Consider the following 121,896-nt stretch of genomic DNA (forward strand, 5'->3'; position numbering starts at 1 on the left):
TTTTTGTTCCTTGAACTGTTTTTAGTCCCTGCCTAAAAGTGAAAAATACGACTTGTGTGCTATATTACAAATCTTCTGAAGCCATACGATAGCTTTGTGTAAGGAACAGACCGAAATTTAAATCATTATTCACTGATAATCCAGACTTGTAAACATACAAGTTTGGAAAGATAAGAGGGTGAGTAAACAATTAAATACTTTTTGGCTCATACCACGTTACACAGTTTTATTGTAATAACAATAACTTAAGTAACTAGCATTTTCACTGAACTATGGTTACCATGTCCATTTTTGTAAGGCTGCAGTTCTGCACCTCAAAGCATTTTCAATACTTTTCAAATATTTCCCCCATAACCATTTTCCCTGAAATTCAACCCCATTGTTCATCAAGATTCCTGAACATATCTGCCATGGTTTGTTGAGGAAGGACCCAAATGCAGAAGGCAAGTATAAGGGCTTTTATTAAAAATAACTAAAAGCAAACAAAAACTCCCACAAGGTAGAAAAACATAAAACTAAAACAAAATCAAGACAGGACTGACTGGATAACTGGGAGGTTGCTGTCCTTTTCTGCATATCGTAGCGCCATTTTGTGGCGCATTCTGCATTACATGGTGGCCCATGCGGCCCCATTTCGTGGCCGGCCCACCAGGAAAAGTCCCAGTTCTCCCAATGGCTAGTCTGCCACTGTCAACAGTCGCTGTCAAACGGTGTCAGGTCCGGCTGATCCGTTACAATGGTGCTCCTGTCACCGACTTACCCTACACCCTGGTGTTCGGAGGGAAGTGTTTGGATATGAAGGCCAGGGTTGGTGCTGTTCACCCAGGCAGAGAGCAGCCCCCAGGGATTATTCAGGGGCCAACGGACAGACAAGCCGACTACAGCACCATGCTGCCATCCACTTTTGAGGAAATGACCCCATGCTAAGTGCTGCCTGACATACTAGAGAGGCTGGTGATAAAGTAATTGGTGAACTTAGAGACTAATCTGACTGTTGAGCATTTACAGGCTGATCTAGAGTCCTGATAATCACAACCTAGACGGCTTACCTTCTTATCTTAATGTTGTGCATCTAGCTAAAAGACTTTAAAGAGAACATATGCAAAATCCACTTTTTCAATTTTTTTTAAAATAATTATGTGTCCCCAGTGTGTAGACAATCACAAAATATGGTAAAAGACCATCCCCTTGTTTCTTTCCTTTCCCCATCTATAAAAAACAATGTCTCCGAATGAACCGTTCAGGTTTGCAGCCCCTTATGACGTCAAAAGGGGAAAGTTACCACCCATGGCTGGCGAAGAGATCCGCCTGAGTAGCTTAGATCTGCCCTCATTAAAACCTGAGCGAACAGCGCACAGTCTGCCATATTTATCTCCTCGCCAGAGCCGCTTGTGCTAATTCCATAACAATGAAGCTGTAGCTCTGTTTTGGTAAAGATATAAACTGATTGGCAGCCTCCACAGTCCCGCTTGAATGGTCATGCAATGAAGATTTTCCGTGTAATAAAACGGGTCATTATTTAAAAAACGATTATGAAACGATAGTGGTATTTTCGACAACTATAGCTGTTTTTTATGACACCAGCAGGAAAGGCACAGCCCACTTCCAGAAGGGGATGTGGGGAGCAGCAGCTCCTTTGCATTTAAACCTACAGACACTAAAACGGCCCGTTTGGAACAGGGCTACAAAACAGGGGTATAAAGGCATGGTAGAAAAAAATGATCTGTGAGGTATTTTGAGCTGAAACTTGACAGACACATTCTGGGAACACCTGAGACTTATATTACATCATGTAAAAAGGGGCATAATATGTCCCCTTTAAATGATGTTCTGGCAAGTAGTAATTTATAACTTTTGAAAAATTTGTAACAAGAGGAAAAATGGGCTCTGTTCAAAAACCTAGTGAGCTACATATGGAGGCAGAATTTTAAAGGGACAGTTCACCCAAAAATGACAATTTTGTCATTATTTACTCAACATTGTGTTGTTCAAACCTGTACAACTTTCTAAGATACCTTCTTTTAGCCAAATTCAATCAAACTACACATAACAGTAGCCGACATTGTGAACTACACTGCCTGGCCAAAGAAAAAGTCGCTGTTTGGATTTAAAGAAGCAGATACTTAAGAGCTTATGATTGGATAATTATTGCAGTGATTAATCTGTTTCAGCCGGCAACAATTCTTTTTATCCCTAACTGATGCAGTGTGTAGCTTCTCATTTCTTAAACAACCATGACGGAAGACATATCCCGTGGTCATGGAAAAGATGTTACTGTGTTTTAGAAGGGGCAAAGTATTGGTCTGCATAAAGCAAAGATAACTACTAAGGACATGGCTGAAATCACTGGAATTCGGTAAAGAACTGTCCAACATATTATTAAAACCTGGAAGGATAGTGGTGAACCATCAGCTTCGCGGAAGAAATGTAGTTGGAAAAAAATCTTGAATGATCGTGATCGGTGTAATGTAGTTGCTGGCAATGATGATGACGATGGAGTGAAGAGAACCCAAGTGCAGTTTATTACAGAACGTGAAATCCAAAAACCCTAACTAAATATAAACATGAACATGACTAAAAACTTGACAAAAACATGGCTTGACATAAACATCTACACTCACATTCAGTACTTGACAAACGACAATGGTGAACATGAGGGCTTAAATACAAGACATGGGAGAACATAAACCAATGAACAAACAGAACTCATAACAAGCTAACAAGACAATTAACCAATAAAAAGACAAGACACATGAACATGGAGGGAAAACATGAAATCACATGACAAGGGAAACAGGAACTAAACATTTCAAAATAAAAGACATGAATCAACAAAATACACATGACATACCCCCCCACTAAGGGGCGGCTATCAATGCCCCAACACATAAATAAAACACGTAAAACATGACATAAATTCAAAGTTCTGTAAGGAGCTGGGGGGGGGGGTGTCTTGAGGCGTGGGGCACGGCGTGGCGAGAAAGGGCGAGGGGCATGGGACCAGGGCAAAGTCTGTGGGGGGTGGAGCCATGAGAGGCTCGAGGGGCGGAGCCATGGAACTTGGTGCCCGGAGAGTAGCCGAAGACTCGAAGGGCCACGGTGGAGCCGATGGCAGGGAGGACCAAGGCGGTGCTGGAGGCTCAGAGGAGCAAGGCGGAGCTGGGGGATCGGAAGACTGAGGTGGAGCCGGTGGGACTGAGGACCAAGGTGGAGCCGTAGGGAAGGAGGTCCCTGGTGGAGCTGACAGATCGGAGGGACGAGGCACAGCCAGAGGATCAGAGAGCCAAAGCGGAGCCAGGTGACTGACAGACCAAGGAGGAGCCGGAGGGACGAAGGACCCCGGCAAAGCCGACAGGCTGAAGGACCGCAGTGGAGCCGAAGGAACGCCGAGCTGAGGCAATATCAAGGGACCGACAGGCCAAGGCGAAGTCCAGGGCTCGGAGGGTCCAGACAGGGTCGGAGGGCTGAAAGTTCCCCTTGCCTGCTCAGGAGAACTATGGGTGGGTATAAGGGTGGGAACCATCTCCAGGTCCAACTGCTCAGGTGTGGCTGTGACATGGCATGGAGCAGGCTGAGGCATTGCTGTGACGTGGCATGGAGTAGGCTGAGACGCTGTGACGTGGCATGGAGCAGGCTGAGGCGTTGCTGTGATGTGGCATGGAGCAAAAGATGGCGCTAGCTCAGCAACCATGACTAGGAACTCTGGTTTGGTGGCCATGACGTGGAACTCTGGCTCGGCGGCGGCCATGTCGTGAACCTCTGGCTCGGTGGCGGCAATGTCGTGGACCTCTGGCTCGGCATCAGCCTCCCCCACAGTGAACGTGGAACCAATGATCTGCAGGGCGAGGTCGATATACTGAGCGAGGGTAAGAGTACTCTTACCGCCTGTCATCAGAATGGAGATTGGCTCACTCAGTCCAAACCAGAAACAGTCTTTGAGTGCAACCTCATTAAAGTCCACCTGGCTAGACAGAGCGCAAAAGTCCTCTACGTACTCCTCCAGGGGATGATTCCCCTGATGTAGCTGCTGGGTTCATAGTCGGTCAAGTATTCTGTAACGTAGTTGCTGGCAACGATGATGACGATGACGAAGGAGTGAAGAGAACCCAAGTGCAGTTTATTACAGAACATGAAATCCAAAAACCCTAACTAAATATAAACGTGAACATGACTTGACTAAAAACTTGACTTGACAAAAAAATGGCTTGACATAAACGTGGCCTGACATAAACATCTACACTCACATTCAGTACTTGACAAACGACAATGGTGAACATGAGGGCTTAAATACAAGACATGGGAGAACATAAGCCAATGAACAAACAGAACTCATAACAAGCTAACAAGACAATTAACCAATAAAAAGACAAGACACATGAACATGGAGGGAAAACATGAAATCACATGACAAGGGAAACAGGAACTAAACATTTCAAAATAAAAGACATGAATCAAAAAAATACACATGACAATCAGAGATCACTAAAACACTTGAAGTCACATCGTAAAAAATCAACAGTAGATCTCACGGCTATGTTTAATAGTGAAAGTAAGAGCATTTCCAAAGGCACAATGTGACAAGAACTAACAGGATTGGGACTAAACAGCTGTGTGGCCACAAGAAAGTCACTTGTTAGTGAGGCTAATCAGAAAAATGACTTAAATTTGTTAGGGAGCGTAAAGATTGGACTGTGGAGCAATGGAAAAAGGTCATGTGGTCTGATGAAACCAGATTTACCCTATTCCAAAGCAATGTGCACGTCGGGCTAAGAAGAGAAGCACATGAAGCGATGCACCCGTCATGCATAGTGCCCGCTGTGCAAGCCTCTGGAGGCAGTGTTATTATCTGGGGTCGCTTCAATTGGTCAGGTCTAGGCTCAGCAAAGTTATGCAGTAATAAAATGAAGTCAGCTGACTACCTGAATATACTGAATGACCAGGTTATCCCATCAATGGATTTTTTCTTCCCTGACGGCACGGGCATATTCCAAGACGACAATGCCAAGATTGATCGGGCTCAAATTGTGAAAGCATGAGGAATCATTTTCACACATGAATTGGCCACCAAAGAGTCCTGACCTTAACCCCATTAAAAAGTCTTTGGAATGTGCTGGAGAAGACTTTATGGAGTGGTTTGACTCTTCCGTCATCAATACAAGATCCCGGCCAAAAATTAATGCAACTCTGGAAGGAAATGAATGTTGTGACATTGCATAAGGTTGTCGAAACAATGCCATGACTAATGTGCTTCGTAATCAAAGCTAAAGGCGGTCCAACGAGTATCCGACTTTTTTTTTTTTTCTTTTTTTGGCCAGGCAGTGTATATCACAACAACAGTTTTTGGTCAGAAAAAATTGAATTTTAAATGTCACAGATTGCTAAAGTCACACAATAGTCATCTCAAAGAAAATTGTGCTTATAAAAAAAACTATTTCTTCCATTGACGGGCAATGTTTTCTAAAGTCACACAACATATGCTTAAAGGAATAGTTCACCCAAAAATGAAAATTCTCTCATCATTTACTCACCCTCATGCCATCCCAGATGTGTATGACTTTCTTTCTTCAGCAGAACACAAATTAAGATTTTTAGAAGAATATCTCAGTTCTGTAGATCCTTACAATGCAAGTAAATGAGTGGGAAAAAAATTGAAGCTCTAAAAATCACATAAAGGCAGTATAAAATCCAGTATAGATCCAGTGCTGGTTGGACCAATCAGATTCTATGCTACAAGACTGTTTTGATCACAGGGACTGGGAAATGTTCCGGTCCATTTCTGATGATGACATCGAGGTCTATGTTGATAGCGTAACGTGTTTCATCAGGAAGTGCGTAGGTGACGTAGTACTGACCAAAACTATACGGATCTACCCAAACCAAAAACTGTGGATTAATAGCGATGATCGTGCTGCACTTAATGCACGGACCTCTGCTTTTAATTCCAGGAATGCGGAGGAGCATAAACAAGCCAGTTATTCCCTCTGCAAAACTATCAGAGCAGACAAACGGCAGTACAGGGACAAGATTGAAGGACAGTTCAACATCAACGACTTTAGAAGCATGTGGCAGGGAATTAATATCATCACAGACTTCAAAGGGAATAAAAACACGCCGTGAACACCGCTGCCTCTCTCCCGGATGAGCTTAATACTTCTTATGCTCGTTTCGAGGGAAACAACACCGCCCTCGTGGAGAGAGCTCTCATGGCCGAAGCTACAAAGGTTAGTTCACTCTTCGTCTCTGTAGTGGATGTAACCTGATCCTTCCGACGGGTGAATATCCTTAAAGCCACGGGTCCAGACGGCATTCCGGGCCATGTCATCAGCGCATGCGCGAACCAACTGGCTGGTGTTTTTACGGACTTTTTCAACCTTTCCCTCTCTTTGTCTGTGGTCCCCACATGCTTTAAAACATCCTCCATTGTGCCTGTACCAAAGCTATCCAAAATCACTTGCTTAAATGACTGGCGTCCTGTTGCTCTGACTCCCATCATCAGCAAATGCTTTGAGACTAATCAGAGATTACATCTGCTCTGTGCTGCCTGCCTCACTGGACTCACTGCAGTTTGCATACCGCACCAACCGCTCCACTGATGATGCCGTTGCATCTACACAACACACTGCTCTCTCCCACCTGGAAAAAAGGAACACATATGTGAGAATGCTGTTTTTAGACTACAGCTCATCATTCAACACTATAGTGCCCTCCAAGTTTGATGTAAAACTCCGGGCTCTGGGCTTAAACAGCTCGCTGTGCAGCTGGATCCTGGCCTTCCTGTCAAGCAGACGCCAGGTGGTTAGAATGGGCAGCAACATCTCCTCATCATTGACCCTCAATGCTGGAGCCCCACAGGGCTGTGTTCTCAGTCCACTCCTGTATTCCCTGTACACACATGACTGTATGGCAACACATAGCTCCAATGCCATCATTAAGTTTGCTGATGATACGACAGTGGTAGGTCTGATCACTGACAATGATGAAACAGCCTACAGAGAGGAGGTGAACAATCTGACATGCTGGTGTCAGGAACACAACCTCTCCCTCAACGTCAGTAAGACCAAGGAGCTTGTGATGGACTAAAGGAGAAAATACAGAGAACACAGCCCCATCACCATCAATGGAGCACCGGTGGAGAGAGTCAGCAGCTTCAAGTTCCTTGGTGTCCACATCACAGAAGAACTCACATGGTCCGTCCACACTGAGGCCGTTGTGAAGAAGGCTCACTAGTGCCTTTTCTTCCTGAGATGGCTGAGGAAGTTTGGAATGAACCACCACATCCTCACACAGTTCTACACCAGCACTGTAGAGAGCATCCTGACTGGCTGCATCACCACCTGGTACGGCAACAGCACTGCGCTCAACCGCAAAGCCCTGCAAAGGGTGGTGCGAACTCCCAGACACATCATCGGAGGTGAGCTTCTGTCCCTCCAGGACATACCATGCGGTGTGTGAAAAAAGCTCGGAGGATCATCAGAGACTCCAGTCACCTGAGCCATGGGCTCTCACTGCTACCATCATGCAGGTGGTATCACAGCATCAGGACCCGCACCAGCCAACTTCATGACAGCTTCTTCCCCCAAGTCAATCAGACTTTTGAACTCTTGATCGCTCATGATCAATATACATCAGCACTGCACTTTATTAATCTTACACTGGACTGTCATAAATTATATTCTCTCTTAACAACACACTGGCAGCTGACTATCAACTGACAGCCTGAATGTCAATACAACACAATACAACCTACTGTATATTTTATATAAACTATTTTTATTGTGTGTATGTGTATTCTATATTGTGTGTATTGTATACTGTACGTTGTATATTATTATTTGTATATTGTGTTGTGTGTAATTATGTGTATATTAGATATGTAAATTGTGTTGTGTAAATCTGATGTTTATTGTAAATTGGTATATGTCTCATCAATGTCGTGACTGCTATGTTGCTCGGAATTAAAAGCATTATCCTGCTAAAGGTTTGTAGCCTATGCAATTATGTTCAGTTATTTCAATGATTCATAATTCAATGCCAGAAGAATTTTTTTTTGAATGTCTGTGAATGTTTGTTAACTATCTGTTTGATTTAATGAATAAAATGTTGGAACAAACACTTGAGTATTCATTACTAACTGACAAGCAACACCTCAGTTAATATTAATGGTTTAAAATGTGTTTTCACTTTAGAATAATGGTCCAGATAACCTTTAACTCCCAAGGAAGGAAACAGTAAGATCTCATTAATTAATAATGTGTTACCGTGACCCTCACTTTAGAATAATGGTCCAGATCATTTGTAATTCTTTCATACTTAAGTGGAAACACTTGACTCATTACTTATGGGTTACTAGAATTATTTAAAAAAGACCTTCACCAATATCAAACATGCAGAAGTTAATAATTTTATTGATATTGGTCTACTGATATAGTTTTTTTCCATGGTTAATTATTACTTTATTACATTTGGTCCCCATCAATGCTGAATATGTGGTTACACCCTTGAATATGATACTCTACCAAACACTGTAGCCTTGATTTAGCGACCTGTTACATTCATAAATTAATTCCCACAAAGAACCCATGCACGATCTTGTTCACAATAAAAACATAATTATTCACATTTTAGACACATGTTAATGTTTTGATTAGTAATTAATTAGTAGTTATTTTAAATTTGCCATAGTTAGTTGATAGTTCTCAATGAGGAAAATCAAATTCAGTAATTATTGATTACCTAACAGTGAACTAACCTGATTGGTTAATCATGTTTCCATATTAGTTAATAGTAGTAACTAAAGTGTTAATGTTAATGTAATACTACTCATTTGTCCCGCATTCATTCCTGCATAATTACCTATTAATGACCTAATCTTGTAGGTTTCTACAGTTATGTTTACCAGAATGGTTTGTACCATGTCTGCAGTAATACCAAAATGGAGACAGAAAATTCAAGAATTGTCAGAGAAATTACATGAACTGTCATGGAAATATACAATAAAAGGATCTTATTAGAAAGACATATAGGAAGTACATTTAAAAATTATTAGAATACTATAACTGCAATTTTTTTACTTTGGTGCATAGCTTTCTGATATCTTGTTTGTTTGAAAACACATTGATTTCGCTATGTTTACGCCTCTCATCCATATTAGAATGGTGTTGTCATGATTTGCTATTGTTTTGCCTTGTGTTTTGCCCCGTCATCTGTTTCTCCCAGACTACACTTCCCACAAATCCCTGCCCACATCACTGCCAGCTGTTCCCTGTTGTTTGCTCTTTCTTTGTCAGTTGTTATGTGTTTTGATCTCCTGTGTATGACCAGTGCCCATCGTGTATGTTTTCTCTGTTCCTGTGTTTACCCTGTTATTCTGTACTTTGTTTATTTTATTAAATAGTGTTTCACCGCACCTAGATCCAGCTCTCGTGACTTCCTTCCAGACGTTACAGAACAACTGACCGCAAAAATGGATCTAGCGGCATACTTCACGCAACTGAGCCAGGCGGACTTATCTGTAAGGGAGTACTCTCATTTCTTCACCACCATTGCTGCCCTCACTGGATTTGATGATGCATCCCTGAAGTCCATATACAAGATTGGACTCACAACACGGCAGTGGAGGGAATTTCCATAGTCCGGAGATTACACATGGGAGGAATATGTTACACTGGTATTAGAGACATTCACTTCAGTAGATCCTCCTCATTCAATCCCGATACCGGCTTCTGAGTCAGCCACGCCTGAATCCTCTCCATGCCATGTCACAGCCACGACTGAGTCTGCTCCACGCCATGTCACAGCCACGTCTGAGTCTGCTCCATGCCATGTCACAGCCACGTCTGAGTCTGCTCCACACCATGTCACAGCCACATCTGAATCTGCTCCACACCATTTCACAGCTATGTCTGAGTTTGTTTCACACCATGTCACAGTCAAATCTGAGTTCGCTCCACGCCACGTCACATCCACATCTGAGTCGGCCCCACGCCATGACACTGTCCAGACTTCCGCAACTCATTGCTCCAAGAATTCTGTGGCCCTGGTCTCGAAGCCCTTCATGGCCCTTGTCTCCAAGTTGAATTATCCGCCACTGATAACGGTGCGTAGGTCCAAGAAGACTCTTCCCCACAAATTGTTAGTGCCCTTGCCTGCCACGGCCAACGAGCCAATGCCCATGCCTGCCATTGCCAACGAGCCAACGGCCACACCTGCCACAGGCAATGAGCCGACACCCACGCCAGCCACAACCAACGAGCTACCGCCCACGCCTACCACGGCCAACGAGTCAACGTAAAATTGGCGAGTGGTATTTGCATGCCACTCCCCCGGACATACGGGTATAAAAGGAGCTGGTATGCAACCACTCATTCAGATTTTCTCTTCGGAGCCAAACGGTCATGCTTATTGAGCTGAATCCTACTGTTCATTCACATCTGACAGCGCATTTCAGCGGCTTCTCCCTCCTCTGCACTTGTGCACTGCAGAGAGTGCCCCTGGGCGCTTCAGCAGAAAAACAAGAGAGTATATTTTCTGACAGAGCTTTTTTCTCCTCTAAAAGAGTATATATTTCTCTAAAAGAGCGGCACACACGGAACGTCTTTTTAAAGATGCCTTTCCAATTGTGTGTTATTCCTGGTTGCGGTCGTTATCTCTCAACTTCTGATGGTCATGATCACTGTCTTTCGTGTCTGGGCGTGACCCACATGGAGGCAGCATTTGTGGATGGTTCATGTTCTCATTGGGAGTCGCGGCTTGCTTTTGTAAGAAAGCAAGCCACCCCAGCGGCTCCCCGCCTCGGTCCTTCTACCTATAGGTATGAGGCCAGTGCGGCTAGCACCGGGGGCGATTTCGGGACCCCAATGGGATCATCTCCGCCGGGTATCCCCCCGCGGACCTCCCATTCCCCAGCATGCTCGTCTGCCCCAATTGGGCTTCCGGATGAGTTCACCGGCTCGTCTCACGGCGAGTCTGGCTTCTTTTTTGGAGCCCGTGAAGATGATGAACTCTTGAGCGCAGCATCGGAGAGCGGGCTTGTCCAGTCGGACGCAGAAGCATCAGCTGGGCTTCCCCCTTCGGGGATGATTGCCCAGTCACAGGCCGATGCTGAAATGACGGACATGCTTTCCCAGGCGGCTGCGAGCGTCGGGTTAGAGTGGAACCCTCCACTCTCCCCTGAACCCTCACGGCTTGATGACTGATTCCTGGGCTCGCGGCGCCGCTCAAAGCAGCCACGCCCCGCTCCAGTGCTATTCTTCCCAGAAGTGCACGAGGAGCTGACGAAATCGTGTGAGGCACCTTTTACTGCCCGGCCCCGATTCCGCAGTTCCCCTGCTCTCACTACCCTCGATGGCAGGGCGGCCAGGGGCTATACGGCAATTCCCCCGGTGGATAAGGTGCTCGCGGTGCCTATGCCCGCAGAGCACCGCCACCTGGTGCGGACACCCTAAGCTCCCGTCCAAGCCCTGTAGGCTCACGTCATCCCTGACGGCTAAAGCCTACAGCGCTGCTGGATAAGCCGCCTCTGCCCTGCACGCCATGGCTCTCCTGCAGGTCCACCAAGCCAAGGTGTTGAAAGAACTGCACGAGAGTAGTTCTGCCCCAGATTTGATGCAGGAACTGCGCTCGGTGACCGGCCTCGCTCTCCGAGCGACGAAGACCCAGCCCTGTCGATGCTGTGTCTGGTGGGTGCTTTACGCATCTATTTGGATCGCATGCAGAGCTTTAGTGTCTCTGAACAGCTCTTTGTCTGCTTTGGTGCACAGCGGAAAGGAAGCACTGTCTCCAAGCAGAGGATCGCCCACTGGCTCATTGATGCCATAACTATGGCATATCTCGCCCAAGACATGCAGCCATCAGTAGGGCTATGAGCCCATTCTACCAGGGGTGTAGCAGCTTCCTGGGCCCTGGCCAGAGGTGCCGCTCTAACAGACATTTGCAGAGCAGCGGGCTGGGCAACACCCAACACCTTTGCAAGGTTCTACAACCTCCAGGTGGAACCGGTTTTGTCCCAGGTAGTGGCATGCAACACAAGCGGATAAGCCTGGGATAGCCGACCGGGTGTATCACTTGCACATAGCACCTTCCACCTCCTTTTGAGCTGAAGACGTGTGCCATTAATTCCCAGTAGTGTTCACAAGTTTGTTCCCTGGTTGACTTCCTCCGAGCCCTGTGGCAGTCGAGTTTTCAGAGAGATTCGCTCCCGGCCCAGTACACGTGCTAACTAAGAGTCCTGTTCTGGGGTAAGTGCTCCGCATGTGGCGGTTCCCTGTAAGGCTAACCCCATGCGATATATATCTTCTGCTAATTCGTTTCCCTGTTGGCAAGCTGCATCTTCCTTGGGCAGAGCCCCTCTGCCCCAGTCTCCACGTTTGTAGTAACTCCTCCCCCATTAGGCAGGATCTACCTTGAATACTCTCCACATGATTGGAAAGACCACGTGATGTATACTTCCACTTAAATATCCCCCCCTCTTTGGGCGAGGTGTGGTCTCCGCTGTGTCTTCCCCTTGGGAGGGACACCCCCCGACTAGACCTGGCAGCCAGTCAGATAATCCCCCTTCTTTTTTAGGGAGTGGAAAAAAGAGAAGGGGAAAAGAGGCCACGACTGGGTTAAGCCTGTCTCTATCTCTTGGGTAGTCGACTTGTCCCCAAAAAGGGCCATTCAACACTCATAACTATGTTGGGGGAGGTTACATGTCGACCTGGTGTGCTGGCTATGAGGTACACAGTAGTCTGCCCACCACACACTGCCAGTTCACTTAACATAGTTCAGCCAATTGTGGCATTTTGTATAGGGACCCCTAGTGTCACTACATCGACACAATGTCGAGTGAGTGACAGATAGGGAATGTCATGGTTACTTGTGTAACCTCCGTTCCCTGATGGAGGGAACGAGATGTTGTGTCGATGTAGTGACATTAGGGGTCACACTTGGGAGCCCAAAACACCTCTGGTCTTTGAAAAAAGGCCAATGAAGATTGGCGAGTGATATTTGCATACCACTCCCCCGAACATACGGATATAAAAGGAGCTGGTATGCAACCACTCATTCCAGTTTTGTGCTGAGGAGCCGAGACAAGGTCCCAGCCATTTCAGCGGGTAGTCCAGCGTTGTGGCAGGAGGGACACAACGTCTCGTTCCCTCCATCAGGGAACGGAGGTTACGCAAGTAACCAGGACATTCCCTATCTGTCACTCACTCAACGTTGTGTCGATGTAGTGACACTAGGGGTCCCTATACGAAATGCCACAACTGGCTGAACTGTGTTATGTGAACTGGCAGTGTGTAACGGGCAGACCACTGTGTGCCTCATAGCCAGTGCACCAGGCCAACATGTAACCTCCCCCAACACTGTTATGAGTGTCGAACGGCCCTTTGTGGACAAGTCAACTGCCCAAAAGTTAGAGACAGGCTAGCCCAGTCATGGCCTCTTATCCTCTCTTTTTTCCTCTCCCCAAAAAAAGAGTGAAATTTGTTAACCGACTGGGGCCACCAGGTCTACGTCGGGGGGGTGTCCCTCCCAAGGGGAAGATATCACGGAGACCACACCCCACCCGGGGGGGGATTTTGAGTGGAAATACGTCACATGGTCTTGCCAAGCTTTGTCGTGTGGAGCAGTCCCATGGTAGGTCCTACCCTATGGGGGAGGAGTTTCTACAAACATGGTGACTGGGGCAGAGGGGCCTCTGCCCAAAGTAGAAGCAGTTTACCAACAGGGAAACAAATTAGCAGAAGATATACGTCACATGGGGTTACCTATGGGGAACCAACACATGCAGAGCACCTACCCCAGTACAGGGCTTAGTTAGCACATGTACTGAGCTGGCAGTGAGTTTCTCCACAAAATCGTCTGCCACAGGGCTCGGAGGAAATCATCCAGGGAACACAGTTTGTGAACACTACTTCACAGTCAACAGCGCACATCTTCAGCTCAGGGGAGGTGAAAGGGGCTATGCGCAAGTGATACACCCAGCCAGCTGTTCCGGACTTACCTGCTTGTGCCTGTCAATACACGGGACGAAACCGGTTACACCCGGAGAACCTCGCAAAGATGTTGGGTGTTGCCCAGCCCGCTGCTCTGCAAATGTCTGTTAAAGAGGCTCCACCGGTCAAGGCCCAGGAGGCCGCCACACTCCTGGTAGAATGGGCTCGTAGCCCTGCCAGGGGCGGCACGTCCTGGGCATTATATGCCATTGTTATGGTGTCAATGACCCAGTGGGAAATCCTATGCTTGGAGACAGCGCTTCCTTTCCGCTGTCCACCAAAGCAGACAAAGAGCTGCTCAGAGACTCTAAAGCTCTGCGTGCGATCCAAATAGATGCGTAAAGCGCACACCGTACATAGCAACGTAAGGTCTGGGTCTGCCTCCTCCTGGGACAGCACTTGCAGGTTCACCACCTGATCCCTAAAAGGGGTCGTGGGAACCTTGGGCACATAGCTCGGTCGGGGTCTCAGGATCACGTGAGAGTAGCCCAGACTGAACTCCAGGCACGTTTCGCTGACAGAGAACGCTTGCAGATCTCCTACCCTCTTGATGGAAGTGAGCGCAGTCAAGAGGGCAGTCTTTAAAGAGAGTGCCTTAAGCTCAGCTGACTGCAGGGGCTCACAGGGGGCTCTCTGTAGACCCTGAAGAACTACAGAGAGGTCCCATGAGGGAATGAGGCGTGGTCTGAAGGGATTCAACCTCCTGGCACCTCTCAGGAACCTGATGATCAGGTCGTGCTTCCCTAAGGACTTACCGTGCACTGTGTCGTGGTGTGCTGCTAGAAGGGGTCTTCGCGTCGGGAAGAACACCACTTAGCGAACAGATGCCATTCATGGCATACAGGCGCCTCGTAGAGGGGGCCCTAGCCTGAGTGATCGTGTCTACCACCGTGGGTGGTAGGCCACTCAAGTCTTCCATGTCCCATCCAGGGGCCAGATATGGAGATTCCAGAGGTCTGGTCACGGGTGCCAGATGGTGCCCCGTCCCTGAGAAAGAAGATCCTTCCTCAGGGGAATTCGCTGGGGGGGCTGTCGCGAGGAGCGTGAGATCCGAGAACCACGTCTGGGTGGGCCAGTAGGGTGCTACCAGGATGACCTGCTCCTCATCCTCCCTGACCTTGCACAGGGTTCCATAGGAGAGTAGCGATTTCCACGCGCAAGGTAGCGGCATTCTCGCCATTCACCAAGGTGAAGTGGACGCCGCTGAACCTGGGCGGATGCCTGGCAAACTGAATCACGGGATCTTGAGCCGCGCCGGGGCAGGATGTGCCGGATAGCCTCCGTCTGCTGCTTCACCGCCGAGAACTGCTGGGCAAAATCCTCGACGGTGTTGCCGAACAGGCCAGTCTGGGAAATGGGGGCACCAAGGAACCATGCCTTGTTGGCCTCTCCCATTTTGACCAGGTTGAGCCAAAGGTGGTGCTCCTGGACCACCAAGGTGGACAGCCCCTGCCTGAGAGACCGCGCCATGACCTTCGTCGCCTGGAGGGCAAAGTCAGTCGCCGAGCGCAGCTCCTGCATCAATCCCGGGGCGGAACTACCCTCGTGCAGTTCCTTTAGCGCCTTGGCTTGGTGGACTTGCAGGAGAGCCATGGCGTACAGGGCAGAGGCGGCTTGCCCAGCGGCACCGTAGGCATTGGCCGTCAGGGACAACGTAAACCTACAGGCCTTGGACGGGAACTTTGGGAGCCCGCACCATGTGGCGGCGCTCTGCAGGCATAGGTGCATCGCAAGTGCCTTATCCACCAGGGGGATCTCCGAATAGCCCTTTGCTGCCCCACCATCGAGGGTAGTGAGGGCGGGCAGTAAAAGGTGCCTCCCACGACCTTGTCAGCTCCTCGTGCACTTCCGGGAAGAAAGGAACTGGGGCGGGGCGTGGCTGTGAGCAGCGTCCGTCATCTCCGCGTCAGCCTGTGACTGGGCGACCGCACCTGAGGGGGGGAGCCCATCTGAGGCTTCCGCGTCTGATTGGACGAGTCCACTCTCCGATGCTGCACCCGAGAGCTCATCATCTTCGCAGGCTCCGAATAAGAGCTCGAACTTGCCGTGAGACTAGCCGGCGGACTCATCTGGAAGTCCGATCGGGGCAGACGAGCGTGCTGGGGAATGGGAGGTCCGTGGGGGGATACCAGGCGGAGGTGGTTCCATTGGGGTCCCCAAATCACCCCCAGTGCTAGCTGCGCTGGCCTCATACCCGTGGGTAGAAGGACCTGGGCGGGGAGCCGCTGGGGTGGCTTGCTTTCTTACAAAGGCAAGCCGCGACCGCATCGTTGCCATGGACATGTTCTCGCAATGAGTACATGACCCATCCACAAACGCTGTCTCTGTGTTGGCAGCGCCTAGACACGAAAAACAGCGATCGTGACCATTAGAAGGCGAGAGATAACGACCTCAACCAGGAATAACACACAAACGGAAAGGCATCTTTAAAAAGACGCGTCTTTAAAAAGATGTTCTGCGTGTGCCGCTCTTTTAGAGAAATATACTCTTTTTTTAGAATATACTCTTTTAATTCTGCCGAAGCGCCCAGGGGTGTTCTCTGTAGTGCACCAGTGCAGAGGGGGGAGAAGCCGCTGAAATGCGCCGTCAGATCCAGCAGAGGTGAATGAACAGCCGTGGGAATTCAGCTCAGTGAGCATCGACCGTTCGGCTCCGAAGAGAAAATCTGAATGAGTGGTTGCATACCAGATCCTTTTATACCCGTATGTTCGGGGGAGTGGTATGCAAATACCACTCGCCAATTTTCACTGGCCTTTTTTCAAAGACCAGAGGTGTTTGGGGCTCCCAAGAGTGACCCCTAGTGTCACTACATCGACAAAATGTCAAATGAATGGCCGGACCCAGGGTTTCCCAGCAGAACATTGCCCAGAGCATCACACTCCCTCCACCGGCTTGTTGTCTTCCCACAGTGCATCCTGGTGCCATCACTTTCCCAGGTAAATGGTGTACATGTACACTGCCGTCCACGTGATGTAAAAGAAAACATTCATTGGACCAGGCGACCTTCTTCCACTGCTACAAGGTCCAGTTCTGATGCTCACGTGCCCATTGTAGGCGCTTTTGATGGTGGACAGGAGTTATCATGGGCATTCTGACCGGTCTGCGGCTATGCAGCCCATACGCAGCAGGGTGCGAAGCACTGTTTGTTGTGGCACATTCCTCTCGTAACCATCATTAAAATTTTCTGTGACTTGTGCCACAGTAGACCTTCTGTCGTTCAGACCAGATGGGATAGTCTTGGGTGCCCATGCGCATCGATGAGCCTTGGGCTCCCAACACCCTATCGCTGGTTGTGGTTTGTTCCTCCTTGGACCACTGTCGGTAGGTACTCACCACTGCTGACTGGGAGCTCCCCACAAGCCTTGCCGTTTCAGAGATGCACTGACCCAGTCGTCTGCCCATAACAATTTGGCCCTTGTCAAAGTCGATCAGGTCTTTACTCCTGCATTTGACACATTGACTACAATATCTGTAGTCACACCATCTAATCTTCCCAGACCTTGACATGTGGCCTTGTTAGAAGATGATCAACATTATTAACTTCACATGTGAATGGTTATAATGTTTTGGCTCATTAGTGTACCATTTAAATTCATGCTAATTTTTTACAGTTAATTTTTTCATCAATCCGTGACCAGAGCTAACATGGGAAAGTGTAAACTTCAACACAATCTGTACATCAGATACAGAATGCAGAAAATTTGGACTTCAGACCGAATAAATGACACTCTAATTGCTGTTTTTTTCCAGTTTAATTAAATGGACTCGTATTTCTCTCATCTAACAGGCTTGGAGGAGAACGAGAGCAAGTTCAGGGAAGTGAAGCAGACTGTGCTGAATTGCTCCTGTTTGACACTAATAAGCAGATACATTCTCCAATAAATGCTGGTGACATTTAAGAGCAGTGCCAGCTGTTTGTGGAATCTGTGTGGAGAATTAACCGACTACAGGAGGATCCTGACTCCCTTCTACACACACACTTACATACAAAAAACCACAGAACAGTAAGATCCGGCCCTGAATAGCTTCCACTGGCCCAGGTTCCATGACTTCCTGTCCTGCTCTTCCATCTAACCAAGGCCAAAATATCACTTAATTTCTCTGCTCTTCCTTCCAGTAAAATTTGGGAAGGGAGAGCGGGAAGCAGAGACAGAGAAAAAGAAAGAAACAGGTTGACAGGACTACATTTTGATTTCACAGACAATTCATCAAACATTAACAAATATCTAGAAAGTTACAGACAACAGAAGTTTAACGTAATCTTTCCCAAAGGAGAAAAAATATCAGAATATGGACCTAGAGAGACAGGAGAGAATACTTTTCATGTTCATTGTGTGTTTGTGGTGACTGAGCCTCCTGGGTCTCAAGCTCGGGGGTTTGTGTGGAAACTTGTTACGGCGTTCTGTGAGGGAGACAGTCTGACAGTGACCCGGGTCCCTTCACATGTGACCCTTCCAGAACTCATTCCTCCAGAATCAGTACAACCTGCCAAGCACTGTTTGAATAAAAATTACCCTCCGATTCATTTTATCCCTGTATTTTATCCTATACAGTTCCGCTGTTTTCTTCCATAGTATTTGTAACATATTATATAAAACATGAACTCTATTAAAAAAATAAAAAAATAAATCAACATTACTTTTATGGGAAAGTATTCCAGCTTTATGCCAGCCAGGCTGAGAGTTAGCTTAGCAACATGCTAACATCAAACTTCATAGGAATCAATTGTGAGTTGCCCTTACAAAATCGAGAGTTCATGGCAAATATGCCACAAACTTGCCGCAAATTCACCACTGAATAATTTCCCATGCAAATGTGCTTTGCGGCAGACTTGCAGCAAATTGTCCATTGTCACCAACGGTTTGCTGCAGGTTCACCACTAGCGGTAAAGAGCTGCAAACATTTGCGACAAATCGCAAGCTCATTTGCATGTGAAAATAGTAAGTGGGAAATTTGCCGCTTTATTTTCACATGCAAATGAGCTTGTGATTCACCGCAAATGTTTGCCAGAAGTTTGCAGCTCTTCACCGGTAGTGGTGAACCTCCAACAAACCTTTGGCAACAATGGACAATTTGCCACAAGTTTGCCGCAAAGCTCGTTTGCATGTGAAAATTATCTGTGGCGAAGTTGCGGCAAGTTTGCGGCAAATTTGCAGTGAACTCTCAATTTTTGTAAGGGTAAGCAGTGAGGCAACCCACTAGGTTTTAGAACAGACCCAGGAAAATTCTTCAGTTTTGATGATTCAGATTCTTTAGTGACTAGACTGGGCTTTAGGTCTAAAAAGACTCTTGAACTACAGTGCTGAGATAGTATTGCAGATAGCGTGTATGGTAACGTTTGAACCCTATATTTCACTTAATTAAAGGCGACCTTAGTCTGTATAAAATGCCCTTAAGACACTTGTTAAGGAAAAATGAGGGAAAATGCTGGGTTTGGATATCTGAATTTGAGTGGCATTGACGTAGTCTGAGCAAAATTGCATGCAACTGAATAATTTCTCCATGATCCATTTTCAAACAATTACAGACCTCGAATCCCACAGGGAATTTTAAATGTACATGTTAGATGAAATTATGATGTCAAGAAATAAGTAATCGCTCCTTAAACTGCACTTTAAATGTGACTTTGGTGCATTTTATAAACTGCGGTTTGTCTTAGATAGTTTGCAAGCCTGTGAAAAGCAGTGTGAATGCAACACTTAAGGTGATTTATGTTGCAGTTTGTCTTTGTCCCGGCAGCTGAGTTTCTACACAGTTAAGTGTCTCCCAGTAACCACAAAGTAAACCATCTTTGTTTAACTACTCTTTTGTTTTGTTTTTGTCTACAGCATACCCACAAACCTCTTGTTTTGTCTTGTCTTTTCTGCTTGTGTATGGGCACAGTGTTGAACATTCTTGGCTTGGTGAATCATTTATAAAAGTTTTCACTCCAATCATGAGTGCTGTAGATGAGTAGCTGTTTTATTTGCCATAATAAAGAAAGTACTGCTGATAAATAAATGAACTCATAACCACAAAATAGTTGAAGGGCATTACGTTACAAGTTACACTGATATCAATGTAAGAACAAACAAAGTGTACTTAAAAAAAAAAAAAAAAAAAAAAAGATTTCCGTAATCGTTTCCGTAATAAGGAGGTGGGGGAAATCTTATTTGTGGTGTTTTAATTTTCTCTGGCCTGGCAACAGGAGGTTTGAGGCTGAAGTGACTCTATTGCTCGATCATCATTGCTTCCCAATGCAACTCCCAGAGTCGGCCAGACACTAATGAAAACCTTCCCTCTCCATTTAACAGCTCATAGATAAAGAGAAGAACTTGAGGAGGATAGAGACAGTGTCAGACTCCCTATCTCACCCTCTCAGTCTCACTCTTTGAAGAACCAGTGTAACAGGGTTTGTGCCTGTTGTTTGCACATTGCCATTAAGGGGGAAACTGGGATAATATTGATCACACTGATCTGCAATCTGGTAAACTTTGCTGTGACTGTACAGCATTGCTTCAACTACACTGCATGCTTGTTTATATATGTCCAAGTTCTTGAAAAACCATGGTCAATGGACCCTTTTCACGGCCTGTGATGCATTTGTGCCTTATTTAGCACCCTAAATCTAGTAAACTAGCCTTTCCCAAGCTCAAGGACACTAAGCAAAGACATAATGACATGAATCAACAATACAATACACAACAGTAACAACAACAAAAACAGCACGGCAACACTTGTCAGAGGTATGCAGATAATATTGAGAGAAGAGATGGGTTTTTAGTTGCGACTTAAAAGAGGAGATAGTGGAGATGTCACGAAGACTCTGAGGAAGTGAGTTCCAGAGTTTAGGTGCCACTGTACTGAATGACGAACAGTGAGGAGTTTGGAGTCAGAAGACCTAAAGTGAGCGAGCAGGTGTATAATTCTGCAGCAGTTCAGACTGATAATGAGAAGCAAGATCATTGAGGCATTTAAAAGTTAACAGAAGAAAATTGTCCTCAATACGGACAGAAACAAGTAACCAGTGCAGCTCATAGAGTATGGGGGTGATGTGATCAGATTTCTTGGTATCAGTGATAACCTAGGCAACAGAATTTTGAACTTATTGCAATGTGGAGATGGTTTTTAGCAGGAAATCCGATTAGAAGGGAGTTACAATAGATAAGGCATGAGGTTATGAAGGCATTAACTAGAGTTTCAGTGTCTTCAGACCTGAGACACGGTCGGAGACGTACAATGTTGCAAAGGTGATAAAACTACATCTTGGTGGGATTTCTTATGGTTTGGGAAGGGGTGAAGCGACCCCATCAATAATGACACTCAATACTGACTTTTTTAGTAGGGATGGTGGACCAATTAACATGACCTCTGTTTTGTCAGTATTGAATTTGAGAAAGTTATTGTTAGCCAGGTTTTGATATAATTGAAAGAAGTATTTAATGAGCAGAGGGGACAAAGATATGTAGATTTGAAGGTCATCAGCATTACAATGATAACTGAGAACATGACTGTGGATAATATGACCAAGGAGTAACATATAGATATTAAAAAGAAGAGGACCAAGAACAGAGCCCTTTGGGACACCTTGAGTGAGATGAATAGTGGAAGATTTAAATTTACCAACAGAGATTAAATTTTGAGATTGAAAGAGATTGAAAAATTGAAAAGTGACAAGAATTACAGTATTTCATGATGAAATGCAATTACAATTAAATGCATTTTGTGCATAGGAAGACAAAGCCAGTTGCATTTTGTCTACAAAATGTAATTTCATTACTTCATTTCATGCACAAAATTAGAAACCAAAAAATTATTTTGTGCACAAAACTGAGACAAGTTCCTTCCTTGGACATAAAGTAAATATACTTTTCATTTGGATAACAGAAAACACCTTTCGTAGAAAATTGCACCCAGCAATTTCTGGCTGTGAAATGCTAATTTTGTGAATAAGATATGTATGTATTTTGTCCACGAAAGGGGTTATCTGGATCACAAAATGCATTTTGTCTACAAAATGATTTTTGCTAATTCCATTTCATGATTCGGAATGTCACAAAATTCATTTTTGTCTTTCTGTTCATGAAATGCATTTTGTCATAAAGGACTGCATTTAGTGTCACATGATTCATTAAGTCCACGAAATTAGACATTTTACACTTGGCGCCCCATAGTTCTGAAGCCAGAAATGTAAAAAGGTTCCATAGAAACCTGTACACAAATGTCGCTTTCTATCAAAATTTGTTCACCGCCTACTTTCCTCGAGCGGTAATAGTGTGATGTTTATAGCAATGGGCAAATAACACAGAGTTTTGTGAATAAAGTGCAGTCCATAATGAGCCTAATTTGCATAGAAAGGAGGTGTTTGTCTTCATTTAAATATGATGCAGCACTGTTTTTTCACGCTGATTGCGCCTATTTAAACTTTTGAATAAGATGCAGGTTTTTGCACTAAAATACCACACGCAAAAGTGGTGCAATTGTTTAGTGAATTCACCCAAATGTGTGAAATGTTATCTCTCTGTCTTAGCCAATTGTGTCATATCAAAAGTCAAAAACTTAAAGAAGAATCTTATGCCTTTGGCAGGGGCACATTACCTAAGTGCCTTTGAACATGTCTTTGGAGTTCTCCATATCACATCACATCTAAAGCAACCAAACCCAATGAGTGAGCTGCCACATCTGGTTGAATCGCTCAGGGGTGGGCTATAATAGTTCTCGGCCAGTGTGGCAGCACAGACAGGTGATAATGAGGAAGCTGTTTGCTTTTACAGTAGGGCCAGTGTGGGCCCCATGCAGAGGGGCACAGGGACTGAGAAGGCCTTGACGAGGACTACCGATGGGGCAGCAAGAGAGTGATTAAGTTTTTAGGGAGCCGGCGGGCAGATATGGGGGTTAGAAGCTAAAGAGAGGGGATTTATTAGGGCTGTAAATTGTAGTCAGACGGCTTCCTCCATCTCCTCCAGAGCGCCCTCCCTTTTTTCCTTTCCTCTTGACCCTCCCTAGATTCTCTACAAAATCCTTATAGTTCCTCAAACTCTCCCTAGTTTTAAGGGGGCAGTAGTGACCAAATACTCCACTTTCAGTCACGAAGTATGGATATAGAGAGAGTAATACTTTGCACTGACAGATTATTGTGACCTTCCTGAATGTCATTAACACATAATTCAAACAACAAGGCTTTGTCAAGGACTGACATGTTTCCTTATTGACTACTAGGGTGAACTTGTCTTAAAGGGATAGTTCACTCAAAACGTGTGACATTCTTTTGGGTGAACTATCATTTTAAGCACTATATGGGATTGGATTCCTTAACAACATTTGAGTTACAATTTTTAAAGGAATAGTTCACACAACAATGCAAATTCTGTCATAATTTACTCACCTTCATGTCGTTCCGAACCGACATAAAAGGACATATTTTACTGAATATTCTGATCCGCCTTTTGAATCCAATTGTAGTTAATACTGACTCACTTTAAAGCTTAAAAAGGACCCCAAAGTAACATAAAAGTAATCCATTTGTTTGTCATACAAAAAGTCTTTTGAAGGCATGCAGTAGGTTTTGGTGATAAACACTAGAAATGTGAGTCATCAGTGAAAATCTGAAAAACAGTGAAAACACGTTCATGAGTGCTATGAGAGAGGCTCATTCACAATGGTTCACGTTAGGGGTGGGTATAGGCATGTAACTCACGATACAATATATATTGCGATAATTATGTCACGATTCAATTTATCGTGATGCATCAAATTATAATAATTGTATCGAACTGATCTGCAGGTTCAGTTTCAGTTTATCTCTCTTCATAGAAGACTGCACTGAGAAACAGCGTTCTCAGAGTTTGCGCTAATTTAGATGACCTGCTTCTTTTTATTGAACTGAAGTGAATGCCTAAATACAGTAGGTCAATAAAAATATTGATACAGGGATCGAAAGTATCGATACAATATTTTGAGAAAAAGTATAGCAATATATCGATTAAAGATTGTATCGGCACAGCCCTAGTTTACGTAGTGGTAGAACTTGTGTTGGTTTAACGCTAAACAATGCAAGTACTTGCGTGAGCACGCAAGCCACTGCAAAATAATTTCTTTTATAGCTTTCACAAACATGCAAAAGACATCAAGATTTTCATAGAAAATTTTCAGGTTGTTTCTTATCGTGTGATTTCAGAGGATTGATCTTTGATCTGACAGTATTAAAATCACAAAGTACATCTGTGAAACATGAATTTACTTATCCTTCTCAAAGGAAAACGTATCCCGAACAAACAGGGCTTTAGTTGAGTATATGACATGTAATATACATTATTGCATGCACAATTTCTTTGGAACATTTTTCAACACACATGTGAACGCCATCTTTTCATTCATCTGCTGGACAATATGCGAGTAGCCTTCATAAATGGTGAGTGTTAAACTACACGAGACGACTTTAACTGCGTCCGGACATTTATTTGCCTCAATAAATCAGGATATTCCATACCCTCCTGGCTAAACCCTGAATAAGCACACTGTTTCACATTAAACAGAACAGCACTGTTGCATACTACAAATGCTCCCCTTGTACCAGGTGTGAATGGTGATAATTTTGGATAAATTCAGTTATGATTTAATTAAGGTTGGACGTTCCAACTCATGCTCCCTCCTGTGAAACCATGGAACCTCTGAAAATCTCAAGGAAAGCTTTCGCTAAAACACACAGGAAGCTCTTCAGGGTTATTTTTGTACTGAAAGTCTGGGGAGATGTTTGTAAGATTAAAGAAAGGCTTGTACACAACGAGTGGTTTGTGGCTTTTGCACACGATGTGAGGCGCTTCAGAAGCATGTGGACACGAGAGGCGTGCGGTGGGTCGTTCCACGGTTATATCACATCTCCTCACATTTATCCCTCCTTCAGCTGAGTGACTGGATACAAGGCTCAACTGAGGCCATCTCAGCTCAGTGCCAATTTCTGCGGGCAAAGATGTATTTAATGTGGACCCACCACTGAAAGGGCCCTTAACATGGAAATTCTGAGAGGATATGTTCAGAGGTCCCGAATGTAGCTCTAGTACAAAGTGAAATTACCATCTAAGAGCCACGGCTGTGTGGTTTCGTGTGGGGAACTGTAGCCAGCAAACATTTTATCTATTTTATTCTTCACCCACCAAAAGTCTCTCATGGTGACATAGGTGGTGAAGAAGCAACTTTGAAACTTTAGTTTGTCAAGCAACAAGCTACTCATAATTTAACACTATTAAACTATAGTCAAGCTACTCTTTCGAATTAGCACTTCGCTACACAAAAAGCAGTAACACTTTACAATAAGGTTCAATTTTTTTTTTACATTTGTTACAACATTAGTTAATATGAACTAACAATGAACAATACTTATTAAACATTTATTAATCTTAGTTAATGTTAATTTCAACATATACTAATACATTTTTAAAATCAAAAGTTGTATTAGTTAACATTAGTAAATGCACTATGAACTAACATGAACTAACAATGAACATTTGTATTTTTATTAACTAACATTAACAAAGATTAATAAATGCTGTAACAAATATATTGTTAATTGTTTATTCATGATAACTAATGCATTTACTAATGTTAACAAATGTAACCTTATTGTAAAGTGTTACCCGAAAAGCTAATAGCAAAAAGTAGCTTATTTTTTGTAACATTAAAGCTATTTAAGGGGACTATATTTTTAAATCGAAAACTGAAATGAACAGCAGAATTTTAAAGGAATACTTCAGGTTCAATGTTCATTTGTCGCATAATGTTCATTACCACAATAAAAAAATTTTTTTGACTCGTCCCTCTTCTTTAAAAAAAAAAAAAAAAGAAAAATCTAACTTACAGTGAGGCACTTACAACCGAAGTGAATGGGGAAAGTTTTTTAGTGTTTATGGTATCATGGCAACAAAGTTGTAAAATTGGATATAATTACACAGAAAAGGTTAGTAAGCTATTTTATCACACTAAAATCATGTTAACAAGCATATTGTTTATGTCTTGTGGCTATACTTCTAAAACATTGAGATTTTAAAGTTCACTGGTTGGCCCCATTTACTTCCATTGTAAGTGCCTCACTGGAACCCAGATTTTTGCTCTTTTTAAAGAAAAGGAGGAACGAGTCAAAATCGATTTGTGTGGTAATGAACATTATGCCACAAATGCTGTCTATTAACTTGTATTGAACCCGTGAATATGTCACTTTATATATTTATAAAATACAAACCTAAATCCCATGCAGGGACATATAAATGATTATTTTTAGAATCTGTTCATTTACATGAACTATCAGAACGAACTTTTCACTGGAATGAATGAAGAGAGTGTGATTATTTACTCCGCTTATTAGGCTGCATAGCTGTACACGCAATACAATATGGCATTAAAGACTGTGATGTCGAGTGTTGTCACACACAACACCTCTTACCGGAAATAGTAGCTTAATACTAGAAAAGCTACACTATTTTGAAAATAGCTAAGCTACTGACAATTGTGTTAGCAGCATTACATCTTTTAGTTAGTTACTCCTCAACACTGATGCAGACTACCTGAATAGTAATACAAAATAAATAAAAAAACAAAAAACAATTGGATGATCTTTTTGGATGAACCATCCAAAAGTTGCTCAACAAAACTGAATATACGTTTCAAATACTACTAGTTTGTACTAGTTGTGAGTCTGCATATTTTACCCATGTTTGAGTTGACTGGTAGCGTTTTAAGGCCTAATTTATGCCCTGTTTTGTAGGCTTTCGAATAAAACTCAGCACTCTCTCGACCCTATAAAACATGGGTGGAACCTGAACTGTCTGAACTCCATTCACAGTAAATATGCTATTTTTGTGTCTGCACACACCATAATCTGTAACCCAGTGTATTTGATGTCATTTGGAACAACATCTGGTTTCTCCAGAATGTCCATAATGACAGAATGTACATTTTTGGTTAAACTCTCCCGTTAATGGGCATAAGTGCTCCCCATGTGATTCTGCACATAAATTCCATCACAACTTGTTTTACAAGTTTAACTTCATTGTAAACTCCAGCTTACAACCGTTAAGTTGCTAAATTTCAATTGTGACATACATCCTCTTGTTCTTGAGCAGTGAAACCCAGCAGCACAACTGACAGCATGTACTGTACATTCCTCAGCAGGACGCTAATAGTTTAGGCCAGCCATTATGTCACCAGTAATTTTCAGCAGCCGAGACAGTATGATATGTGAAGCTGGTAAGTGATGCTCTCCAGTAGTACAGCATGTTTTATCAAAGGGGGCATGTGTTCCTGTGATCTTCGCCCCAGGGCATTATCATTGGTGTCCTGCTGGTCTGTGGCCCCCCTCTGTTGTGGTGTTTTATCAAGGCTGCTGGGGTAAATGGGAGTCTGCGTGGGACGGCTTGGCTCCAAGTCCTTGCCCTGATCTCATGGAGCTATATCAATGAAGATAGTCCTCCAGAGGAGTGGTCGAGAATGGAAGATTTAACAGAGAGTGTGTGTGAGTAGGTTTCAAAGAGAAACCACTTTTGTCTTATATGAAACAAGCAAAAGTGATTTTTGTTATCTTTGTGTTCTGAGGTACACAGCAAAATATAATTTTCTTATTTTATTTTCCAGTAAAAATATTTAAACAGCCTTAAAACACAGATGTTAGGCCATGTCCACACTAATACGTTTTTGTTTGAAAATGCATCTTTTTCTCTACGTTTTGGCCTTCAGTCCACACTGAGACAGCGTTTTTTTGACAGTGAAAACGGAGCTTTTTGAAAAGTGGATACATTTGAAAACGCTGTGTTTGCATTGTAGTGTGGACATGGAAAACAGAGATATCTGAAAATGATAACGTATTTATTGTCAAGTGACGCAATCATGTGATCCATTCAACCCATAACAATCAAGATGGCGGCCATGTTGCAGCAGGGTCATTTTGGTGGCATTTTGGCTTTGAAACTTTTGAAAAATAAAATATAATTTTATAGTATCTTCATGTTTCATCATTACATGGACATGTTAAAGATTGTATTATTCATACTAGTCTAGCAAAATTACTAAAAAAAAATCAGATGTCCATCCAGTTAAATGTGCAGCTTCAGGGGGCCTGGGTAGCTCAGCAAGTAAAAACACTTACTACCACACCTGGAGTCGCAAGTTCAAATCCAGGGCGTGCTGAGTGACTCCAGCCAAGTCTCCTAAGCAACCAGTTGGTCCGGTTGCTAGGGTGGGTAGAGGCACGATGGGTTAACCTCCTCGTGGTCACTATAATGTGATTCTCGCTCTCGGTGGGGCACATGGTGAGTTGTGCGTGGATGCCGCAGAGAATTGCGTGGGCCTCCATATGCGCTACATCTCTGCAGTAAAGCCCAACAAGCCGCGTGATAAGATGCGTGGATTGACAGTCTCAGACACGGAGGCAACTGAGATTCTTCCTTCGCCACCCAGATTGAGTCACTATGCCACCATGAAGACCTAGAGCGCATTGGGAATTCCAAATTGGGGAGAAAAGGGGAGAAAAAAATTAATAAATTGTGCAGCATCAGGGTGGAAAATAACACAGTGGACATTCAATTGATAAATTAGCCACTACATGGACTGTTATTGCTATCTACCAAACATATTTGTAAACTTATATTGATTATTTTATTGATGCTTTTCCTTCACTATTCAGTCCAATTCATCCATTTATCAAAAATAAATAAAAATGTTATACGGTGGCACAATTTATATTTTTCAGCCAATGAATTCCAAGCGTAAGACTTTAGATCAATACGTTTTTTATATTATGAGAAACATAAATTCAGTCAAGTGTGTCCAAACCTTTGACTGGTACCGGTAGTATAAATTTTAACCTAAAATCTACTAAACAATGTTAAATTCAATATTATTAGTCAACTACCTAAATATCAATTGGATTTCATGAGCTAAAGGAATGGTCAGTCACTTTCAACTGTTCTGGTATCCATCCCGTCCCTTTGGCTTGAGGTGTCAAGAGAGGGAAATCTGATTACATACTCTGAGCTCTGATGTAATCTATCTTTTCATTTTAATGGGTGACACAGGATGGCCAGTGGAAGAATCAGGGGTCAGCATGAAACTGACCAGATGGGTGGGAAAGCTAAGTCTTATCACTGTGGCCTTCCCAACAAGATAAGCTGCAGTATGTCCACTCAACTTCTTCCCTGTGGCAGACCCTCAGGGGGCCAGATAAGGGTTCTTTGATGCATTAAATGGGGGAGGACAGGGTAGGAGGGCAGAAATACACATAGAGGATAAGAAAGAGAGGACATCTAATCTTTTAATTAAGTTTAAGGAAAATAGTCTGTCGGTATCAGAGTAAATGTTATTGTAAAGAAATCTTCACACTCGACTGTACATAGCAGGCAAACATTTAGCATAGGTCATTTAACATTAAATTGATAGTTCACCCAACAATGAAAATTCTGTCATTATTTACGCCTACTCAGCCTCATGTTTTTCTAAACCTGTATGACTTTCTTTCTTCTATGGAAATTGGAAATCGAAATCATTGAAAAGATCCGATTGTATATTGTTCATTGTTCTCTCATGAACTCTCAAGGAGTACTAGGACGAATGTCAAGATGTTCTGTAAATAACAACCTAAATTTTAGGCCGTTCCTCACACAAAGCTATTGTATGGCTTCAGAGCACTTGGAATATAGAGCACACGTCCACTTTTATGATACTTTTATGGTGCTTTTGCATCTTTTTTGTGCTTGAAACATCCAGTACTCATTTATTGTAATTACACGGAAAAGAACGACCAGCACAGCCTTCAAAATATCTCCTTGAGTATTCCAAGTTAGAAATAAAGTCATACATTTTTGAACAAAATAAGTGAGTAAATAATGACATATTTTTCATTTTTGGGTGAACTATCCCTTTATTTAAGTGTCTTGTAGGGACGAAAACCTGAAAAATGTCTTATATAAACGCATGTACATACAGTATGTTAACCATGTTATAAGTTGAATAATTGACTCCAGACCACTGAATTATTGAAAATGTATTGCACAACCGAAGTACCCGAGCGGCCCCACATCAATTATTCCCAACACAGTCACAGATCACATGGTGTTTTTAATGTTTGCTGACATTGTCCATGATATACCGTACTGTAATATTTTACATGTTCTAATATGAATGTCATATGAATCAATGCCATGCTTAATGTAACTGAAACTTTCGTATTTATTTATTTATTTTTAATCTGCACAGATTAAGTCTGAGAACATTTTTTTTCTTAATTACATTTTAACGATAGCATCAGGTTCACATTTACAAGTTATCTGCTTGTATTTGGGCGCTTTGGCACCATAAAAACGATTAAGTAATAACAACAAATACCCTCCACATGAAGAACTCCAGCCAAATTCCAGGACAGGAATGAAAGATTAGGGTCACAGTCTGTGTGTAGGCAAGGAGGTGTGGGGAGTACATTTTTTAAAGCAGTGCCACACCAGAGTGTCGGAGGCAACCGGCAGCCTGTCTGTCTCCATCTCTCCGGCTTAATTAGAAACACAACTGCATTATGGGCCATTGCCGAACAAAGACACAGTCAAAGCCGTGTTGATGATGCAACGTACACTGTGGCTGCCTTGATACAGTGCAGAAAGCACTATCTCAAGGCCTGGAAGGCAACATTTACACTGCCCCAAAAAATGAGCTATCTATGACTTAGCCCTACAAGGTGCCCTATGGAGATAGGCCTCTGTTTTTTATCTGCCAATGTCATTTCTATGGTGAAGGAGAACAGGATTAAGGCTTTTTGGATAGTGTTGTCCATAGCAGTGGGATAGGATGTTAGATAAACAGGAGACGAGGTGGATAAAACAACATGGGGCAGGCGATTTGGTTTAATGAGAGTCTTACAAAGGGAGCCCTTATATTCTTCACAGGGTTAATTCTGCTGTGGTCAATCAGTCAGACGACTGAAGATAAATGACCCAAGTTCACATAGACTGAACTCTATCCAAAATGTAGGTCTCAGGTAATTAATTAGTCTCAGTTTGTGGCTAGTTCATGGAAAGAATCCACTACATATAATGTATAGTATGATTTATACACAATATATTTACATTAAAAACTATGCTAAAATCCATTTGGAGATATACAAAAGGACATAAATGAGAAAATTGTTGGTATGCAGTAAAAGAAGTATAGATCTATAAAATTAATGTAGATTGTAAAGCTCAGAAATTTTGGTCTTGGAAGAATTTGATGGTGAGTGTTCATATTCCATTTTGAAATCTGAGACATTGTTGAGATAATCTTACATGATTACTGAAAAATCTGAGAAGCAGAAGACTGAAGTTTCCATTTACTCTTCATTTCATCTAATTGCTGTCTAGTAGAAACACTTGAGCCATTAAAGAGATCATAGGAAAGATTTTTTCTTTCCTATGGATTAAGATGCTACTAAAATATCAATAAAAACTGAACAACTGAATGCAGCTACGTCAGTACAACTCTGCTGAATAGTGGATCATCACAGGATGGAAAGAGATGGCTCAAAATCAACTTTAGTTTGCCAATCATCATTAGAGATCTTTCTGTTGTCCGGACATTACATATGTTTAATTCGTTTATTGTTGAATTGGTATTGTCTTTGTACCATGTCAGTCAAGTCTTGTAAGCATATAATGATGGCCACAGTGCAAAGGGAGCATTTGAGTCAAAACTTTTTTTTTCCAATTAAAGACATGCAGACAGAATAATTTAAAGGAATATTCTGGGTTCAATACAAGTTAAGCTCAATCGACAGTATTTTTGGCATAATGTTGATTACCACACAAAAAAAATAAATAGACTTGCCCTTCCTTTTCTTTAAGGAAAGCTCAAATTGGGGGGCCTAAGTAGCTCAGCGAGTAAAGACGCTGACTACCACACCTGGAGTCACAAGTTCAAATCCAGGGCATGCTAAGTGACTCCAGTCAGGTTTCCTAAGCAACCAGTTGGCCCGGTTGCTAGGGCGGGTAGAGTCACGTTGGATTAATCTCCCCGTGTTCGCTATAATGTGTTTCTCGCTCTCAGTTGGACGCTTGGTGAGTTGTGCATAGATGAGCCTCTACAGGTCTCCACAGTAACACGCTCAACAAGCAACGTGATAAGATGCACAGATTGACTGTCTCAGACGCGGAGGCAACTGAGATTCATCCTCCACCATCCAGATTGAGGCAAGTCACTACTGGGTCTATATTGGGAATTGGACATTCCAAATTGGGGAGAAAAGGGGAGAAATCCAATAAAAGAAAAAAAAAAGAAAAACTCAAATCTTGGTTCCAGTGAGCCACTTACAATAGAAGTGAATGGGGCCAATCCGTAAACGTTTAAATACTCGCTGTTTCAAAAGTACAGCCACAAGATGTAAGCAATATCAAATCAAAATCAAATCACTTTTATTGTCACACAACCATATACACAAGTGCAATGGTGTGTGAAATTCTTGGGTGCAGTTCCGATCAACATAGCAGTCGTGACAGTGATGAGACAGTACCAATTTACAATAACATCAAATTAACAACACAATTTAAACATCTGTTATACACATAATTACACTCAACAATATACAAATAATAACATACACTGTACAGTATACAATACGCACTATATAGATACACATTATTCAATAAAAATAAAAAATAAAAATATATAAAAAAGTATATATAGTACATATAGAATGTACAGTATTGTACTGTATTGACATTCAGGCTGTCGGTTGATAGTAAGTTGTTAAGAGAGAATATAATATAATAATAATATAATTTATGACAGTCTGGTGTGAGATATAAGAGTAAAGGTAATAAAGTGCAGTGCTGATGTATTTGATTGTGGGAGATCAAGAGTTCAGAAGTCTGATTGCTTGGGGAAAGAAGCTATCATGGAGTCGGCTGGTGCTGGTCCTGATGCTGCGATACCGCCTACCTGATGGTAGCAGTGAGAACAGCCCATGGCTCGGGTGGCTGGAGTCTCTGATGATCCTCCAAGCTTTTTTCACACACCGCCTTGTATATATTTCCTGGAGGGAGGGAAGCTCACCTCCGATGATGTGTCTGGCAGTTCGCACCACCCTTTGCAGGGCTTTGCGGTTGTGGGCGGTGCTATTGCCGTACCAGGAGATGCAGCCAGTCAGGATGCTCTCTACAGTGCAGGTGTAAAACCGTGTGAGGATGTGGCGGTTCATTCCAAACTTCCTCAGCCGTCTCAGGAAGAAGAGGCGCTGATGAGCCTTCTTCACAACAACTTCAGTGTGGATGGACCATGTGAGTTCCTCAGTGATGTGGACACCCAGGAACTTGAAGCTGCTGACTCTCTCCACTGGTGCTCCATTGATGGTGATGGGACTGTGTTCTCTGTCTTTTCTTCTGAAGTCCACCACAAGCTCCTTTGTCTTACTGACGTTGAGGGAGAGGTTGTGCTCCTGACACCAGTGTGTCAGAGTGTGCTCCTCCTCTCTGTAGGCTGTTTCATCATTGTCAGTGATCAGACCTACCACCGTTGTGTCATCAGCAAACTTAATGATGGCATTGGAGCTGTGTTGCCACACAGTCATGTGTGTGCAGGGAATACAGGAGTGGGCTGAGAACACAGCCCTGCGGGGCTCCAGTGTTGAGGGTCAGTGATGAGGAGATGTTGCTGCCTATTCTAACCACCTGGCGTCTGCTTGACAGGAAGTCCAGGATCCAGCTGCACAGCGAGCTGTTTAAGCCCAGAGCCTGGAGTTTCTCATCTAGCTTGGAGGGCACTATGGTGTTGAATGCTGAGCTGTAGTCTACAAACAGCATTCTCACATAAGTGTTCTTTTTTCCAGGTGGGAGAGAGCAGTGTGTATTGTAGATGCAATGGCATCATCAGTGGAGTGGTTGTTGCGGTAAGCAAACTGCAGCGGGTCAAGAGAGAGAGGCAGCACAGAGCAGATGTAATATCTGATTAGTCTCTCAAAGCATTTGCTGATGATGGGGGTCAGAGCAACAGGACGCCAGTCATTTAAGCAAGTTATTTTTGATTGTTTTGGAGCAGGCACAATGGTGGATGTTTTAAAGCATGTGGGGACTACAGACAAAGAGAGGGAAAGGTTGAAAATGTCCGTAAAAACACCAGCCAGCTGGTTCGCGCACGCTCTGATGACGCGGCCCGGAATGCCGTCTGGGCCACGGCTTTGCGGATATTCACCCGTCGGAAGGATCGGGTTACATCCGCTACAGAGACGGAGAGTGAACTAACCTCTGTAGCTTCAGCCGCGAGAGCTCTCTCCATGAGGGCGGTGTTATTTCCCTCAAAACGAGCATAAAAAGTATTTAGCTCATCCGGGAGAGAGGCAGCAGTGTTCATGGCGGAGTTTTTATTCCCTTTAAAGTGATGATGTTAATTCCCTGCCACATGCATCTAGAGTTGGTGGTGTTAAACTGTCCTTCAATCTTGCTCCTGTATTGGCGTTTTGCAGTTCTGATAGTTTTTCGGAGGGCATAACTTTCTTGTTTATGCTCCTCCGCATTCCCAGAATTAAAAGCGGAGGTCCGCACATTAAGTGCCGCGTGAACATCGCTATTAATCCAAGGTTTCTGATTCGGATAGATCCGCATTGTTCTGGTCGGAACAACGTCCTCTACGCACTTTTTGATGAAACACATTACGCTATCAGCGTAAAGCTCGATGTCATCATCAGAGGTGGACCAGAACATCTCCCAGTCCGTGTGATCAAAACAGTCTTGTAGCGTAGAATCTGATTGGTCCGACCAGCACTGGATCGTTCTGAGGGTGGGTGCTTCCTGTTTCAATTTCTGCCTGTAAGCGGGCAGAAGCAGAATGGAAGAGTGGTCCGATTTGCCAAATGGTGGGCGGGGGAGGGATTTGTAGCCATCCCGGAACGGAGAGTAGCAATGGTCCAAAACCCGGTCCCCTCGTGTGTTGAAACTAATGTGCTGGTGGTATTTTGGTGCGACTGATTTTAAACTGGCTTTATTAAAGTCCCCGGTCACAATGAACGTGGCCTCAGGGTGCGTGGTTTCCTGCTCACTTATACTCCCATACAGTTCCTTGAGTGCCCGGTCTGTGTCGGCTTTTGGGGAAATGTACACAGCTGTGATAATGACCGCTGTGAATTCCCTCAGTAGCCAGAATGGTCGACACAGAAGCATAAGAAATTCCAGATCAGGAGAGCAGAAAAACTTGATAGAATGTACGTTCCTCTGATCACACCAGGATTTGTTGATCATAAAACATACACCACCTCCTCTAGTTTTACCTGAGAGGTCTTTCGCTCTGTCCGCTCGGTGCACGGAGAACCCTGCGGGTTCAATGTCTGAGTCTGGAATCTCCGCAGATATCCAAGTTTCCGTAAGGCAGATAATGCAGCAGTCCCTTGTATCTCGTTGGAAAGAGATCCACGCTTTCAGCTCGCAGAGCTTGTTATCCAGAGACTGAACATTTGCCAGTAGAATACTGGGTAGCGGGGGTCAATTTGCGCGGCGTCTTACTCTGATGAGAACGCCAGCTCTGTTTCCCCTTTTCCTTTTGCGTTTCCGCGGCCGTGCTGCCCAGACAAAGGGCTCCGCTTGCGTGTTTGTAAACAGCGGGTCGGCATTGAAGAATGTGAAGTCCGGTTTACGGTGTGAAATTGCTGAACCAATGTCCAAAAGTGTTTGTCTGTCGTAGACAATAAGGCAGACAACATCCAAGAAAAAAACATAAGAATTGTGAACAAAACAAACAAAACACTCCTATGTTGTGCCGGAGCTCGCAACGCAGCAGCCATACTCGGCGCCATCTTGAGTCCAATATGTGTGTTAACATGATTTTAGTGTTATAAAATACTTTACTAACCTTTTACTAACCTTTTCTTTGTAAATTTACATCCAGTCTTACAACTTTGTCGTCAAGACGACGTAACGCCATAAACTCTAAAACCCTAAAATGACCGTTAAAACAATGATATAAACAACTTTTTTTTTACATTTATAAGGTTCACATTCCTGCATTTAAACCCTCCAAAAACTGGCCCCATTCACTTCCATTGTAAGTGATTCACTGTAACCCCGATTTTTGTTTTTTAAAGAAAAGGAATGACATGTCTAAATAAATTTTTGTGGTAATCAACATTATGCCAAAAATGCTGTCAGTTGAGCTTAACTTGTATTGAATCAATCAATCAATCGATGTTTATTTATATAGCACATTTAAAAACAACCGAGGCTGACCAAAGTGCTGCACAATATATTAAAAGACAACAATCAAGCCATGTAATAACAATAATCAATAAACTTACAAAGATAAAAAAACGAATGTTAAAAGCCAAGGAAAATAGATACGTTTTAAGTTTAGTTTTAAAAGCCGAGATAGTTGAGGCAGTGCCGGAAGACTGTTCCATAGCTGTCCAACAACAGCAAGGCACGAATACCACTATTCTTAAGTTTAGACCTGGGAACACAAAGCAATTCAGATTCACCAGATCTAAGAAATCTCGATGAAGTGTACGGGTGCAGCAAGTCGGATTAGTACTGAGGAGAGGTTTAAATACAAACAATAAAATGTTAAAATAAATTCTAAATTTAACAGGAAGCCAGTGCAATGAAATCAAGACCGGTGTGATGTGCTCAAATTTGCATTTCCCCTTAAGGAGCCTAGCCGCAGCGTTTTGAACAAGCTGAAGGCGTGAAATAGACGAATGAGGGGCACCAATGTAAAGCGAGTTACAGTAATCCAGGTGAGAAATAACAAAAGCATGGATCACTGTTTCAAACTTGCTTAATGACAAGAATGGCTTAATCTTAGTTAACAAACGAAGATGATAAAAACATGATTTTACCACATCGCTTATCTGCTTATCAAATATAAGGTGAGAGAGAGAGAGTCTAGGTCAAAATCACATGCACTGTTGATATTCGAGTCAAAGAGGATGATTTCAGTTTTACTTTCGTTCAGCTTTAAAAAGTTATTTGTAAGCCATACCGAAGATGGAATATTTCATGAATAGAGTTATCAGACAAAAAAGACTGTAGTTGAATTAATACCACTTTCTCCAAGATTTTAGAAACAAAAGGCAAGTTGGAGATAGGGTGAAAGTTGGTCAGGGAAGTGGGGTCCAGATTTGTTTTTTTAAGATAAGGCGACAGCATAAAGCATTAGTGATGTTCGGCTCAATGTTTATGCAGTCTAATCATTTACTTACTCAGTATTTTTGTCTTGTTTTCCAGTAAAAATATATAAACATTCTAAAAACAAGATATATTTACTTCAGCAAAATTACATAAGATAGATGTAAGTCTAATTTTTAGATACATTTAACCAAATTTAATGAGCTTTATGCCAGTGGGGTAAGAAAAATAAACTTAATTTTTGGGAAAACCTGTTTATTTTTCTTACATCACTGATATTTTTTTCTTGTTCTAAGCATAAAATATTTATTATGATGTCATTTTGCTTCTCAAATAAATGTATCTTGATTAAAGGAAGTTTAGATATTTTACGAGAAAACAAGACAAAACACTTTAAGAAAATTATTTTCAGAATAATTTCTTCATGGTCAGTTCCTAAAATTTTTCTTTTACAGAACACTTTTAAATACTTCTAGAAAACATCTTTGGCATGCATCTGCAATTATCAGGTTTAGATTGTTGCCCTTGCAAGACGTTCATTGATTTCCAGCCTCTTAAGACTGGCTGAAGATGAGCTTTACGTCAGTCTCCGAGATAAGTTCAAGAGCCAGGACATGTGTTAAGTACAAAGCACTTGTTGTATTTCCTGCTTGACTACATCCTGTCTCGGACCAGATCACCCCACGTCATTCCACTTTCATGTCTGATCTCCCGTCCTCACCACTCTATATATTCCAGTCCTCTCTTTCAACCCTCAGCTAACCTTTTGCCCCCGTTGCCCCTCCTGAAACCCTGCCACCCCCTCGCCCTCCCAAACAGGAAAAATAAACTTGACCGTCCAGATAGCTGGTGCTCCTGTGGAGAGTTGACACTGCGAAAAACCATCTTGGACCTAAAGCTTGAGTCCACGTCTCTGGGTTACCGCATTCTTTATCCCCCTGATCAGTGATGAATGTTTACCCAGGTGGAGGGGTCAGATCTCCGCTGGGCTCCAGGGAGTGGATGCCCGGTCAGTCTCTCACTTTCTCATTCATCTATCTTTCTCTCTATTTCTCTCCCTCCTGGGCTGATGAGTCAAGAGAGATGCTCTCCTGTGACCTCGCTCTTATCTAATGAAAGGGTCATTTCAGAGAGGCCATTTGTTTGGAGATATCAAAGCTCCAGCATGTCTCCATCCTGTTCACTACTGTGTTAATAATTATAATTTAAGGCCACTTAAAGCTAATGTTAAAAATTCATATGGTATATTGTTATCATGGTAGGGAAATGTCTAGCTATTGCATGATGTTTTCTATGTGGTATAATTGACTAATATCAGACATAAGGGTGAATCTTACAAAACCTGTCAAGAAAATGTCTAGATTATATTTTACTAAAAAAGGAAAAGAAATACAAATATAAATTCTGTTTTGTGCAAGAAAATTCCTATATGCTTATATTTTTGGCATCATGACATAACATTATTGCTATGACAATTAAACACAAATTGAACCCAAATTCTCATCTATGTAATGCAAAAAAGAAAGAAAAAAATAAATATTATTTAAATTGTAAAGTATTTGTATACAATATTTGTACAGTAATTAAAAATATTGTTTTACAATAGTGAGAATCACACGATTGAGAATATAAAAAAAATATAAAAAAGTATAAAAATATATATTATTTGAATTGTAAAGAATTTATACATCATATTTGTTGTGCTGTCTTTAATCATTGTATTACTGTGACTGAAAATAGTATTACAGAAATGAGAATCACCATTGAGAATAATGAGAAATTCAAAAAGATATATTATTTAAATGTTGGTGTTGGCTTGACAAAGCCTTGTCTGAAAGTTTAAAATATCTGTAATACTCTGAAGGTTTTACAGGCCCTTCAGTCAGAAAGACAATTAAAGCAGATTAATGGTCTTGAGTGTGTTTGTTTACTTTTGAATTTGTTGACAGTTGGAGTTTGAATAGTCTTGTTTGGACATTATGTGTATTTAATACTATGAGATTTTGAGGACATTTTAATGCCTGCTACATGAAAAACCATAAGTTCGGTCAGTTAGAAAAGTCATAGCACACTCAGAAGTCAGAACAGTCTGCAGGTCTGTGCCAAGTTTGGTGGATGCAACTTGAAAAATGTAGGAATTACATTTTACAATTTTGGTCTTTGTTTAGGGATTTTGGAAAAACCCTAATAAGTCTAACACCCTGTCTACACCGGACATGAGCGCCACACCGCGTAAAAAGCAATAGAACCCCATTATAATCAATGATGCTGTCTACACTGGAAGCGTCACGTTATGGTGACGGTAAACAGGTGTCAAGTTCCATTTTTTGCTACATGTGCTAGCGCTACTACTGCCAACAAAACAAATAAACAGTTTAGAACGTTCATGTTAATGCATCCAGTGTAGACAGCCTCAAGCCGTTGCATCAACGGACGCACCCGCTGTATACAGGGTGTAACACCTTGTCCTAAGCAGACGTGACAAGATTCCAGTGACAAGCAATCTGTCTATCCACACTAGACACAATGTGACATTGTGATATTCATACACTAAAATGATGATAATTGACAATAAAATGTAAAAATCAGAACAATCACAGTAGGAACAGTCTGTTTATTAAACGCAATTCATTTTCTCACTGAAGCTGTGAATGGACATACTCTTAATATGGCAAACCCCGAGGGGATAAATACACAATCACACACATACACAGGGCAAAGTTACTTTATGAATCGTGTCCAAATTCAGTCTGTTATCATTGTTTATGTTCACGCGTTACTCCTTTTGTTATTTTGCCGATCTCCATGTGAGTGGGAAGTGGCGAGAAAGTCAGAGGGAGCCAGCAGGTGTGTCTCCATCATTCTGAATTCGTGTGTGTGACAGAACTCCAACTGAAGAGAGAGGGACCTCAAGCACAACATTCAGTAGGTGTGTGACACCCTCGGCCAAAATCAAGTTGTTCTGAACCATTCCATTTTGCATTGCACTCGCTGGCGCAACTATTGTCAACAACACAAATAAATGATTAAGAACATTTGTGTCGACATGTCCAATGTAGACAGCCTCAAGATGTAGCGTCGTGTCAACGGACGCGCTCGGTGTAGACAGGGTGTACGACACATTACAGTAATGACAGTTTGGGGGAAGATGTGTTAGTGAAAATAATGTCAAAATGCAAAAGTGGAAACGACCCTAAAAATAGGCTTCATTCTCTTTATATAATTATATTATATTATATAAAATATAATTCTTCATTTTTCCTTTTGATTTTGGGCTGAAACATGATCTACACATATTTTTGTGAGATTCACCCATAATGTACAAAAGAGCTGGTACATTTGAAAGTATTTTAGCTCCAACAACACTCAATGAAGATTATTAACAAAGTAACTTGTCAGTCTATCCTTCCAATAACAAATCAAAATGTATTATTATTGCTAAGTCTGGGTGCTTTAGCCGAATTCAGTACATTTACTGACTTTGCAAATCCTGGCACATTCTTCAAGTATTATTATTCTGGGAGAGGACAGATTTCATCTCAAATCTGCTTCTATTTTAATCATTGCACTGGGTTAAAGGTTCAAAAAGTTCATGAAAAAGGAAACTGAGGTGGGACTTCATGAGAAAGGCAAGAGCGTGAACCAAGAGAAGATAGAAAGAGGGAGAAAGAGAGAAAGAAAGACATAGCGAGGAAAAGAGAGCATGATCTGAGAGAGGTGAGAGGTTAGGGGATGATGGCGCACTTACGAAGCTCATCAATCCAGCATGTGTGTGTGTGTATGTGTGTGAAACTGAGGTCTTCCCACACTCCCCCAAGAATACCTGCACTGGACAAGTCAAGTCAGTGCAATCAAAGTCTATAGAGTGTGACTGAGGACAAATACACCCCGCACTCCCATTTCAGATTATTAACTCATCAATCTGAGCTCTCAGCATGAGACCAAATGTGTCCACAGCTGGTTAAAGAAATATCACCAGCATTTGTATTTGAAGGCACAGCATTCTTGTGACCAGAGGAGTAAAATGTCAGCCTGTGAAATGGAGATTCTGCACATTTTTTAGGTCGAATTTCAGCCTTGCACACTCCAAACACCATTGGACAACATAGCCCAAAAATGCACCCACACCCCCATTGAGTGATCTTTATAAAAGAAAATATGGGTGACATTTTAAATTTCTATGAACTGTCCCATAAAACCTTTGAAGTTGATGCTATCGGCACTGAGAAAGATCTTGAATCTGATATCATTGTGAAATTGTAGCATATAAGTGCCAAAGTATTGCAGGTCTTGTGATACATGTGTTGTTCCAATTACTTCCAAGCTATCCAAACTCTTGATATATTTAGTATGAGTGTGGAGATCAAGCTACATCCACAGTTCTACAATTAGGGAGGACACCATAAGATAATGATGAACATTCTCCATAATGACTAAACGTAATAACACCCATACATAAATAAGAGCTCTCCTCGACATAAATTAGTGAAAAATATTTCCACAGAGATTTCCCCAAAGACTGTATGATGGCACTGAACGTGTGTGCAGTTTTGGCTATACTTGTGAGGAACAAATGCCAAAAAACTTGTGAGGACATTTTCAGTGGTCCTCACTATTCTTTCTCGTATCCCAGCTTAATATGCAGAGTCTTTGTAGGTTAATGTGCAAAGTAATTTGTAGGATGATTTCTCCTCAAAGTGTCTTGTGTCTTTTGCCGCTTTTAGGCATCAGTATGTCTAAAATTTGACGCCACAGCCTCAGCCAAAATACAGGACAGTTGGCAACCCTATTTTTTATAAGTGAGTTCTCAAGTTGATTGACTGGCGATCTCTGTATCTAGAAGCTGATTGGCTCTTTCACCTGTAAGGCAGGACTTCTTTTTCTAAAACTGTTGGCCACTGGGTGTTAAAATTTCTCTCATTCTTTTTAATAGAAGTGGTTAGTCTCTGCTTAATAGCCTCTGATGTGAATCAGTACCACGGCTTGATGGTACACATTTTCCTATAGTGTCAGCCACTGACGCAGCATCGAAGTGACCGACTTGAAAGGTAAAACTCTAGGTATGATTGTAACCCTGGTTCCCTGAAAGAACCACTACTGATTTCTCGCTGTTAAGATACCGAGATGCGCTCTCTTCCCTTCAGTCGAAAAATCCTGAAGAAATGGCACTGTGCTTTAGTTTATATTCCTGCAATGATGTGCGCATCAGGGGACTGTCAACATGCCAACAGATTGTCATGATTCTAAAGGGGCTTCAAAGATCGTCACTTCTGGGAGAAGTTTCCCATAGCATCAGCTACTGACACAGTGTCGAAATGACAGACTTAACAGGTCACAGTGCATGTATTTGTAGTAATTATTTATAGTTGTTAAAAGGTTTTCAGCATGTCATGGAATGCTACATCCACAATGTGCAATTGGGCAACAAAATGTGTGATGCAGCAGTTTCCTTAGGGCTTTTCACATTTGAAAATGTTAATCCCTGGTTATTCTAAACCTCGGGTAAACGAATGGGTAATCCTGATTTATTGTATGTTTCACACTATTCATACTTTACCCTGGATTAATAATTAATCCTAGATATTCATGTTCCGATGTATCACACTGTACATTAATAAACCCCAGGATTACATTCTTATTAACATATTTGCAGTGTCAATAACAATGACTTGAGGAATACAGCTTGCGATGGACACGCAACCTGTCAATGGAGCTGCTCAACTGTGGAAATGTCGGCAAGCAAATCAGCTCTGTTTGTCTAACTCATCTTCTAAAATATGCCACGAAAACATGGAATACTGTCTCTTTATCATGGCAGTTATCGCATTTGCCATCACTGTTTCGGTATCAGTTTCCCTCAGATGGAGAATGTAAATGTAATGGGAGCCAGCTGATAGATAGCTGTGCAATGTGTATAAACCTCATTCTCCTGACCTGAAGAGGTGCACTAGCGACTGACGCTAGAGGCTGTAGCCTTTAGCCTCCTTGTTAGCGCACCCACCTCCCATGCCGGAGACGCTGGTTCGAATCCCGCACAGAGCGGGTAGAACAGGAGCGTCACATAAACAGTGCATGAAAGTTGTACAAAGCGCATTAATATTAAATGAGGTAAGTAATGAGGCATTATATGATTCCTTGTGTGTTGCTAAACAACTTTCTGAAACATTCTAAGACTGCATCGTTTCACACTGTATACCTTTGGAAGAGGGTTTCATAACCCCGGGTAAAAGGCAGTGCAAACCCCCTTTCAAAATGACAAGTGTGAAATATTGCTTTAAGCCAAATTATACTTTGGTCAGATGCTGAGTGTCTGCGTACAAGACAAGTGATGCAAATCTGTTCATCAGCAGAGTACATGAGCACTGAACGCGTGCAGCCTGATTTTTCTAACAGTGCATCTTTGAACGCACAGAATGCGCATGAGCCTGGAATTATTTGCACTAATTAGTGGGTCCACAAGGTGATAGCACTTAAATTTTGAGCCGTTGCTGTCACAAAGAAGCACTAGAAGAAGATGTAATCGGCGCTAAACATCAGAAGATGAAGGTGAAAAAGCAGTGGATGTGCAAATGTGAGGAGGTCTGGAGATACCTGCATTTGTATAACTGGAGTCTGAAGGAATATAAAGACATCTTTACTGGTCTAAACTCCTGAAGAGAAAGTACAGTGTCTCATAGCAGTCATAGCGCATTTTTTCGAGCAACAGGAAATGGTGTAATTCCGAAAATGTACTGTGATAAACCTTTAGGTCTTATTAACCAGTAACCAGCATTTGAAAAAAAATTTTTTTTTATGTAATCCTGTTCCTTCCGCTATGTAGGGCAAGCAGCATCCAACATTCCACACTTTGTTATTACAGTTGAAGAGGTACATCCTGGTACTCATAGTACTCTTCGTTGCATTTTTCAATGTGAACATACTACTCACACTACTTGATGGTGCAGAAAACTGCAGAAGTAGAACGTGATTTGCTACGCAGCTTTGTCTCTGTTGCTCTATAAAACATTCATCTTGTTCATCGGATCGTCCAGCCCGAAACAACATTTGCTCAACAAATCTGTGGCGTTTCTGTAATCTGTTAAAACAGTGCATATTTTGGCAATTATCTCTTGTTTTGACGCTAGTGGTACAGATTTTTACGCAGTTTAAAAAGATTTTTAAAGAACTTTAAAATGGCTCATAAATCGGCCAGACCATGTTTCATTTAAATCTACTAATATTAAAAGGTTTGTTTAATGGTTAAGGTGTAGAAAATACCATTACCTCTGTAGAAAAACCATTGGGTGTATGAGCTACACTACTGGTCAAAAGTTTTGAAACACTTGACTGAAATGTTTCTCATGATCTTAAAAATCTTTTGATCTGAAGTTGTATGCTTAAATGTTTTAAATTTGTTTTGTAGACAAAAATATAATTGTGCCACCATATTAATTTATTTCATTATAAAACTAAAATTTGCCCTACATAGGATCAAATAATAAAGAAAAGCAGCCAATAAGTGCCCAACATAGATGGGAACTTCAATACTGTTTAAAAAGCATCCCAGGGTGATACCTCAAGAAGTTGGTTGAGAAAATGTCAAGAGTACATTTCTGCAAATTCTAGGCAAAGTGTGACTACTTCGAAGATGCTAAAATATCACACAGTTTTGATTTATTTTGGATTTTGTTTAGTCACAATATAATTCCCATAGTTCCATTTATGTTATTCCATAGTTTTGATGACTTTACTATTATTCTAAAATGTGAAAAAAAAATTATAATAAAGAATGACTAAGTGTTTCAAAACTTTTGACCGGTAGTGTATGTGTGTGTGGTATGGAGTGATGCGGGAGGGGTGGATGTTTGGCGGAACGTTCTCCCCAGCCCTCAGTTCCGGCAGAAAGAACGAGAAAGAAAAACAACCCTGTGTCTTGTTGCCGGACTGGAGCGGTGCACACAACACATGGTCCCAATTTCACGGCTGTGGATGGAGAAGTGCGGGCGGATGCGGGGGCAGGAACAAGCATGCAATCTGCAGGCATTAATACCTCGGTAATAGTCACATTCGCTTAAAACCAGGAAACATTTTTTTCTATCTCCAATACACATACATTCTCTCTAAGTGGCTAAAGCACAGCCGATTGCACTAAACAAATATAACATTGAGAGACATGGCCATGTCCTGTTTCCTGTTCGTACCTCCAGTCTTAATGAGTGTCGTTACAGTATACCGGACATGTGTTTAGGACTTGCATGTGTCTGGCCCGGCAGGCCAGAACAGGAAGCGTCGGAGGGGCTCATCAGCCTCCCTGTTTTCCCAACTGCACAGGCTGTTCTCGGGAAGTTGACGGACAACTTGAATTTCAAAACTTGCGGTCTCCAAGACCAGTGTGTAATTACCAGGCAGGAAGCTGCTTTTACCCTTTCCTGCTTAGTGTTTTTTTTGTTTTTTGTTTTGCCTGCTTGTTTAACCGCAGTGCCCGGCCTGCCTGTGTCATGTGCGTAAAACTGGATTTAAAGGAGGTCAAATGACAGGATATGATATATAATAAAATCCAAAGCCAGGTCGGTAGTGTCTTAATAAGAATCTATCAATGATTCTCAAATGGATCCCAGGTCTCTATGTGGCTTCTGTGTAGTATTATAAAAAGCACATGGAAAAGTCATGACTTCTGGGTGGAAAATGCTTCAAACGCAACTCTGCGGAAGTAAACAATACAGAATGTTCTGGGATCAATAAAGGCCATTTCCACATAGTGATAATATTAGATGGTTACAAACATGTTCATAGCTAACATGTTAGCATACATGATGTTGGCATAAACCAATTTAAAACCAAAGTAACCTACAGGATTCAAAATCTGATTTAAACCTTAATTATAAACAGAACATTTTAGGATTCTGAAAAAACATGTTAACTGGTTCCGGTAGCTCAACTGGTAGAGTATGGAATGACCTCTCAGAGCTATGGTGAAATATTAGCTTTATGTTGATTACCACAAAAAATTATTTAAGACTCCCTCCTTTTCTTTAAAAAAAGGAGGTTACATTGAGGCACTAACAATGGAAGTGAATGGGGGCATTTTGGAGGGTTTAAATGCAGAAATGTAAATCTTATAATTTTATAAAAGCACTTACATTAATTCTACTCTTAAAACTTGTGTATTATTTGAGCTGTAAAAACATCCTTACTATGGCTAAATTCAGATATCCATCAACTAATGAAAAATAGAGATCTTGCTTTGAAAAAGTCTTTGCTTACAAAAACACAGACAGATATTCTAAGCTTTAAACTGTTAAGAAATATAGTAGTTGGTGAAATGAGAAAGGCGAAAATTGCATATTTTGAGCAATTGATTGCAGAATCAAAAGGAAATAGCTCATCTCTTTGGAAGTGCATTAACACACTTTCTAAACGAGAAGGTATACTAAGAAAACCATTGTTGGAGCTGCACATAAATGGAAGACTTAGTACTGATAGCACTGAAATTGCTAATGAATTTAATAAATATCTTATCCAGTCGGTGGAAGAACTTGCTATATGTTTTGAACCTGTACAATTACCTCAATATGCAATAAAAGACATACCCTCATCCTTTTATATCTCTGAGGTGGATGAAGATAAGATATTCCAAATTATAAATCAATTGAATAACTCAAGGGCTAAGGATATATTTGGAATGTAAAAAAATATAGTGCTTGTTTGATAAAGCCCTTGGTAAATTTGAGAAATGTATCTATTAGAGAAAGTAAATTCCCCTCAAATTGGAAAACTTTTATTATAACCCCAATTTTTAAGGCAGGATCAGTTGATGAGGTTCAGAATTATAGACCAGTTTCTATACTCCCTGCAATTTCTAAAATTCTGGAAAAGTTGGTTGCTGAACAACTTATCAACTATCTAGAGAAAAAGATCCACTTCACTCTAAACAGTTTGGTTTTAGGCCTAAGTATTCAACAGAAATGGCAAACTGCTTTCTCACAGAATTTATTAAGGGAGCTTTAGATAATGGTAATGTGGTAGGTGCAGTATTTTTAGACCTCTAAAAGTTATTTGATACTGTGAATCATGAAACACTCCTGCATAAATTAAATCTGTTTAGTTTCTCACAGCAGGCAATAAATTGGTTTAGATCGTATTTAGAATCTCGAGATCAGTGTGTTAAAATAAATAACTCAAGATCATCTTTACGAAACAATAAGATGGGTCTCCCTCAAGGGTCAATTTTAGGTCCACTGTTGTTTTCCTTATATGTCAATGATTTACCAAATTGTTGTACGGAAACTAAATGTCAGTTATATGCAGATGACACAGTCATTTATGTATCAGCACAGACTCCATGCTTAGCTGCAGATATATTTAGCAAATGAAATGACTGGCGTGTCACAGTGGCTGCAAAACAACTGTCTGACCTTGAATTGTTCAAAAATTCAATGTGTTTTTCAATTAGAAGGAAGGAAATGAATGGTTTTATAATTAAGATCAATCAAAAGGCAATAGAGACAGTTAATGATTTTAAATATTTAGGTGCTATTTTAGATTCTCAATTGAAATTTGATGTGCATGTAAGAGGCTGTGTAGAACAATCAGAACAAACCTTAACTGTTGATTAGACCGTATCTATCCCTAAAAGCAGCTAAGTTATACATGCAAGCAATGGTCTTCTCACATTTATCTTATTGTGTGACTGTCTGGAGTCAGGTTTCTCAATTGACCATCAAACCTGTTAGATCTCTATATCAACAAACATTAAAAATTTTGGACAAGAAACCAATTAGATGGCATCATTGTAATATTTTACAAAAATAGAGTTTGCTTAGTTTTGAAAATGTTATAAATTTGTCTCTCATTAAAATGGTTTTTAAATGTGTAAATAATCTTGCTCCAGATATCATATGCCAATTAACAGAGTAGTAAGGGGATCACTACAAGAGGTGCAACTAATCAGAATTGCACAGTTCTGAGGAGAAAAACTAAATTTGCACAATCCACATTTTCAGTTCAAGGTACATTGATTTGGAACAGCCTACCAGCTGAACTGAAAATGCAAACAGAGTTGAACATTTTTCAAAGAAATCTAAAAAAGTAGTACAAACAAAAGCAGGTTTGTGCAGTCTCAGCTTTCTAAAATTATTGTTATATTTTATAACTTTTTGCTTAGTTTTTTGAGTGATTATTGTTTTAATTGTTGTTAAAAAAGCCTAACCAGGGACTGGGGCTGCAAATTAGCCTTTGGTTAGAAGCCTGTATGTGGAGCATCGGCTGCTTGAAATTGTAGCAATGTTTCTGCATTGTCCCTGTTAAATAAATTAATAAATAAAATAAAAATCTGAACTTAACAGAAATGGTTAATTAGCAATTTTATAACACTGAAATCTTGTTAACAAGCATAGTTTTAACATCTTGTGGATATACTTTTGAAATAATGAGTATTTTAACTTTTACGGAGTGGCCCCATTGACTTCCATTGTTAGTGCATCACTGTAACCCAGATTGTTGCATTTTTTAAAGAAAAGGAGGGACAAGTCAAACTTAATTGTAGTAATCAATATTATGCCATAAATGCTGCCCATTGAGCTTAACTTGTATTGAACCAAGAACCTGATCGTTTAAGGTGAGTAACAATTGCCATTTCCCCCCCTCTTTTTGTGTTCTGCATAAAAAGGTAAATCTTACAGATTTGTAACCACATGAGAGTGAGTAAATGATGACAGAATTTTCATATTTTTGGTTAACTATTCCTTTCAGTTAAACTTTCATTCGAAATGTTAACACCATTTTTAATAGAAAAAAAAAAATCAACAGAGGTCTCAGACTTTTGGACTGCACTATATAAAGTGTTTATTAAAAAAAATTGCATTAAGTAACCCCACACTGTCCATTTTAATCCATACTGTAAAGTCTGTTTATGTGCCAGTGAGGCTGGACCTTTCTTTGTTACATAAACACAATTGTTAGCCAGAGCTGCTCGTTAAGCTTAGCTTTGGCTATGAGAGGAGACTTAGGTTTCAAAGTGGTCAGATAAGCTTGTCGAATGAAGCGCATGCAATGTTTCGTTTGATCCTCAGAAATCACCATTAATATCAAAGCAACTGGTAGCCCACCCCTGCAATTTGGAACTGAAAGGCAAGACCACGTGGAAACCAATCTGTAGCCATAAGATCCTGTTATTATTTCTCAGGTCAAGTTGTTCTACCTGCATCTCTATGTTATGGAAGTTATTAATTATCAAGATGCGAACATGAATAGGCGCACAGTGTGGCCTTATAAAGATCATATTGTCCCTAATAAACAGTGTGTGACCTGCAGAAATGAGAGAAAGCACACCCTCATTACTAAATGTTTTCTTATAAGAGCTAATGCTAAAAGAGGAGTCAATGCGTCCCATTCCATAATAACGTCTTCTAACTTATGTGCAGAGAAAAGGCTCTCACGCAATTTTTTTTTGCTGGATTTACAAAAGGTAAATGAGGGAGCATGTGCCCACAGTTAGTAATTAACATAATACAAGCTCAAACCATCTCCATATATGGACTTCCACACAACCTCACCTGTACAGCCATTCATCACTCCCTGCAAACGTATCCTAACGGCTGTCTATAGAAGCACTCTCGTTTGATAGCACAAACAGCAAGCTATTCTCAAAACCAGTTGAATTACCCCAAACTGATCTTTTTTCACCTTTGTTGTACCTTTATTTCTTTGTCTATCACATTTGCCTTGTTAACAGACCCTTGTTGTCTATCCTTTTTGCAACGTTTATTAATATATATATATATATATATATATATATATATATATATATATATATATATATACAGGTACATCTCAATAAATTAGAATGTCGTGGAAAAGTTCATTTATTTCATAATTCAACTCAAATTGTGAAACTCGTGTATTAAATAAATTCAATGCACACAGACTGAAGTAGTTTAAGTCTTTGGTTCTTTTAATTGTGATGATTTTGGCTCACATTTAACAAAAACCCACCAATTCACTATCTCAAAAAATTAGAATGCATCATAAGACCAATAAAAAAAAACATTTTTAGTGAATTGTTGGCCTTCAGGAAAGTATGTTCATTTACTGTATATGTACTCAATACTTGGTAGGGGCTCCTTTTGCTTTAATTACTGCCTCAATTCGGCATGGCATGGAGGTGATCAGTTTGTGGCACTGCTGAGGTGGTATGGAAGCCCAGGTTTCTTTGACAGTGGCCTCCAGCTCATCTGCATTTTTTGGTCTCTTGTTTCTCATTTTCCTCTTGACAATACCCCATAGATTCTCTATGGGGTTCAGGTCTGGTGAGTTTGCTGGCCAGTCAAGCACACCAACACCATGGTCATTTAACCAACTTTTGGTGCTTTTGGCAGTGTGGGCAGGTGCCAAATCCTGCTGGAAAATGAAATCAGCATCTTTAAAAAGCTGGTCAGCAGAAGGAAGCATGAAGTGCTCCAAAATTTCTTGGTAAACGGGTGCAGTGACTTTGGTTTTCAAAAAACACAATGGCCCAACACCAGCAGATGACATTGCACCCCAAATCATCACAGACTGTGGAAAATTAACACTGGACTTCAAGCAACTTGGGCTATGAGCTTCTCCACCCTTCCTCCAGACTCTAGGACCTTGGTTTCCAAATGAAATACAAAACTTGCTCTCATCTGAAAAGAGGACTTTGGAACACTGGGCAACAGTCCAGTTCTTCTTCTCCTTAGCCCAGGTAAGACGCCTCTGACGTTGTCTGTGGTTCAGGAGTGGCTTAACAAGAGGAATATGACAACTGTAGCCAAATTCCTTGACATGTCTTTGTGTGGTGGCTCTTGATGCCTTGACCGCAGCCTCAGTCCATTCCTTGTGAAGTTCACCCAAATTCTTGAATCGATTTTGCTTGACAATCATAAGGCTGCGGTTCTCTCGGTTGGTTGTGCATCTTTTTCTTCCACACTTTTTCCTTCCACTCAACTTTCTGTTTACATGCTTGGATACAGCACTCTGTGAACAGCCAGCTTCTTTGGCAATGAATGTTTGTGGCTTACCCTCCTTGTGAAGGGTGTCAATGATTGTCTTCTGGACAACTGTCAGATCAGCAGTCTTCCCCATGATTGTGTAGCCTGGTGAACCAAACTGAGAGACCATTTTGAAGGCTCAGGAAACCTTTGCAGGTGTTTTGAGCTGATTAGCTGATTGGCATGTCACCATATTCTAATTTTTTGAGATAGTGAATTGGTGGGTTTTTGTTAAATGTGAGCCAAAATCATCACAATTAAAAGAACCAAAGACTTAAACTACTTCAGTCTGTGTGCATTGAATTTATTTAATACACAAGTTTCACAATTTGAGTTGAATTACTGAAATAAATGAACTTTTCCACGACATTCTAATTTATTGAGATGCACCTGTATATATATATATATATATATATATATATATATATATATATATATATATATATATATATATATGAAAAATATGAATTAAAAATATGAATGACACATAAAACCTAAAAATAACCATTAGAGAACGTTCTGTATTAGACAGAAACGTCCTTGCAACGTTCTAGAAAAATGGTTTATGGTTTAAACGTCCTGAGACCTGAGTGTGACTGCTGTGCGCATTTTCCATTTTCCTTTTTGATCTGCAACTAGTAGCACCTAATAAACATGCCAAAAAAATAAAATAAAATAAAATTATCTAGAGCAAATATTTTTCCTAAAAATTGATGTCCACATATGTGGACAGTGGGACTAAGTTGTGAAGTTTTAAAGAAAACCATCCTGTAGAAAGTCCGATTTTTTTTTATTTTGTTTCTAGGAGTGTTGGTTATTCAAGGTTTTTGAGATGTTACAGACATTACATCAGAAATTAGCTTAAATAATTCTGATTCAAAGTAATGGCCAGCATCATCCAGTCACTGCCAACCATGTTAAAATAAAACTATACATTATAAATTCTGAATACAAGTACTGATTTTCATTGTCCCATGTCTGCCAAACATGTTGAGTGGTTCAAACATCATCTGCAACCTGAAACTGAACTTCTCGTTGGATTTTAGGAGTGAATGCACTTAGCTGCATAGAGAGCTATAGGATGCTCCCTTGCTCCCTGTTTAGTGAATTACTTAACCTCCAGTGTGCTGTCTGTCTGGACTGGTCTCAGAACTGTTTGAAGTGCACTTTATGTTAATCCTAATGCCATATAAAGCCTCTGAAAGCAACATTTTTCAGCTTTTGGATGAGCCCATTGATTCTCAATGTGAAAATGCACAGAAAATATAGGATTTCTTAGGAAAAAAACTGCTGAAGTTCACATTAGTGTACATTGTGTTTAGCAGCGTGGTGTTTCACAATAAAATGCTCAAATTTTTAAAATGGCATATCGGATGAAACTAGAGACTTTAATCTTTTGAATCTTACAGGTTTCAATGTGAAAACGTAATTTGCTTTCATACCAGATGTAATTATGTTTGCGTTTCTCCCAAAGACAAACTCTGCTGTGATCCACGCCATGTTGTTTGGTCAAATGACTCCGTGCGTCGAAAGTGTCTTCTGTACTGAAATCAGTTGGTTTATATGAATATAAATTATGCGTTGCATATAGCGAAGCCAAAATACAATGTCCACGCATGAGTATGCGGGGTCGCTCGAGGATAAGAATAAAACCTGAAAGTAACCATTAGAGCAGTGGTTCTCAACTGGTTTTGCTTCAGGACCATTGGCCAGGTATAAGATGTCCTTGTGTCAGACAAAAAGAGAACCTATTCCCCCTTTAAAATCCATCTTATCCTAGTACTGGCCCTTTTCAGCACCCGGATTTTACACTGGACATCAAGTGGTGACCCAACACAGTAAAAACATAACCTTTATTTAATGTTGCCTGGGTGGCATTTTTTTATCTTTTAGTTTTGTTTAATGGTTTTCATATTCAGCGAATATAAAGCGTTGAACGCAAGATGAATATCATTAAATTTGCCTAAAATTATTATAATTTTTTATTAAATTGAGGAACAACCCTGGTATTGTTATTTCCCTGCTGTAAGCGACCCTATCAGAAGAGACCTGTGACCAATTTTGGGGTCGTGACCCACCAGTTAAGAAAATACATTCTGTACACAGCAAGTTCTTTTTAGGTTGTCACACAAAAACCTCCCTGCAACATTCTGGGTACGTTAGTTTATGGTTATAAAAAAATAGAACCCACAGAGAACATTCCTAGAACATTAGTAATTGGTTCCCCAAAAAATAACCAAACGAGAACCTAGGCTAACATTAGGGGAAAATTCTGTGTTTGCTGGGAAGTGCGCTGATTCACTCTTTCATTGGAGAAGATGATGCAATCGGTTAGTATCTCCAGTAGGCCTAGACAAAACTGGGCCAGACAGTTCCACTGCCAGCCACGCTGCCACTGTGCCAGCCGGTGCACACCAACTGGTCAGCTGAACCTGGTTGTGAAAAGGTAAGTGGGGTGTCTCTGAATGATTTCAGCCAATATTACTCATTTATTTTACATAATTTCTATGAATTCCTTTAAATCACATGTATGTATATACATTTCATGTATATGCCTACATATATGAACTATAATTTTTATATATAATGTATATGTTCACATAGGGATATATATAATATTTGACCGTTGGAAAGGCTGGGGTTTTCTTGCAGAGTGTGAGACAAAACATTTAACTTCGAAACAGTGGCTGAGCAAACACGTCTTAAGGCGAGGACGTGGCTTCTCTCAGAATGTTTAAGCAAACACACTGTTTGCTATCTCACATGGATCTGACAGTCTGTCATCCTCATGATCACTGGCCCAACTGTCATGTCTCGTTCTAGTGCCCACCACCGACAACATTTTCCCTAAGTCCACGGGAGTGACAGAGTGGCTGGCGTTTGTTTGGCTCAGGCTAAGAACACACTGGCAGTTTGTTTTAATTACCCCCATGCTGGGTCTCCTCGCTGAGCTCCGTATGTGAAAGCTGGCCCTCTCCCATCACCCTGCTAACAGAGGTGGCGTTCCTAGTAGGAGTGTAAGACAGACTGCGTTGACGTTGAGTATCAGATGATTTTGGAGCTCTTAGCACCTGAGAAAATACTTTTTTGCAGATTATGACATTTAATGCCATTTCAGTTCAATGTGATTATCTGAATGACTGAATGGGTCATATTCACTAAACGTGTGTGTAGTGTACTTTATCACACAGAAATCATGTTTCATGAATAAGTTCGAATGTATGTTTTTTCTTAATTTCTGAAAATCTTACAGAATTGCACGTAAAAATCACACTCCTGGTAACCTAAGAAACATGGAATGTGTTAAGCCAAAATTGTATGTATAATATTGTTGTATTTAGTATGTAAAGCTATTCAAATTTGAAGAAATAATTGACCCCACAATAAGTCTAACACATTTAAAAGTAAAAAAATGGTTTATAGGTTCTACATAAAAATGCAGCCGATCATTTGTTGTCTGGGTCAGTGATTCCCAAACAGGGGTATGTGTACATTTTCAATTAGTTTAAGGACATAAACATTTTATTTGTCAAGTAAATAAGAGTTAATGGGCAGATGTTGGGTAACTTTTTTTTTTATAATCAGAGAGTTCCAGTAGCTCATGTTTCCATCCAAGTTGCAAATCTATTGTATGCGAAAAATCTGAATACTGCAAAAACAATTTGCGAATAAAGTGTTTCCAACCCATATGTTTAAGAGTTCAAAATCATCACTTTTGCTGAAGTTGGTGCAAAATAGAAATGAAAATGGAAGTTAAAACCACTGTATATAGGAATATAGTCTGTAAATGTGTTTCCAAAGTCTATCCAAATTCTTACCCAGGGTGTGAAATACAGGGGGGTTTGGGGGGTTCTGACCCCACTAATTAAGGCTTGATCCCTCCCGAAGGATGTCAAAACACAATGTTGGGGGGTCGTAAGAAGTACTCGTAATATGAAGCTTTAATTATAAATATGGACAGATAAAGTTCTAAAGCTCAGCTTGATTTTAAGTTGTAATTTCAACCACCCCTAAAATGGGTCATACCATTGACATTGACGGAGCTTTTCAAATAAATGCACTATTCTTTTTTTTTTTTTTTAAATGCTCCAAGCGCAGAACATAACAGAAGTATCTCAAATGCATGTGCACAGTTCAGTTGAATATTAAGGTTTAGGGTTCAACAGGGCTAAACTCTTAAGAAAAATTATATTTTATAGATTGAAAAAATACATGTTTTTTTTATTGAATATTGATGGAGCACCATAATAGTTTGAAAAGAAATAATAACGGAAGGTTGTTTTGATTAAAATTATGTTGTTGATTCTTTAAACAAGGTGGCGAGCAGTAGTGTAGTCTAGAGCATACGCAGGCATATGCCGTATGCCCACCTATCTTTTTATGATTAACATTTTTATTGATTCCTACATCGAACACAGAAAAGCAAAACATAAATACACAGAATCACCATTTAACTCCCACACCCACCCTCCCCCTCCCTATCCCCAACCCCACCCAGACCCTCAACAAACACCCCTGTGGTCACACATGAGTACATACACACAAAAGAAAAAACAAAACAAAACAAATAAAAAATATAATAATCATACACATTAACAACTACCCCTCTCTCTCCGCTGTTCACCCCTAGAACCCTCCAAGAACGCCAAATATCTGCCCCATATCCCAACAAATCCAAATTCTTCTATATGACCCTTATTCGAAAGCCACCACCCTCCCCATCTCCGAGCACCACTCATGAAATGAGAGCGCTCCAGCCAACTTCCAACCCCTTAAAATCACTTTTCTGGCGATCACAACACTGGTTAGGACCCAATTTTTTATATGATTATTCCCTATATTGATGACCGCCCCATCGCCTAAAATACAGAGTCTGGGGCAAAATGAAATTTGAGTGCCCAAAACGTCACATATAAAACTCTGAACCTTCAACCAAAATTCTTGGATCTTAACACATCTCCAAAAAACATGGGTTGTGTCTCCATCTTCTGATTGGCATCACCAACAGGTGGGTATGTCTTAAAGACCAAGCCTATACAATCTAGAGGGGGTCCAATAGAATCTATGTAAAATCTTGAATTGCATAAGCTGCACCCTTGCATCTCTAGATATAGACTTGATGTCTTAATAGAAGTTAAAGCTCCATCCCCCAGACTCTGAATTAGCAGGGAGTAATACACTGATGCCTCATGACCTTTTCCAAAAGCAATAATCAGTGTGTGCTACTCCCAAAAACAACACAGAGCAGGTGGCGCAGCTATAAATACCTAACGAACTGAGGTCTGGAAATCCCAAAATGTTGAACCAAATTTTCAAAAGATCTCAACACTTCACTCTCATATAAGTCACCGAGTGTAGTAACCCCCCCCCCCCCACAATCCACTCTGACCAGCAGAAAGGGGACTTATTAATACATAATTTAGGGTTCAGCCATATGCTTGAGGCAACATTTAAATAAATGTCAGAATTAAACACTCTGGACACCTTTGTTCATACCAAGTGCAAATGCGAGATAATGGGGTGTAACTTAAAGGTGCGATATGTAACAATTTTCATGTAATATTCGCCCTTTATTTGCCAATGTGTGAACGGCTTGTAACGCAACTTAAAAAATTAGCCCTTCCAGTCTCGTATAGTCAGACCTATATCCACACTTTGTTTTAGCCCTGTTCCAGCACTGGAGAGTCAAATATAATATGCAGTCTCAAAGTTTGTAGTAAAACAATCATAACTGCGTAATTTTAATTATGCTACCTCATCTGTCAGCATGATGCCAGAGAATCATGTTCAGTCTCTTTGTACGTTACGTCATTGTTTTGGCCAGTGCTCACGTCCCTATGGAGTGTGTGCACGAGCGCGAGCACGAGCGACAGGTAGCTGGCTGACAGTTCACTTAATGGCCACAGGTGTTATTAATAACAAGGGTTTTTGAATCTTTAACTTTGATTAATTTGATGCTTTGTAATGGCGAAACAGGGGCAAGAACTTCCTGTTCAATGCAAAACCAGGGAGGGGCTCTCTCAAGTGGAAGCGACCAGTGAGCCAAATGTCTGAGACCGAATGCATAATAAAACAAAATCTTGGGTAGGTCTAGCCCACCTTTGTCAATTGGCCTATGTAACTAATTAAAATGTAATCTAGGACGCTTACTATTCCAAATGAAGGACTTCGCTGTGCTATCAAATTGCTTGAAATAAGAGAGGGGAACATCTACAGGGAGAGATTGTAGCAGGTAGATGAATTTTGGAATACAATTCATTTTAATAACATTTACCTTCCCAATCATAGATAAATGATGGCACTGGCAAGACAGACAGTCTGACTAATCTGATCCACCAGTCAGAATGTTCATTTCAGACGTGATTGGATACTTGCTAACCAATCATATTTTCTGTTTCAGTAAGGGGCGGGACATTTCCAGCATCCGATGCACATGCATCCCTGGAGTAACCATAATTTGTGCTGTAAATTTATTTCCCTGCTAAATGTATATATATATATATATATATACACACACTACCGGTCAAAAGTTTTGAAACACTTACTCATTCTTTATTATAATTCTTTTCTTTTTTTTTCTTTTTTTCACATTTTAGAATAATAGTAAAGTCATCAAAACTATGGAATAACACAAATGGAACTATGGGAATTATATTGTGACTAAACAAAATCCAAAATAAATCAAAACTGTGTGATATTTTAGCATCTTCAAAGTAGTCACACTTTGCCTAGAATTTGCAGACATGTACTCTTGACATTTTCTCAACCAACTTCTTGAGGTATCACCCTGGGATGCTTTTTAAACATACAGGAGTTCCCATCTATATGTTGGGCACTTAGTGGCTGCTTTTATTTATTATTTGGTCCAAGTCATCAATTTCAAAAACGTTTTATTTTTAAATAAATTTTAGTTTTATAATGAAATAAATTAATATGGTGGGACAATTATATTTTTGTCTACAAAACTAATTTCAAACATTTAAGCATATGCCTTCAGATCAAAAGATTTTTAAGATCATGAGAAACATTTCTGTCAAGTGTTTCAAAACCTTTGACCGGTAGTGTATATATTTATATTTCAGTTTAACTTATGCAGTTAAACTTTGTGAAAATATTGCATGTTATTGCACCCATGCTAGTTTTGCAGATGCCGGACAACTATGTCCTGTAATTATATCAAATGTCTTTCTTTTTTCTTTTTCTGCCTTTTTCTCGTTATATCAAATAATTTCAATTTATATTTCTAAGTAGGAAAACAATTTCACTCTACACAGAAAAGCACATAATAGTACACAAATAAAACAAATAACCATTCATTCTTATGTAGGCTACATATACAAGATAACATGTTAACGTGAACATTATTACATCATTACTATATCCTTTATAAATTTACAGTATGCCCACCTCTACAGACACTGCTATACCACTGGTGGCGAAGGAGCCTTTTAACCCACACCTGGGGTCAACATTTGGCATTTCATAACATCTCAAGGATTCTATAAAAAGTAATCTCTATTGTGATTGGATCAGTCAATGTGAGCCCACTTTGAAAAAAATTTAAATGTGTTTTATGGGGGCCTTTAGCCCCGGAAACATTTTTTTTTTTTACCCCAAATACTATTAATTTACTTATTGGACAGTTATTTAAAAACTTTTGATTTCATCACCTTGATCAAAACTGAAAATGACAAATAAGTATTTTATCTAAAAATAAATGTGATAATATTAAGGATTTTCATTAGCTACATACATTCAATTTGCAAAATTTTCAAAAATATTATACCAAGGGTCTGCTGAATGCTTTATTTCTCTATTTCTGACTGGTTGAGAGACGTTCAATCTAAGGTGTGCAATTATTTTTCAAGTAAACACACAGCTATGAAGTAGTTCCAGCTCTTGACCGCATTGCGTCTCAATATCACTTTGCCAAATTATTTCAGTTATTTCAAGGAATCGTACAGGCTACCAAAGCAAAATAACAAAATAAAACGAAGACATTGGCCAAGTAAATCCAATAAGAATGACAAACAATTTCTATAAAATCCTATTGCGCTTCCTCTCTCTCTCTCTCTCACTCTCACACACACTGAGATACATACTGTACATATGCACACACGTAGAGGCTCGCTAGCAACAGAGCCTTGATGCCAATGCACCCCCGTGATTTGATCAATACTATCCAAAATAATTTTAATACCTGTGAAAAGTGCCCTCGCTCTCTCTTTAGCTCTCACCTACACTCTCATTCACAGACATGCATACATATGCACACACAGGGGTGTAGATTCCAGGGGGGATGGGGGATGTAACCCCCCCAATAATAAAAACAAGCAAGTACAACCCCCCCAATATTTATACCATGATCAATGGAAACATGTAAATTCTTCACACTGTAACCCCCCAATGTTCAAACAAAATCTACGGCCTTGTGCACACACATAGACACTTGCGGGCAACACATGGAGCCTTCACATCAATGCACTCCTGCGACTTGTTTAATTTGCTGGTAGCCTACACCGTTGGTGCTTGGTTTTGCACTCTACTATAAAGAAGTAGACAAGTGAAGGTAAGTTAAATGATTAAACTTGCCTAAATTATTCGAAATTCCAACGTTTGTTGTTGGCAGTATTCGATAACGATAATGAACTTTTGGCTCTGCACCCTCTCTCTCTCTCTCTCTGCCTCCCTCCATCCCCGGAGGGGGGAAACAAGCTTTTACTTAGGTACAAGTCCTGACGCCAGGTGTAAGCTGCATTTAAGAAGAGTGTTGTCTCACAGAAATCGAGTGGGTAACAACAAATTAAGTAAGTACAAGCAGTAATAAGACGATTATGGCAGCGGGGGCGTGGTTGAGCGTCCGTCCGGTGAGAGAGAAAGCGGTAAGGGCGCTTACACCAGAGCTAGATTATGTCTAACACCTGTCTCTAATTCCAGTGAGCATGGGGAAAGCGGTATATAATCGGCTACGCCACGCCACCAGCAGAGAGCAGAGAGTGTCAGGGAACAAGAGTCCTGCCGTGAAGCTGAAGTATAAATGTGAAGCTGATGAGTAATTGTGAAGTTGATTTATTGTGAAGTTGTAAGCCCAGAAAGTTGCCAATTAAAAGCCTTACCTGTGTGCAGAGAAAACCGGTTCCCTGTGTCCTCCGTCCCTCCTGCTGTGAAGTCCTTTACAACGATAATTCTTCATGTTGTTATGTGTTTGAAAATTTTACTTTGGGGCTGTTCATAGAGGATGCGTTCTTGTTTTCCATCTGCACTGCATTATTTTTAAGTGTTGATATATTGGGACTTGTTTCGCGTTTTGCTGATTTTTCGTGTATCGTGAGTGTTGCGTTCAAGATAGTGCGTCACGTTGAAAGCGGTTCAGCATTTTAAAATGCATCTCGAGAACTGAGCGTTCCAGTTGCGTTGCGCTCCGTCTTGCTGTTTTGGACACAAGTACGTGTCTAATGTGAACGGCCATAAAGTTAAAGGAGATTAAGGGAAGTATTGGGTGTGGTGACTTCAGGACTATAACATTAACACTATTGAAATGTTCTTTTCTTTCAGTGTTCACTTGATCCTGGTGGCCCTGCACTGATTGACAAGGACTACTCCTTCGATCTGTATACATTTTTATCCTTGTTACCTTTTTAATCACTGTATATGTTGTGTAGTCTTTTACTTAAAGAGATAGTTCACCCAAAAATTTAAATTCTCTCATAATTTACTCACATTCATGCCATCCCAGATGTGTATGACTTTCTTTTTTGTGCTTAACACAAATGAAGATTTTTAGAACAACATTTCAGCTCTGTAGGTCCGTACAATGCAAGTGAATGGTGATCAAGCCTTTGAAGCTCCAAAAAGGAGTCAGGAAAATAGTAATTCATAAGACTCCAGTGGTTTAATCCATGTCTTCTGAAGAGATCCAATTGGTTTTGGGTGAGAACAGACATAAATATAACTAATTTTTCACTGTACATCTTGCCATTGCAGTCTCTAGGCACAATCATAATTTCGATCTCGATTACACTTCCTTGTTCTTGACACAAGAGCAGAGCGCTTGATGGCGCTATAGGAAGTGTAATCAAGCTTGAAATCATGATCGGCAAGGAGGCTGCTGATGTCAAGATTTATTGTGAGTTCTATTTTGGTCTGTTCTCACCCAAAATCCAACTGGAAAGCTTCACTAGACATTGATTAAACCAATAGAGTCTGATGGATTATGTTTATGCTGAATTTATCTTCTTTTTTGGCCTTCAAAGGCCTGATCACCATTCACTTTGTGAGGACCAACATTGCTGAAATATTCTTCAAAAAAATCTTTGTGTTTTGCAGAAGAAAGTAAGTCATACACATCTGGGATGGCATGAGAGTAGGTAAATGAGAGAATTTAAATGTTTGGTGAACTATCTCTGTAAATGAATCATGACTGACTTCATCTACACCACTAACTGTCAGTAAAACTTGAAAAAAAATGTTGGCCCTTTAACAGCTCTATCATTAGACACTATAAAGCATAAAGAAGCAAAACTAATGAAACGACCTAAACAAAATAGAAATGTAACTGACAACAGACCAGTAATTCACACATACTATAGCTTCTTCATGTGCAGAGACCCTCCACAGCCTGCAACAAGAAATAAACAGATAGCAGCAAGCTAACGGTCTCAATTCCACCACACTGTCCTTCATTGTTCTGGTTCTGAGGGGCCATTAGACTCCATAGAGGGCCGTAAGAGAGTCTCTTTCTCTGAGGATGGAGGGGTGGATTGGTGGAGGTGAGCTCTGAGAAGGGCAGCAGTGTCCTTGGCAGCAGACTTCGGCAAGTCAGTCTTTGGCTGCATTCCTCACGTCTCCTTGGTTTCCCTCTACCACATTACTGCCTCCAGTCTAAACAAACAAGCTGCTCCCGAAGGCCCAAACCCTACTCTAAAATATAGGTCTGCCATTTTTAAAAACAGGGACACATATTCATTGTTTTCATGCCTATAACCGAAGTTCTTCCACATGTCCCTGTTCTAAGCATTTTGCACTTAATTGCTTTTATGGAGATGTCTCAAGCTCTCATCAGAGGATGCTGGTGAACTGAAAAGAGAGACTTTTATAATATATAAATAAATAAAAACACTTGCTGTGTAAAGTTAGTTGGTGTGACCATAAAGTCAAAGCCACAAAAATTCAATGCACATTAAAAGATTTACTAGATGTTTTTCCCCACTGAAATTTTTTTAACATTTCCTCCCACTTGGGTAATTATGCCAAGACAAAAATGCAATGTTTTTATTGTCCATCTGAAAAAAACTTTATGTATTCACAACTTTGAAAAACAAACACATTTCTCACAGAGCACTAAAACAGTCATCTTGCAAACACCAATTTCAATCACAAACAAAACATAAAAAATAATAAAGTGATTGCTCAGCAAAAAAAAAAAAAAAAACTTTTATCATTTATTCACCCTCATGTTGTTCCAAACCTTTATGACTTTCTTTCTTCAGTGGAACAAAAAAGGAGATGTTAGGCAGAAAGACAGGCATATGTATGAAAAAATATGTAATGAAAGTGAATGGTGGCTGCCTAACATCTCCATCATTCTGTCTAATGTTTAAAGAGTCTGTTTCTTAGTTTTTGAAGATAAATATACACTACTTTTTACTTACGTAAAAAGCCAAGCTATAATTTCACATGAGTCAATGTTACTTTTGGAAGCTTTTCTTCCCGTTTTTGGGAATTAGAGCACTGTACTGCAATCTTGGGCATATTTCTCAGTAATATCATGACGCCCTGGGGTGGTTTTGCACAAAGGGGTAATGAGTGTGGTTAAATGCCCTCTGATTGCTGACTGCAGCCCCTGAAAGGGGAGACAAGAGGGGGAAAGCCAATGAACCAACCCTGTGGAGACAATGACCTGAAACAAACTTTATAAGTGACATGATGAATAGTGCCATCATGACCAATAGTGTCAGTCTCCAAGGCAAAGGTTGTGAGAATTGTGAGATTGACATTGCCCTTTTGTGTGGGCCTAGAACGTGGTGTTCCCACCATGCTTCAAACCTTGGCCATTATAAGAGAAGCTGCAAAGCTGTTAATACCTGAACTAAAGGGATTAAGTTCACCCAAAAATTAAAATTCTGTCATCATTTACACACCCTCATATTGTTCCAAACCCTTATGACATTATAATTTTCCATGGAACACAAAAGAAGATGTTAGTCAGAATGTAAGGGACTAACAACATCAGTTACCATTGACTTTCATGTATCTCATTTTGTGTTCCATGGGAAAAATAAATAATAGGGGTTTGAAATAACAGAGGAATTTTCATTTTTGGGTGAACTATCCCTTTAAAAGAATAGTTTATCCAAAAAGGAACACTTTTCATCATTTCATCACCCTCATGCCATCCCAGATGTGTATGACTTTCTTTCTTCTGCAGAACACAAATGAGGATTTTTAGAAGAATATCTCAGCAATATCAAGTGAATGGTGACCAAAACTTCAAGGCAGCATAAAAGTAATCCATAAAACTCCAGTGGTTTAATCCATGACCTCTGTAGTGATCTAATCGGTTTTGGGTGAGAACAGACCAAAATGATATAAAAAATTCACTATAAATCTTGACATTTACATTTACATTATTCAATTAGCAGACACTTTTATCCAAAGCGACTTACAAATGAGAAACATAGCAAGCAATTTGTCATACAAAGTTCAACAACATCTACAGTGTTGAACTGCCAAGCTCTCAAGGTGGCTGGAGTAGTATTGGTGCTAACGCAGAAGAAAGAGACAGAGAAGGATTTTTCTTTTTCTTTTTTTTTTTTTTTTTTTTGTATAGTAAGTGCAAGTTAATTTCAATAGTAAGGGCAATTAGTGTGGATTGGTTAAGTGCTCGTGGAACAGATGTGTTTTCAGCTGGTTCTTGAATGTTGAGATAGTATCAGCAGACAATGTCAATGCTGAAAGCTCATTCCACCACAGAGGAGCAGAGAAAGTGAACGATCGTGAAATAGACTTTGAGCCTCTTTGTGATGGGATCAACAGGCGTGACTCGTTTATAGACCGCAGAGGGCTAGTTGCAGCATAGACCTAAAGAACTGAATTGAAGTAAGAGGGTGCGGTTCCACTGGCTGTCCTGAAGGTCAGTGTCAAAGCCTTGACATCAGCAGTCTCCTTTGTGATCATGATTTAAAGCTCAATTACACTTCCTATAGCGCCATCTAGAGCTCTGCGTATGCATCAGGGACTAGGACGTGTAATCGAGCTTGAAATCATGATCGTGCCAGAGACTGCAGATGTCAAGATTTACAGTAAAAAATGTGTTACATTCCGATTGGATCTCTTTTGAAGACATGGATTAAACCAATGGAGTCTTATGTTGCCTTTATTTGCTTTTTGGAGCTTCAAAGTTCTGGTCACCATTCACTTGCATTATATTGACCTACAGAGCTGAATTTAAAAATATCTTCATTTGTGTTCAGCAGAAAAAAGAAAGTCATACACATCTTAGATGGCATGAAGGTGAGTAAACGATGAGAGAATACAATTTTTGGGTGAACTATCCCTTTAAGTGCCACCGTTAGCTACGAATGGAGTAGGTATTAGTTCACATATTAATAGACCTACATGATTACTTAGGCACCCTTACTGTAAAGTGTTCCCGAAAACACTACCTAGGATAAGGCTTGGGAAAAGGTGCTGCAGCCAAATTAGTGTTGGTGCTGGAGGGTAAACAGAAACAGGAAATGAGAGTCTACCCACAAGCTGTGGCCAAGGTCAAAGGACAATGGTCTGCCATGTACATTTTTGCTGACTCAAATGTCAAAAATAAAGGGTTTAATCCTCACCTTGAGGCTCAAGATCTTTCTTTTCAGCTTTATCTTTGCTTTTCTAGAGGTGAGTGGAAATTCCCAGAGCATAAACATATTGCACTCGCAATTATGAATTAGAGCAGTAGTTCTCAATTGGTTTTGTTTTGGCACCCAGATTTTACATTGAACATCAAGTGGTGGCACAACAGAGTACCAGAATTGTTAGGCATACGAAAGTAAACAAAAACGTTCTAACATTGAAATGTATAAATATTTCCACAAACAGCATAAGCCCAACAATATGCAAAATTATTATCATGACACAGGCCGAATAAGAAAGCTGACCATTTTAAACTCATAAACAACAGCAGAAGTATTATTTACCAGTCTTACACATGGAACAAACAATAGGCTAAATATTGCATTAATATTAGCCATATTACATTAAGATGACAGATGAATTTGTGCAAAAATACCATAGAGTTTGATATAATGCACAGCCTTTGACAACAACAAAACACATGGAAAGTGTTTTCTCTTTCTTAAAGGTGCACTCAGTAACTTTTGTCTTTGTGTCTTCTTGGACTTACACTGACACCTAGCAGCTTGGATGCAGCATCATTTAAAATCAATAGCTTTCAGTTTCAGATACCATTTTAGAAATTAAGCACTCACAGTCAGCCATGATTTCTTCATTCAATGAGTGAAAGTTTCATATAACAGGACGGTTACTGAGATTAAGCGAGTTGTATTCGGCTGGTCATGTGATTCCAACATGGCAGCCCCCATGTGCGGACCCTCTCCATGAAGAATTAAACAGCTTTTATAAGGTTATTGTTATGACTGGAGTCTTCGTTTTAATGTGAGTGGACATGATTTCCTAGATATATTGGAAATTACAGTTCATGTCTTTTGGAGTTAAATATTTTTAATGAGGAAAAAAATTATTGAATGCACCTTTAAATGAATGAAATAAAAATCAACATAATTGTCACTGTTTATTAATAAGAAACTCAAAATAAGTCAAACACAGAAAACATACTGTAGTAAGTAAAATCATTCATCAGTAACACTGAACAGTCACTACATTTGGTGATACAGAGGCAAATGCAGCACAACATATTAACCTATATTAATATTTGACACATAAATTGATATAATGAACAGATCTGTTGATGTCATCATGATGACATATTCCCCCTTTTGTCTTCATGTTTAATTCAAGCTGAGTTTTATTATACATCTGTCATTGAATTTTTTGCTTCCTGGATCTGCTCATATTTGCACGCAAAAGACTGTTTTCCATTAAACAAATAAAAACATTAACATAAAGCCAGTGTAATAAAATCCTTCTTTGTTTCTGCCATTTTTAGGTTTCCGAGGCCCCTTTTTCTTTTGTTTCTGTTTAACATTCTTGCCACCTCTGAGTCCTGTCAGCCGGCTTCCACTCTTATAGCCTTGAGGAACATCTATATTGTCTCTCTGTCTCAATCACGCACACACAACCTCTTTGTCTCTCTGTCCATCAGGTTGAATTGTGAAGCAAGTGTTACTGACATCTCTGTCTCTCTCACAAACACAAACTCCCAAAGCACACACCCCTATTGGCCCTGTCACACTTTAATGATTACAAGGAACTGGCTGTAATAAAACTGCCTTCCAGAGCTCACATTTTAATCAGTTGCCTTATTTGGGTTTCATGACTACATCTTTGTAATGGAAAACCAATATGAATTAAATAAATTAGAAACCACTGAAGCTCAATGTTGCCCAATTTTCTAAATTTCACTTTGTGCTTCTAACCTTGTGCGCTAAAACATGAACAAGTAATTTTTATCATTGTTTTGGAGAACAATATTTGAAAAATTAAATATGGTAAGAGATACATAGCAGCCCAAAACTAAAGATTTTCAATCACATAACAAATTACCAATTGGTATTTATTTTTAAGAAATATGGACCCACTTTAGCCTATAGTATATTAGGTGTCTTTAACTACTATGTACTTAAGCATTTGATACACTGTACTTATTATGTACATATGTGTTGTTGCATTGTACTAACATGCAATGTAACATCTGCAGTCATAATGTTAACCTTACCCCTAACCCTACCCCTTCTCCAAAACCTTTCCGTACCTCTACCTCAGTGGCAGCAAGTGTGAGTCTTCTGAGAAATTTGTAGTTTGTATTTTAATGTTAGTAGTACAACCCCAATTCCGAAAAAGTTGGGACAGTATGAAAAATGCTAATAAAAACAAAAAGGAGTGATTTGTAAATTATATTCACCCTTTGCTATATTGAAAGCACCACAACTACACATGATATGATGTTTACCCTTGTGAATTTAATTAAATTTTTATTTTTCTTTATTTTTTTTATGTACAGTAATTTCAAATCAGATGATTGCAACACACCCCAAGCGGCAATTTAAGACTAATAACAATTTGACAAGGCAATGTGAAACAGGAGATGTTAAACAGGTGAGGCAATCCTGTCATAGTATATAAGGAGCCTCCAAAAACAGTCTAGTCCTTCAAGAGCAAGGATCATTCGAGACTTCAGCTCCAAAAAAGTTGGGACAGATGCTTCAGCAAATAATCCAGCACTTTGAGAACAATGTTTCACAAAGACAAATTGGAAGGATCTGGGGCATTTCACCCTCTACAGTGCACAATATAGTTAAAAGATTGTCTGTATGGGCCAGGGGTGTGTCAGTGCCCATTTGTGAGAACACCATTAATGCAGACAGATATGTACAAATTTTGGAGCAACATATACTGCCATCCAGCACCGTCTTTCCCAGGGACGTCCCTGCATTTTCCAGCAGGACAACTTCAAACCACATACTGCCTGGATTTCAAGTGCATGGCTGTGTAAGCCTGCAGTCCTGACCATTTCCAATTGAGAATGTGTGGTGCATTATTAAGCACACCATCCAGCAACGAAAACCCCACACAATTGTGCAGATGAAGACCTGCATAATGGATGATTGGGGGAATATTCCACTTTCTAAACTTAAAAGACTTGTGTCTTCAGTGCCCAAATGCTTAATAAGTGTTATTAGAAGAAATGGTGATGTTTCACAGTGGTAAACACATGACTGTCCCAACTTTTTTGGAGCGTGTTGTAATCATCTGATTTGAAATGACTGTACATTTAAAAAAAGGTACAATAGATCCTATATTGTTTAAACTTAAGACAGAAGGCACTTTCTGGTTATAAAAAGTTAGTGGAACATGTTCATAGTTAATGTAATGAACTATACCTGTGGTTAACTTCTGCTAGGACACCTGTGTGAACTTTAGTTGAACTGACTTCCACTAATATGAACTTGACATCAATTTGTTGAAGTACAGGTAATTGCAAAAATGGGTCAGAAAATTGAAGTTTGTTCTGAAACAGCTCTAGCATTATTTGTTTGCAAATGCAGATCTAATGCAATGGCATTCAGACATTTTTAATTGTCCAAATACTTTTTTATGGTCACTTTACACAGTATTAAAGGAATATTCTGGATTCAATACAAGTTGAGCTCAGTCGACTGCATTTATGGCATAATGTTGATTACCACAAAAAATAATTTTGACTTGCCCCTCCTTTTCTTTAAAAAAAGCAAATATCTGGGTTCCAGTGAGGCCCTTACAATGGAAGTGAATGGGGCCAATCCGTAAATGTTAAAATACTCACTGTTTCGAGGGGTTCACGTGACGCCATGCGAGAGACAGATGTGTGAGACACGAGCTCTGCGAACTTTGCTAGTTTTTTAAATTATTTTCATGTTGTGATCCGGTGAGATTCGATACACCCAATTACATACTTGCTCTTTAAGGTAAATATGGCAAAGAAAACAAAATTCTCAGACTCTGGAGACATTAAAAGACACTTACGTGTTCAAGCTGAGGCCTCTGACGGGACTGCGGACCGGAGACACGATTTGGACGGCACGTCAGGAGAAGATATTCAGCATCAGTTGTCCAACATGTCGGTGATGCTGACGAAGGTCCTTGCTGACTTGGAGGATCTCGCTGTAATACGTCGATCGATTACGGCGATGGAAACAAAATTCTCCGAGTTGTTTACAAGAGTGACAGAAGTTGATAAATGAATCGATTATCTTGAGTCATCGGAAAGGGAATTAACCGCTAATCCTCCCGTGTCCAAAACAGATTTGGAATTAATTTTGGAAAAACTGGAATATTTCGAAAATATGAGCCGAAGGAATAACATACGAATTGTTGGAATTCCTGAGCATGAAGAGGGCAGAGATATGGTGAAATTCCTGGATGAGTTTTTCCCGAGTCTGCTCGATATAACAGGCCATAAGCTGGAAATCGAGCGAGCTCACAGAGTGCCTGCTCGCAGAACTGCTGAGGGAGAAAGGCCTCGATGCATTCTGGCCAAATTTCTGAAATCATCCGATAAAGATCTCGTGTTGCACCAGGCGAGGAGCAAAGGGAAGCTTTCTTGGAAGAACCATAATATTTTCTTGTTCCCAGACTTTGCGAATTCCACAAGAGAGAAACGCGATCGGTTCAAGGAATGCAAGAAACTCTTACATCAGAAAAAGATCTTGTTTGCTCTGATGTTCCCGGCCAAACTGAGAATAGAAACGAAGAATGGTCGCAAAGTATTTACTTGTCCAAAACAGGCACTTTCCTTTATAAATACATTGGAGTAAGCCATTTGATGTTTCTTATATTAGTGGACTGACTCGCGGTTGAGGAACTCTATTATCTGAGGAAGTTGGGTGCCATTTTTGTTTCTATTTGTGTTGACTCCGCCTAGTGGCTGGAGTTTGTTTTATGGCATGACTCCAAGAAACTTTTGCATTGACGGAAAATTTTTTGTTACACTTAAGTTTCCAGCCAGATCGAGGATGGACACTTTGGATGACCACAAAATATCTATATGCTCACATAAAGGACGTCTTTTATAAAGTTGACGGGCTGAGTAAGTTATGGTGTTTTTTTTGTTTGTTTTTTTTTGCGCGGCCTCCGAGTTAGTTTGGCTCTTGATCATCCGAGGAACCGGGATGCCGGTTTTGTTTTTCGCGCTGGCTCTGCCTAACGGCTGGAGCTTGTTTTGTGGAATTACACTACTTCGGGACAGTTGTGGTTAAATATGTTTGTTCTTTGTGCTTATGCCTCCTAGTAGAATGATTACCTCATCTGCTGCACTCATAACGGCCAGTTCACTGAACAATTGTTTGTCTCTCCGAGGAAACTGAACGGTTTTATATCAGCTGGAGTTTATTTTGAGGAGGAAAGTTGTCAAAGTTGACAAAGTTGTCGCGGGAGCTCTCGTAGGCGTACATGAACTCTTTGAGTTTAGAGGTATTGTCGCTGGTTGGCGCTGTTGTGCGCGGGGTTAATGCGCACGTTTTTCTTTTTTCTGTTTGTTTTGTTCCGGGGGAAGTTCGGGGTTTGATTGTTGCATTAATGGGGAATGTGGTCTGTATAATTTTGTTTTTGACACACTCATTTTTTTTATTTTTTATTATATCAATATATCAAATGTTAATGTGAATGGGTTATCTCTCTCCACATGGAATGTAAATGGGTTGGGGCACCCCATAAAAAGAAGGAAGGTTATTTCTGTTCTTAAGCGTAAGAAATATGATATTGTGTTTCTTCAAGAAACGCATCTTTCCCCGCAAGAAGCTGAAAAATTTGGGAAGATATGGGGTGGGCATGTTTTCTTTTGTGTTGGCTCAAGTAAGAGCAAGGGAGTCATTATATTGATTAATAAACATCTACAATTCAAATGTCTCAAACAGATTAAAGATAAATTAAGAAGAGTCATTGTTGTGTTAGGAGAAATTCAGGGGCAAAGGTTGATTTTGGCTAATATTTACGCACCTAACGTTGATGATCAGGGCTTTTTTATAGATCTTGAAGGGATGTTGCAAGCTGCTGGCATCTCTCATGACATAATATTGGGAGGAGACTTTAATATTTTGATGGACGCAGTCCTTAATCACAGTGAAGCAAATGTGTGTAAACCCCCTAGAGCTACATTGACACTTCACAAGATCTGTAAAAATCTTGGTCTTGTAGATATCTGGCGACTTTTGAACCCATCTGGTAGGGATTATACATTTTTTCATCAGTTCATAAGATTTACTCTAGAATAGATTTTTTTTTATTTTTTTATATCGAAGTCCCTCATTTCATCTGTTGTTGATTGCTCAACTGGAAATATCTTAGTCTCAGATCACGCCCTGATGTGTTTAGATGTGTTGCCACATACGGAGAAAAGGAAATCATATAATTGGCGCTTTAATGTATCCCTTTTGCAAAATCCTGATTTTCAACAAATGTTAAAGACTGAAATCAGTGTCTATATGGAGACCAACTGGTCCTCGGTATCCTTTGTGGGCGTGGCTTGGGAGGCACTTAAGGTGGTTCTTAGGGGTCGAATCATACAGTATGCCTCATTTATCAAAAAATTCAAAGCACGAGAACTTGTGGAGTTGGAAAGAAATATTAAAAGTGCCGAGGCAGAGCTGAAGCGCCGTATGTCAGCTGATGGCCTCAGAGAATTGACCAGATTGAAATACAGGTATAATCACAGAAAGTGGAGTTTTGGTTGTTCAGGGCAAGACAGTCATACTTTGAGTCAGGGGACAAAGCAGGGAAGCTTTTGGCTAGATACACTATATTGCCAAAAGTATTCGCTCACCTGCCTTTAGACGCATATGAACTTAAGTGACATCCCATTCTTAATCCATAGGGCTTAATATGATGTCGGCCCACCCTTTGCAGCTATAACAGCTTCAACTATTCTGGGAAGGCTTTCCACAAGGTTTAGGAGTGTGTTTATGGGAATTTTTGACCATTCTTCCAGAAGCGCATTTGTGAGGTCAGACACTGATGTTGGACGAGAAGGCCTGGCTCACAGTCTTCGCTCAAATTCATCCCAAAGGTGCTCTATCGGGTTGAGGTCAGGACTCTGTGCAGGCCATTGAAGTTCTTCCACACCAAACTCGCTCATCCAAGTCTTTATGGACCTTGCTTTGTGCACTGGTGCGCAGTCATGTTGGAACAGGAAGGGGCCATCCCCAAACTGTTCCCACAAAGTTGGGAGCATGAAATTGTCCAAAATCTCTTGGTATGCTGAAGCATTCAGAGTTCCTTTCACTGGAACTAAGGGGCCAAGCCCAGCTCCTGAAAAACAACCCTACACCATAATCCCTCCTCCACTAAACTTCACAGTTGGCACAATGCAGTCAGACAAATACCATTCTCCTGGCAAACGCCAAACCCAGACTCGTCCATCAGATTGCCAGATGGAGAAGCGTGATTCGTCACTCCAGAGAACGCGTCTCCACTGCTCTAGAGTCCAGTGGCGGCGTGCTTTACACCACTGCATCCGACACTTTGCATTGCACTTGGTGATGTATGGCTTGGATGCAGCTGCTCGGCCATGGAAACCCATTCCATGAAGCTCTCTATGCACTGTTCTTGAGCTAATCTGAAGGCCACATGAACTTTGGAGGTCTGTAGCGATTGACTCTGCAGAAAGTTGGCGTCCTCTGCGCACTATGCGCCTCAGCATCCGCTGACCCCGCTCTGTCATTTTACGTGGCTGAGTTGCTGTCATTCCCAATCGCTTCCACTTTGTTATAATACCACTGACAGTTGACTGTGGAATATTTAGTAGCGAGGAAATTTCACGACTGGACTTGTTGCACAGGTGGCATCCTATCACAGTACCACACTGGAATTCACTGAGCTCCTGAGAGCGGCCCATTCTTTCACAAATGTTTGTAGAAGCAGTCTGCATGCCTAGGTGCTTCATTTTATACACCTGTGGCCATGGAAGTGATTGGAACACCTGAATTCAATTATTTGGATGGGTGAGCGAATACTTTTGGCAATATAGTGTATATAAAGTAGAGAGAGTCTTTTTCTACTATTCCCTCAGTGAAATCTGCTGGTGGTGAAATTTTTACCTCAGCCATTGATATTAATAATGCTTTTAAAGAATTCTATATTGATCTTTATAGTTCCACATCTTCATCTACTGATGAGGATATTAGAAACTTTGTGGAACCATTAGAACTCTCTAAACTGACGAATGAGCAAAAAAAAACTCTCTTTATTCTGAGATAACCCTGGAGGAACTTGACGAGGTAATCAAGTCCCTACCTACTGGTAAGGCTCCGGGGCCAGATGGTTTTGCCGCTGAATTTTTTAGATCTTATGCTACAGAACTGGCTCCACTTTTGTTGAAGTTTATACTGAATCATTAAAGAATGGAAAGCTTGCACCAACCATGACACAAGCCAGGATCAGCCTGATTCTTAAAAAGGACAAAGATCCAAGCGAGTGTAAAAGTTACCGTCCAATTTCCCTGATCCAGCTAGATGTAAAAATTCTGACTAAAATTTTGGCTAACCGATTAAGTAAAGTTATGACATCTCTTATACATATAGATCAGGTGGGATTTATTCGGGGCCGCAGCTCTTCTGATAACATCAGGCGTCTCATCAATATCATGTGGTCAGTGGCGAATGATCAGACTGCAGTCGCTGCCATCTCACTTGATGCCGAAAAGGCATTTGATATGGTAGAATGGGATTATCTTTTTAAGATTTTGGAAATGTATGGGTTCGGGAGTACATTTATTGGTTGGATCAAGTTACTTTATAGACACACTGTAGCAGTGGTACAAACAAATGGATTAATTTCAGATTATTTTACTCTGGATAGGGGCACCTGTCAGGGTTGCCCTCTTTCCCCATTATTGTTCTGTCTTGCCCTGGAACCATTAGCAGCCGCGATAAGAAAAGATGATGATTTTCCAGGGCTGATGGCGGGAGGTGTGGCGCATAAGCTTCTGCTTTATGCAGATAATATTTTATTATTCGTTTCCGACCCCACTAGATCTATGCCTTGCCTCCACAGAATTATTAATTCCTTTTCCAAGTTCTCAGGATACAAAGTCAATTGGTCTAAATCCGAAGCTTTGGCTTTGACAGCATACTGTCCAGTAACGGCCTTCCAGCCAGGCGCCTTCCAGTGGCCCAAACAGGGCATTAAGTATTTGGGCATTTTATTCCCAACAAATTTGTCTGATTTAGTCAGAGTTAATTTTGACCCTTTAATAAAACGGTTTTCGAGCGATGTAGACAGGTGGGCTTCATTACATTTATCGATGATTGGGAAGGTTAATGATATTAAAATGAATTGTATTACAAAATTCAACTACCTGCTTCAGTCTCTCCCTGTAGATGTCCCTCTCTCTTATTTCAAGCAATTTGATAGCATAGTGAAGTCTTTCATTTGGAGTGGTAAGCGACCCAGACTACTTTTCAATAAATTACATAGGCCGATTGACAATAGTGGGATAGGCCTACCCAAGATTTTGTTTTATTATTATGCATTCGGTCTCAGACATTTGCCTCATTGGTCGATTCCACCTGAAAGAGCCCCTCCCTGGTTCTGCATTGAACAAGAACTCCTTGCCCCTATTTTGCCATTGCACAGCCTTTCCATCAAACTAAGAGAAGTTAAATCACACCCCATTATTTCACATTTACTCTCAGTATGGACAAAAGTGTCCAGAGTTTTTAATTCAGATATTTATCTAAATGTTGCCTCAAGCCTATGGCTAAACCCCAAACTATGCATTAATAAGTCCCCTTTTTGTTGGTCAGAGTGGATTGCGAGGGGGGTTAATTCACTCTGTGATCTTTACGAGAGCGGTGTGATGAGATCCTTTGAAAATCTGGTTCAATATTTTGGGATCCCCATATCTCAGTTTTTTAGGTATCTTCAGTTATGCCATTTGCTCTGTACTATTTTTTGGGAGTAGCATACACCCCCCTAAAGCAGCAGATACTCTAGGAGTGGTGATTTCTGCTTTTGGAAAGGGCCATGAGGCATGGGTGTATTACTCCTTATTAATTCAGAGTCTGGGGGACGGAGTCTCAACCACTCTCAAGAGATTATGGGAGAAAGATTTAAACCTGGAATTGGAGGAGAGAGAATGGGCTAGGAGAGAGGTATAGTTTAGAGTTGTATGTTTATTATAGGTGTATGTGTATGTATATGTGTATGTATGTGTGTATATATATATATATATATATATATATATATATATGTGTGTGTGTGTGTGTGTGTGTATATGTTTATGTATGTATGTGTATGTATGTGTATATGTGTGTGTGTGTGTGTGTGTGTGTGCATGTATATATATATATATATGTGTGTGTGTGTGTGTGTATGTGTTGTATATGTTTATGTATGTATGTGTATGTATGTGTATATGTGTGTGTGTGTGTGTATGTATATATATATATATATATATATATATATATATATATATATATATATATATATATACAGGTGCATCTCAATAAATTAGAATGTCGTGGAAAAGTTCATTTATTTCAGTAATTCAACTCAAATTGTGAAACTTGTGTATTAAATAAATTCAATGCACACAGACTGAAGTAGTTTAAGTCTTTGGTTCTTTTAATTGTGATGATTTTGGCTCACATTTAACAAAAACCCACCAATTCACTATCTCAAAAAATTAGAATACATCATAAGACCAATAAAAAAAAAAAAACATTTTTAGTGAATTGTTGGCCTTCTGGAAAGTATGTTCATTTACTGTACATGTACTCAATACTTGGTAGGGGCTCATTTTGCTTTAATTACTGCCTCAATTCGGCGTAGCATGGAGGTGATCAGTTTGTGGCACTGCTGAGGTGGTATGGAAGCCCAGGTTTCTTTGACAGTGGCCTTCAGCTCATCTGCATTTTTTGGTCTCTTGTTTCTCATTTTCCTCTTGACAATACCCCATAGATTCTCTATGGGGTTCAGATCTGGTGAGTTTGCTGGCCAGTCAAGCACACCAACACCATGGTCATTTAACCAACTTTTGGTGCTTTTGGCAGTGTGGGCAGGTGCCAAATCCTGCTGGAAAATGAAATCAGCATCTTTAAAAAGCTGGTCAGCAGAAGGAAGCATGAAGTGCTCCAAAATTTCTTGGTAAACGGGTGCAGTGACTTTGGTTTTCAAAAAACACAATGGACCAACACCAGCAGATGACATTGCACCCCAAATCATCACAGACTGTGGAAACTTAACACTGGACTTCAAGCAACTAGGGCTATGAGCTTCTCCACCCTTCCTCCAGACTCTAGGACCTTGGTTTCCAAATGAAATACAAAACTTGCTCTCATCTGAAAAGAGGACTTTGGACCACTGGGCAACAGTCCAGTTCTTCTTCTCCTTAGCCCAGGTAAGACGCCTCTGACGTTGTCTGTGGTTCAGGAGTGGCTTAACAAGAGGAATACGACAACTGTAGCCAAATTCCTTGACATGTCTGTGTGTGGTGGCTCTTGATGCCTTGACCCCAGCCTCAGTCCATTCCTTGTGAAGTTCACCCAAATTCTTGAATCAATTTTGCTTGACAATCCTCATAAGGCTGCGGTTCTCTCGGTTGGTTGTGCATCTTTTTCTTCCACACTTTTTCCTTCCACTCAACTTTCTGTTAACATGCTTGGATACAGCACTCTGTGAACAGCCAGCTTCTTTGGCAATGAATGTTTGTGGCTTACCCTCCTTGTGAAGGGTGTCAATGATTGTCTTCTGGACAACTGTCAGATCAGCAGTCTTCCCCATGATTGTGTAACCTAGTTAACCAAACTGAGAGACCATTTTGAAGGCTCAGGAAACCTTTGCAGGTGTTTTGAGTTGATTAGCTGATTGGCATGTCACCATATTCTAATTTGTTGAGATAGTGAATTGGTGGGTTTTTGTTAAATGTGAGCCAAAATCATCACAATTAAAAGAACCAAAGACTTAAACTACTTCAGTCTGTGTGCATTGAATTTATTTAATACACGAGTTTCACAATTTGAGTTGAATTACTGAAATAAATGAACTTTTCCACGACATTCTAATTTATTGAGATGCACCTGTATATATGTGTGTGTGTGTGTGTGTATGTATGTATATATATATATATTATTTTATTCTCTGTAAATGTGTGTACTTATGTAAGATCACTGGGATGTTCGTTTGGGGTGGGGTTCTTGATCGGGGAGGGGAAGTAGTGGGTGTTAATGTTGAATCACTGTATATATGTTTTGTTTTTCTTTGTTTTGAAAATTAATAAAAATGTTAATCACAAAAAATACTCACTGTTTCAAAAGTATAGCTACAAGACATAAACAATATGTGTGTTAACATGATTTTAGTGTGATAAAATCGCTTACTAAACTTTTCTGTGTAAAGTTATAGACAATTTTACAATTTCATTGCCATGACAATATAATGTCAACTAGGGATGTAACGGTTTCATGGTTTCATGATGTACCTCGTTTTAAAACAGACGGTTTTCATACCGTTGACATCTTCTCATTCACGGTGTTGCATGAATATAAAGTCTTTTAATTTTTTCGGAACTTTTCTAAAATCCAAATCAATTGAAATGATACAGAATCGGCTACATTTACACAGCATTATATATGTATAAAATAAATCTCTATATTGCGACTTCCTCACTTTGCATTTAACCGTCATTCCATTGTTAAGATGACGTGCGTTTTGTGAGTGTAGCGTAATGCAGTGTTGAACAGTGTAGCACACGGACATGTCGAAGCCTGAAACTTTATTTCCCCCACCAAAGTTTTTGAATTCCGTAGTGCAACACTTTGGATATGTTAAAGACCCAGGTGGTACCATAAATGTTTCTCAGTTACCCAGTTTGTAAGGTTTGTCGCAAAAATGTGTCGGCTCAGGCAGGAAGTACTTCAAACCAGAAGCACCATCTCCGCAAGCATCATCCCACAGAATTTACGGATATAAATGCAGGTGAAAATACAGTATATATGATAATAAATTATAGACGACTTAATTTCATAAAAACATCAGATACAATACAGTTTTACATGATTTGTAATGTAAACAGATTTATGCGTTTATTATATGCAATGTTACGATGGGCAGACTGTTTGTTCATGCATTTATTTGCTTAAAGGAATAGTTCCCCCAAAATGAAAATTCTCTCATAATTTACTCACCCTCATGCCATCCCAGATGTGTCTGACTTCTTCTGTAAAACACGAAGATTTTTAGAAGATTATCTCAGCTCTGTGGGTCCATACAATGCAAGTGAATGGTGACCAGACCTTTCAAGCTAAAAAAAAGCACAGAAAGGCAGCATAGAAGTAATACATATGACTCCAGTGTTTAAATCCATGTCTTCAGAAGTGAAATGATAGGTGTGTGTGAGAAACAGATTAATATTGAAGTCCTTCTTTACTGTAAATCTCCATTACCACATTTTGAAAGTGAAGTGTTAGATTTCCCTGAAAGCAAGACTTAATATCTTTATGCCATTCTACTTTTCAAGTAATTTTTTCTTGTTTTAAGTATGTTCTGATATTTTTACTGGAAAATAAGACAAAATACTCAAAAAACAGAAGATGAAAAAAAAAGGACAAACATAGTAATAACATATATATACTGTATATATATTAATATATATATAATTTTTTTTTTTTTTTTTTTTTTGGCATTTTAACCAGTGGAAAGGAAAAGGCTCTCAGCAGCATCGGTCCTGACCAGCCGTAGTCCACCCACACCAGCGAGGTGCCCTAAACCCTCTACTGTCTCATCAACAGCGATATGACAGGCCTCATCCCACAGAACCACAATTCAGATTGACATCTCAATGAGGGGGCTGGTGCCAGTCCTTTACAAGCGCCATTTCACGGCTGTGTTCTGTGTCCTCTCCCCCCACTCCACCCCACCGGGTAGAGACCAGCCTCTCTTTTTTAATGGGAGAGAGAAAGCTACAACAGGCAGGAACAGGGCCTCTCGTCATGCACCACTGCCCCTCAATTGGTATCCGAGTCACTGACCACAAAAACTGGCTTGCTCCATATACCTCACTTTTGCATATGAATGAGCGAACCATTGTCAGGCTTTAAATGCACATTAAACCTGTCTGGAAACAACCAAGAGGCGGCGCACACTTTTTTTCCCCACCTTAATAAACTAATTAATTTTACACGTGAGATATAGGAGAGGAAGGAACTGGTGCCAAACGTCTGACATATAGGGAAAGGATGTTTATAGTTCTGACTGGAGAATGCTGCTTCAGTAGTTCGGTGTCTTTGTGCAGAGGCCAAATTGAGACCTCTGGCATTTGTCTGTGAATGAAGGGTTGGACAGACTAATTCAGTCTGCTGCTGAGACACCTTCGTTTTGCTGCCCCACAGGTCTGCCCTTTGCTCTGGCCTGGAGACAAGACATTGGCGATGGGCCGAGCTCGGACGAATCAGGTCAGCAGAGATCTGAGAGAGAGAGCAAAGTGCACGTCCAAAAAAGAGTGATTGGAGATATCAACAGGCATTTCCATTGAGTGACACCATTGACTTGGCCTGGATAGCTTTCTTGTCAGGCTTGTTCATCCATTTCAGTGTTGAGTTTGCTGTGAATATAGCCATGTTGAGTATTGTTGGGTCACTATGTAGCCAGTATCTTAGAACATTTATGATTTATGTAGATGTTAAAAGTTCTCACAATCAGAATAGCAGAACACATACAATCTGCTTAAATGAGGAATTCTGAATTATAGGGCCTGATATCATGAAAGTTATGAGACTGTGGTGACATTTTTGCAAAATTATATTATGTGGCTCCTTTTTACATATCGCTGCTGTACCGAGGTGAAATGTCCACTGTGTGGGCCTAAAAGTGAGAGAAATTTTTCAACCTAGTCTCATAGAATGAATGATGCTATAACAAAATTTTAGCAAACTGAATTTTAAGTGCCAATTTCTACATTTCGCTGCAGCTTCCTGGTGAAATAAACACTAGAGGCGCAACAACAACTGTGCATTTTCTTGACTTTCACACAAATCACAACTACAAAAGCTGATTATGACTTAATAAACACATATTTTTTGCTCTATTACTCACACACTACTATGTTATGATATCGAAACACTTTTACTCTAATACATCATTTGAAAAACGCTTGTATTACAGACCCACCTACATTTACAAACATATTCCAATGTGATTAGCTTCTTCGGTAGTTCACCTGATAAAGTGTTGGACTCTGGACTTGGTAGAACGGGAAAGCTGACATGTGAGCTGAAAGTGTCATAGAGGTGACACCAGATGATGACATGAAAATGGGCTTTTCATGTCCTATTTTATTTTACAACACTTTTGGTAAGGTTTAGGTGTTGGTTTAGGGTAAGAATACCTGTTTTGTTCACCTTTCATTTCATTTTAGATCACTATTGTTTAAGTTCAAGTTAGGTACATTTTACTCATTAATACCAACTAATATTCACCTGAAAAATCTTGTCTGATCATAACATCATTTCACTCGCTTTTGGCGCCCCCCACTGGACATTTCACTAGGAAACTACAGCAAAACGTGTAATAAAGCATGTCATTTCGTTTTGCAAAAATGTTGCCACAGTCACGTAATGTTCATTAGATCAGGCTGAAATTTTAAGTTAATCCTCTATTGAGTTTTAAATCAACAAAACCTACCTCCCTACCACAAAACTTAAACCTAACCGATAGTGTCATAAAAAAGCAAATGTAAGATGAATAACACAATTGCTGAAACAACAATGGCATTTTGTGTTTCTTCTATAACATTTTTGGCTCAGGTGTCATCTAGGTTGCTCTTCTGGTCCTTTTGCATCACTAGTGCAACGCTCTATCAATTACGCAGTTTGTTCCCAATCGAACAAGCTTATAAATGTAGTTATTTGTGTGATGCTAACGTTTAAATGTATCGACAAGTCAGGCACTATAAAGTGTTTAGATGTCATAAGATGGGCAAAAAGTAAGTCTTTATAAACTGATAATCTCGTGATATACGTGAAAGCGTATAAAAGTCATTGTTGTTCTAGAGCCCCTAGCATTCACTGCACCAGGAAACTGTGACAAGGAGCCACGTAAAAATAATTTAGCCAAAATGTAGGTATAGTAACGTGATTCTGCGAGACCAGGTTGGAATTACATGCTTCCACAAGACAGCTTTAACAGTGGAAAGCAAAAGCGTCAGATATACCTTTATCTGTACACAAAGATAAACGCAGACCAAGTCCGAGGCTGTCTAACCTTTGGTTTTCCTTGAAATTTTCTCAGAGTTGTGGTTTTGGTCAACGATAGAGACTAGGGAGTGACTGTTTAAATTGCAGCCCACAATGGACATGAAGAATAAAGATTGCTTTTATGAGTCTCAGTGGTCTTGCATCTAAGAAGATCCCTACAAACAGTCATTAGCTCTGCATTTTTCACCACCTACAGCACTAAACTAAATCTAAAATCGACACTCTGTGATGTGATTTCTGTAAAGATGTGCATTGTCAGTGGCACTAGTGTTTAGCTCATTTTTATGGTGTGCACCACGTTGGGCTTTGTGTCCGGGCTCTAAACGCATTCTCGGCTTGGCTCCTTCTCACAAGCAGTGCTCCTTCGGGACAACATCCTAGAGGGGCACTTCATCCCCAGGCTCAGAGAGCCTTTAGTGACCTAGTGGGGTTTGGTTGTACTTGGTCCGAGAAGGAGCTCAGCAGTAATCCTCACACAATGTCCAGCCCCGCTGGTTCAGGGCTTGGGCTGAGACGCCTCCTTCAGCACTGTATGGTAAGAATGTAAAAGCCCGGGGGCTCCTCATGGAGCTCCTAGTAGCCCAGCTGCACTTGAGGTTTATCATCTTTCATGCTTATTCTTTTAATTAGACACTCTGAGAATTCGCTCTCAGAGAGACACCTCCACCTTCTCGAAAAGCCCCCCCCCCATTCCTATGCCCCAGCTCGGAGAGGTGGCGCCCCGCATATGAGCCCCAAGCTCATATACATTATCTCAAATAAAAATAATTTAGCCAAAATGTAGGTATAATAACGTGATTCTGCAAGACCAGGTTGGAATTACACGCTTCCACAAGACAGCTTTAATATTGGAAAGCGAAAGCGTCAGATATACCTTTATCTGTACACAAAGCTAAACGAAGACCAAGTCCGAGACTGTCTAATCTTTGGTTTTCCTTGAAATTTTCTCAGAGCTGTGATTTTGGTAAACTATAGAGACTAGGGAGTGTCTGTGTAAACTGCAGCCCACACTGGACATGAAGAATAAAGACGGCTTTTATGAGTCTCAGTGGTGTTGCATCAAAGAAGATCCCTACAAATAGTCATTAGCTCTGCATTTTTCACCACCTACAGTGCTAAACTAAATCTAAAATCGACACTTTATGATGTGATTTCTGTAAAGATGTGCATTGTCAGCGCCACTAGTCTTTAGCTAATTTTTATGGCGTGCACCACGTTGGGCTTTGTGTCCGGGCTCTAAATGCATTCTCGGCTTGGCTCCTTCTCACAAGCAGAGGTCCTTCGGGACAGCGTCCTAGAGAGGCACTTCATCCCCAGGCTCGGACAGCCTTCAGTGACCCAGTGGGGTTTATTTGTACTTGCTCCAAGCAGGAGCTCAGCAGTTCTCCTCACACAATGTCCAGCCCCGCTGATTCAGGGCTTGGGCCAAGATGCCTCCTTCAGCACTGTATGGTAAGAATGTAAGGAGTCCCGGGGCCTCCTCACGGAGCTCCTAGTGGCCCAGCTGCACATGAGGTTTTTTATCTTTCTTGCTTATTCTTTTAATTAGACACTCTGCGAATTAGCTCTCAGAGGGACACCTCCACCTTCTCGAAACCCCCCCACGCCCCAGCTCGGAGAGGTGGCGCCCCGCATGTGAGCCCCAAGCTCATATACATAATCTCACCACATACCTCCACCCACCCCCCACAATCCTCATCTCAATAGTGCACCCCTCCTTCACCCCCCAAAGACTCAAAAGGACCCCACACCTCCCATTTCCAGGAGCCTGTGGGCGCAGTGAGAAAATGAAGACCTCTGCACCCCTCCAAATCCCCAGGAATTTCTCATTAAGAGCAGGGCTCGGGCTCCCGAGTACCTCCAGGTTCCCCCCACATACCCCTCACTCCCTCAAGAAGTCGACCCTCTCGTTCGACAGAATGTGCTACTCCAGTCCACTTTGTGTCAGAGGCTGTTTCCCTGTGCGCGTTATTCATCTAGCTCCCATTCTCCAGGCACAAGAGGCTTTCCCCGCCAATGGTGCTTTGAAAGTCCTTAAGACTTCCTCTTCTTTTCAACACATTTTTTATGTGTGTGTGTGTGCATGTGCACGAGTCAGTGTCTGTAATAAAAGACCTCGGCTCTGGATAGCACAGAATAGGGGTAATTGAAATGACATATTTTTTAATAGTCTCCCATGACAGGAACCAGGAGTTGGTTCATCAGGACGGTTGTGTGGTTTTGTGCCTTGTTTGGCATTCAGCTAACAATCCCGTTTTATTAATGAACGAGAGCTTGGGTGATGAGAACAGAAGTGTACTCTTGTGCGAGCGGGAAACAGTCGAGAACGGTTATTCTTCAATCGTATCAGCACTATGGCAACTTATGTATGTTAAATCAGTGTTTAAACAGTAAGGAACAACATATAAACTGATAAGATAATGGAGTTTTTGTGCTACTAATACCCTAAGTATTATAATGATTTCTGTTCTATCTACATTATGAGTATGAAATATTCTTATAAGATAATGAGAAGACTAGAATAGATGTATGAAGTGTGTATTTCAATGAATAACAAATTATATATTAGGCATACATTGGACCAAACCCCTCTCACCACAAGTGGGAAACAAGCAAAGGGTCAGTTGTGAAAAGCCAAGGACCCCCGTTTGCAAAGTGTGCCATCTAGAGGACAAGGTCCCAACATACACATCCTTTTGTAAAGAAAACTTTTGAAAGAAACAATTTTCTTTGCTCTTTTGAGTAAGAGTGTGACGTACTATGTGGACATATTTTGCCTAACATTCACAGCACAAAGCTCCTTACTCAGTCCACTAATATTCTTTATGAAAAATAAGATGCAAAAAAGGTAAATTCAGAAATTGTCATGGTTATGACATCACATCAACAGGCACATTAATAACATAATTACCCACATTAATACATCTAAACCTAGTACCTCAGTATTCATTAACATGGCCCATCCAGATGAACAAAATGTGAGTTACACTACTCCACAGATTTATATATAGAAGTCTTAAACGTACAGTTGCAATAATACCCTTTCTTAATGTTAATCTCAATTAAAAAGCATTCGTGGCATAATGTTTATTACCACAAATATTAATATTCTTTTAGACCGATTCCCCCTTTTCTTTATATATATATATATATATAAAAAGTCGAGGAACCCCGAATATTCCTTTAAGTCAGAGTCAAAGAAAGGGTGGAAAATGGTCATGCAAGACAAAAATTACTGTTGTTTTGGGTGCAAAAAACCTTGACCTACATATTATGTTGACTGCAGAATAAGAAATGCAAAAAAAATACAGAACATATTTGAATGCATAGAGTCCCTTTGAGGTACATCAGAGTAATTTGTCTAAGTGCAGCATATTGAAACACAAATGACTACTTGCTTTTTTTTCAAAAACATTTTACTACATGAAAAGTAACATCTCTTTAGGCTCACACTGTCTGTTAAAAAGAAAATTGACCAATAAAAACACAAACACTCTACTAATTATATTAAGTTTGAAGGCCTTATTTCAGCACATAATTGCTGTTATGCTGCTTTGAAGACTTCAATGCAATGCAACAACAACTGTTAATAGAACATTGCGGGATCCAGGAGTTCATCTGCAGGCCGTGCATTACAATGCTGAGCTATTGTAATCGCTGATAGTATTTCTTTCAGTTTGTATTAAAGGGATAGTTCATCAAAAAATGAAAATTGTCATCATTTACTCACCCTCACATTGTCCCAAACCCCTATGACCTTCTTTCTTCCATGAGACATAAAAGGAGATGTCAGGCAGAATGTTAGCTTCAGTCCCCATTCACTTTCATTGTATGCAAAAAAAGACTGAGAGAAGGCTATAAGTCTGCCTGACATCTCAAATGGGTTTGGATCAACATGATGGTGAGTAAATGACAGAATATTATTTTTTGCGTGAACTATCCCTTTAACAAGCTTTCCGGCACATGTCTTAACACAACATGGAAACAATACAGTAAAAACTAGTCCTTTGAGAACATACAGTAAAAACACTAACGGTCTTTCTCACATTCAGTTCATGACAAAGCAACGCAGTAACCATTCAAAACAACTTAAGCCCCAAATAAAACTTCATGATCTTAAGTCTAATATGGAGACGCTAAGCATTAATTGAACTATTCTTGATTTCTCAAAGCTTAAATCTTTACACAGTATAAGCATCCGTTATGTATACCAAGGGCCATCTGCAATGTACATCACAAAAATAAATGATGCAAGCCATAAGATCTGTATTACACATATGCTCAAAAATACTCAAACTCCTAGAATTTTCATGTCATACTTGAAATTTTAGAGCTTTTTTTGCATTAAACACTAAAAGGAGGCTTTCAACTTATATACAAGTAAGTTTAACTAATAAATTTGTTACTAGTTTGATTTAGTAAAAGCAGAACAGGTATAATGCTAGAATCTACATCATGAGATTTGACATGTCAAGATGAACTTAGGTGTCTGTCCCTAAACTGAAAACTAAATAAATATCTCTCCCATGACCTGGCATTAATTTACTATGATTTGACAGTTTTATTCACTAGGACAAACTCCACCATTTTTGTGCAACATTGGATGTTAGCACTCAAGCACCACTTTTAAGGTTAAATCTCTATGTGTATTAAATCAAACTGTGCCTCCTACTAAAACGTTTACTTTTACAGAGAAATGGGAAGGAGCATTGTGAAATGAAAAAACTACTGCTCAGTTTTGGACAAGCAAAACAATGATTTAAAGGGATACTTTACCCAAAATGTAAAATTCTGTCATAATTTACTCTCCCTAATGTTGCCCTTTCTTCCATGGAATGAAAGCCTCAGTCACCATTCACTTTCATTGTATGGGTGGGGGTGGGGGTGGGGCGGAATGCATGGAAAGTGAATGGTGACTGAGGCTAACATTCTGCCTAACATCTCCCTTTTATGTTCAAAGGAAGAATTCAAGTCATACAGGTTTTGAACAACATGAGTGGGTAAAAGACAGAATTTTCATATTCTGTGAACTATTCCTTTAAAGTACTTAAAAATACAATGATTGTTTCCAAAATTGACATAGCAATCAAGAGTCAGGAAATAAAGCACTCTGTAGCCCCCCAAAACAAAGACATTTGTCCTTACAAACTTTTCACACTATCAAATTCAACAGCTTTGAACTCCAAAGACATTCATTTAACACACAATTTTTTTTTTTTTTTTTTAAATAAAAACAACAAACAGGAGTATCCATCATACCCTAAATTCTACCAAAACCGCTTTCTGGACCTCCATCTACGAAAGAGAAATATGAAACAAAACACTACTCTGAACACTGAAAAGAGCAGCACACTATTCATTTTTGCCTTCAGTTTTGCAGAGAAAGAGAGAACATAAATCTGCTGTGGAAGTTTGTTGTGGTCCCTCAGCTGTGTGTGAGAGTGAAAGAAGGATATAACGGAAAGGAAGGGACATAGTGTGGTGAAATGCTGGCCTTAGGAGACGCACAGTGCAGACACATATTGACCTGTGCCTAAACAGAGGAAGCTTGTCACAGATGAGCAGAGGGCAGTGAAGCAAAGGCGTCTAATCACACATAGCCCTGGTTGAAGCTGCCCCAGTCCTCTGGGACCTCTGGGGCATCCTGCTCAGGTGTATACTGGAAATCAGGCTGGTAGTTCTCAGGGGGGCTGACAAATGCATTTGCCCCTTTCTTAGGTCTACCACTGTCAAAAGGGGGCAATACAATATTAGGTTACCAATATTTCATCTGAAAGAACATTTAAATAGGCAGATACAGTGGTGTCCGAAAGTCTGAGACAACTAACGAAAACGCTTTTTTAATTGGCAATTGTCTGATTAATAGGTATTTTTCATTGCAAATTATTTTATCCCACTTTATAGTCAAGAGAGCAATCAAGTAGCATGCTAAACAAGGAGATACCCACTGGTTCTTGTGTTTGGAACCGCTGATGTGGGCCTGGTACTGCTCCACGGAGTTGAGCTCAATATTGCACACAGTACATGGGTAGCCCTTAACAGTGGAGGCTAAAAAAATGACAAGACATTTAACATTTCAGTATTATTACTGATGTGACAAAAAACACAAAAAAGGTCGGGTCACAGTTCACTTTAATAATTATACAAATTATTAACCCTGAGTACCAATATCCTATGCGAACTTCGAATGTGCATGCAATGTGGTCACATTGGCTTCAGACGACCTCTGAATGTAGTCTGAATAATCCAAACCACTCAATCCATTACACCTTCATTTAACCTTGACTACTTGTGAACAAATCATTAAGGGAAAGTTCACACAAAATTGAGAATTCTGTCATCATTTACTCACCCTCATGTTGTTCCAAACCTGAATAACTTCACTGGAACACAAAGGGACCCTTTCATTGTATGGAAAAAGATGAAAGCGAATGGTGACTTAGACAATAATACATTTTTGTTTGAAAACGCATCTTTTTCTCTACATTTTGGCCTTCAGTCCACACTGAGACAGCATTTTTGACAGTGAAAACGGAGCTTTTCGAAAACGCTCTCTCAAGTGGACACATTTGAAAACACCATCTTTGCGATGTAGTGTGGAGAGGGAAATCGGAGGTATCTAGAAATGCTAACATATTTGTTATGTGTGACGCAATCATGTGATCCAATTAACCCAAAACAACCAAGATGGTGGCCCATGTTGTAGTGGCGTTGTGTCTGCTTTTCGCTTAGATAGCGATGTTAAAGATAAAATGTTACTTTGTACAACCTTCACACTGCATTCCTTCATTCCTTCAAGGTGATGAGAAGTTTACAAGGAATGGCTGTCCGGCGACGGAACATGAGGACAATTGCGTTTCAGACCGTACATGGAGTGGCAATTTTTCGCATGCGCAAAAAGGGGATTTAAGCATTTTCATACGTTTCAGTGTAGATGAGGAACTTTTGGAAAACGCTTGAAAACGGAAAACAGTTTTCAAATGTACACAGATTAATGTGGATGTAGCCTAACATACAGTCTAACACTCCTTTTGTATTCCAGGGAGGAAATAAAATCATACAGGTTTGAAACAGCATGAGGGTGACGATTTTTTATTTTTGGCTGAACTATCTCTTTAAAACCAGGTGTAAACACGGTCATACAGGTTGTGGTTCTCTTGCTTGTGAGACACCCTTCACTGTCAACCCTAATGTTGAGATTACTGGAAAAATTTTACGTTTTGGGCTCATAACTCAAATATCTATGCTCTTTGAACTTATCTTAAAAATACACAGACTTGCGATTTTAAGTGTTAAAACAACAAAGTACAAAATTGAGGCTATGGGAAATACCCATAATCCCTTGCGCCTGAATTATTTAATCCTTACTCAAAGGGAATTTACAGAGATATTTAAATAGTTGTTTTTGAAGAATGCATAGCGGTTTAGCTCTTTTGTAGTATTGTGGCAAATATTTGTTTCGTGTGATGTCCCTTTGCTCAAATTGGACCCTTTTATCACCATCCTTGTGCATGTGCAACTGAAGTGCAGGCATGTATGCATTTCTGTGGAGAATTAATTTTAACAATTGACCTAGAATCTGTTATAATCTTTTTTATTTGAGCGGTGTTACTGTATGATCTGAATTGGAGTCAATTCAATTAAAATTATTAAGTAGAAACAACAACATTTAAATAGCAAATCTGAGTTTAGTCTACTTGCATCTAGCAACCATGGCTTAAATAGTTAATTTAATTCTTTATGATCACCAAGTTAATTTAACTTAATTACACACGTTTTGGAGACACCATTACTCAATTCAGTTGAGGAAAGTAAACTTATTAGGGTTTTCATTGTTCAATGTTCTGACCTGGTGCAGTGGACGGTCCATAGGTCTCCATTAGCTTGTGTTTAGTCAACTGTTTTTTATGTTTCTTGCCAGTGTAGTGCTGCTGAGCCATCAGGGGGTTGTTGAAAGAGGCCTGGCAGATAGTGCAGAAGCGGTTGGGGTCCTGCTCCGCCGGCCCCTGCTCACCTTTAGGAAGCCCTTCATCCTTTTTCACCTGGGCTTTGGGCTGAGGTGCTGGGAGACAAGCCAAAACACAGCATGTCAGTCATGCGTTTTGTCCCTTTTTCTCCCAATTTGGAATGCGCAATTCCCAATGTGTTTTGAAGTCCTCGTGGTCGCGTAGTGATTCGCCTCAGTCCGGGTGGTGGAGGACGAATCCCAGCTGCCTCCGCGTCCGAGAACGTCAACACAGAGACATAGCGCGTGTGGAGGCTTCACGCCATCCACGCTCAACTCACCACACGCCCCACCGAGAACAAACCACATTATAGCGACCACGAGGAGGTTACCCCATGTGACTCTACCCTCCCTAGCAACCGGGCCAATTTGGTTGCTTAGGAGACCTGGCTGGAGTCACTCAGGACACCCTGGGATTCAAACTAGCGACTCCAGGGGTGGTAGCCAACATCTTTACCACTGAGCTACCCAGTACCCCGACCTTAGCCTATTTTTAATCTATAAGCCACGTTTAATTTTTTTCAATTGAAAATGGACAAACGTAGGATCCATTCAGAGGGTTCTACTTTTGATATGTTTGTCCGCTGGAATTTTTTCAGCAGCTGAACGACCGACATGAAGATATTAAACAGTGAGTGTGTTTGGTCATTTTAGAATTTCATTTTTGTAATGTAATGCATAACAGATGCATTCATACCAGGAAGCTGTGGACCGAAGTTTTTTAAGCGAAGGTTCTTGGTGTGAACTTTGCCCTGGTAATGTGATTGTGCCACAACTGCAGAAGAGAACGTCATGTTGCACACATGGCAGGCTTTGTACTTGTCCCCTTCATCGACAATACCTGTCTGCAAAACATTAAATTGGGCATTAATGCAGGTCAAAAATATACCTGTGCTCTGTAATCAATAAATCTGCTACTATCCAACACACCTGACATACAGCATCATCTGAAGGCTTGAAACGTTTTGCAAAGGGCTCATCCTTTTCATGAATGCTCATGTATCGACGCACTTTGCTTGCATGCTTTTTGCTCTACAAACAAATACAGTCAAGTTAACATTAGAGATTGTTACGTTAAAGAAAATTAACATTTTGTTACTTTAAGTCCATGCCTATTAGCTTTAAGGTCATCTATAGGATAGTGTCCTTCAAACCGTTGACAAAATTTGTTTTCAGCTGAAACAAATTAAACATTAAAAATGTGCAGTCTCTCTCTTCCTGCTAAAAAGACCTTGGAAGATTCATGGCATCACAACATTGCTGAAAATTTGTCCAATCAAATTCTTTCTAGAATGAGAACACCCTCCTCCTACACCTGCTCAGCGCACATGGCTGTGTTCTCACCAACGTAGATGATATCTTCGCAGGGCGCTTTGAGGGGAGAACAATCCGTGCTTTAGAATTTACAAGGGAACAGGGCATAGGAATGATCACTTCTCAATGTGACACGGGAGCTGGATGCGAAGATAATTGCTGGACTATATTCCTATTTTTAATGCAGCCAGTTTTCAGAGGTTTCTTGGGATGTGCAACACAATTACACTGGCAGCCAAAAGTTTGGAATAATGTACAGATTTTGCTCTTATGGAAAGAAATTGGTACTTTTATTCACCAAAGTGGCATTCAACTGATCACAATGTATAGTCAGGACATTAATAACGTGAAAAATTACTATTACAATTTGAAAAAAATGTTCAGAACTTCTTAAACTACTTCAAAGAGTTCTCATCAAAAAATCCTCCACGTGCAGCAATGACAGTTTTGCAGATCCTTGGCATTCTAGCTGTCAGTTTGTCCAGATACTCAGGTGACATTTCACCCCACACTTCCTGTATCACTTATACATTATACATTACATTTATGCATTTGGCAGATGCTTTTATCCAAAGCGACTTACAGTGCCCTAATTACAGGGACAATCCCCCTGGAGCAACCTGGAGTTAAGTGCCTTGCTCAAGGACACAATGGTGGTGGCTGTGGGCTGTGGGCACTTGCCATAGATGTGGCTGTCTTGTCCAGCACTTATCACACACCTTACAGTCTAGCTGATCCCACAAAAGCTCAATGGGGTTAAGATCCATAAAACTCTTTTCCAATTATCTGTTGTCCAATGTCTGTGTTTCTTTGACCACTCTAACCATCTATTTTTGTTTTTCTGTTTCAAAAGTGGCTTTTTCTTTGCAATTCTTCCCATAAGGCCTGCACCCCTGAGTCTTCTCTTTACTGTTGTACATGAAACTGGTGTTGAGCGGGTAGAATTCAATGAAGCTGTCAGCTGAGGACATGTGAGGTGTCTATTTCTCAAACTAGAGACTCTGATGTACTTATCCTCTTGTTTAGTTGTACATCTGACCTTCCACATCTCTTTCTGTCCTTGTTAGAGCCAGTTGTGCTTTGTCTTTGAAGACTGTAGTGTACACCTTTGTACGAAATCTTCAGTTTTTTGGCAATTTCAAGCATTGTATAGCCTTCATTTCTCAATACAATGATTGACTGATGAGTTTCTAGAGAAAGCTGTTTCCTTTTTTGCCATTTTTGACCTAATATTGACCTTAAGACATGCCAGTCTATTGCATACTGTGGCAACTCAAAAACAAACACAAAGACAATGTTAAACCTCATTTAATGAACAAAATATCTTTCAGCTGTGTTTGATATAATGGCAAGTGATTTTCTGGTACCAAATTAGCAATTTAGCATGATTACTCAAGGATAAGGTGATGGCTGCTGGAAAAGGGGTCTGTCTAGATTTGATTAAAAAAAAAAAATGACTTTTTTCAAATAGTGATGGTGCTGTTTTTACATCAGTATTGTCCTGACTATACTCTGTGATCAGCTGAATGTTACTTTGGTGAATTAAAGTACCAATTTACTTCCGAAACAAACTTTTGGCCGCCAGTGTAAGTGTTCTTTATACAGGCAATGCACATTGCCCATATATGAATGGAAATCTTACCTGGTAGTGTGCAAGTTTCTGGGATTCAGAGATTAGGACAGCGCTGCACACTTTACACTGAGAATCAGAGAACAGCTCACTGTTCTCCTTTATCATCCGGTTCACTGAAAAATAAATCAGAATACAGAGACTTACAAGGAAGAAAACTTAAATGTCACTGATAAATAAAAGAAACACATAACGAGACATTGATACTTTGAATTCACTTAACATCACTGCAAAGTATGCAATAATTCAGACCTGAAATAGACTTTTAAAACTGTAATCACAGTTTGCATTTAATTGCAGTAACCAGGCTGTCCTATTGACCTTGGATCCACTTGGATCTCTTCTAAACACTGAAGCTGCAGTAATGTGAGCACTGGAGGAGCTTCAGCTAGGCTACCATCCACCTACAACCCTTTACATTCTCAAGCACAGAATATTCCCTAAACAAAAGCCATGTTTGGCTAATATAAATAATACATGGGAAGTAATGTCATTTATTCCGCATGAGTAAGCCCGATTTCTTACCCTCGGCCGTCCCTGAAGGTAAATATGGAAAATCTCCATTCGGCTCTTGCTGCGCCATGATGTTTGCAGGAGGAGGATCGTGCATGCGCAGACGACACATGCGCTGCGCAAGTCTCTTCATGCCAGAGCCGGAGAGCCATACGTCACAGCAGTCTCAGGCCGGAGGTTAGGGCGGAGCTAATGGAGCCACAGCAGATTCCGGACCGATGCTTGCGCCACCTACAGTTTTGAAGCGTAATTTCTTCTGTTTGCTTTATTAACATTAAGGTAACACTTTTCAACAAGGTTCCATTTGTTAACATTAGTTCATGCAAAAGGTATCATGAACGATCAATGAACAATATTTTTAAACATTATTTATTCATCTTGGCAATGTAAATGGTTAAACACACAATTGTTCTTTTTTAGTTCATAGTGCATGAACTAATGTTAACATATACAACTTTAAATTGTAAAAATATATTAGTAAATGTTAAAAACAACATTTACCAAGATTAACAAATGCTGAAAATGCATTGCTCATTGTTATTCATGTTAACAAATGGAACCTTATTTTAAAGTGTTACCCGTTTGACTGTTTAATATGTGATTATATGATTTCCTTCATGTTCATGATGTTACAAATAGTATTTAAAGGAACAAAGCATGGGCATTTAATGTCATATATATTTAATCATATCATTTAAAAATGAACATTCAATTTCAAAGCCTAGCAAAAATGTACATTGAACAATTAGAAAACTAATAAGAAATGTTAAAATAAATGCTAAAATAATAATTTAAACAACTTGTAAACAACAGCAACATTTTAACAGAAACACTCAAACTTTATACAACTTATACAACATAAATAGACAACTTAAAACTCATCAAAAGAACAACTGACTCTTAGGACCGCCTTATCATGTAATTCCAGGAGACAAATCTCCATGTCATCCCTGAAAAGAAAATGAAATGTGAAGGTCTCTCTGGAAAGTTCTGGTTCTTCAAAAAGATTGCGGATGGCCTTCCTTGTCCTCTTCTTCCAATTGTAGGAAACGAGGCTCTTCACCTGTGCCCCTGAACTGCTGTTTATTACCATGCAGCCATTTCACAACTGTTTTGTGGTCTAATTATTGGTAGCTCCTTCATTAGAGAAGAGTAAAGAATAATTTAGTTTTTGGTTTTAATATTTGCAACAACACCTACATATACAGTATATATATATATATATATATATATATATATATATATATATATATATATATATATATATATATATATATATATGTGTGTGTGTGTGTGTGTGTGTGTGTGTGCGCGTGTAATATATATATCCATACATATCTATAAGTACATGTCTATATTTGACACATACTGTAACTAATTGCTGCTGGGAGTGCCTTGTTCTCCTCTTGGAAGTGATTCCTGAACAAAGGCTTCTGTCTTTTTTGGTTGATTTAGATTTGTCATTTAGGGGGTGGTTAGTGTGGTCTGGAGGGAAATAGGGAGATACCTTTCAGAGATAATTCCAAAGTTCTCCAAAAGAATTAGAGTCCTCCATTTCCTTATACTGGGAAGGTCACACTTGAAGACAGAAAAAAAGACAATTTTAAATATGAACTGCAACATGAAGTCCAATTTAATTTCTTGAAGTGGTAATAAATTACTTACAGAGGTCAAATTATAGGGTGCACCCAATGTGCAGAGCATACTGAAAAACAACAATAAAAAACTGGTGGTTGGTGGTGTGTCTCTGACCGCTGATGTGGGCACTGTTGCACTGGTGGTTGATGGTGTGTCTCTGACCGCTGACGTGGGCACTGTTGCACTGGTGGTTGGTGGTGTGTCTCTGACCGCTGGCGTGGGCACTGTTGCACTGGTGGTTGGTGGTGTGTCTCTGACCGCTGGCGTGGGCACTGTTGCACCGGTGGTTGGTGGTGTGTCTCTGACCGCTGGCGTGGGCACTGTTGCACCGGTGGTTGGTGGTGTGTCTCTGACCGCTGACGTGGACACTGTTGCACCGGTGGTTGGTGGTGTGTCTCTGACCGCTGGCGTGGGCACTGTTGCACTGGAGGTTGGTGGTGTGTCTCTGACCGCTGGCGTGGGCATGGTTGGTGGTGTGTCTCTGACCGCTGACGTGGACACTGTTGCACCGGTGGTTGGTGGTGTGTCTCTGACCGCTGGCGTGGGCACTGTTGCACTGGAGGTTGGTGGTGTGTCTCTGACCGCTGGCGTGGGCACTGTTGCACTGGTGGTAGGTGGTGTGTCTCTGACCGCTGGCGTGGGCACTGTTGGTAGGTGGTGTGTCTCTGACCGCTGGCGTGGGCACTGTTGCACTGGTGGTTAGTGGTGTGTCTCTGACTGCTGGCGTGGGCACTGTTGCACTGGTGGTAGGTGGTGTGTCTCTGACCGCTGGCGTGGGCACTGTTGCACTGGTGGTTGGTGGCATTTTGGCTGAAGTGGGATGCTGTTTATGTTTACAAACATGTGAATGATTTTCAAAATTGTCTCTCCTTAAAACTGTAGTTGCTCCTACAGACAGTGGAAATGGAGTGATGTCCTATAGCCCAAACTACATCTATGAAAAGTAAAGTAAATATAAATATTTGTGCTACATATATTGACAAACAACCCAAGGTGTTATATCATCATGGACAACTGCCTTGTTGGAGTGGCTTTGGATAAAAGGGCAGTGAAAATTGCTGCAACAGGGTTTGCATTGCTGCAACTGAGGTAATGTTGACCTCTCTAATCGTAATGTCTCTACAAGGGAAAAAATCCACCACATGCATTGCTCAATGTCGGTAACTTTGGCAAATGCAACAAAATACTTACAGCGCTCAAGAGTATTATTAGTAGGCTACCATAAACTCAAACCATAGACCTAAATAAAACAAAACAAAAGGCACCAACCCATTTATATTCAGAAATATATTAAAAAAGTTTCAGTGACTTTATCAAATATTTGATTTATTAAAGCATGTCAAAAATGTCAAGCTTCAGTAAGAATAACAAGAAACACACCTACAGATTGAGTAGTAAGCAGATAAAAACTAAGCATTAATATATAGATTCATTGTTCACCAAATAATGATAGATTTATTAAGATATTATTACAAAGACAACTTCCGGACTGAAACTGCAGTGACGTATGGCTCTGCGGCACGTTATTTTTCCCCCCACCCATATTCCGGTAACTCCCACTATTGATATGATCAGACGTCAAAAACACATTTGTGGTTTCACTGTATGCCAAATATAAGAATATAAAAAATATCAAGGTAACAATCACTTCCCATGAGAGAATATGTTTTGTGTGTGTGTGTGTGTTTTGCAATTAACTATTTCAGACTTTTCTGAGAATGCTGTGGAACGAAATACATTATTACATAGAGATGGAATGTGGAGAAATTCTGTTTAAATAGAAAGAGTACACGAAAACTACATGTATGGACATTTTATTTATTTTTTTACTGAAAAAAAATTGTCTTTGTAAATCAAATCAAATCATCATTGTATGGACCTACGGAGCTGAAATATTCTTCTAAAAATCTTAATTTGTGTTCTGCAGAAGTAAAGAAAGTCCTACACATCTGGGATGGCATGAGGGTGAATAAATGAGAGAATTTTCATTTATTGGTGAACTATCCTTTTGTTAGAATTGTTAATTTGAAATAATATTATTTTTTAATTATTAAAAAAAACTAAATTTCAGAATTAATTAATGATAATAACTTATAGAAAAGAAGTGACAAAGTATGTTACATATTGTATATTTAGCTGTATGGAATATACTGTATAGTAAATAGGTCTATCAGTTGTATAGGACAGAAGAGAGTAAAAACACACACACTTCATACAATGGAAGCTGCGATATTACATTGTCAATTAATATTATAATGGGGACAAAGTAGTAAACAGCTGATTTAAATGCATGTGATAGTTTTGTCTTGTCTACTGATAGCCATTTAAAATTTTTACTGAACTTCGAACTTAGTTGAAGAGGGCTCCCTCAGGGAGCACCATTTCTCCTAGGTCTCCCCCTAGGGCGAGGACCTGGGCATTCAGGGTGTCTGGCATAGAACTCTCAGCAGAGGTTGGGGTCCAGAATATCTTGTGCTGGTATCCATGATTGTTCTTCTGGTCCGTATCCCTCCCAATCGACCAGATTTTCAAATCGGATGCCCCTGCGGCGAGAGTTTAGGATGACTTTAATCACTCGACAGATGTCAGCTACCATGTTGGGCCACCAATATTTTCCTCGCAGTAGATTGTAAGTTCGCTGCACTCCTGGGTGGCCAGTGGCAACGGAGGTATGTGCCCAGGTGATGACCTTGATCCTCAGCCTGGGTGGAACAAAGTACTTATTGGGTGGACATGAGGTAGGTATCTCATTACAAGGTACTCTAGATATTTCCTGATCCAACTCCCAATCGATGGCGCCCACTACACAGTTATTAGGTAAGATATATTCTTGTGACTTGAGGTTCTGTGGCATGCATGCGAGACAAGGCATCGGCTTTATCATTCTTGGAGCCTGGGCGGTAAGACAGTGTAAACTGGAACCTTGCTAAGAGACAATCTAGCTTGACGTGAGTTCATACGCTTGGCGGTTCGGAGATATTCGAGGTTCTTGTGGTCAGTGTACACAGTGAATGGAGGTTCAGCTCCTTCTAGCCAATGTTGCCACTCCTCTAGAGCTAGTTTCACAGCTAGTAGTTCTTGATTAAAGATGTCATAGTTCTGTTCTGCTGAAGATAGTTTCCTGGAGAAGGCGGCAACTGGGTGAAGTTTGGGTTTGTCTCCGAATCGCTGGGAAAGAACAGCACCTACTCCGGTTTCAGAAGCATCTACTTCTACGATGAAAGGTTTAGATGGGTTAGGATGCTTGAGGATGGGTGCTGTGGTGAATGCAGTTTTAGTGGACTCAGAGCTTGATCAGCAGCGGGGTTCCAAGTTAGGCGCTTAGATTTCCCTTGAAGTAGGGATGTGAGGGGGCTGGCGATGGAGCTAAAATCACAAATGAAGCATCGATAAAAATTAGCAAAGCCTAAGAATCTTTGGAGATCTTTGACTGTTCGAGGAGTAGGCCATTCAGTTACTGCCGTGATCTTGGATGGGTCCATGGAGATCCCATCGGGACTAATGACATAGCCCAGGAAGGACACAGTTTGCTTGTGGAATTCACATTTCTCTCATTTAATGTAAAGTTGGTGTTTCAAGAGGCATTGAAGGACTTGGCAGACATGTTGAACATGTGACTTAAGTGATGGTGAATATATCAAAAAACAGAAGGGGCATTGGCAATTCTATAGGGCATCACGCAGTACTCGTAGTGACCAGAGGTGGTGCTAAAAGTGGTCTTCCACTCGTCAGCTTGTCGAATGCGGACCAGGTTATAGGCACTGTGGAGATCTGGCTTGGTGTACCACTGGGCAGAACATAATTCCTCTAAGGCAGAAGGTACTAGGGGCAGAGGATAGCAGTATTTCACTGTGCATTGTTTGAGGCCCCTGTAGTCGATACTTGGTCTGAGTCCACCTCCCTTCTTTTCTACGAAGAAGAAGCCAGTGGAAGCAGGAGATGTGGATGACCAAATATATCCCTGTTGGAGGGCTTCTTGTAGAAATTCTTCCATGGCTCTCTGTTCAGACACTGCAAGACAGTATAATAGAAAACGGGGAGTCATTCCAGGAAGAAGTTCAATGGCACAGTCATATGAACGATGAGGAGGTAGACCAGAGGCCTTAGTCTTGGAGAAAACCTCACCTAGATCTTGATATTCGACTGGAAGTTTAAACGTGGAGTGATGCTGTGGACTTTCTATGGTCATGGTTCCAATAGTGAGCTTGGGCGGTTGAAGGCAATGGACATGACAGTATGAAGAACAGGTGAGTTCTCAATTAGACCAAGAGAGCTGAGGATTATGTAGCTCCAACCAAGGAAAACCTATAATAACAGGATGGTTCAGAGAAGTGGTGATATATAGGGAGATTTGTTCATAATTTGAGCACTGACCTGAAGCATGAGGGTGTGATGAGTTATAACACCATCTCCAATAGGTCCTCCATCAATGACCGGAATACACTTGGGTAGTAACAATGACTCCGTAGGTATATTTAATTTTTTCACAGTCTCAAGTTACCAGCAGCTCCTGAGTCAATCATTGCTGTTAACACAGAAAACATTTCAGAGTATCATAGAGTAACAGGTATCGTAAAATTTCTGTCGACAGTAGCTTGGAAGGGACTCACCAGGTTTGAGCGGGCATTGGGACTGCTGTTCATGATTCTGCCGGAGGAAGCGCGGAGAGCACAATTTTCAATGAGATGATCTGGTTTACCGCAGTTAAAACAACAATGTTCTCTGCGTCTTCTTTCTCTTTCCGCTTCACTTAATCGTGCACGTCTGATTTGCATGGGTTCCATGGTTTCGTTGGGAGGTAGTAGTGCTTTCTTGATGATAGGCAAAGGACGATTTAATAGCAGAAGATCAAGACAAATGGATAAATCAATGAGTGAGTCAAGGGAAAGTTGTTCATCTCTGCATGCCAGCTCTGTTAATATCTCTGGGTTTCAACCTCGATGAAATATGGACTCAAGCGCTGTGTCATTAAAACCGCTTCCTGCGGAGATTGTTCTGAAGTCCAAGGTATAATCAGACACACGGCGATTTCCTTGTGTGAGGTCTAAGAGTTTCTCCCCCATTTCTCTGCCATTAGGTGAATGATCAAACACACATTTAAATAATTCAGTGAAGTGCTGATATGAGGAAACAGATTCTCTACCTTTTTCCCATACAGCAGATGCCCACAATAATGCTTTCCCAGTGAGTAGATTCATAAAACGTGCAATTTTGTTAGGTTCAGACATTCCTTCTACTGGAGAAATACAAGGAGCATTGTAGCAAAAAGCCTTTGCACTGAGAAACGTCACCTGAGAATTTGTTGGGCATGGGCATCGGTGGGTCATTGGCGATGATCCGTGTGGGTGGAGGTAATGCAGAGATAGTTTGTGTGATGAGATCGATCTTGGCATTGAGATCAGTGAGGTGTTGTTGTTGTTGTTCCATTAACTGTCCATGATGAGTGAAGGCTTGTTTCCACTCCATGTTGCCTGCTGCATCAGATAAATCACTAGAAGAGTAGGATGCAGGTGCAGTAGGACAGTTTTAATGAAGATAAGGCAATAATCCAATACAGACGATTGGCAAAATTCAATAGTGAGTACAGGCAGAAGGTCAGGTGATCAACAAACAGACATAAACACACTAGAGACAAACTCGTGGTCAATAAACAGGCAAAAGTATAATAACAGAGAATCAGGCAGAATTAAGTAAGCTTGGTGACACTAGGGAATTGAGCGTATACTTTGCAAGGACTGAATGTGACAGAGTCTCTTATAAAAAGTGCAGCGATTGCTGTAGTAATGATGTGCAGGTGAGGCTAATCAGAACCCTGGTGATTGAGATCGAGGTGGTGCATGGGAATTTGAGTCCGGGGTGTCCATATTTGAATGCTGCTGCAACTGCTGGGAATCTGAATTCATGACAGCTTGTAAGTAGCTCTTAGTAGCCTATCTGAATGCAGGAGGCGGGACATACCGGAAAACGGATACTATCAGATGGATACTAGCCACCTTATTTTGTAACACGGAAGTAAGCAGTGGCTGCATTTCCAGTGAATGTGTAAAAGTTCCACTGTTATTGACCGCAGTGTAAATAAACAGAAGGATAATAATACCAGAATTTATTGATATAAGTTTATAAACTATCACACAACCATAGGATGTACAGCAGAATGATACCCTAATGGCAGATAATTTTCTAACTTCAGCATTTATAGTAAAAGAGTAAGTAAATCGTTCACTTGTTGCTGTGTGTTGTATTGAAGAGACGGTAATAAAATCTGCTTCTTATTTTACAGAGATTGTGACGATGTAGTCTTTCTAGTCTCCATGTAAACCTCCGTTCATACACTATATTGCCAAAAGTATTCGCTCACCTGCCTTTAGACGCATATGAACTTAAGTGACATCCCATTCTTAATCCATAGGGTTTAATATGACGTCGGCCCACCCTTTGTAGCTATAACAGCTTCAACTCTTCTGGGAAGGCTTTCCACAAGGTTTAGGAGTGTGTTTATGGTAATTTTTGACCATTCTTCCAGAAGCGCATTTGTGAGGTCAGACACTGATGTTGGACGAGAAGTCCTGGCTCGCAGTCTTCGCTCTAATTCATCCCAAAGGTGCTCTATCGGGTTGAGGTCAGGACTCTGTGCAGGCCAGTCAAGTTCTTCCACACCAAACTCGCTCATCCATGTCTTTATGAACCTTGCTTTGTGCACTGGTGCGCAGTCATGTTGGAACAGGAAGGGGCCATCCCCAAACTGTTCCCACAAAGTTGGGAGCATGGAATTGTCCAAAATCTCTTGGTATGCTGAAGCATTCAGAGTTCCTTTCACTGGAACTAAGGGGACAAGCCCAGCTCCTGAAAAACAACCCCACACCATAATCCCCCCTCCACCAAACTTCACAGTTGGCACAATGCAGTCAGACAAGTACCGTTCTCCTGGCAACCGCCAAACCCAGACTCGTCCATCAGATTGCCAGATGGAGAAGCGTGATTCGTCACTCCAGAAAACACGTCTCCACTGCTCTAGAGTCCAGTGGCGGCGTGCTTTACACCACTGCATCCGTCGCTTTGCATTGCACTTGGTGACGTATGGCTTGGATGCAGCTGCTCGGCCATGGAAACCCATTCCATGAAGCTCTCTACGCACTGTTCTTGTGCTAATCTGAAGGCCACATGAACTTTGGAGGTCTGTAGCAATTGAAAGTTGCCGACCTCTGCGCACTATGCGCCTCAGCATCCGCTGATCCCGCTCTGTCATTTTACATGGCCTACCACTTCGTGGCTGAGTTGCTTTCATTCCCAATCGCTTCCACTTTGTTATAATACCACTGACAGTTGACTGTGGAATATTTAGTAGCGAGGAAATTTCACGACTTGACTTGTTACACAGGTGGCATCCTATCACAGTACCACGCTGGAATTCACTGAGCTCCTGAGAGCGGCCCATTCTTTCACAAATGTTTGTAGAAGCAGTCTGCATGCCTAGGTGCTTCATTTTATACACCTGTGGCCATGGAAGTGATTGGAACACCTGAATTCAATTATTTGGATGGGTGAGCGAATACTTTTGGCAATATAGTGTATGTACCTGCATAACCTCCGATCGTGCCTTTATTTGTTTATTTCCAAAGGCGATGTTTCACAAGCCATGCTGAATGCTTGATCTGCGAGTCTGTTTACTATACACTGCTAAGAAAGAGAGAATGCTCTTTGACAAGAACGGAGAGGAAAATGCATTTATTAATTTGCCAAGATGCAGTTATGGTGCAAAGAAAGTTAAAGCAGCATTTGCCCAGCGGCTTTCTGCTCTCTGCTGGTTGTGTAAGTTGTGTTAAGTTTGTGGAGGTGTGTCAGATGACGTGGAGGACTGTCCTGTCAGCACCTGATCTCTCATTCATTCTGCCAGTGCAACAGTGTGATAAAACGATGGCAATATGCGACATATACAGTAAAATTATATGCATCCAAAACCAATGAGTTTATGAAAATCATAATTACTGATAATAATATGACGACATATTGCCAGCCTGTAATATAAAGCAGCATAATGTAGTATTTTTGTATCGCTAAAATAGCTGGAAGTGGCTGATACCGGAAATGGTCCACATTCAAGTTTGATAATGGCAGCGCCCTAGTTTCACTGAAAAATAAGGTGGATAGGCCTATATCACTGTCCGCGTGTCGTCACATCCGTCTCCGAATAGTACCGTAACCAAACATCCACCATCGATCTGTCTATGGACAATCACAGTTTTTCTAAATAAATGTAGCCAACTTGGATGCACTTGGCAGTAAACATCAGATGTTTAATTGCTTCTTTTGATTACCACAGCACTTCACCATGTGTGTTATCTACTACTTTAATGTGTAGTAGTATCTGAGCGAGGTGATTATCAGCGCAAAGTTTTCCCAGTTCACGAAGAGCTGCACGTGCAGTTCAGTTCACTCCCAGAGGTTTATTGTGCTCAACTCAAGTACGAAGAGACAGCGTTTAAGTGTTTTAATGCTGTTGTCTTCGCTATTGCAACATGCTCATCTCCTGTTTGTAAATATAATTTAGTTGTAGACACTGGGACATTTTCACCTTTATGTTTTATTTACATTGCATTCAGTCACGACTCGTGAGTGGACGCTTCCCCAGTCATCGTACTCAAACCACAAGAATATAACTCCACGTTTACAACAATTAAACCAGTTATTTTCTGTAATCGGAGTCTGGGATGGAAATGTTTCTTTATTTGAACATATTTAAATGGATCTTATGTCATACATGGAGATTATAATAAGTAAGAACATGTACAAGTAATATACTACGGTAAAGTTGCTGTTGTGAATTAGAACCCGGGACTTCTTATACAAGGGGCGAATATGTTTCAACTTGACCACCCCGTAAGACTCTCAACATCTGAGCTGATTGAGCTACTTCTCAAGTGACCAACTATATCTCAAAATATTTATTTCAGAGCTTGAATTGATCATCAAAACAGACAATTTAAAATAATCTTTTACAAGAGCTCCTTGTTACTGTGCGACTTCAAGTTAACGCTGTGTAAGAATCTCGCGAGATTGATGGGAGAGGGATCCCTTCCAGACCCGAGTTAACCATAGTTGGCTCTCTGTTTCAATTTTAAAGTACTTTATTAGCATGATTGTTTTTACATACAATATTGCCAAAGCATTCATACACAGAACAGATAATGACAAGAAAATAATCATAATAAAACAGTAACAAATGACAATAAATATTTAATTAAAATAAAAAGCCTAAAATAAGGGCTCTCTCCTATGGTAAAATCGCGGAGGTTGTTATCTTAACAGAGAAGATATCTAGCAAGTCTCTTCATGCCAGAGCCCTTCTATCATATGTCACCTACAAGGTTAGCATAGCACTACATAACGCGGCGGTCCCTTAGACATTCTATGGGTGGTACAGTGGTGAGAGGCCTCAGATGACAAATCTGTTATAATATATATATATATATATATATATATATATATATATATATATATATATATATATATATATATACACACACACACAATTTTATTTTATTTATTTATTTACCTCAACTCTTTCAATGCTCGTGAGCGACTGAGCATGTGTTTTATCAGTTCGAGCACGGTGCGGCGGTCGCGAGCGCTGTAGAAGGCGACGTCATGTCTTTCAGCGTGTCACGTGACCTGACTATGGTTTGTGGAAATGTGTTGGAATCGAGTCCTTGTTTTTCAAGCCTCTGACTAACTGAACTAAGTCTTTTATATCGGAATATAAACATCGACATGTTTATTCGAAGTTTGTTAATAGTTAGACGAGGTGGAGTCTGTCCAGAGAGAGTGTCCAGGTGTGTATAAAAAGAGAGAGTTAATGTGGTGGTGGTTGTAGGATGCCCCGCCGGAAGCGCACAGCGGATCAAGACGGAAGAAGAGCCAAATTCAGTAAAGTGGAGAATTATGAAGAGACTCTGGTCATATCTGACTCTGAACGTGAAGAGGTAAATGTATGTGTCATGTGGGCATTAGACAACCACAGGTTTGAATTTGTCCAAATGAATTAAAGACAGGTTTATAGGTGGTTTGTTTGTTGTAGGGAACTTCTAAGTTTTTGCCTAATTTTCACACTTACTACCAAGGACATAACCACATATTCAGGATTGTGGGGCACCAAATGTAATCATTTAAGAATAAACCATTAAAAAGTATTTACTATGGTAGTTCTGACTCTAAAGTTATTGTTAATCCATACTGCAAATACACAATAAATTAATAAATCAACCTACAAATGGTCACATATAGTTGTTTCTGCATATTGAGCTGGGAAGTTCGAAATGACAATAAACAAGCTTTGATTTCCAACTTTTATTTCTTCAGGAGGAACAATGTGCTGTTAAAACATCCACTCGGGCAGCTCGATGGAGACGAAGGGAAAATGATTCTCAGCTACAAGGTATCACAACTCAAATTGTCCTAATAAACCATTAACTGAAATGGTATGTTCATCTTAAGGCCACAGCTAATTCAGAGGGTTTACTTGTACAATCTATATGTGCATCTTTCCTCTGTTTGTGATTTCAGAGATGACAGAAGATGAGATGCTGGACCTGGCGATGAGGCTGAGTGCTCAGGAAGCAAACAGTGCTGCCCAGAAACAACACCTGGAAGACGACGACATACAAAAAGCCATCGTGGAGAGTCTTAATGTTGCTTAACCATTATCTATGTTAATTTTTGAAAGCATCTGTCTCTTAATTTTCTGCTTTTCGACCCTAACTTTGACCAGTCATAGTGCAGAGTGGTGTCTATCAATCAAAATATTGCATACTTTCTTACAGGACCGCAGTGTTAAATCATCAGTGCGTTGGTATGAAGCCACCAGCTCTTCAGCTCAACAACAGCAGAGCGAAACAAAAGTGAAATCACATTTAAGACGGAAGCTTTCCTACCCAAGCCAAGGTGGAGCACTCCATGGAAAAGAGAGTCCTGCTGCACAGGATGGCGACAATAAGCGGGAAACCACCAGTCCACTGCCAGAAATGCCTGATCTGTCACAGACGACCACCCCACATCATTCGAGTAATTCAGCTCTGCTCTCTGGGCCTCATGCAGCCTCTCAGGTTAGTTGGTTGTGATGGCTGTCATATATTTTTGTAGGACTTGTATGCAATCCAGATAGGTGAGATGCTCTTTCATCATTAAAGCTGCAGTAACCAATTTCTGTGCCACCAAACAGAATTGCAAAAATGATAATTCTTTCCAAATAGGTTTCTCAAACAGACCCCCTTTCTTACATTATTCAGGTAAACATGTAGCCCTGCTATTTTAATTTGATTCATAATTTTTGTCTTTAGTCAGTATTTCAAAGGGGTGGGAGAAAATATTGATTCTCCGATGCGTCACGGTTCTGAATGATTTTGAATTGATTCTCAAAAATTCTGAATCAATTCTGAGTTCATTTTAAACCGCAGCAGCTTAGTGGTGCTTGTGTGCATGCCAGAGACAGAGTGAGATGCCAGAATCAAATGGTCAGGCACGCATATACTAAAGCTAAGCGCACTGCAGTCCCCGACTGAAACTATGATCCCAAAATTCTCTCACAAATTCAAGTACATATAGCAACGGGAGAGTTTATTCATGATTACACATCAACAAACAACATGAAAGACAGGCTCATGCCTGTTATTGCACTGATTTACACAGTAAGGGAAAAATCAGCTGAAAATAATAATGAAACATTGGTTTGGTAGATATGGGTGATGTTATCATTTTCTAATAATTTTTCGTCTCCTGCTTCCCAATAACTTTCTCTCCTCTTGCACTCTATTTCTTTGGCTGTTGCTCATTGCCAGTGTTGTGCCGAAATCTGACTCCCCGCCACATTTTCACTCTGCGCTACCTGATTGTTCCCTATCCCTGAAGCCCACTGTAACCAAAGTAGGGAGTGAAAACACCGGTCTCTTGCTCGTTGGAACAGTGCATGTACGAGACGCTTGATTGATTTCTTTAGCAGCAACCCGCTATTTGTGTCACTTTACTATCAGCTGTGGCTTGGAAAGGAGGAGCTGACATGTAGGGATGCACCGATACCATTTTTTCTCTTCCGATATCGGAAATCTCCCAAGCCGAGGGTTGTTTTTTTGCATAATCAGTTTAGAATATCTTTACATTATTGTGTGGCACTAATTGAGAGTATACTTTAATATGTAAAGAAACACAAACCTCTAACTACACATTATTTCAATATAAATGTAAAGCTTATTAAGAAACACTTTATTGTTAACTAGTATACTGGATCATGTAGCAGCAAAATTAACAGTAATTCCAGTCTTCAAGTCTTCAGTAGAAGAGAAAGTGTTTTCAACTTGCATCTGGACTTTAAAGGATTCAGATCTCTTTTTTTGTTCAATTTAGTTGTAAGACATCAGCTCACTTTTCATTCACACAGTTATTTTTTGGAACCCATTCAACTTAAATATTGTTATAAATTGTAAACAAATACTAATGATGACAATAATAATAATAATAAATTGTTATATTATTATTATTATTATTGTTATTTACTTTTAATTTTAAATAAAACAGTAATATATTTAAATCGTGCACTTTTTAAACCCTCATGCTTTTATTTTGACATTCTAAACTCTCCAGGAAATCCTGTATGTGTCTGTTTGTAGGTAAGTTCACAGTAGTTTAATTCGCTTCTTATTCAAATTCTGGTCAAATGCTCCTCCGGTGCCGTTCTAAATGCATATTATAAGTGAACCGAACTATTGAGCATGTACATCTGAGATCCTGTTCGTGAGTAGCGCTCAAATATTCCGCACCGCTGTGTGCGTGAGTTTGTGTCAACAGAGCAGCACCATTCACTAACACACTGGCGCTGCGCATACTATACATTTACTTATTAAACACAGCCTTTTGTGAGTCACAGAGCTATCGCACCTCTTCAAGTGGCTTTGAGTAAAATGCACGAGTCCTATGAACTTCTTTGATGGTGTTTTTATGGTTCTTTTATGTAATTTTTGGAGCTTGACAGTAACGAACATGACTAACACACAGTATTGGATTTGGATCGGGCTCGTCGGACCGATACCTGATCTGTCTAAAAGCTTCAGTATCGGAGCCGATATCGATCCAGGTATCGGATCGGTGCATCCCTACTGACATCTGCACTTGCACAGAAGCAGATATCTCATATAGACATCTTGGACCAGCAACCGATTGTTGTGGTTATAGTTCAAGGCTAGTGATCGATTCATTCTAAATGAATAATTAAATACAATTTAATACTGAGTGTGTATTTAAAAAAATAATAATAATAAATTTTAATCGAGATTCGATTTGTAATTTACAGGGTTCCCGCAGATCCTTAAAGTCTTAAAATGTCTTAAATTCAGTTTTCCAAAATTTAAGGTCATAAAAGGAATTAAATATATAAATGATACAACAAAAGTCTTAATTTTTATTTAAAGAGGTCTTAAATTTGGGGGAGGAAAGACGGGAATCGTGATATGACTTAATGTGATTATCAAAATTCAAAAGAATACAATCTAATTAAATAAATGTATGAGCTGTGTCCTTCAGAGTGAAAATGCCCACTGTATTTTCTCCAAGCACGTGGGTGCTTGTGAGTGTTTTCAGCTGTTACAGAGCAGTTCACAATCATTAGGACATATTGGAAATTTATGACAAGCGATTACTAATGATCAACTGTTGATAACGATATGGTGTTGCTGTTGAAGGTTTACTTTTAATTGTTTATATTGTAATACATTGTAGATTATTGTAGGAGTGCACATTTTATAACCTTATTTGTTTGAATGAGCAGCTGCAAGCAGTGAAGTGCACACAATTCAAAATAAGAGTCCCCGGTGTATTTCAAAGTTAAAGTACCTTTAAAAGTGCATCTGGAATTTAATTACATTTGGACTCTTGTAGCCTCTGTCTGGCCCTCCCCTTCACAGGAAGGAAAGACTAAGAACATTTAATACAGGATACCAATTTTAAAAAAAACTACTGGCAGTCTTTCAACACATTACCGAATCAGCACAGTCCAATATTGGTCTACTTCTAATTTGTGTGTGTTTATATAATGGTACATAAACCAATTTTAACGTGATATATATGTGGAAAACATCATTAATTTAGCCTACCCTGTTTTATTGATAAGCAGTGTTAAGGCCACGTTGAATGTGTTCTGCTTGTTTAAGTAAGAGTCTGTGATACATGATTTATATTGAGATTGTTTTGGTTTGTTTTGGGATATGGATACGGGATTAATTTTATTTGTTCAGGTCTTTAAAAAGATCTTAATGTCTTAAATTTGATTTTAAAAACTCTGCAGCAACCCTGATTTAATCGTTACCCTTTGAATCGTAATTGAATCGTGATGCCATGTTGTTCATAACAGTTTCATTTGAGGGCACTATTTTGCTGCTGTTGTTTTTGACAGCCTCATCCGCTCTGTTTCCGTCTCAATAAAGCTTATTTGGTATCTTTTGAGTGCTGGGTTTTCAAAGGGGGGGCATAGCTAATCCAATGGCTCAGTTTGTGGAAATTCTAGAAAGGCTAATGTCGATTACAGCACCTTTTATCACTATACAGTTTAGGGCCATCTGAAATGTACTTGCTGATTAAAAAATGGCTCCAGATTACATTATCTTTCCTTAAATTGTCTGTCTTTTCTGTTCTACATCTCTTTAATTTTAACATAGCATGTCCATGAGTCCTCCCAGGATAAGACCTCAGATAGTCAGCCACTCATCAGAGACTCTGTGGAGGATGATCTCTCTCAGTCTGTCTCGCAGTCCCTGTGTTCCCCTGTCTTCCCCCAGCAGGGCAGCTTTATTCGCCTGCCTTTAGTATGTGTGGAGAAACTGAGTCAGGACCACATCAAGGCCAGCACAGACTCAATAAACCACCTTAACACACAGGGCAGTGCTGTCGGCTCCACTTGTCCTGACAGATCTCAGTCCACACATCAGGGCTCACCCATTCCCAAAAGCCCTGTCTTCACTCAGAATGACTTCAGAAGAAAAACTGATTTGCTAGAGGTCAAAGATGGCCATATCACATCAGAAGAGAATGAAGGCAATACTCAAATACCTGATGAAGATTCACCAGCATCTCTAAACCATAAAGGTTTGTCTGCCAGGAGCACCGATTCAGATAAATGCCTTTCACCTTCCAGAGGATCCCAGCCATCAAACCCAAGATGTGTGTCAATAAATTACAATGCAGATGTCACTGTAAGAAGTGTAAGTAGGACATGGCACAGCCACCATATTTCATTCATGAAAGACTGGCTTTACCATATCAGGTTTTGGAGACTGTGAAAACAAACATTATACCTATCGTACACTGGAAATCCACCCTCCTGCAGAGTTTATTTCTAACCCTACTAACACATCTGCTGGAAATTTTCTAGTAAATCCCAAGTTTAGAGATAAGCTGGTTCAGGTGTGTTTGATTAGAGATGGAACTAAACTGTAGGAAGTTGGATCTTCTGGAACAGGATTGATTACTGTCAACGTCTTACTCTTTTTTTTTTGTTTGGTCATTTTTACAGAAAACTCACGACTTGAAGCAAGTGAAGGACCAGATTACTCTAGATGAGAACGTAAAAGCTGACTCTGGTATGTGTCCTGTTCTCTTCCCCTAAACTGTGGTGTGTTTAAGTGTTTACAATCTATGAGCCTTGAGACTAAGGTGCTTTGTGTGACACTGATGTATACTTCATTATACTTCAGGTTGCATGTGTGGTTGACCCACTGACGCTGCAAGACTGAGCAGTGCTTTGCAGTATGTGGCACCACACAGAGTAGGTTTGGTTTCTGCCGACAGGGCCTGTCAAGTTATTGGGTTCTCTGTGCGATGGTTCCATACAAGTATTTATAGTTTCATCCATTAGATGACAGACATTTTGCATATTTTGGGTAGGTCTTGGATTTGCAGCAAGGTAAAAGCATGTAGTGCTACAGATCTTTTACACAGGGAATGAAATATATAGATTTAAAGATTAGAAATAAATGCTTATGCTTGTAACAATTCATTTTTACAATTTGCTATAATAAATTGTGACAATTTTTAGAAAATATTAATATTTCACAGTGCTTGCAAAGCTGCACTCTATTGAAATTCCTTTTATTGTTTAATAGTGCTGTTGTCTGCAAGTAATTCAGCTTGTAACATTTATACTCCCTTCAAACTTTTTGTAGATAATATTAGCCTAATGTGTGCTATACATTTTTAGTAAACTTTATACTTAAAATTAAGAATACAAAAAAGTTCTTATTGACTTCACCATTCAAAATGTAACCTACAATGTTGTGGTATTTGCATAGTTTTTTTTTTTTTTTTTGGCATCTATTGTCATACTTAATTGTAATTGGTCTTTACTTTTGTGCATCTATTTAACCATCCATAGTCTCATGCGTTGTTGATTGCACAGCTGACAGAAATTAAGTAGTGTGCTGAGTGCCATGGCAACTACAGCACTTAAATTAGAGACTATTTTGCAGAGATGGGCCACTTCTATTAAAATGAATGGGAGAAATTGGAACGGTCAACGGATGTAGAAAGGAAGTCCCGCCTTACAGTTTAAAGAGCCAATCACTTTTTAGATACATACATCGCCTGTCAGTCAACTTGAGAATGCACATGCGCATTAGCTATTCAAGCCGGGAAAAATGCGTTTTTAAGTGTAATCTGAGGTAAAGAAGCACAATTTATGATGCCAGTGTTGTCAGATTCTTCTGCTGATTTGAAATAGGTTCTTTGATTGTAATCTTGACAAACCGAACTGTTTTGGAGATTTCGGTCCCCATTCAAGTAGATAGGAGCTGCACAGTCATGACTGGAAATAGCCTCCCGAGAGCATTCCAAAGATGGCCGACAGTGCTAACTTTGCTTAAATCCTAAACTTACCTAAAACTTTAGTACTTTAATTACTTTTAAATATTTCTAAAACATTAATAGTTTTTGCTGCCTTGTAAGCACTGGAGTTACCTTCAGAAAAATGCAAATCTAGTTATTAAATATTGAATTAATGTTTAGCTATATTGATAAGTCACAGTCTCTTATTTTTAAAAGAACACTTTGGTTAACTCTAACCTTAAGCCTGTTTTAAACTGCAGAAAGAGCTTCAAACACTCAGTCTTGGCATGGGTTTGCTAGTCACATGGTCTTACATTTAACAGATGATGATGATGAAGATGATGGTAGCGAAGAGGTAGGTGGGTAATACAGTTTTAATAGTTTTATTTGAAACAGCGTGTTAAAGGATTAGTTCATCCAAAAAAAAATTCTGTCGTGTACTTGGAAAGACATGATGTTGAGTAAATGATGACAGAATTTTTAATGCAAATTCTGTCATCATTTACTTGCTGATCTTTTAACTTGTGCGGAACACAAAATGAGATGTTTTAATGAAGACCCCCTGCCGTCTTCGCAATACGGTGGCAGTGGATAGTGATTTATGTTAATGTTTTTATGTTAGTGATTTACGTTAATTTTTTAAAAAGGACCCAAAAGTTACATAAAAGTAATACATGTGACTATGTCATCATATTCCAAGTTTTCTGAAGACCTATGAGAAAAAAAATTATCATAGGCCTTCAGAAAAAGGTTTTCAGTGAAAATGTTGATGTTTGTTGCACGTTCATGAGGGACATGAGAGAAGCTTGTTTACAGTGGACTGTGTGTTCACACAAAAACTTGAGTTTTTTTTAGTGCTAAGAAAGTCATGTGGGTTTGGAACAACATGAAGGTAAGTAAATGATGACAATTTTCCTTTTTGGGTGAACAATTTCATTGAAACAGAAAGATTAATCAGTGAAGCTGGTTTATTGTCAGTTTTACCTCTTACCATTTCAAGGTTCACTCCCCGAGCCCGGTCTTCCACCAGGAGACAGTTTCACTGCCAGCCCAGAACAAGCTTTCCCCAACCCAACCCTGCATCTCTCAAGCTGCTGTCACCCTCAGTCCTTCCACGAAAGACTCACAGATGTCCCAGCCTGCCCTGGAGGAGGACTCAAAAACATCTAGAGGCCCAGCATCCAAACCCTCTGATTGCAAAAGTCCACATACTGCAGTGGTGAAGGGAGATTGTACTGTGTCATACTACTGGGGAGTTCCTTTCTGCCCCCAGGGTCAAAACCCAGACGACTACACACGTGTGATCATGTGTCAGCTGGAGGTGTATGAGAAGACACTGAAGGAGGCCCAGCGAGAGCTGCTGCGTAAAGCAGAGTGGAGTCCGCCAGTGAGTGAAAGCTGCCAATCAACCTGAGAACCCTTGAGTCACACATGACATCACCTCACATGCATTCATTCAGACAAAACTTCTTATTCAAAAGTGAATAACCTTAACAACCTGTGTTGTGATATTTAGGGGTGTAGGAATGATGAATGACGGGAACAATGCGCTTGCAGTGCATTGTCCAAGCATTAACCTTTGTGTACTTGTGTAAAGTATATTTCTGGACTTAAAGTTGTCGTTCTATGCAAATAATATGATTAATTTGATTTTGGAACTTACACAAAAGGGAGCTAAATCTTCTGTCGATACTCTCAAAAACACCCAATATCAACTGATTAAACAACTGACATATTTACAAACCAACTGTCATTGTACTACATAAGTTAAACAGCATATTTAAAAACAAATTGTTATTATAGCCAAATGATACATTTGTTTCAGGTGTTACCTGGTTCATCAGAGAGGCCGTTTGGCACAAGGAGATGGAAGCACCACAGAGATCTGCAGATGTCAGAGGATGAGGAGGAGAAGGAAGAAGAGGGGGAGAAGGAAAACAACAGAATAGAAGTAGAGGGAGAGGAGGAGGAAAACAGGGAGGAGTCTGTGGTGGGATCAGAGGAGGCTGCTAAGTGTGGACAGGGTGAAACTTATGTGGTGCTGCCTTCTCCTGAGACTGAAGATGAAGAAGTGGTGGGTGTCCAGTTCATAATATAACATTTAAAAAAAAAAAAATCTGTATACTCCTGCTTTTTTTTAAGTGGGTATGTGGAGGACTCTGGAAAATGTATTAGATCTAGGGATGTGATTTATATTGGTGGCCAAATTGTTATCAGCAATAGTGGAGATCTTTTCAGTTATCTACATTGGTCAATAATGGAAGCCAATAATATGAGGGCTTATTATTATTATTATTATTATTATTATTATTATTATTATTCAGACAGTGGGCTGTAAACTTTTTTTTTTTCTGTACCAAGTTTCAAAAGAAATAAACAGTTATCCATCTTTCAAACTGTACAATATAATTTCTGACACCTGAATTCGATTGTAGCAGGGATTTTGTGTATTTTAGAGTTTTTTTTATTTTTATGGATAGAATACCATAGATATATAAACAGGTCACTGTGTCATTATCAGTCATAACATAAAAATAATTATTTTCTGTTTGGTATCAACCAGGATTTTTGTTTTGTTGTATTCCTCCTTGGATCCATGGTTTCTCAGTTGTGGTTATGTTGTTTTTTTTTTTTTTTTTTTTGGGGGGGGTAATACATCATCAACCACAAGGTGACACTCTTTAACTCCTATTGTTGACTGAAAAGACAATGTTTTTTAAGAGTGTTGCTGTGTCTGATGCTGATAAATTGTTTGCTTTCTCAGCAGCATAAATCATCTTTCTTTAGCCAAGTGGAGCCCACGCCTGGATCTAAACATTTCAGGTAAAAGTTTGCTAAACTCTGAAATGTGTTGTTACAGTAGTAAGAAAACAATTCCTGCCATGTTGAGTTGAAGGTGTGTTCATCTGAAACAGTGATCTGACTGGTAGTAGTGTTTATAGTTTCCCTCCATATATTAAGTCAGTGACACGTTTATTGTCAGAAAACACATAGAGCATCAGTTTAAAGTTTTTTTTAATCTATTATTAATGCAAGAGATTAGCTTCAAATATATTTAAGTATATAACAATACACAGTAATGTGCAAAAGTCTTTGGCATGTTAGATGTTTCACAAAAATATTTGTCTTAAGATGGTGATTTGATATGTTCTGCTTTAGTGTGTCAATAGGAAATATCAATTTTAGATTTCTAAACATTCCTTTTGCAAATAGAATAGAAGTAGAATAAGGAGTCCTGCAACAGATGGTCTGGCCCCCACAGAGCTCGGATCTCAAAATCGTTAAGTCAGTCTGGGATTAAGTGAAGAGTCCGAAGCAATTGAGCCTAAATACATAGAACTGTGGCAAGTTCTCAAAGAAGCTTGGAACATCCTATCTGCCAACAACCTTGAAAAACTGTGCAAGTGTACCTGGGAGAATTGGTGCTGTTTTAAAGGCATAGGGTGGTCACACCAAATATTTATTTGTTGTTTTTTTTATGTTTACTGCACTTTGTATGAAGTTACTTGATAAAAATTATTAATGGTATTATTATACAACATGCCGAGAACTTTTGCACAGTACTGTATATTTTGTCCTTTTCACATTTTTTGACAAGTCCCTCTTTCAGATGAAAGAGTTGTCAGTTTACAGAGTCTTCAGATTAGTTTTTTAAAGGAATAGTTCACCCAAAAATGAAAGTTCTGTTATTATTTACTCACCTTCATTACTTTCCCCCACTTTTGAATACACAAGTGCGAATGAGATTTGAGGGCCCAGAGTCATTATTACAGCAAGGGTAGTTTCAGGATCTAGACCTTTCCAGAATACACTGATAATTAATGTATCACATCCAATGCTGTCCTATTAATTGACAGGAAAGATACATCAGATGATGCTCAAAAACAGCATCCAGATGAGCAAGAGGAAGAGGATGCCAAGAATCATGAGGGTTATGAAGAAGAAGCGACAGTTTGTCCAGGTACATGGTTGATCATGCAGGTTGAATTTTCTTTATTACACATTTTCCTGTGGTATGAATTTACTTCAGTTGAACTTATTTAATGCAGAAACTCAGATGACTGAAAGCAGCACACCAGAGCTAATGGTGACAAGTCCTGACAGTCCCACACAGGTAACATACTATAGCTCTGTTCCAAATCCTAGTGAGCCACGTTGCCGTCAACTGTCTACATATGCAGCTACCTTCTTAATAGAAATCTCACTAGGGTTTGGAAAAGAGCTTCTATGGCTTTAAATTAAATGCCATTTACATGTTACCTTATAACTGAGCTTCCCTCACTGTCTCTTCACTCATTGACAGCCTCAGTCTCGTGCTGACAGCGAGTTGATGGTGGGGGATGGAGGAGCTCCTGCAGCAGAGGAGGTGGTGATGGAGCAGGACAGTGTGCCAGCAGAGGCCACACCTCCTGACAGTCAGAGGATGGAGTGTCCCATGTGCTCAAAACTCTTCCCTCTTAGCAGGATTGAGGTGCATGCAGCCTACTGTGATGGTGAAGCAGAGGACCAAGACCAACAAGAAGAACAGTCACAAGGTCTATGTTCCCATTTACTAGTCCCCTGAACGACTGAACCTTGATGCACATTCACATTTATTTTATTAATTTAGCAAACACTTTCATCCAAAGCGACTTACAAATGAGGAATACAGCAAAATAGATTTTTCTTAAGGAGGCAATAATTAGACCTGCTGCAATACAAAGTTTCAAATTGCTTAGAGATGTACAAGTAGGGAGGAAGGTGAAAGACAGTGGTGAAATAATGGAGTGAGAATTATATAATTTGATTATTTATGAAGAAAGAAGACATTGCGTTAGTAGGATTGGGTCAAGTGCTCACGAAAGAGATAAGAGATCTTTAGATGTTTCCTGAAAGTAGTTAGAGAATCAGCTGCTCGGGTGGAGTTTGGAATGTCGTTCCACCAGTGAGAAATAGTGAAAGGCTTAGAAAGCAATTTTTTGTGCCTCTGTGAGATGGCACCACGAGGCGCCGTTTACCTGCCGATCACAAGCTTCTGGAGGGCGCATAGACTTGAAGTAGTGAGTGTAGATAGGGGGGTGCAGAACTTGTGGCTGTTCTGTGAGCATCAGTGCCTTGCACGTGACATGAGCAACCAATGGGGCAGCCAGTGCAGTTTAGTGGAGAGGTGTAACGTGTTCTCTTGGGCTTGTTGAAAACCAAACATGCCGCAGCATTATGACAGAGGTTTGAATGTACATGCAGGAAGTCCTGCCAGAAGAGCGTTGCAGTAGTCCAGTCTAGATATGACAAGAAGTTGTGGAGCATGCTCAGATAGGAAAGGTCTGTGCCCGGTTGCATAAAACATCTTAAGTTTTTCCCTCAAGTATAACATTTAGAGCATGATTTCCCCTTTCCTAAGGGATTGACTTGAGGGTGTTTCATATAATTCCTTAAACTCTTCAGGTAAGGGAAACTGTTAAGGGATTTACTACAGTGAGCCAGGTTTTACCGTAATAAAACTGTAATGTTACCATGCACACAACATGTCTCTACCAACTTTCAGAAGATCGCTATGTTTTTGTCATTTTAATTACTATTAAAGTTTCTCTGTATCATTATTTTCATGTAAATTATTGTCTGACATCTTCTGAAGCAGCGCATAAACTGCATTGTCTCATGGCACCTGCTTCTTTTCTCATCAATTTTCAGGATGCACCAATCACACACATTTGAGATTACTGCATAAATATTTTAAAACTTATTTTCTTCAGATAACACGGGCGGATTTCCATTTGTTTCTGTGGAACAATCCTCAAAATTAATAGATTCAAACACGTTCTTATGGAAAAAAAATTCCTGTGTAAGTTAAAAAAAAAACGTCCTGAGTTTTGCATGCGGAACAATTAATGGAGAATTCTGCTTTTACGGTCGTTAAGTGCCCTCTTGAGGAAGACACCTTTGAATTTGAATGACTGTGCCAGGTAAGAAGTTGGATTAGAGGTGCAAGATGTTAAGATGCTTGTATAACTGTGTAGAGAACTGGTTACCATCCTAAATTAAGAATATTAGTGGTGGTCAGTAGGGCTGTAGGATATATATATATATATATAAATAAATATTTGCGATATATCACAAATAATCTTGCGATTATGAAATGGCTACGTTTAAATTTATGGATTTTAATGCATCCATTCATACAGTTTATATCGTAGGATCATCAAGCTGGAATGAGAGAGAGAGTTGTGTGTCATTGGCATAGCAATGATAGGAAAAGCCATGTGCCTGAATGACAGATCCCAGTGATGTCATGTATATGGAGAAGAGGAGAGGCCCAAGCACTGAACCCTGAGGTACCCCATTAGCTAATCTATGTAACTGGACACTGCTCCTCTCCAAGACACTCTGAAGGACCTACCTGTGAGGTAAAACTCAAACCAGCTTGAGTGCAATTCCTGTGATGCCCATTTTCGAGATGGTGGAAAGGAGAATCTGGTGGTTAACAGTATCGAAAGCAGCAGACAGATTTGGACGCTGCTCTCGCCAGCTGCAGAGCTTGGTGACGGACAGTAAGGCAGTCTCGGTTGAGTGTCCATTTTTGAAGCCAGACTGGTTGCTGTCTAGCAGGTTGTTCTGGGAAAGAAAAGCATATACCTGGTCCTGACTCGTTCAAGTGTTTTTGCTATGAAGGGGGGAAATTGTCTGTAATTTTCTAAGAGTGCAGGGTTTAGTTTGGGTTTCTTAAGCAATGAGGTACTCGAGCCTGCTTAAATGCAGTGGGAAGGTACTAGTGAGGAGAGAATTGTTAATTATGTGTGTGAGTGCAGGTACAGTTGAAGTCAGAAGTTTACATACACCTTAGCCAAATGTATTAAACTCAGTTTTTCACAATTTCTGACATTTAATCGTAGAAAACATTCCCTGTCTTAGGTCAGTTAGGATCACTACTTTATTTTAAGAATGTGAAATATCAGAATAATAGTAGAGAGAATTATTTATTTCAGCTTTTATTTCTTGCTTCACATTCCCAGTGGGTCAGAAGTTTACATACACTTTGTTAGTATTTGGTAGCATTGCCTTTAAATAGTTTAATTTGGGCCAAATGTTTTGGGTAGCCTTCCACAAGCTTCTCACAATAGGTTACTGGAATTTTGGCCCATTCCTCCAAACAGAACTAATGTAACTGTGTCAGGTTTGTAGGCCTCCTTGCTCGCACACACTTTTTCAGTTCTACCCACAAATTTCCTATCGGATTGAGATCAGGGCTTTGTGATGGCCACTCCAATACCTTGACTTTGTTGTCCTTAAACCATTTTGCCACAACTTTGAAGGTATGCTTGGCGTCATTGTCCATTTGGAAGACCCATTTGCGACCGAGCTTTAACTTCCTGGCTAAATGTCTTGAGATTTTGCTTCAATATATCCACATCATTTTCCTTCCTTGTGATGCCATCTATTTTGTGAAGTGCACCAGTCCCTCCTGCAGCAAAGCACCCCCACAGCATGATGCTGCTACCCCCATGCTTCACGTTGGGATGGTTTTCTTCGGCTTGCAAGCCTTACCCTTTCTCCTCCAAACATAACAATGGACGTTATGGCCAAAAAGTTCAATTTTTGTTTCATTAGACCAGAGGACATTTCTCCGAAAAGTAAGATCTTTGTCCCCATGTGCACTTGCAAACTGTAGTGTGGCTTTTTTATGGTGGTTTTGGAGCAGTGGCTTCTTTCTGGCTGAGCAGCCTTTCAGGTTGTCAATGTAGGACTCGTTTTACTGTGTATATAGATACTTGTCTACCTGTTTCCTCCAGCATCTTCACAAGGTCCTTTGCTGTTGTTCTGGGATTGATTTGCAATTTTCGCACCAAGCTACATTCATCTCTAGGAGACAGAATGTGTCTCCTTCCTGAGCAGTATGATGGCTGTGCGGTCCCATGGTGTTTAAACCTGCATACTATGGTTTGTACAGATGAACGTGGTACCTTCAGGCATTTGGAAATTGCTCCCAAGGATGAACCAGACTTGTGGAGGTCCACAGTTTTTTTCTGAGGTCTTGGGTGGTTTCTTTTGATTTTTCCCATGATGTCAAGCATAGAGGCACTGAGTTTGAAGGTAGGCATTAAAATACATCCACAAGTACACCTCCAATTCAGTACACCTCCTATCAGAAGCTAATTGTCTAAAGGCTTGACATAATATTCTGGAATTTTCCAAGCTGTTTAAAGGCACAGTTAACTTAGTTTATGTAAACTTTTGACCCACTAGAATTGTGATATAGTCAGTTAAAAGTTAAACAATCTGTCTGTAAATAATTGTTGGAAAAATTACTTATGTCATGCACAAAGTAGATGTCCTAAACGACTTGCCAAAACTATAGTTTGCTAATATTAAATCTGTGGATTGGATAAAATATGAGTTTTATAGACTTCAACCTAAGTGTATGTAAACTTCTGATTTCATCTGTAGATTAGAAGGAGATGTAGGGTGGCTGGAGAGAAGATTAGAGACCTCATCCTCAGAGAGGGGAGAAAAAGAGGGGAAGAGTGGGTTGTGTGTTGTGATGGGTGTCTGAGGGTTTGTGGTGTGGAGAGTTGACTGCTGTTGTTTGTTTTGTCTGCGAAAAAAAGTTGGATGTGGGAGGGGGGAGGTGAAGGGCAGAGGAGAGTTGTGAAAGTTTTAAAGAGCATGCAAGTGTCGGAAGTGCTGTTGTTTTTTGTTTTTTTTTAATAGTATGATGTTTTAGCGGTGGAGATGTTATCAGAGAAGGAAGAGAGCAATGATGACTGATACATACTCTGGTCAGCTGGGTCTTTAGATTTGCGCCAATTAAGCTTTCGAGCACCTCGTGTCTGATGTCTCCTCAGGACGGCCACTGAGAATCACATGAGCAAATGTCAGCACGCAGCTCTCTTGTCTCGAGTCAAACGCCCTCAAACCATTTATACAGCCGCAAGTCATTGCGTGGCGACTATTGAAATAAAGTGCTTTCATTGCAGGGAAACTTAAGCCAGATGGGATTAGTTTCCTGGACAAATGTCTGTAAAGTAATTACTACTGGGGACGTCTGTTTACCGTCGATTCTCACGGGATGTGGAATAGATTTTGTGCTATATACTATATACTTCATTTTAAAACCCACATTGTGAGACCTATTGGAGCTTAATTTGTGTCACAGGTCTAAATATATTTATGAAATGCATTATTTTACATTTCCTCTCTCTTCTTATTTTAGTTGTTTCCTTAAGGAAGCGGACCAGAAAAGATGTGACACAGGAGACTCGACACAGATCTGGGAAGTAGGTAGAGCAGTTTATCCTTCAGACACATCAGTGATCTATCATTCACAATTTTGAGAATATATGACAGTATTAGTGCCACAATACGAAGATTTTACTTTAAGCATTTGGATGGTCTTTTCTTAGCAGATCAGCAAAGATGGAGAAGTGCTTTCTGTGTCAGGGGTTCTTTCCACCTCAGGAGTACCCGGAACATGTCGATTTGTGCTTAAAAAAGAGAGACTCAAAAACCAATCAGGTGTCTTTTATATACAAACACAAGTACACTGTTACTTAATTTACAACACAAGTACTCAATTTAAAATAGTTAAATTGTCGTCTTTGTGTCATTATGTGTCTAGTGTTATATTGTGAAACATCTTTATCTTTGAACTCTTGCAGGGAAACGGCCTGCTTTCTGCTCTCGACCAGACAGAACGGAGACATATTGGTGTGTAATTCTTTTCATCCTTTCATTGTGTGAGCTAATAAAGCTTTTCTATTGAGGATTGTATTATATTTAAAGCACTTGTAAATTCACTTTCAGGCAGTGATGATGCTGGACCATCTGATATTTCTATAAAGAGCAACTGGTACAGTTCTAAGATTGTTCTCTAAAAAGTGTTGCTTACATGACCTGAGCCTTAGAAAATGTGTTATGACCTTAGATATATTTACAAAGAATGGCCCAGTGAGTTAGTTGGGTGAACTACTGTATATAAGTAGGTGATAATATAACTGTAATAAATATATAAGGTGGCCAGATACTTTATCCATGATTAATACAGTATATTATTGGTATTTGTTCTGTACATGTGCATATGCAAATGATTCCACAACCCAAATTCATACAAACATATCATAAATAACTTGATAAAAACAGAAGAAATTTTAGGATAGAGTCTGTGTAATATCAACCTTTAAATGCTCCCCAGTGGCCTTTCAGATCCTGCAGTGATGGGTGCATCTGGAGGAAGTGTAGAATGCTCTGCGATGACTTCCGCTCCCAGTAATGCCTTCACTCCCCTAGCAGAGGACACCGACTGCCTTATTGACTCCTCTAAGAACAGCCAAAGACTTGCAAGAAAGAGAAAATTCAAAAGATAGTGCCAGCATGCTTTTAGGAACACTCATGTCTGTCCTTTTTCAAAGCCTCTCCATTTGTTTGAATTTTTATAATTGATGTGTACAATGCATAAATTAATCTATTTAAAGTCTTTGTTGTCTTACTGATGTTTATTAAATGAAATTGCCCTTTTTGATGGGCTAATGACATGTATTAAATGTGTCTCTTGATTGTTTATTACCAAGATAAAAATGAAATAAAATGTTTCTCATTCTGCTTTCAGATTCATGAAAGCATGAAAAAAAGAAAAATAATTTAAGGTGATAAAGATAAAAAAAAAAATAAATAAAAAAAAATTTGTTGATAAAAGTCTGCATATTTACTAATCACAACAAGCATCTCTTTCCAAACTGTTGGCTCTGTTTTCTGGGGATATTGATATTTCCTTTTCTCTAAACATCCTGATCTAGTCTAGTCCTGTTTACACCTTAAGGAATATTCCACGTTCAAGCCATGTTAAGATCAATTGCTAGCAGTTGTGACATAATATTGAATACCACAAAAAAGTCATTTCGACATTACACATTTTCCAAAAATCGAGGCACTTATAATGGAAGTAAATGGGGCAATGTTTTTGGAAAGTTTAAAGAAAGAAATGTGAAGCTTATAAT

General features: G+C 40.2%; 2 protein-coding genes, 1 long non-coding RNA gene and 1 other non-coding gene across 8 annotated transcripts; 2 read left to right on the forward strand and 2 right to left on the reverse strand.

Moving 5' to 3' along the window:
• Positions 1-27,888: 27,888 nt before the first annotated feature.
• znf346 (zinc finger protein 346) lies at positions 27,889-92,567 on the reverse strand. 2 transcript variants are annotated; one of them, XM_051677745.1, is made up of 7 exons: positions 92,447-92,567; positions 91,934-92,037; positions 89,908-90,009; positions 89,675-89,822; positions 88,822-89,034; positions 86,921-87,020; positions 83,497-86,698 (listed from the first exon to the last, which is right to left on the reverse strand). In XM_051677745.1, exons 1-7 carry the CDS (start codon positions 92,565-92,567, stop codon positions 86,563-86,565), a joined length of 924 nt encoding a protein of 307 aa, XP_051533705.1. In that variant the 3' UTR covers positions 83,497-86,562. The 2 variants fall into 2 exon arrangements, with proteins under 2 accessions (XP_051533706.1, XP_051533705.1); XM_051677746.1 differs by lacking the exons at positions 83,497-86,698; positions 86,921-87,020 and adding an exon at positions 27,889-28,430.
• A 2,496-nt stretch (positions 92,568-95,063) lies between these two features.
• LOC127429026 (uncharacterized) lies at positions 95,064-103,722 on the reverse strand. Its single transcript, XR_007895218.1, has 4 exons — positions 103,626-103,722; positions 98,447-99,563; positions 98,198-98,377; positions 95,064-98,083 (listed from the first exon to the last, which is right to left on the reverse strand). It is a non-coding gene; the product is annotated as an uncharacterized LOC127429026 (long non-coding RNA).
• A 15-nt stretch (positions 103,723-103,737) lies between these two features.
• Positions 103,738-121,556, forward strand: LOC127429006 (BRCA1-A complex subunit RAP80-like). 4 transcript variants are annotated; one of them, XM_051677726.1, is made up of 18 exons: positions 103,738-104,058; positions 104,429-104,504; positions 104,633-104,757; positions 104,890-105,171; positions 108,769-109,311; positions 109,623-109,689; positions 111,190-111,284; positions 111,930-112,316; positions 112,755-113,003; positions 113,694-113,752; positions 114,787-114,890; positions 114,979-115,043; positions 115,233-115,464; positions 120,117-120,180; positions 120,310-120,418; positions 120,562-120,610; positions 120,707-120,752; positions 121,095-121,556. In XM_051677726.1, exons 1-18 carry the CDS (start codon positions 103,945-103,947, stop codon positions 121,264-121,266), a joined length of 2,838 nt encoding a protein of 945 aa, XP_051533686.1. In that variant the 5' UTR covers positions 103,738-103,944; the 3' UTR covers positions 121,267-121,556. The 4 variants fall into 4 exon arrangements, with proteins under 4 accessions (XP_051533686.1, XP_051533688.1, XP_051533685.1 ...); XM_051677728.1 differs by having other exon boundaries at positions 113,697-113,752; positions 120,307-120,418; XM_051677725.1 differs by having other exon boundaries at positions 120,307-120,418; positions 121,095-121,555.
• LOC127429431 (small Cajal body-specific RNA 14) lies at positions 109,813-109,942 on the forward strand. The gene has a single exon (XR_007895292.1). It is a non-coding gene; the product is annotated as a small Cajal body-specific RNA 14 (non-coding RNA).
• Positions 121,557-121,896: the final 340 nt, after the last annotated feature.

The sequence above is a fragment of the Myxocyprinus asiaticus genome, chromosome 38 (genome assembly GCF_019703515.2).
Source record: "Myxocyprinus asiaticus isolate MX2 ecotype Aquarium Trade chromosome 38, UBuf_Myxa_2, whole genome shotgun sequence".
Lineage (NCBI taxonomy): Eukaryota > Metazoa > Chordata > Actinopteri > Cypriniformes > Catostomidae > Myxocyprinus > Myxocyprinus asiaticus.

Coding starts and splice junctions, on each gene's coding strand:
- znf346 (XM_051677745.1), bottom strand. CDS start 92,567: ATGAAGAGACTTGCGCAGCGCATGTGTCGTCTGCGCATGCACGATCCT. Junction 90,010..91,933: donor AGAAACTTGCACACTACCAG/GTAAGATTTCCA, acceptor ATTTGTTTGTAG/AGCAAAAAGCATGCAAGCAA. Junction 89,823..89,907: donor CAGATGATGCTGTATGTCAG/GTGTGTTGGATA, acceptor AATGTTTTGCAG/ACAGGTATTGTCGATGAAGG.
- LOC127429006 (XM_051677725.1), top strand. CDS start 103,945: ATGCCCCGCCGGAAGCGCACAGCGGATCAAGACGGAAGAAGAGCCAAA. Junction 104,505..104,632: donor AAATGATTCTCAGCTACAAG/GTATCACAACTC, acceptor TTGTGATTTCAG/AGATGACAGAAGATGAGATG. Junction 104,758..104,889: donor CCATCGTGGAGAGTCTTAAT/GTTGCTTAACCA, acceptor ACTTTCTTACAG/GACCGCAGTGTTAAATCATC.